At 42.0% G+C, this 121,896-nt stretch overlaps 10 protein-coding genes and 2 pseudogenes across 19 annotated transcripts in view; 7 read left to right on the forward strand and 5 right to left on the reverse strand.

The window, feature by feature from the left end:
• The window catches only part of wrap53 (WD repeat containing, antisense to TP53), a 16,159-nt gene extending 11,759 nt beyond the window's left edge, over positions 1–4,400 (reverse strand). The window contains exons 1-5 of the mRNA XM_030076233.1: positions 4,142–4,400; positions 3,183–3,642; positions 2,766–2,952; positions 2,440–2,535; positions 1,583–1,691 (exon numbers count right to left, since the gene is read on the reverse strand). Coding sequence (XP_029932093.1) covers positions 1,583–1,691; positions 2,440–2,535; positions 2,766–2,952; positions 3,183–3,456 — 666 coding nt within the window. The 5' untranslated portion in view covers positions 3,457–3,642; positions 4,142–4,400. The remainder of the gene's footprint in view (positions 1–1,582; positions 1,692–2,439; positions 2,536–2,765; positions 2,953–3,182; positions 3,643–4,141) is intronic.
• A 343-nt stretch (positions 4,401–4,743) lies between these two features.
• gigyf1a (GRB10 interacting GYF protein 1a) lies at positions 4,744–40,843 on the reverse strand. Of its 3 annotated transcripts, none has more exons than XM_030075624.1 (26): positions 40,577–40,843; positions 37,836–38,431; positions 37,608–37,671; positions 32,673–32,802; positions 32,168–32,263; positions 31,867–31,984; positions 31,048–31,156; positions 29,870–30,066; positions 28,035–28,264; positions 27,627–27,747; positions 26,565–26,747; positions 24,538–24,695; positions 23,688–23,856; positions 22,935–23,158; positions 21,178–21,278; positions 20,310–20,410; positions 20,156–20,229; positions 18,954–19,091; positions 18,208–18,429; positions 17,819–18,039; positions 15,578–15,735; positions 15,087–15,250; positions 13,436–13,480; positions 13,171–13,315; positions 7,723–11,015; positions 4,744–7,317 (listed from the first exon to the last, which is right to left on the reverse strand). In XM_030075624.1, exons 3-25 carry the CDS (start codon positions 37,640–37,642, stop codon positions 10,948–10,950), a joined length of 3,207 nt encoding a protein of 1,068 aa, XP_029931484.1. In that variant the 5' UTR covers positions 37,643–37,671; positions 37,836–38,431; positions 40,577–40,843; the 3' UTR covers positions 4,744–7,317; positions 7,723–10,947. The 3 variants fall into 3 exon arrangements, with proteins under 3 accessions (XP_029931484.1, XP_029931485.1, XP_029931483.1); XM_030075625.1 differs by having other exon boundaries at positions 22,992–23,158; positions 29,870–30,069; XM_030075623.1 differs by having other exon boundaries at positions 29,870–30,069.
• Positions 40,844–43,633: 2,790 nt separating this feature from the next.
• Positions 43,634–45,379, forward strand: LOC115376793 (endonuclease domain-containing 1 protein-like). The gene is made up of 2 exons (XM_030076562.1): positions 43,634–43,954; positions 44,408–45,379. Exons 1-2 carry the CDS (start codon positions 43,685–43,687, stop codon positions 45,026–45,028), a joined length of 891 nt encoding a protein of 296 aa, XP_029932422.1. The 5' UTR covers positions 43,634–43,684; the 3' UTR covers positions 45,029–45,379.
• Positions 45,380–47,750: 2,371 nt separating this feature from the next.
• LOC115376619 (endonuclease domain-containing 1 protein-like) lies at positions 47,751–49,340 on the forward strand. Of its 2 annotated transcripts, none has more exons than XM_030076326.1 (3): positions 47,751–47,814; positions 47,933–48,208; positions 48,478–49,340. In XM_030076326.1, exons 2-3 carry the CDS (start codon positions 47,933–47,935, stop codon positions 49,069–49,071), a joined length of 870 nt encoding a protein of 289 aa, XP_029932186.1. In that variant the 5' UTR covers positions 47,751–47,814; the 3' UTR covers positions 49,072–49,340. The 2 variants fall into 2 exon arrangements, with proteins under 2 accessions (XP_029932186.1, XP_029932185.1); XM_030076325.1 differs by having other exon boundaries at positions 47,757–47,829; positions 47,930–48,208.
• A 950-nt stretch (positions 49,341–50,290) lies between these two features.
• Positions 50,291–52,184, forward strand: LOC115376614 (endonuclease domain-containing 1 protein-like). The gene is made up of 2 exons (XM_030076319.1): positions 50,291–50,800; positions 51,419–52,184. The coding sequence occupies exons 1-2, from the start codon at positions 50,480–50,482 to the stop codon at positions 51,998–52,000; spliced, it is 903 nt and encodes a 300-aa protein (XP_029932179.1). The 5' UTR covers positions 50,291–50,479; the 3' UTR covers positions 52,001–52,184.
• A 368-nt stretch (positions 52,185–52,552) lies between these two features.
• Positions 52,553–53,747, reverse strand: ufsp1 (UFM1-specific peptidase 1). Its single transcript, XM_030075598.1, has one exon. The coding sequence runs from the start codon at positions 53,584–53,586 to the stop codon at positions 52,819–52,821; it is 768 nt and encodes a 255-aa protein (XP_029931458.1). The 5' UTR covers positions 53,587–53,747; the 3' UTR covers positions 52,553–52,818.
• Positions 53,748–54,176: 429 nt separating this feature from the next.
• On the forward strand, positions 54,177–73,644 carry LOC115377114 (zona pellucida sperm-binding protein 3-like). Of its 7 annotated transcripts, none has more exons than XM_030077018.1 (9): positions 54,177–54,563; positions 55,435–55,562; positions 55,770–55,873; positions 56,022–56,199; positions 56,453–56,570; positions 56,773–56,864; positions 57,045–57,163; positions 57,296–57,409; positions 73,514–73,644. In XM_030077018.1, exons 1-8 carry the CDS (start codon positions 54,240–54,242, stop codon positions 57,382–57,384), a joined length of 1,152 nt encoding a protein of 383 aa, XP_029932878.1. In that variant the 5' UTR covers positions 54,177–54,239; the 3' UTR covers positions 57,385–57,409; positions 73,514–73,644. The 7 variants fall into 7 exon arrangements, with proteins under 7 accessions (XP_029932878.1, XP_029932873.1, XP_029932876.1 ...); XM_030077013.1 differs by lacking the exon at positions 73,514–73,644 and adding an exon at positions 65,524–67,338; XM_030077016.1 differs by lacking the exon at positions 73,514–73,644 and adding an exon at positions 65,947–67,338.
• epoa (erythropoietin a) lies at positions 72,040–76,978 on the forward strand. Its single transcript, XM_030075755.1, has 5 exons — positions 72,040–72,076; positions 73,514–73,644; positions 73,900–73,986; positions 74,313–74,477; positions 75,869–76,978. The coding sequence occupies exons 1-5, from the start codon at positions 72,040–72,042 to the stop codon at positions 76,019–76,021; spliced, it is 573 nt and encodes a 190-aa protein (XP_029931615.1). The 3' UTR covers positions 76,022–76,978.
• Positions 76,979–77,993: 1,015 nt separating this feature from the next.
• Positions 77,994–80,344, reverse strand: pop7 (POP7 homolog, ribonuclease P/MRP subunit). Its single transcript, XM_030076971.1, has 2 exons — positions 80,186–80,344; positions 77,994–79,059 (listed from the first exon to the last, which is right to left on the reverse strand). The coding sequence occupies exon 2, from the start codon at positions 79,030–79,032 to the stop codon at positions 78,577–78,579; it is 456 nt and encodes a 151-aa protein (XP_029932831.1). The 5' UTR covers positions 79,033–79,059; positions 80,186–80,344; the 3' UTR covers positions 77,994–78,576.
• Positions 80,345–87,906: 7,562 nt separating this feature from the next.
• On the reverse strand, positions 87,907–90,973 carry LOC115376264 (uncharacterized). The gene is given in 6 exon segments (XM_030075756.1): positions 87,907–88,958; positions 88,961–89,486; positions 89,658–89,779; positions 89,876–90,004; positions 90,620–90,788; positions 90,890–90,973. Coding segments are annotated over 6 exon segments (2,082 nt in total).
• A 247-nt stretch (positions 90,974–91,220) lies between these two features.
• On the forward strand, positions 91,221–92,466 carry LOC115376265 (uncharacterized; annotated as a pseudogene).
• Positions 92,467–112,054: 19,588 nt separating this feature from the next.
• Positions 112,055–121,689, forward strand: LOC115376266 (interferon-induced very large GTPase 1-like; annotated as a pseudogene).
• Positions 121,690–121,896: the final 207 nt, after the last annotated feature.

Consider the following 121,896-nt stretch of genomic DNA (forward strand, 5'->3'; position numbering starts at 1 on the left):
TAAACATGCTGATAAAAATGTTATTTTAAAAAGGACCCAACCAGCGTGTTTGCATGTTTTAGCCAACTGACAACACTACACCCCGACCAGACCATACACTGCTGTATGTGATTTTTCAAAGTATTCATTGCTTTGGTATTTTGAAAATCCACTCCATTTCCTTATTTTTGCTGGACCACCCGAGCAAAGTTGACCAAGAATACTGAATGTTCCTAACTGGATATATCTGTCCTTCAGTGACACCCTCAAAAGTGCATGCGTTAAAATCTTGTTTGCTTGCATGTACAGAAGTTTGGGGATGTATTTAGTTATGAATGACTAAAATTTGTTTACTGAGCACCAGGATATACCATGACCATATAATGGTTTACTATCTTCAACTGCTGTTCTTTTGGCCTCGCTAGTTAGCTAACTGTGGGACGCTGAAGGTAAAGCCAAGCCAAACCAACAGTTGTTGAGAATACTATTACTTCTGTCCAATTTGAAAAACTATAAAACTCCGGTCTCAGGATCAGACTACAACTTCCTGATGGCCTATTCTATCCAGCAGGAACACAACAAGGCTGTTTAGTAGTCAGTTAATAAAAATGATCAGACTGACAAGCATGATACAGTAGCACCTCTGCCCCATGCTCCATCTTGGGGAATTTTGTGCTGGTACACATACAAAGGAATGCGCACACTAGGAACATGAGCGTTCTAACATTCATGCTTGTATTTAGAGGTCATGGATGTTTGAATTCAGTTTGTAAAATAATCTTGTCTTCAGGGATTGTTTTTCTGGCACAGACACAGATTTTGTTATGAGGGTTCATGAGTGCAACAGCGAGGAATGGTACATTCATGTGCTATCAATAAAAAACAAATTTCTGACTTGGTATTTAGCCAGGCTAACTATAATAATTTTAAAGCAAAAAGCAGCCAAATCCACATCATCCTTTTCAGTGTCCTTGTTTGCTTATGGTTTGTCTTCTGGGTTCGATTTTCCGACCAAATAGTGCATGAATGCAATGCCGCTTGGCAGCTGACTCTCGAGTCTCAGATGTCAGAGCCTCCCACTAGTATATGAACACACCAGAGGACTTTTCAGTTATGGCATTAGCAACTTTGACAAAAAGTATACCCAGGTAATATACCCAGGTAGAATATCACAGTGATGGATTACCTATGTCAAGCATATTCGATGTCTGTGCAAGTTTATTTTTGTGCCACACTTAAATAAATGAAAAGGAATGGCTGCCTGGAAGGTAGGAAAAATGTCTTCATACATCTAACACAGTATGTCACAGTACTGGCAGTAATGTCAAGTGTGTCTAAATTGTAGGAAACAGGATAAAACATACAAAAACACCAGTATATTCGTTTAAAACAGCTAAAAAAACATATCCAAGGGAAAATGTCATGACACAGTGCAAGCTGCTGATTTGTGGTACTGTATGTTTCTTAAAAATCTGGCATCTTTAAGCATACTGAAACAACAGCAGTGCCAGACCATACAGACTCTAAATAGATTATTCTGAAGCTATTTAATAACTATCCTGGCCAAACACTAGTCAGCATGCAAAGCTATCATTATGCTAACCATCTCGGGAAGCAAGTCCCAGTTGTAGCTGTAGAGCTCTGGAGGAAGGTTGTACACACGCAGCACATTGTCTGCACTGTTGGTCAGGATACACGAACCATCAGGGGCCCTAGAGGAGGGAGAGAGTGAGCAACCGTGAGAAAACAGAAAAAGAGATAGATTATCTATCAATAACCTTGAGCTGAGGACATCCTGCACCCATGTGTTGGTTTCATGTTATAGCCTGGATAGAGCACTAGAACTGCCAGGGCAAGCGGCTTGAGTCCCACTAGGGCTGCACCTAGAATATGTATGAATAGCCCTGTGAAGCAGTCTGGAATAAAAGCAGCCAACTATGGGTATTATTTTTTAAAACATAGGCCGTGGTTACACTTGTCTTTTGTGATTGGATGTGCCAGATCACAACTCAGCTGTATCCGCATATGTGTGTACAAACTTGACACTTGGATGTGACCTATAGCAGAATATATCCTGCATGGATATATTCTACTGTAGGTATTAATAAATCTTCCGGATTGTGCCCACATGTTGTTCACACCTCGCTGAGAGCTGAACTCAATGTGAGCCAGGCCACTTTGGCATGTGATCTGGCTGATAAGATCCAAATGCAAGCAAGATCCAATCACAGAGTGTAGAGACTTGACAGTTAATGTGTCCTGGAATGACCACATTACAAAAGTCACATTGAAAATCACAGCCATAAAGACACCATTGTCAAATTCAATGTGATTTGCTGGCATGGTTACTATAAACAAGACTGGGCTCACAATGAACATACTAATGATTAAAGGACTTTATGCAACACATAAAGCAGCGTCTGAAAAATTTTGTGTCATGTTAATATTAGGAAGGATTACCATTTGCAGCCTTTGAGGTAGTTCTCTGGGAAGTTGGAATACTCAGTCCAAGAACCAGTCAGCATCTGGGGGTTCTGGGTAAAATCTAGGCCAAGGCTGCAGACACGATGAACAGAGAGACATCTTTGCTATTGAGTATAACACACAAAAAGCAAACATGGATTGGTAGCTCCCAAACAGCGAACATTAACACATCTTAAAAAAAAAAAAAAAAAGAATTTCACAAAAAAATAATCCCCCTAAATGCCAGATTATTTCCCAAAATAACTCACTTTCTAGGCTATCCTTCAGCTCTATTTTAATTAGTGATTCCTCCTTCAACTTACTGCTGTCCTTCACTGGGGCTGTCTGCAGATCCATCACAGTTCTGCTCATCCTCTGGTTTCGTTTCTCCTTCCTCTAAAGGAGCTTCATGACTTCCATCTCCATTCTGATGGCATTCTACTTTACATCCTCCATTCACGGCATCCTCCTCCGCCTCCTGACGTTCCTCCCCACATTGCAGGGCGACTCCTGTTCAGAGGAAATTGGTGTAGGTGATGTAGAGTTAATTTGCACAATGGTATGGATGAAGTAAAAAGTCAAGCCACAGCTACCTTATTAATACTGAAACAATGCCTTAAACATGATCACTGACAGCCATCCAAGATCCACCCAGAAAGGTCACGTCAAAAGAACAGTCATTCTGTTGACATTTCAGAGAATACATGTATCATCACAGCTAATGATAGTGTATACTCCACCTTGTGCAGGTGAGGCTGGGTCTCCCTGCAGCAAACCAGCCAGTGGCGCCGTATTACTATGAATCTCGAGGGGCTCGGTGACCCGACCCAAGTCCTCAGTCAGTCTGGGCCTCTTGGCAGAAGAAGGGGCCTCTTCCTCTGGGGTCTCCCCGCTCTGTGCACACTCAGCCTCGGGTAATGGAGGCATCTGTTGAGGGGGCTCATTATCTGCCTCTGTGTCCTGCCCTGAACCCGTCACACCTCCGCTTTCTCCACCTCCCACAGAGTCAGACATCTCTCTTTGTTTCTCAATCTCGCCTGTCAAGTCCTCTACCTGGCCTCCAAGTGGCGGCTTTGTGCCTCGTGTGTGCTGGGTGGTTGTCAGACGTGGGTGAGATAAGTGCTACTAGGATAATGCTTCTTTCTGCAGTGTGGGTGTTTGAGTCTGCTGGAGGATGGGGACATCACAGCACCAACTAACCTGAATACAGAGAGCAGACGAGCAGGTTCACAGATGCTGGTAAAGCGGCAAAGCACGGTGTATAAATCTCAGATAATTATCAGCTAACATACTCACATGACAACATACAGGTCTATAAGCTAATGCAACCACATGAAAGCGGTTCTTGCAAAAATGTAGAAACAAAGGTCAGTAAAGAAGATAGAGGAGTGATACTATGGGATGTTCAGTCGACTGGGTGACACTTAATGCTAACTATCCATGCAAACACCAACAAACACCTGTGGCTAGCCTCAAAAGGTATTAACGCTACATTAGCCGAGTAAAAGTTGGCGATTTTGTTACTTATTTCATGCTCTTTACATATCTATTATACTATATATGTAATTTCGCCGACTTATAACATAGTTGCTGTCGGCGTTTGTGACAAACTGTTTGAACATTTCGAGCTAAACACCAACCGCCTAACTAACGCTAATGCTAACTAGTTAGCAGATGCTAACAGGCTGATGCTACCTACCTATCTGCGTTGTTGTGGCAGGTCTGGCCTCTGGTTCTGCTCGGCTGTTAACACTTTTTTTTCGACCGACAGTGTAGGTCTTTTCACGTAACCAGGAGAGTATTGATCACAACGAAACGTCTTCTTAAAGTCTTTGTACCACTGGACGTCTTCAGATTTTTATTCACCAGTTCAGCACAAGTTGTAAACACTGAGGGCTGCCATGTGCTTGCAACTACCGCGAGAGTTGCGTTTGCTGACGAGGGCTGTACTAGTTTTGATGCAACTCCCACTCACACTCATCCCCACCAACCCACACACACACAACTCCAGTCACAGGCCCCTCACCTTCCTTTTCCCCCATTCTTCTTCCCCCCCCCCATTCCCTACACACACCCACCCAGTCACAGCCCCCTCATGACCCCCCCCCACTTCATCTACACACACACACACACACACACACACACACACACACACACCTACCTCCAGTCACAGTCCCCACACCTGCCCTTTCGCCCCCTACCCCTTCAAGACCCCCCCTCCCCATTCCCTCCACACACACACACACACACACACACACACACACACACACACACACACACACACACAAACATTAAGTCAACCACTGTTAAATGCTATTTTATTTAATATTTTTTGTTCTTCAAACAAACAAAAGGCAAACTATTTACAATTCTTTCACTTGTTCTTTTTTCCAAAACATTTTCATTACATGTATGTTATTTCAATAACATTCAAAAATGTTTGAAGCGAAGGAGCTGAGCTGACTGGGGTCTAAATTCCCTAAGTTCATCGAATCCGTGTCCATCGTACGCTTGTTATAAATAGTCACTGCTGTAACCATCATTATCGAAGTGATGGCTTATGTCCGAGAAAACTGACTTGCTCATGGAGAACAGACATAATTCACAGGATCTTTGAAAGGTTAGAACCAAACATCCAAACTTTTTGACAAAAAAGCCGCAGTTAAAAGCCTTTGCAGTACACCGCAAAACCTTTACTCTTCTCGGAAACTGACAGGCTGACAACTAAAGACCAAATACCACAAAATACTGGCTAAAAAAGTCAGGCATTATGAAAGCCAATCACAAAATGTTCAAATAGAAAATTGACCTCATTCCGACATACAGCTGAGGTGACCAAATTCCCCAGGTCAGACCACTATTTACAACATGAAATTTTGGAACCATTACTGTCAATTTAACAGCCATCACATACTGGGGCTTACTGTGCCTGCTTCAGTTTACACACTTTGTATATGGCACATAACTGGCGTCCAATAATTCCTCTAATCAAAATTTACAGAGTTTACAGGACAGAAATCTAAGCCGAAGGTATTGAATGATGCTCAGATCCCATGAGAATTAACACGCTCTTGAGCCAACAATAGAAAGACAGACAAAACTACTGGCTGGCAAAAAGAATCCTATCTCCAATCCCCTTCCTCTAAATAAATTAGGTACTGATGGGAAGATACTTTCCAATCTCATGTCATGTGGAACTGAATTTCAGATTAAACACCACTGACTGATCGCTGTCAAATCTGGCCAGGGCCCTCAGACGTAGATGGACATCAACACTACCAAGTGCATAGATGGAGCACAGAGGCAAACTAGAACAACTTCTGATCCACCTCAAGGTTTAGTGACAAACCCACAAGTATTTCAAATCATGCAACACTGCTCCAAGAATCACGCTTTCAGGTCTTTTGAAAGAAGTCACCGTCATAATCTCGTAACATCATAATCTGTAAAAGTATCTTATTTTTCAAAACGTTAAAGTCATTGGGAGTGTAAAAAACAACAAAAAAACCCCATCATGTATAGTGATTTGAGGATAAACTAGCAACTGGTGCAACTTTGCCTGTTCTAGGGTAGTTCTTGCATTGCTATATCCAATACCCCGTAATGTTATCATGTGACACGTGTGTGATATCAAGCCAATTCAGGGCAGCCCACCCAGTCAGCTCAGCTCCGCACAGTACAGACCAGCCCTTTGTTAAGCCTGCACCTTCAGCAATAATCTAAACGGGAAACCTGAACAAATCCACTCTTCATTTAAAGGAAAACAAAAGCAAACACAAAATGAAAACCACCACCAAAATCACCTTAATCAAAGACTGCTTGCTGCTCTATTCTGTAGCTAACTAGTAACTTCCATGGTGATCAGATGTACACAGTATTCAGGTTAATACAGGACATACAACAGTTTTGTTAGCCAAGAGAAAACAGCCTTGTAGAGCACTCCTTCGACCTTGTTCCTCTCTGATTAGAAGACAGGTGATGGTGGTTTCTAACTTAAATTTGTCATTGTTTACAGAACATTTTCAGTTAGCCATCCAGGACTGAACTATACAAGTTAAGGCATGTGAACAGATAACTGAAACAAAACCCACTAGGAGAGAAAAACCAAAAACAAACTTTTACATTATTTACATAAGCAAAACGCTCAGGCTTATATTATTGAGCTTTGCTTTGTTGCATGTGGGTGTGGTGTGTGTCTATTTTGATACTGGTGTCGACCCCTCTTGATGTGCGTAGATGTGGATCCAGAGAACTACCGATGTGAGTGAATGTCAATTGCTTTTTGCTGTAGGGTGCACATGTAGTGTGTCAGAGACTCTTTTCCACTGTAGAATCTAAGTTGTGAAAATCTGGGACGTGTAGCTGTGTGAATGTTTATATGCATGTCTATGTCATCTTGAAGTCTTTTTGTGTACAATTCTTTCAAGTTCATCTACTTCCACAGCTGCAGGGATCTCTGCTAGCTTAGATGTCATCAGGCCAGGTGCACCCAAACCCGACCCCAGCCCTCAGTCTCTGGCTTTTGGGTAGATGGGTAGGTCTCCTGTTCACTGGGAAGAAGACCTCCGCACGACTACCGAAGAGTTCCAGGCCGAGGTGGATGACGCCGTCTGAGCAGTCGGTGCCTCTCTATCGCTGTGGCGGAATTTGTCCTCTTCTTCCAGCCCCAAAACACGAGCAGTTCCAGCACTGATGGCATCCACTGTCGATAAACACCAAACTGCATCTGGTTTATTGGCAATGTCGATGGCCTGCGCCTTCAAAAGGTCAAGACCCAAAAGGTCTTGGGATTTCAGTTCAAAGGGCAGGCACTCGGGTTCACTGGTTCATGGGTTGGCTGTAGATCCTCCTCGTAAATCAAAAGCAGCTGGAGTCCTGTGAGAAAACATGGAGAGAGAGCATAGGAACAGCATTACCACAATGAAACAGTAATGAGCAGCAGTGGTGAGAAGAGTCCAAGTGGTAGATCAAAGACCTCAAATACCTCAAGGTATGCCCACTTCATGGAATGTCCCCCTCCCTTTCCCTAACCTTAACAATGTCTGATCTATGCCAAAAAGTAACCAACTCGGACAAAATGCCCAGATTTAACCATTTCTCCATGTATCCTGAGAATCAGCAAGGGGTTTTGTGAGATGATGTTCCTTGAGGTCTTGTCTGCCACCAGACCTTCTTGATGGCGATGCCCCAACAAGATCAACCAGAAATGAATGAATCAAATGCAAGTCACTAAGATACAGTAAAAGCAAGCAGAGTAGCAGTAAAACAAGCTCATCTTACCGATGCCAAGGGTTCTTCTTATGTCACAGTATTGCTCTCCAGGCAGGCAGCAGGCTTGGCGACAAAGCAGAAGTCCGAGACAGTTGTCCTTCCCAACAACCCTTCGGACCTCCCCTCCTCTGCCTCCATTTACCACGTCTGTTGATCAAACACTCCAGGCCGGGCAGTCTGTAGCTGTTGCAGCAGCCATTCTGATAAATAACTATCAGTCAGTCTTGGAGCCACTTTAGCGTGTCCCGAACCTCAGTCCATGTCCATGTGGTTTTCCTTCCCCTCCCTGATAATTGCAGGGTGACTGGCAAACTATGAGAAATCCACAAATTTAGTCTCAAGCTATATTCAAAAAGATTGGTTTTCTTGAAGAACATTCACTCCTTATAGTCAATGTCTCATGAATTTTCCTTCATCCGTTTGCAAACCTTTTTCTTTTTTTCCTCTGAAAGGTAATACAAAAATATGGTTATGTACAGGAGGTGGAAGAAGACAGGCTTCTCTAGTCTCTTTTTTCAGTTTGGGAATATCTCTTTTTCAGTGACTTCGTCAAAGTCAAAGCGATCCTCCTGTTGTAATTGTGCTCCCATCCCCAAAATGGTACCTCACAGCTTGAATGAACAAAAGTGCATAGGTGAGTTGGTGAGGGCAGGGTGAGTGCTTATGAGGGTTGACGTGAGGACAAGTGCACTGACCAGGTGTACCCATACTGCCCACTCAGTTCCCTCCAGGGTTAGGTGTCGCCCTGCACTCCACTCTCCACAAAATAAAGACAATCTTTGATATTTCTCCTCCGCTCCTTGGTTGATCATAAAGTCTCAGGATCCGCGACCATGCAAAAGGTCCAGTTTGAGGATCTTGTCTTATTGTGATGCCATGCCACTCTTCCTCAAAAACCAACACCACTCAATGTCCATATGGCAGAAGCGCACTTGCAAACCCCACCCATCTGACGAAAAAAAAAAAGAAAAAAGAAAAAGAAAAAAATTCAAGGAAAAACAAAACTGCACCCACAGAAATCCATGTGGTTTGTAAACAACCAAAGCTCCAGTATGGAATATAAAGAGTCCTTTCTTTAAATTCATAGTCATCGTTTGTACGACCAGGATTGTAGAGGCAGTGTGTTCAACTGTATCCATCCCGAGTTCTTTTTTATTCTCCTTTGTGTAAATAAAAAAAAAGACCTCGCTAAACTCTTTGAAGCTTTTTTTTTTGTACGTTTGTTTCCTTTTTTGAAATCTTTTGAGGAAAAACAAATCTGGTATCAGCATGGTTTTCTTGTCATTTTTTTGGAATACATTCAATATTTTCTTAAGAAAGAAATAATACAAACACACTTCACATGGCGGTAATGAAACAAATGAAAAAAAAAATTAAGGAAAAAAATTAACAAATAAACAAAAATAGCAGCCCCAAGTGCTCATAATCTTAGTCCAAATACTTTTTAAACTTTGTATATAATGTATATATTCATATATATTTTTCATTAAAAAAGAAAACTCGTCATTATCAAATTGCAACAACGAATAAGTAACACAATATGCTAACATTTCATGCACCATCCTGTGCACTCGCACATTAAGATGCTGTATTTTTTTGTTGTTTTTTTTTTGTTGTTTTGTTTTTAGCAGAGTCAGAAACTCGACACCTTTCATTCACAAGTTCGAGAGCTGACAAAAGGCAACGTGATCACACCCCAGGAAAACAGACTGGACTAACCTTCCGATGGATCACCCCCAGACTAAACTAGAAATATTTACGATATAAAGTTACATACATTACATACACTGTGCTGAGCACTGACACAGGTCACACTCGCTCTCTAAAGAGTTAATGTCTCAATGGCCACGCACCCTATCCAAGTTCTTAGGCACAAATGTGCATTCATACACATACAAAAAAAGCACATGCATACAAATGAGTACCTGTAGTCTCAACTCATTTCTATGAACAGTAAATGAACATGCTCTCACACACACATATGCTCTCACAGTCTCACACAGTAATGTCCCTCATGATTTGCCCTGTCTGCCAGTCCTCACAGGCCTGCAGACAGCTCCCCGAGGGGAGAAGCCAAGGGAAATACAAACAAACGAGTGGTGGTCATCAAATGATGAGCGCAAAGCTAACATTTACAAATGTATGCATTTCTATTACGTCTATCTGGGGATGAAGAGCTGGTGAGAGAAAGGATGTGTTGTGCAATTGCCCTCTCTCCCTCTCTCTCATTCACTAACTCACTCACTCTCAAAACATACAAAAAAGCAAGTCCTCGTTTGGAAGAGGAACACACACCTTCTACACATGAGAATACAAAATTATCATTTGAACAAAAAGACAAAAAATGGCATCTTATGTTTCATACATCTTGGTAAGCAATGAAAAAAAAAACATTGTGCAGACTGGTATATTACTGATACGAACCAACCATCACACAATCTCTCTCTCAGTCACTCATACACATTCACAAAAATATTCATCTCTATAACTAACCCCATTTGTTTTTGATTTTTTTTGTTGTTTTTCTTATTCATTTTTTAGGCAAGTGCAAATCTTCAAGTTTTTTATAATCCGTTTTTCAATAGCTTTACTTTTTATATAAACGTAAAAAAAAAATGCTAAACAAGAGAGAAATATCAACAGTGTTTGTCTTTTGAGAAAGGATTTGCTTTCTGATAAGGTTTCAACTAAAAAAGGTCCCCCTGACTTTGAAAACCTACCAGCCTCACCGTCCAACCCACCGACTTTGCTTCACCGCCCCCCTTCCAGTTGCGATTCCCACTCGTGCACATACGGAATTGTGTACGTCAAATACACACAGACCATATGTGCACTGATACTACACACAAAAAACAAAAAACCCTATTCAAATCCCATCTCAATAAAGTGCATTAGTTCAGTATAAGGTGCTTAATCTTTTGAGTGCCAGAGGATACCCATCTTGCTTTTAACCTTGCCCCCCACCCGCCTCACCCCCTCTCCCCTGCTCAAGTGATCAACTGGTGCAGCAGGGAGCCCTTTTTTCTCTCCTGAGAGAGGGAAAGGGTGGGAGGCGCAGATCCAGGCGCCTCCACCCCGCACCTCCCTCACGCTCCGCTCTGCTCCCAATTCCCATCCCCTCCCCGCCTCCCCCTCCCTCCCCCCGGTTCCCCCAGCAGTGCACATTCGTCATCAGGTTTGTCTGATTAAAAGACAGAAGGCCTCAGGTAGCTATTGCTGCTGCGCTGCGTCACATCAATAATCCTCCACCATCTCCATCTCATTCAGGCTCAGACACTCGCCCGTGTTGTGGAATGAGTACCCTGCAGGGATGGGAGAGGAGGGGGGGAGGAGGAGAGAGCAAAGTGAGGGTATGGGGAGGGGGTGGAGTCAAGATTAGGGAGCTGACAGTTACCAGTTTTACTATACACCTTGTATGATGTTACTTCCTCTGCTTCAAAGTCTAATTATCATGGTTTCTGTTTCCGATTAGTGCATTTGATTTGTTTATAAATGCTTGTTTTTGCGTTGCTTTTCTTGTAGTTCGATAACACAACAGGCACTCCTGCTGCATTCCAGTTTAAATATTACATTTTGGTTAGGAATATCTATATTTGTAGGAGCAGTAGCAGAGGCTCTTTCTGTAATAATTTCCAATGTTTTAACCTTTAACAGAGTGACACTAACCTTTTGAGAAGTATTTCCTGCATCTATGTGATTTCATTTATTTATGTGGCTACTTAATAGAGACTAATTGACTCATAGAGATACATATTGATCAGGCTACATACATTTGTTCTCCAATTTCTTTGTTTTCTAGTACTAACCAAATCTGACTGAGGACACTAAGTGGTGTCATTAGACAGTTATCACACCCATGGCTGGATGCTAGTGATTGTCCTCAATAAAACACTTTGACGTGTTTCTCTTCATAAAGGTTACCTGACGAAGAGCTGGTGAGTGCTCGAAATATCACAGTTTTATCCAAATTGTGATAATTAAACTGTGGAATTTATCAGGAGTACCGACAGTGTTGTGAGACTTTCTACTGAATTCGAACCATTTTTTTTTTTTTGACTCATTACCTTAACAGGTGTAGGTGTGTGTGTGTGTGTGTATGTGCGCTTGTTGACTGCTGTAATATTAGCTTTAATATTCTGCAAACATGAGTTTAAATTGCCTGAAATTATCAGTTATCATGAAAACATTTTCATGTTTACAAGTTACAAATTACTGTATTACTATACGCATTTTCCATGGACAAATGATTGAGTACAGTCTAATTTCTGTGGTAAATCCTGTGATGGTGGAATCATTGAATCAGGAGAATCCATTATATTGATTTATTTACATATAGTTGTGCCAACTGGGAAACTGGGATATGTTTGTGACATGCATTTCCTGGCAGTGGTTGGGTTTTTATTTTAATACTAACACTTAATAGTGCAGATAATTGAAGTGGTGATTTTCAATACAAACGATGGTGAAATCTCTATTAGTAATTATTAAACAGTTACAGACAGTTTTAACAATAATGTCACCAATGGGGATAAATTCACGATGTTTGCAATTCTGAGTTTTCATATTGTGCCATCTCTAGTGAAGATACAATGCAGAAATAATCTGACCATTTCAGGTGGGGTAAAATATTATCTTAGAGTGTTTCATTTAATTAATTAATTCATCCATTCATTGAAATTTTAGTGCCTTATCATAACCAACACTATGAGTCTGTTTACAATGACTTTTTTCCTTTTTTACAGCAACAAATACAGGTCAAATAGTTACAGTCAACATATACTTCAGACTCATCTGTAACTGTCTCCACTTTCTGAATACTCTAATATTATTTCAGGGAATACAATAAATAACAAATCAAATGTGTCTGTGTTTGTAATGTATCAGGACAAAGTTAACAATCAATGTTTAGTCTGTCTAACCCTAAATGTTACACAAAAATAACACAAAATTTGTGTAAAATTTATACAAAGATAAAGCATGCCGTCTGTTTTGCTTCATTTTACCAAACTGTGTTCCAAATCACATTAGAGCTGCTCTCCGCTGTTCACTCCAAGAAGCAAGAGCGGAGAAATTTGGACAACAATTTTCCTACAGAGAAATATGCAGTATTTCCAGTTCCAGTTCCAGTTTCTTCTGAAGGAACTAGGAAGTTACTTTAACAATTATGGCATTTAAAATGTTACCTCATGTAACTGTTTAATTTTTATTTTATTAATTATTTTTTTAAGTAGTTGTATCATTTTAGAACCAAAAACAATGCTATTTGGGCTTGCAATTGTGTCCAACAAAAACTGTTGCACAGCAACAATGCTAATCTGTGGTGTTTCCACAAATGAAAATATGAAGGAGCAATTTATTGTGCCTAAAACAACCTTTCCACTTATAGATTCCAAGATAAATGAAGCCAATTAAATTAAAAAGTCATTCAATCATGAAGAAATGAGTGAGGACATGTACCTAAGATGCTGGGGTCAGAGTGCAGCATCATGGGCTGTTTCTTCTTCATCTTTCCTCCCTGGTTGTCATAGAGACCAGCCTTGCCCATATGAGTGGCCTGGAACATGGACTGCAGGGTGTTGGGGTTCATACCCCGCATCGAGTCCTGAGAGACGCGAGACACGAGTGAGAAAAAAAAAATGCATCACAGACAAACAAATAAGGAGCATTTTCTACCTATTGTTTCAACATCAGTGTTTAGTTGCATAATCCTGTCATAACCTACCTGCAGAGGGAAGTTCATGTTCAGTCCAGCCACTTCCTTTGACAACTGGGACACAAAAGAAGACAAGAGGATTTTTTTTTTTCAAGTGTGACAGCCAACCAACTCTTGACGGATTCTCTTATAGTCAGTGAGTCAAAGCCCTTTAGTCCATTAGTCTAGTCTCTCCACACCTAAGAGCCTTTACTATTTAAATGTTTTATGTTTAGGGTTATTAAAAAGGTAAATCTTCAAATGCAAAAACTTCAGACTACAGGTACTCAACTTCAAAAAAGTTCATTACCTTTGATTATATGCATCTGTCAAAGTTGGCTATCACCACTGATGTGATAGCCAATTTTACAGATGCTGTCAAATGGATTGTTCTGTTCCTAAAAGGTTTGGTGTGGTTTTGGTACAGGTGGTTACTCCTTGTCTAAAATTTCTTTTCTTTTTCAGCTTTCAAATGCATGTTTTTTAGGTATTTTACATCTTTGGGCGATGATGCAAAACAGCTATCACCCAGCAAACCTAGAAAAAGCACTCTGAGGCTGTTAAAAGCTGATACAGATAAAGGGTGAATAAACTGTAACTGCACTCATTTCTTTAAAAAAATAACTGAACCACAGACAAATATAAACTGATTTTTCATGAATAGCTGCATGAACTTTACCACAACAGCTGTTTTCGAGAAAGGCTGCAGACTATAACCTATGATTAAGTTCAGTGCATGAGAGCCTTGTAAATTGTTTATCAAAACATCACATACTAGAAAGTATGCTGTAGAAAAAGACTGCTTGTTTATGAAAATAAATCGATGGCAGGTTTAATTCAATATACTTAGTGATTTTGACAAGATTTTAATTAAAATTTTCTATGAAGAGGTCACATCTTCTGTCACCACACTTTGAGTCCAACCATCAGAGGACACATTATCTTTTCCCCTCCTTATTCCACTCCATGAATAACTAACTAACTAAATAAATAAATATGTAAGTCTATGCCAGGATTTTACACAAATTTAATGTTCATCTCTGCAACCCACACGTCAAAGAGCCCACTGAGAGTCTCAGTGAGTTTAAGCAGCTCCACTTGTTAGGATACTGAACACAAGGATGCTTTTTACCCAATTAATGTTTTTAACTGGTAATCTATATACCATGTTTTATGAAGTTCAGAAAACCTTTCTGAACTTGCAGGCTCATGAGGAAGACACGGAAATACGAAGCAAACATAATGAAGTCAAGCAGTCTTAAAACAATTTAGAGAATCAATCCTTTCAAAGATCTTCGACAGGGGTTTTTAATTTTTTTCATATGTGATTGAAATGCAAAGTGGTGAGATTAACACATAACTTTAAATAATCACTAATATGTGCTTTTGTGTTCTAGCAATATCAAGTGATTTAACCCTTTGAAACTTGAGCTAATTCACTTGTGGGAGAAAAGACTTAAATCAGCAAAAAACAGTACTGAAAAAAGCAAACAAAAATAAATAAAGAAATAAATAAAAAAAAATACAAATTGCAAACTGGATTTTTTGTTTTAAAACACAAAGGCAATTTTCATAAGCTTTTAGTTTACAGTGACAATAAAACCTGGAGGACCTGGAGCACATCAGCTTTGTTTTGTTTGTTTGTTTGTTCTGACATATGCTAATCGCACACCAGACCTACCTGCTGCTGCTGTCTCTGTTGGTTGGCTTTCTGTTTGGCACGTCGCTCCAGGAACTGTTTGGCGAACTCTTTGGCTTCCACAGTGTCCCCTAGGTAGGACCGGATGAAGTCCAGCACAGCATAGGGAGACTCCACCTCCTTCAGGTACGCCACAATTGTGGCAACTTCATATGAGCATACACACGCACATTAAATCATTAGCAATGGTAAGAGCGAAAGGACAAAAGTCAAATACGATTAATAGGGAGATAAGTAGGCAGGAGGGTTAAGTGACAATTAAAGTGGCTAATGCAATTAATTATAGAAATTGAGGTTTGGGTCATTTCACTTTAAATTCCACTAAGGAAGTGGCTTTCATTAAAAACAAAACAAAGCAAAAACTGGTGAACATAGTCATTAAGAGAGCCATTTCTCTTTACATGCCAAATTAACTGAGGGTGTATTTAGCACACACTTGACACAGTGTAATACATAAAGACTGGGCAGCCTACCATCCACAGAGGAGGAGGAGTTGTTGGCGGAGGTGTTGAGGGCGTGCAGCATCTGTTCACACCAGGTGGTGAAGCCGTCCTGAGGCTTCATGCCCTGCAGCAGCTTCAGCAGCTTCTCCTCCTCCTCTGTCCGCTTACGACGCATCATGTACTGATCACTGCAGAGGACGAGCACATGCATATTCAGTACGCTCATCAAGGAAATAGTCAGTAATAAACATTACGATGGCAACTGGCACGGAAGATGCTAAGTACTGTACTTAAATAAGATACTAAGATGCTGACACTATGAAGACAGAAGGACATGAAACACTGAGGTATCAATGAATTACATTTGCAGATGTACAAAAACCTGTTAAAAGACAAATCTTCCAAAATTTGAGAGAGTTTTCTAGACAAATCATCTTGTTGTTCTTCAAATAACCACTGCAGGTAAGTTTAAAGTTATTTAATTGGTCCAATGCAAGGATAGGTGTTAGGCAGGAATGTGGTTGGTTATTAAATAATTCAATAAACTGTTAGGTCAGGTAGCATTATGGTTCATTATAGTATCATGGTTTATGCATTATGGTAATAAATGTAACCATTACTTTGCTTCCACAGATAATGGACAGGTTAGTATGAGGATTTTCATGGATTTGTCTCCATTACTGAGTATAACAGACACATATAGTTGGAGTTGGGTTAACCTAACAAGAGGCATTTTCCCAACAGGTCAGAGTTGTAGGTCAGTATAAAGTCAGTGTTAAGTCAGTGGTGGGGCTTCAAGTCTTATCAAAATCAGAAATGTTGACTCTGATGCAGAGCATGACTCAATACCAGAGATGGAAAAGTGAGACTGAATAAAATGTAATTAAATACACGCAATGAATGACTTTGAAGGGATGGTAAACCCTGTTAAAGTGGGGATTTTCTTATTTAGTATTACTCTTGAGTATTATCTTCATAAGCCACCAAGATCTGAGAGCACCTAAAAGCAAAAATTTCAGGGTATTGCATCTCTACAGTAATAGATTCCAGCAGGGCAAGGTGGGATTTAGTTCCCCTAGTAGGCTTGGGCAACCGGATGAATATATTGGCAACTGGTGACTGGCTGTGTCCAATCTGTTTTTTTTTTTGTTTTTTTTTGTTGGAGGGGGCAATTTTTTGTGTGATTTTTGTCTTTTTATTTTGCTAAATTAATGGTGTACAGTTTTTCCCCACACATGAAATTTAAACAAGCAGCTCGCCCAAACAGATTTCCTCCTGCCTAAACAGAACTGTTCTTCCAAAAGCCAAAACAACAACAACAAACAAACAACAGGGCATGTGTTCATGTCTGAAACTCCTGCACACCCAGATAACTAATTTATCTGGTGCAAACCAAATGGGAGCAGCCCTTTCCTGTTCCATTTAGTGGCAGCAAAGGGAATAGCGACATCGCATAATGAGAGAACAAATGAGAGCAACGATGAAATTAAATGCCTTCCTACTACAGAGTATTGGACAAAGGAAGTGTCATTCGGTACAATGTTGGTTTCGATCGTTTCAATATGTCATTAATAAGAAGCCGCCCACACACACAGCTCACCTTCCGTCATGAAAACGGAAAAATCCAAGATGTGATTTGTGCTTTTTGGGTGACTTTATAAAACACATTGCTGACCAAGAAAGTCAACAGAGCAGACACATACATGAGAAAGAAACAGTAAGAGGTAGGACGAGGCAAGCCAGTGTGTGTGCACGGAGAGGTGTGTGTGTGTGCAAACGAAAACTGAAGGGAGAAGCAAGGTGAGCAGATTAAAGTAGTTTGTGAGTAAATACAAAGAGTGAGGCTATATTAAAATGGTGAAATAAAGAAATAATAAGAAACATACAAGAAATAGGGCATGTATACTTTCAAATATTTTCAACTGACAAATGGCATTGCTAACTTAAGCTCCATATTAAATTGAAAGGCTTTGGCTAGATTTTACCTCCTCTGATATAATGTTAGATTGGTAAAATAATCCTCAATGTGCTGCGTTAACAAGCTAAGTGTTACTGTTACTACTGTCTGTTGAGCCGGGCAGAGCATAACAGGTGCAGCTGTCAATCAAACAGGGGCAGGAGGATGGTGTTCTGATGAGATCACTCCACTCTTATGTGTAAAAGTAACCAGCAAAACAGAGCACGTCTCTCTGGAGAGATCAGCTCATGGGCCTGTTTCACAAACACAAACATGCTGTGAACAAAAAGTGACAGGACTAGTCCACTGTGTACCTGAGAGAGGGGCTGCTGCGGCTGTTCTTCATGCCCATGTTGTTGTTGCTGTTGCCACGCAGACTGGCCTGGTTCTTCACTGCCTCGTCCCACATGCCCATGCCGCCTGCAGAGCCCCCGCTGCCAGCCTTACCCTCCATACCACCAGGACCGCCCCACATGCCAACACCGTCCACCCACTGCCCTCCCATGGAAGAGCCTCCCATCGACATGCCAGGATGCTGGAAACAAAGAAATCAACCTGATTATTTCCCTCCCCCAAAACACGGAGGACATGTGCATATCACATTCAAAAGGACATTTCATTTTTCCATCTGAATTCCAAATAGCAGCAAGACTTTTTCTGTCGGGGTCTTCAGTCAGAAACAATTATTTCCTCTTGGACTCACGCGGTCTCTCTGCTGCTGGGCTCTCTGCTGCTGCTGCTGCTGCTGCTTCAGGAGCCGCTCTGCTTCCTGCTGCATCTCCAGCAGCACCAGAGCTGACGGTTTTCCTGGCTTGGCCAGCCCGGAAGAGGGAGCCCCGCTCCAGCCTGAACCACCTGCTCCAGGCCCCTGCTGCTGGGGGGCCTGCTGGAGCAACTTCATGATTAGCTCCTGCTGCTGACGACACTGGAAGGAGGAGAGGCATGACCAGGATTAAAATTTTTAAATGGATGAACTGCAGTCCTCAGCTCTGACAGAGTGAACTGCTTACAGAGCTGCTGTTTTTTTTCTCACTGCTACACAGATGATAATTTGCATGTCCAATCTTCTTTGTTCATGTGTGTAGTAATGTAGATATACAGGTATCTGGGAACAAAGAAATTCCATCACCCAGGTCTTGCAATGTACCAAAACGTTACCACTGTTTTGTAAAAGAAAGGAATTACAAGAGCTGATTTTACAAGAAGCTGAGAGGCACTACTAAACATGGCATAGAAAGGATAAAATCCTGAAGACACAGAAGCAGATTTAAACAAAAACGAAAAAACAAAATGGAAATCTCATTTTTCAGAAAGTTCAACCGAGTGTAAACCCTGCAGAGCTAGTCTGTCTTTTGCCTTGGGCAAGAACCTTTAGAGCATTGAGTCAGAGGGAGAGAAAAAAACGACATTACACCCATTTCCCTTAAATACCTCTTCCTCTAATCTCACCTGCTTGCGTCTGAAGATCTCCTCCTCCTCCCTCCTCTTCTGCTCCTCTTGCTGCCTCCTCTTCTCCTCCCTCCGCTTACGCTGCTCCTCCTCCTCACGCTTCGCCCTGAGTTCAGCGTCTCGCCTCTCCTGCTGGAGCTGGGAGGGGAGAGGCCAGGAGTCAAATGGAGTAAGTGCACAGACTGACATTAAATGGATAGATGAATAAAGCCGGGATTAGCGAAATCCTGGCTTTGGCATTCCTCAAAATCAGAACAGATAGACGCAGCACATCTGAGAATAGCTAACAGCTAAAAATCTCTGCTTTTGCCTGTTAACATTAACAAGTATTTCCACTCATTTTAGAGGGTGCTGACTGTGAAGACAGCCAAATATATTGAGGTTAACATCACCAAAATCATAAAATACTCGGGGAAAATATAGCTGCAAGCAGCAATGAGCAGGGTCCAAACACTTGGATGAAAACAGTTGTATTATGAATCCGAGCAGGAGCGGAAAAAGAAGGAAAAAGAGACAAACAAGGAGAATTTGAATGACAAAACTCAGTTCACAATAAATGTTGGCATTTATGTCACCAAGCAAGAGATGACTTTTAAACTGTGCAGGGCATCCATATGAACTTGTTTGTGTATTTGTATGTATGGCTTTAGTGTGCTATACTGAAGTTATCAGGTAGCTGTGACACCACCTGTGGGCTAAATATCACCAACTAGTCCCTCAGAGTACACGCATGGGCTTGTGTCCAAATTTAATTAAGACAGCATCAATTTTTGTAAATTAGGCCCCACCCACTAAATTTGGAGGTCAGTTAGAGCAAATTGATAAAACATATCCAAAATAAGAAAAAGTAACTTTTTCCCAACTCTGAGAAGAGATACTATGTACCAAACTCGGTGACAGCTGCTGAAAATGTGTAGGAATAGCAATGAAAAATCAGATTTGGACAAAATTCAAAATGACAGAAAATGCGATAGCGTAAACTATGCATGTTCAAAAATGGTTAATGTGCATGAATCCTAGGACGAAAGGCTGCACAATACACTGTAACGATATGTTGGCATTTAATTTCTACAGTTTAATAACCATAATAATAACCAATTCAGTAATGCTGAAACATTCATTCAATTGAGAAGGCCCATTTTCCTTGCAAGAAGTTTATTTGTGCAGTCATAATCCAGCCTGCAGGGGGCAACTGAACTCACCTTTTGAAGCTGTTCGAGAGTTGGACCCTGAGTAGAAGAATTCATTGTTAAGTCCCAAAGACTGGCCTCACCGCCTAAACACAAACACACGAGTGGGTTAGCCACATCAGGTGATCAGCTGATGTGAATGTGATTATGTCAGTCTAAACTGTACCTGACGGCTGTGAAGCTGAGGTATGCATGTCCCACATGGACCCTGTATCTGGCACAGACATCGATCGATTGATCGGAGGCATCATACCCTGCTCACTGCACCTGGAACAAATGCACAAGGCAAGGTCGCATGGTTTTAAAAAAAATATACAAAAAAAATACAGAAACTCATGGAAAGCATAGTACATGTTATATTTAAAATAAGGTTTCAATGTAAGCTTATATATCTGCTTACACACACACACACACACACACACACACACACACACACACACACACGTATACAGATAGATAGATAGATCTATTATAACCAGATTTGTATTATTCTACTGCCTTATTATTATTATTATTATTTTTTTTTGCATTTGTAGCGCCCCCTAATGGCCAAACTTGAATCAATGTTTCGGGTACTTATGTGAACACACTGTGCAAGTTTTGTGCTGACTGAACCCAACAGCTGTTGACTTAGTGTATTTATGTGCTGAGCAATGCCCGATACAAGTTAATTTGTCAATATCTTGAATACTAAACAAGATAAACATGATTTATGCAACCTTTAATAAAACTGGTCTACTAATGATACACAACACATTTGGTAGCGATCGGACCTACTATTTAAAAGGAGATGTCAAAAATGTGTTTTTCAAAAAAAGGAAAAAAAAGAAAAGAAAAGAAAAAAGGCAGCAAATCCAATACGATGGATACCATGTACCATCTCATGGGAATTTGAGAAAATATGTGAAGAATTAGATAAAATAATAATAACCCAGCACAAAAACAAAAGGCTTGCAGCCCTTTGGTCTTGAACCAATAAAAAGAAGATACAAATCCTAAGACTGCAGTGGACACACACCCACACACACACCCACCTATTAATGAGCTGCAATAGCTGCTGCTGTTGGAGCTGCTGATAAAGAGCTGCTGCTGCCAGCTCCTGTTGCTTCTTCAGGCGCTCCTGGTCCAGGTTTCCCTACAGGGTAGAAGAGGAGAGAGACCAGAGCCCTTGAGTATGTTGCTGACAAAAACAGCTATTCAAACAGAATGGATACAGATCAATACAGCATTTTTCCCCAAACTGCTATTCTTATTCTTATGGTCTTGTAACTTCAGACTACGCTATACTAGTCAGGTTATTTTTTACTTCTATTTTGGATAGGGATTCCTAAACTACGGGACTAAATCACAGATTTTATATGATATCCACATAACATGAGCAAAAAAATGACTGCAAGCAATTTAGTCTGAGTCCTGGGAAATTACACTGGGTTCAGAGAATGGTAAGGCTCTTCTAGTGGCGCAGAGAAAGGAGAAGCGCAACACTCGAGAGCAGAGGTCTAATGCTCATTTCTACAGCCTGATATGGAAATTGGCCCATTCTGCTCCATTTATGTGAAGCTTACATGCATCCTGTGACCCTCCCTGGAGAGCACCACATAATGCAGGTATATGACTGTGATGTGGTTTGAATGATGATAAAATCTCCCCTGCTTCTTCTGTACTTTCCTACCTGCACAGCACAACTAGAAAAGTCAAGACTCCTAGTGCACGGCAATTTACCCGATACACAGTGAAAGATCCTCTACGGCTCATTACACAGTAAACACAAACAATGCATGAGTAAACACATTATTTAGCTACTTTATGCTTACATCCAACTTCCTAGAGCCCTGTGTGAGTAATACCCCATTTATCCATGGGGAAGATCAATGCCACTGTTTTGGAATGTTACAATCAACAGTGCGATATCACATCGTATCTTACACACCATATGATAGTGATGCCCAGGTTGGTTCTGACATTAATCTGAATTCACAAGTCCCCATACATCACCCACCAGAATTAAGTTTTCTCTGATTTAGAGACCCACTCTTTAAAAAAGCTAAAAATATGTTCACATTTTAGAGATTAATATTTTCCTCATTACTGATGTATTATTTCACACACCTGAAACCCATCTGCTATTAATCAGAATGTCAGAATCAGAATCAGTTTATGCTCTGGTCCGCCCCATCCCCTGCAGATATTACTGCAATCTGCACATCACTACCACATGAGCAGGGTTAAAAATAAGGCTGCTCTAGAGAAATGTATAAATTGATACATGCTCATCTCAACCAAAAGAAAAAAGCTGCAAAAAAGATGGTACATGCCCCCTTTACACAGGTCGAGAAAGATGTTACGTTATTGGGAGATGTTATTCTCTTGTCTTGCCCGTGGGAGGAAATTTCTCACCATGCAAAACCTATGTTTTGGTGATGAGGTGACATAAACAGAGCATTCCTTTATACGTTGTATACAGGAATGTTATATAAGGCACCCATTTTGTTATCCATTTGATTGGATTTGTATGCAGCGCTTGTAGCGGAAAAGCATGAAACTGCAGTATCTGCTCATGGCACATCTCAAAATTTGGACAACACATCTTGAGGCAACAAGACACACCTCTTGCATAGCACTGTTTGCATTGACAATGTGATGGGCCTAAAATTTCAGAATCAATCAAGCTATTTTCTGTCTTCTTTGTTTTATGTTTTTCCCCAAACACAGCTGTCTATTACCATGACCTGTTTGACAACCTTCCCTCTCCACCCTCCCCATCCTGTGCGTTGGCTTAGCTCTGACTCACAGTCCCGGCGGGCCCCCGGGTGGGCTGCGGGCGCTGCGGTGGTGGTGGCTGTCTCACCAGCAGGGGCGGCGGGGAGGGCCCCGGGGCGAAGGGTACGCGGCCCCACATCTTGATGACATCCCCCAGGGGCTGGAAGCCCTCGTCGCAGCCCCGCTTCACCAGCAGGGTCATGGTGAAATAGCCGGCCTGGAACCACTCACACATCTCCACCGTGGTGAACGGACCTGATGACAGACAGGTAGGACAGAGCTGTGAATTTACAGTGCCAAGCCTGTGTTTAGGTGCCCGACCCTGTCAACCTGTGTTTCTACGTGAGCGGGTGCTTTAAATCAAATACTGTCGCAGTACTTTGAAAGGGTGAATGCAGGAAGGAAGGCTGTTATGCTGATATATGTAGAAAACCAAAATATTAACAAAGGCTGTTTGACACTCTTTAAGACCAAATTATCTTGTAATTTATTTTATTATGGGCACATCATTGCCTGATCTCCACTTCCCACTCCATTCATGAAGTCTACATTCAAACAGAAGAATTAACATGTTAAACTTGCTGTGGTTTGCATTGTTTTTGCTCAGAGCTGCTCTATTCAACAGTGCTGGAAATAAATGTATGCTCACCACACAACGGATTTGTAGCAATGCACCAATGGAATAATTCAAACAGAAGCTCTATATGTGGGACTACTGCTGAGAATATTGTGTGTGGACGAGTGGGTGTGAAAGCGACTGCGTATGCCCACAGTGTGCCAGTACCCTGGATCTCTCCCTGGGGGTCCTTGTAGAACCACTTCATGGCGGCCTCATGTGACAGCGGCAGGGCGGCAGCTGTGTTCCTGCTCTCCTGCTGCTGTTGCAGGGCCTGGGTGAAACACTCCTCCTCCAGAGAGGTGTCCTGCAGTGATGCCACCATCTTCTCTGCCTCCTACACAAACACACACACAAAATTACCGTCATAGCCATTTAGTTGTGCAATTACACAAGTAACCAAAAATAAAGAGCACGAAGATCAATCAGTGCCTCTGCAATAATCCTGACTGTACAATTATTACATATAAGTGTTAGGAGGTGAAATACTAAAAGACCGAAGGAGAGGCAGAAGTTTGTTTTTAAATTATATGGGCATTAGAGCCTTGCTCATAGGGTAAAGCTGCAATTAATTTCCCATAAATTTAAAAAATTCAGCACAACAAATGTTTGCTTTACAATAATTTTTATGTTCTGATATGACAGCAATCATCTCCATGGATCTGCATGGATGCATTGGATCTCACACTGACAAAGTGTGTTCTTAATTAAAAAGCATTTAAATATTCTATGTAATATTATATTACTCTAAAACAGAAATAATGCAGAGCTGCAGCCCTCCTCAAATGTCCCCTTGACCCATATACAATGAAACAAAGCTAGAGCTTTTTCAAAATATGTAATGAGATGCAGTTACACAGCATACAGTACACAAAGTGATATAGTGGCAGAGATACCATCTGAACATCATCCTCTATTTCAGCTTCACAATTCCTGAATTACCTCAATAATATCATGTTAATTCCATTAAAAATTTTAGTGGCAAAGCTGCTTATACGGCACCTAGTGCTGTTCCTACCTGCTGCAGGTGCTTCATGCCCTCATCGTCCTCGGTGTCTCCTCCAGATGGAGGGAGGAGAGGAGCAGCAGAGGATGGAGGGGGGGAAGGCAGACTAGAGGAAGTCGCGGCAGAGCTTGGGCTTAGCTGGGCCTTGGAGCCCCCTGCTGGAGCCACGTCTGAGAGAAAAACAGCAAAGAAACACCACGTAAAACAATGGGCCCTATTTATAGAGTCCCTGTTTAGGGGGTGGTGTTTCTGGGTCAGAGCAGTAGAGCCACCTACTGGTTCTAAGTCGAATACAGCAGCAACAACAGGGTCAGTAAACAAGGTATTAAATAACGTGGGGCTGAACATATCTCATATCAATCAGAGTCAAGCCAAAACATAAAAAAAGGTTGGGAGAACTCCCTCTCTCATGCTCCGTGTCACAAGACTGAGAGGGTTTGGCTCAGTGTTAGAGATCACAAGTTTTAAAGTAAGACAGGCAGGACACAAATATCTACCCAAGTGGAAAAAAATACTACACTAGTAATTAACCAGTCTCAAAGCTGCAGAGTAGAATTTGAGAATATAAATTATATGTCTATAGGGGTTCTGGCTGGAAAATGACATCTTTGCAACAAACTTAAAGCACTTGCAGACATTTTCAGCTCACGTACAGTGCTGACACACTTTCAGCGCTTGCATCAAGAGAGTGAGTGTGAATCACTCTGACAGCAACAAAATGTCTTCAATTGAGTGAACTAAAACACAAACACAGCCCATAATGGGGCCAACAGTTACTCAACAGGGAACACCAAACCCTTCAGGCCTTTACAAGTAAGCTTAGGAAATTTACTGTGGCCCACAGTTAAGGTTCAATAAAAAAAAAAAAAAAGCTCCGCTATGGGTTGGGGATTCAGGATAAAATCAGCATGTCATCGATACAGGTACATCAAGGCTTTAAAATGAAGATCAGCATATCAGATAAAACAAACAAACAAACAAAAAATGATAGTGCATCCCTAACAAAAATAAATATGACTTGTTTTACATAACCTAAGTCAAAGTAGTTGATGTATACATTTTGAAAAGCATTGTATTTTATGTCTGCATCTGCAAGTGGACCATCACTGTAAGAATATGCATAAGATGTGAATTCTGACACATTAGAGACTTGATTTTCTCTGCAATTAAGTGGAAAAATATGTACATATATTAGTATCTGCAATCGGCCAAAAGAGTTGGAAAAATATCGGTATATTGGATATCAGTAAAAAATCTAATGATGTGTATCTCTACTCTGGTTTGGGAAGTTCTGCTTTTTGAATTAAGAAATCACTGGTCAGTTTCCCTTTTTAGGATGAGAGGGACCAACATAACATCAAAAATCAAAATGCATACTTCTATGGCAAGTTCTACATACAGATTAAGGAGTAAGAAAGGGTAAGAACTCAAGACTCCCTGAGGAATGCAAGATGCCAAAACACACTGCAGTCAGTGTTTTAATTATGGTCTTATTATGTTGTTCATTGTAGCCTAATTAAATAGTGATAGTGAACGGTGCTTGTATGGAATGTTAATGTAACAAATAGCACAGAGATATTTTTGAACAGACACTTAATCCATATGGGAAAATATCAAAAGCCTAATATTAATAAGTTACGATTTCATAATTGTACAACTGAATTTATTTTTTTCTGACAGTTTCTGCAGTTATAGTTTTAAATTGCGGTTGCACGGTCCTGCAATCGTCATTGCCCTTGAGACTGCTTGAAAAATTGCACAACAGCATCCTTATGGATTGCCATGCTATACAAACAAACTTTTATGAGATATTGCTCACTAAAGATAAGATTAGGCTTAATTTGCAGAGAAACACTGTGACAAACTGACACCTTCCAGGTATGTCAACTGAAGTGACATGAATTTGATTTCTGGAAGGCCACAGGCCCCATCAATTGTCTAGATTTTGGAAGTTGGTAAGACGACTTTAGTGGACTTACAAATTCACTGAGCTGCAAACGGTCCACAGTGTTAAAACAGAGAAATTTAGGGAACTCTACCTTCACTTGGCATGCTGCTGGCCTTGACGGGGTGGCTGTTGCTCAGCTGAGGGGTGTCCACCACTGGGCCACTGGCGCTGGGCTGGGCCTCCGGGGCAGGAGGGGCAGAGTGGGCCGTGGGAGAGGAGGGTGATGCTGGCTTTGCCTCACCATCTCCAACAGCAGAGCCCGCTTCTTTACTCTCTGTGAGGTGAAAGGAAGAACTACAGTCAGGAAAAAGATTCTGTTCTGTCATCTTGGTGTAGCCATCACTCCGAAGCATAATTATGGTTCTGGTTCTTAACATGTTATTATGTGCTGGGCTTTTTTTTTTTTTCTAAAAGCAGCGGTGGGTATGTTCTTGCTTTGATTTCTTGAAATATCAGGTGAACCCAGGTGAAAGCTGTGATTTCCTTGTTGATCCCATATATTTATTCTTTAGTTTTGGATTTATTTTGGGGAAAAATAAACTTTAACAACTCAGGAAGAAGCCGTCTTATTTACACAATGTATTATGTTGAAATCCGTGTCTGATTTTTCTTTTTTTTTTGTTTTGAAGGGGAGTCATTTTAGGAGAAGTTAGCTCAAAAACATTACTTCTGATCATGGACAACTTTATATGACAAGATGAGGATGATTTTCTCTGCACAGACAATTATCCAGAACCTTGTTTGTTTGAGCCGGAGTGTACAGATGAGGAACTACTGCATTTAGACGCTGATCGCATGTTGTCTCTCTAAATGTACCAAATGTCTTTGCTGACTTTCACTGAGTGAGTGACAACTGAGTGAGTGACTGGACAATGGAGATCAAGATCGTGTTTATGGGGGAGTAACTTAATAGCGTGCAGCTGAAGTTTTGTAGATTCACAAGACAAAAGACTTGATTTGTTTTCACACCACAACCTGTCTTCACATTCATACACAGGCTGGCAAGGACATGAAAACAGAAAACATATCTTGGAGTTTTATAGCAGGAAAACAAAAATCTCTGGAAAAAAAAGTCATCAGAAATCAACAGTGAGAGCAAATGTGCATACAAATAAAACAAATCACGGAAAAGGGGAGCTAAGTCTTTCCTCACCTTTGTCTTTGTCTCCTCCAGTGTTGTTCCTCTCAGTGTCAGCAAGGCTCTCTTCTTCTTCCTCCTCCTCAATCCCTTGGAATTCCAGATCCTCCTCCAGGATTGTCTCCTTGCCACCCTTCTAATGAAGGGGCAGAAGATGTTGAAAGCGAGGATGGAAGAGTGTGGGGGAAGACAAATATGACAATTGGACATTCATAAAGGCAGGCAGCAGCAACACTTGACAACCAAGTGTGAGATTTATACAAGGCCTTTTCTCGACTCATAGTAATAAATGATAACTTTCTACTTCGCCAGATAACAAGTTCAACATGCAACATATTTGTCAAATAAACTACTGTATAAGTCAAATTGGTGTTCAGATCACAGATGCAAATTATGGGCATATGAGGCCATGCCAACACAAACCTTAATGGGCATGAAGGCTCCAGAGGAGTCAAAGGTGCCCATTTCCCCGTCCTCCTCATCTGTGCACCACTCAGGCAGGCCGTCCCTGTCATCCTCCAGGCCCTCGCTTCCCGCACGCCGGCGGCCACCACCATGACCATCAGAATCCCGGAAATCAAAATCAAACTTCCTGCGGCGACTCTCGCCTGGACCGCCATGGTCCCGCCAGCCCGCTGAGCGAGGACCACCATCTGAGACAGAGAGGGAACAGGCTGTCATCAGCTTTGAAGCCGCCATGAGTGAGAACCAGAGAATGCAGACATTAATAACTTTGAAGTAACAAAGTCCAGAAACACACTTGCAGAAGAAGAGGACAGTGGCAAAAACAGAAAAAGTTACAGAAAACTCTAGTTAGACTAAGGGGCCAAGGTGATGACTAACCACTAAGTTCGCAAAGATTAATCAACATTGTCAAAAAATTGATGGCAAAATTAGCTGCTGACAAATTTAATTGTTGATTATTAGTTGGTTATATCATCGCGCGTTTTTCATGCTGTGTGTGGACCTGACATTGTTTTCTGGAGCAGAGTTCCTGAGGGGTGAGCCATCTTGCATCGTTACTATCTTTGCTGAGAGTTAGGTGTGCCAAACAGTGACTAAGAAGCAACAGGTTAACACAAAATGTAGCAAAATGGCAGCGGCCATGGCAACACCATCGTGTCCGAAAAGTCTGGAGTATTTCTAACCCTAACCACCCTAAACCCTGCAAAGATAAGGACTGGCTGCACGATTTTTAAAATGGATCTTGCATATCACAGGAACATGTCGGTCACACACCAACATTTGAAAAGTAGGCACGTCAACCTGAACACCTCTATTATTGCGACAAAAAGAAAACTTGAGCATTATCGCCATCATAAAAGTAAACTTTATGGCAGAGCAGTTTTATTGGATTGTATTAGATTATACCGGTGGACCTAATAAAGTTGCCACTGAGTGTATATTGTGTTTACTGTTGGTTAGAACATGCTTAAAAGAACCTCCAAGTAAATTTAAAAGCTTCCTGGCTAAAAACGAACCATTTGGTAATCCTGCAATTCAATATCAGATTAGCTGACAAATCGTTTCAATAATCAATGACTAGTCAACCATCGAAATAGTCATTATTTGCAGCCCTACCAAACACTAAATACGTCAATGACTTTAGCTGTCCAAGTTTGTGTATGGGTTAAGTATTGGGATTTACCGTCTCCCTTTCTCCTTTTCCACTGTCTGAAAAGAACAGAATATTTTATTTCTAAAAAATAAAGTGCAAAAGTGCAACGAGGACTCCCACTAGCCCGTTAAAGACAAAAATCTGGGTTTGCCAGACTTTTTTTTTTTTTTTTTGAGAAACTGCCATCGCCATTTTGTAGATTAAAGCCAATGCCCTCAAGGCAGACAAAACGTAGTCATTTCAGAGCAAGTGCTCCACCTGGCTTCTTCTGAATCATAATGGAGCACTTTCTAATGATAGATAAAAAATTTTTTAGAGCCACATGACACAGTCTGACCACTCATAAAGGTTTACACACTACACAGGCAGCTGGCCATTTACAATAACAAGAACCACAGTGAAAATAGAGAACGCAGCAGTGGAAAAACGTTGGTAGGAGTAGTTACTCTGATGATAAAAAGCAAGCACAGTAGGAGAGCTGTGGGAGTTTCTGGTGAGTGCCAGAGAGTTGTACCTGCAAACAGAACTGTGTGCTGAATGCTAGTCGTTGTGCAAGCAGGTTGCCTAACAAAATGTGTTTAAAGGGAACAAAAGTGTAATAGTGAGAACACGCCCATAGAGGAGTGTGCATTTCTCCTACCATCCCTGCGGGGTCCAGCCAGTCTCCAGCTGCTGCCCGGCTCCCCCTCCTCCTCATCCTGCTCCTCCCGGAGGGTGCGCCAGTTATCGCTGTCGGCCCTTGTGTACTCCTTCCTCCCTGGGCCCCCGGGACCTCCGGACTCCTCGAAGCCGGGACGCCCCACCTCCCGACGCAGCGGCTTCTCAAAGCGACGCTCACCCCTGGGGGACAGAGGGAGATGGAGAGAGAAAAATCATAGCAGAGGGGCAAGAAGCAAGTTGGAAACATTAGCTCATTTTTGCACTAGAGGAATTTCTAACAGCTGTTAAGTGGCAGCAGTGGTGGAGCTGATAATTGTTTTAGAGCTATCAAGCCTTTAACAATTTCCTGTGAAAGTGAGAGTACCAACCTTACTCTGAGTAAAATACAATAATTCTAAGCAGGATGTCTACAGGATAAATTTCATTTTCAGTCCTTTTTAAATACTTTTCAAGGTAAATTTGAAAAAGAAATTAAGACAGATTTTTTGGGGAAAAGGTATCTTTTTCTTATTCAAATGACCATTGCAGGTAAGTGTAAAGGTAAGTATTATATTCTCAGCAGAGGTCAGTTTTAGGAAGGTACATGATACTATCAGAGACACAGAGCTAAGAGTAAAACAACTTAGCTAGCAAGTTGCTGCTGGAGTGGATGATTATTTCTGAACACGGGACAGGTAACTCCCAAAGATGTTTGTGGATTTCTCTGTACAGATGCTTAAGTAAGTTATCTTGTTTGGCTATAAAAGTAACATAAAATCTAATAGAAAGCGAGTTAGAATAAGCTTCAACATTTTGCCCACAGATTAAGTGTAAACCATCAGTATAAAGAAAGCATCAGGTTTAGAGTTTGGTAACAACAGAAATGTTGACTTTCATGCAGTAGAGCTTGACTAACGTTGACAAAAAGAAATTAGACAATGGCTAAGTGAAATTTGAAAAAAAAACTGTTCACGTAGGAATTTACACCTCTTCAATTCAAATGTAAGACTATTAAATGATTTTTAAGGCCAAACTTAAAACTGAATTGAAGACATTTTTAGACTTTCTAAGGACTGTAGACTTAATTTTATAGCCCAAACACAGAGAGAGCACAGAGGTAGTGGCAGAGAGGTGACAGACAGTGATATGTTTTGTTTTTATTTTTTATTTTTTTATTACCGGTCATCCCAGCTCTGGCTGCGGTGGATCTCTCGGACGCTGCGGCCGAACCCCACCTCTGCATCTTCAATACTTCTTTGGTAGAATCCACCTTCACCACGGCCTCGGCCTGGGTCAAAAACACACACTTTACATCATACTACTGTTTTATTTTGTCGTTTATTTTAAGAAAGGGCATACACAAAAAGCTATCTATTATATTCATCATCTGTGTGAGAACATTTTTGATCAACTGTTTTAAAAAAACATAAAGCTTGAACACTTCACTGTTTAAATTAACTATATTTTACACAGCAATTTCATTTGTTTATATCTCCTCCAAACTGCAGATAGGAAAGCCACACAAACACACAAGAAAACCACAATGTGTCGTTTCCTTGGCTGCCCTGAACCGGACGCTGAGTGTTTACATTGGCCATTCATACGCCAACAGCGCCGTATGTGCACAAGGTGATTTCATAAGCCTGGCGGCCTTAGGACAGGTGTGGCCTGACAAAAGGAGGAATATTTGGACAGGCAAAGAGGAAGTGTGCTCCATCAAGAAGGCAAAAGTAAAAGGGGAAAAAGCACTACAAAGGATGGCTTGAATAAACTGTTTTACTTTCCCTGGATAATGTCCATTGTGGTTTAAGCCGAGGGCTTTGGGTAGCGTTTCTGTTGCAGTTGGACTGATGTCAGTTTGTGGATTTGTTGTGACTGTGATTTAGGTTGTGTTCACTCTGTGTTTAATTGTGGTTATGATGAGAGATATAACACAGGTTTGTCCCGGGTGTCTCACTGTTTTTTTTTTTTTGTTTGTTTGTTTTTTTATAGTCTCACCTCGACCTCCTCGTGTGGCCCCTCGTCCTCTGACCACTCCAGCCGGGGTGGCCCCACCAACTCCTTTACCCATGAGCCTCAGCACTGCCACACTGTTCACAGACATGGAGAAGTTCCTCTGCAGAGAGAAAATGGAAAAAGCAAAAGGGAGGAATGTGAGGAATGTCAGCTCACTGCCACATCTGTCACACAGCAGAATGGCTGCCTTTGAACCAAGTGTGTATCTTGGTGCGATAGGATGAGTTGGAATGTGTCAACAGCTGCATGGATGTGTGCTTGCGAGTGTGCGTTTGTTGCAGACCTGCTCCTCCTCAGTGAGAGGCACCAGTGCCAGTGGCTGCATGGGCTCATCTTGCAGAATAGCAGCAAACTCCTTATCCTGCATGTCCTCTGGGACCTAAAAAACAAAACGTGGGCAATTTCAGCACATTACAATTTCAAAGCAAAAAAGAATCTTACGCTAGTTTTACCTGACCAGCAAAAACATGACTGCCTATTTTTGAGAATCTAGGATTTAAGAGTCTTTTAAGTTCAAATAAAAAGCACATGCACTCCTGTTTGAGATATTGTTAGCTTCTGTCAATGATAGTAGAAATCAAGAGGGTTTAAAAACATGGCTGTCTAAAAGTACATCCAAATCCATTTATAGCAATTTGCTATATTTTAAAATGCTGTTTGCAAGTTGCTTGAGTATTTTTAGCACCGCTGACTTCCTCGAGCACTGCTAAAACGTTCCGTCACTCTTCTTAAAAATCTGAGCAGTTCCATTAGCTCGGAGCAGAAATGAGCACATCACCGCTTCTCACCTTGTTGTCTTTGATATAAAGTGCTAACATCTCCTCTCGGCCGTAGCGGTACTCGGCCAGCTTGTACTTTGGCATGGCGGGGGAAGGAGGGGGGGATGTCACACTCCCCCCACTGGACAGTGCACGGAGCCTGGGTAAAGAGGAGCACAGGTATCAGAGAAAAGCCCATCTTTGTTTAGCTTTAAAAATCTCCTGCACAGACCTCAATAAACACACTTCTTGGCCATCTCAGTGCTGTCTGTGAGGGGTTTGGGTTGTATGGAAGAGTATTAACTTTTTTGAAAAACTGAACTTTTTATATTGTATTTCAAAAACAGCATCAAGGCACCAGTATATACATGAGAATTCAAATGAGCCACAACCTAACTATAGCCAGAATTGAAGAGACAGTCTTTCAACAGGGGGCGTCATGCTACAATAACAGACTAGGCCTTTGAAACTGCATCTCTCTAGAAACCCCTTTTTTCTGTCTACAGCCTTTAGATGAAATGTAATGTAGGAAATTACTGGTATGAATAGCCTGGTGTGAATTCCCCTCTTGGCACTCTGCACAAAAAATGAGTGCTATTGTGAAACGTTGACAGAATTCATTTTTATCTGGATTGGGGTAAAAAAAAAAAAAAAATCTAATAGCATCCATCTTGCACAAGGGGGAAAAAAAATCCACTTCACTGAAGGTTCTGTAACAAATCAACCATCCTCCTACGCAGGTCCCGTAGAATTTACTTGGCTAAACACAGATGACATATTAGCTTTCCAATCTCAAGATTTCATTTTAAAATGCTATTACTAGCAGGCTGGCTTCCAAGGCCTGCGATTTAACAATGGCTCCATTCACATGCTTCTGCACAGTGTGTCACATTGACTAAGAGCCCCACATCAAAACCATATGTAACTCAAAGGGGTGTGTGTGTGCGTAATATGTGGGGGGTTATAAGAGGTAGAAGTAATACTAAGGAGGGAAAGAATGCATTGTGAAAGAGGAGAAGTAGCAAAACATGCAGCACAGAACGGAGTAGAAAAACAATCATTTTTAAAAAAGCGCAACAGAGACTAATATGCATAATGAGACCTGGAAAAAATGCCAGTGCGGTGGCTGCATACTCTTACTGTCTGTATATTATCACACAAATCACTCATATTTAGATCAGTGAACACAATCTTAACATTTTCCCCCCATTAGGATAAAAATCTGTATTGCTTCTACTGCTCAGCCAGCTGAGTCATTGCTAAGGTGCGGGGAAAGCAGTTAATACACAATGAAAAAGATATTGATGCATAATTAGATCAATACAATTTACATTTATTAGGTTCATGAATGTCTTGGAGGCTGAAAGCTCGGGTTAAGATATGCTGATTGCATGAACCCAAGAGCGAGGAAGATTTTATTCATTGTGGATTCCACTGGGACGATTAACATACTTGACTGCCTCCACTGCCAACAGACCCTAAAATGGTAAAAATAACTCTGGAATGCCAACAGGCATACAGAGACTGGTGGAACTGGTGGGGCTGCTGGCCGGGTAGCAGGACGGGGCACTGTCAAGCTATGGCAATGGCAAGGGGTGGGAGGAGCGGGATGGAAGGACCACAGAGGAAAAAGCTGCTGCAGATGTGTGAAGGGAGGAATATTCTGCCGAGCTGGCGCTGCACCAAGAATGCACACAGCAGTCACAGGCCATTAGAGATGGAGAGCTACCAAACCAGAGACTACGCCTCCCATTAATCTCTACACAAACATTTACTGAGAAGGAGGAGGAGCGGCACAAGAGAGAGAGAGAGAGGGAGAAAAATGGATAGAAAAGTGTTGTGACTACACTGAGATTTTGAATTCAGGTCAAAGCGGATTTACCACAGCTAGCAATTACACGTAAAACAATCTTTCAGAAGTCATGGAAGTTATGAGCGAAAATGTGGCATTTTTTTCCCCTTTACCAAAAGCACACTGAAATCCTGATGATTACAGTTAATGCCTTATGAATAGCTGAAATAAGCCCTAGCTTTAGTGATTTATGGGTATAACGTTTATAGGCATATGTGATGGTTATTAAAGTTGCATCCTGGATTTATATAAAGCATACAAAAGTGCAGGGATTTAATCATACATATGCACAACTTTCAGAAAATTTACACCACAATGCCATCATCTTGACCTTGACTAATTTCATAATTTCATTTCATTTCACATTTATTAATTGTTTTTGATGCAGGCTATTGTACTGCCTTTTTATTGTGTGTATGCAAAGATGTGTGTCTCTGTATTTTAGTACTGTCTGTCTTCTGTGTTGGTGAGCCAAAGACAACTTTCCACCTTGGTGGACAATAAAGTTTTATTCTATTCTATTCTAAGCCCATTTTTACAATTTTTGACATAATCCCTTGCATAGCTGCAAAGTTTAGGATAAGCTGTATTTTTTCTGTCACCGAGAACCATGTATCTCATTAGGTAATTATTCAATTTAAAAGTCAGAATGTAAAGCATAGGATGCATTTCAGGCTTTTTGCTGCAAAACTCAAAGACATGTTTGCTAGAAATGCTAGAGGGGGCATTATTAGGGGCAAAAGCAAAGCCTTTCACCTCAGTAATACGAGAAGGAAAGTCAGTACTGTGACCATTCATCTAGTGCTACAGCGTAGTCTACAGGTATCTTCCTTCAAGCTACAGCTCTTGCACCCTCTGTACAAACCCTCATCCTGCCTGAGTAGCTTTGCTTTACTACCGGTGCTAAATTTGACTTCACTCACTATAAATACATCATATTTATTACCAGCAAACCCACACTTATGCCAACAGTCGACAAAATGTATGATTTATGAGTGTAGCAGTTGTCAAAACCACAGTCCTGTGGGGCAATATAAACAGGCTCTGTTTTCTGCTGATTGGCTTCTTGAGCTTTTCAAGAACGGCCCCAACATTGTTTCCATATGAAATGTGTTACTGACCATCGTAAGTGATCTTACATGTGTTATCCTGCATTCATTGTTAAGAGTTCTTCCACTGAAAGGTCTTGCCAATTTATTTTCTCAAGGAAAGTGCAAGCCCCAGCGTTAACACATGGAGACAAGCTGAGGGGATGTGCACATTTATGTTACCATTTTCTTGACATATTTCAGTGTGCAATGTCCCTTGAAAGCACAAAGCTAAGTAGCAAGTCTGCACTCTGATTATGCTACAAAAATACTTGCAAATTGAGAAACAGGAAATTACAAGAGAAATGCTGAATAATAATGCTTTGATAGTGGTTCCTAGCATTGCTGGCTGGCTTTTGTTTAAAGATTATTTTGGGGCATTCTGCCTTTATTTGAGGTCATAGTAGAGATCAGACATGTAAGAGGGGGCCGTCAAACCACAAGGGCCCAGGCCAAACTCAATCCTAGATGACACAATTAAAATAGCTGGCTTTCCACTGCCATGGCACTGCGAGCTAGGGCTTTCTTGGAGCCAGACGGTGCTAATGGCCCGCGGCTTCAATCTGCGAGAACAAAAAGCATTCGTGTTTCCACAGTTGTGCCGACAGCCCTGCAGTTTTGCCCTATAATCCGCCCATCAACATGCTGTGTCAGTGTAAATGCTTGTGAGTGGGAAGTAGGGGGCGAGTCAAGTCTGACCCGGCAGCAGCTAACTAATGCAGAATGGAACTGTTTTTTTTTCCCCTTCGGATAACACTTTATGTGCTGTGTGCTTTAACTGCCTTGTACTGAGACCTACATTTTTTTCAGTTTTTCATGGACCTGTCCCATTGTGTGTTCGATCCCCACTACTGCCAGCTGTCTCACTATCTATTGCACAACATCCACATTTTGGCAAACATCGTCAATTTGGTGTTGGACATTATCCTCTGCCCAGATAATGAGCAGAGCCCTAATGTCTTCGTTTGACCAGTACTGCCAGTCGGCTATGTTGACATCTGTACTAATCAGCTACACCTGTCTCCTTGCCGAAAGCCAGGTAAACCCTCAACTCCGCCTCAAACCTCGGTTAGCCCTGTTTGGCCCATGGGTATTTGGTGGGCCATTAGCACCTGGAAACTGGGCCTGATGTAGCCCCACTGAGGTGCAATGAAAAGACCAGAGGTGGCAATGAAAAGGCAACTGTCCTTGGCAGACACTAGCATGCCCGTGATGAGCACGACAGTGGAAAGCCAGCTAATGTGCGTTCCTTAGCCAACTGAGCATGTGGGACGTCCCATTTGTACTCCTGTTTATACCAGAAATTATTCTACAAGCTGTTTTTTTTTAATCATCCTCTACTCTTATGAGTGATTATGAAGCAATATTGTCTCGAGTCATCACTAAAAAACATCCTAGCATATCTGCAATTGTACCTTTGGCACATATAAACCTCTTACTTTAAAATCTTTAAAAAAAACTGTTGGGGTGGGGATGGGGGGGACGTTGATTCACTTAAGTATTGCAATTTTTTTAATATCAATTTCATGATTCTCAACTTATTAAAAAGTGAGGATACTGGTATCAGATGAAACTAGTTGACCTAAGGAATCATGTCATGTGGATTTAATGAGCCAAATTTGATTTATGTGTGATGATGCCAGCCCCCATAGTAGCCATTTCATTGTAGTGGCACCATTTTTTCAAACTTGACATCACTGTATAAAATGACATACTGTGGCCTCTACGGATAATCACAGCCTCATGAACGTTTACAACCACAAACTAGAGACCTAGGGCATTCGGAGGATGTATGGTTTTCCCTAAGTATACTGACAACCCTGTATATTTTAGGAAAGGGAGATAAATTCTTAAATAAATTCTCCCACACCCCATGAATCAATCAACAACTGTAACATGACAAATCAGATCTATTATGTCCTGAGGGAAACAACATACTTCACGTCAGAAAACGGCAGGCATGTGGAAGAGCTTGTGTTAAGGTACGATAAGAACAAAAAGACATGGAGAAACTAGATCAGTTACCATTCTGGGCCGAAGTTAAGAGTCTCAGCAGTCATATTCCTCACGTCCTCAAAGAACTGAGTATCTGAGGAGAAAAAAAAAAATTAAGTGTAAGTTTGTAGTGGTTTGCCGGGAACAAAACATGTAAATCAATTACTGAACCATGTATGATCAGATACATCAATGCGGTCCAATCAAATACAATTACAAATACACCCATTAACCCAAATTCCTCTGTGTCTCTCTTACCCTGTCCAAATGATCGGAGCAGGCTGGACTGGGCTAGGGCTGGCTGGCTTCAGTTAGGCTTAGGTGACTAGAAGGCTGAGTGGTGCTTTAGCTGTGGTCACAGAGCTCCCCAAACACACAGACACAAAGAGAATAGCTGCCAGTTTCAGGTGCTTGAGGAATACCAGGTTATCAGGTCCTACTAGGTAAGAATGGGGTTCGACGATAGTTTGGAGAATGGAAGCTCGTGCTACTCACAGCCGAAAAAGGTTGTTAAAAAAGAAAAGAAAAAAAGAAAAAAACCTTGGAATTGAATGATGGAACGAAATAAAACACTCAATAGTAATGTTTTTCTTTTTTTAAACAACAGCAGTTATATATCACATTGAAGTTAAAAATATGAACTGATTCATCAAAAAGATAACGCAGGAACAAAATAACAGCCAAAACAATGAAACAGGCTGCTGGAACAGCTGCCAAGAGCAGACGCGACTCTCGCTCGTCCTCTCCTTTCTCTCTCCCCCTCCGTGCCTCGTTCTCTCGCTCCAGCTGAAATGTGGATCGACGGAGACCCTCTAGGTAACTCCTCTATTTCCTGTCCTCCTCCTTTTGCACCACTGGAAAGAAGCAGAGTTTGAAAGACTGGATCAGAGGAAGACCGATTAGAAGAAAGACAGAAAGAACAATGTTTAAGTGTGCATTTAATAAATTAACTGCCTGTGAGACACACTTTCACTCACTGCTTGGCAGTCTGCCCATTATGTGATAGGCACGGCAGTGTGATTTGATTTTCTGTTGTGTAGGCTTGGCACATTATTTCCAAGGCAGCTTGCCTTTGACTCACTGATAGGGACTGGCTGGATCTGATCGATTTGTTTTAGCACACCGAGCTGAGACAACCATTGTTGTACTCCTTTAAAGAATAAATGAAAACGGCAAAACAGTCTAGTCCTCAATCATGGCCCAATCTTTCTTTCACTCAGGGATTTTCCATCCAGAAATCCAGGGAGTCCATTTTGATGATGTTGTGAACCAGCTCATAGTTAAAGCATGCAGTCCATAAGAAATAGCACCTGCAAATGTCATGGCAACTACAGTAATATCCAAGGCAACTCAACTTCACAACCACAGTAAATATTTGTGTATGCTTCACTTCCTCACTTTTCTCAAATGCAGCAGCAAGAGCACTTACACACTCAACAATGCCAGCACATCTTTACATTAACTTTTTTGAACAACATTTTCTTTACAGAACATAAATCTAAGCATGTCACATATACTACAAGTTAAACTCCTCTCTAATTCACAAACACATCAACTTGCCTGCATTAACTGAGAGCACGCCAGTAAGAAAACAATCTGCTGTCATTATTCACTGCGTTATCAATCATTAAAACAATTTAGATAAGACTTCAGTCTGATCCTCACTGTTGAACCATGACTTCACTAAATTACCTATTAAGTCCATAACCAAGATTACTCAGACTTCGGAAAGGACGTTTTTGCCCATTTTTTTTTCTCCCTTAATAATGACCACCTTCTTTTTTTAAATACAAGTTCCCACTGATGCACTTTTCCTGAATTCAACTTTTTGTAGGCCACAATAATATTTGATGATGCACGGAGTTGAAAATTTCTTCAGAAGGGCCTGAGACATCACATCTGACAATGCCGTAATGATTATACTATACATTTAGTACCCTGACTTCTGCTTTTTGATCCTAGTTTTCCATTTGAGAGCATCAAACAGTGAAAATACTCAGTAAAGTCATGCAAATTAGAACAGTAAGATACAAAAATTACAAGGAGAAAATCAAGACCTTTCAGTTTTCCAATGCTCCAAGAAATTAATGTGATATGGCACTGCAGGAGCAAACATCCAAATTTGCATCCCATGCATAACCAAAATGTTTATTTCACTGTTCCACCTCGTGCACAGGAGGAGAGCCAAGCAACAGGTTTTCAGTCTTTCACTGTAGAAACTTCACACTAAAGGAACTAAGGTCAGGCCATGAGGGAATACCTGCAGAAATTTGCTTTTAATTAGCTGCGCAGGAATCTGCACATTGGAGAATATCACACACTTAAAAAAAAAAAAAAAAATCACATTATTTAAATCTGCTGCGATGCAGAATGCAACATGAAACTATGGCTGGAATTATGTGGCATCACTTATGAAATTTGCCACACTGAACAATGCTAAATTGTTGAGCCATGAAGGTGGCTAACGTATAGACGGACTAGCTAAAGTTAGCGTTGTCTTTCGCCCGATGTATCGCTTTATTCCGCTTTCAAACGGATGGCTGCGGATAGAGGGGTAGGAAAATATCACCCCCCGTGTCCATGAATCGATCCTAACAGTGAAATATGTAATATTTCAGTTGCATAACCCGAGCTCGCTACCTAGCATAAGGTATGCGCTGGTCGTAGAGGCCTTGGCTTGTAGGTTCAAATGACACCAGATATGATGGCGGAGGGGGGCGGAGTGTGTAGCTCGGTCTCCCCCGGCCTGCTCCGCCAATGTGCGGGCGACCACCTCCGCTCCGCCGCTCGTTGATAAATGTAGACTTCCTCGATGTAAACAAAACAGCGAAAATAACGTGAACAATATCAGGGTTTCATATGCGATTACAACTTGGTGAAAGCACCTTCCCCACGACCATGAAATCCCAAACATTTGGCTGCAAGAACAGAGGTTAGCTCGTTAGCTAACATTAGCCAGCTAGCTAAAAGACAGGCTGCAAAGAGGAACCACGGCTTACCTTTACTGTTTATAGTTATCAGACTGCCTGTCTGCACGGTATGTCTACGGCCAATAAAACGTATGCATTGGTCTCTTTAATCTCTGTAAACGTTCATTCGACAGAATCGTACTTTAAGAAAGTCGTGCTCTGTGTTTTATTTATTATTTTCCCTCTCCTCCTACGGTCGCTGCTGCGTATCAGTGTGTCTGCTGGCTCCTAGTCGCTGCTCTTCTTGTTGTTTGTGTTTCGGAAACATGGCCGTCCGTGTCACACCACGTGATTGCACATTGACAAGCCACTAGCCAATGTTGTCGCAGGGCAAACACACCCCTATTTACCAGCCAGGACGCTTAGGTGTATCGCACTTTGCATCGCTTTTTTGTCATCTTAGGAGCACCTCAGATGGGTATTAGTGTCTCTACTGCACAGCACAGAGGAAATCAACTCTTTCGGGTACGAGCTTGCTTTTTAGACGCAGGCCGAAAACGCCAAGCTCATCAAACAACTCGCCCTCTGGCAAAAACACACTTGTCGAATAAACTTAACAATTAGAGTCTTAATGGTTCATCGGATAAATGTCACATTTTGTGGTTTCATGCGTTTGTATCTAGTATAGACGTAGGTTAGCTAATTACTAGAACATGTTAAGGGGCTATAGTTCAAACTGAGCATGTGCAATACTTTTGCGGCAGTATTTCGGTTGAGTCAGCAGAGGGCGCTGTGGGGTTTCATTCGCGTGTCAGTTCAACCTCTTACTGAGTACCATATCATGTTCTATACATTCAAACACAAGCACATACAGCTCAAACAACATAAAGATATTGAGGAAAATCCCTCTAAGCAACAACAGCACGTATATAGAGGAGCTTTCATTTGTTGTTTTATATTACTCTGAAAATGAGAGTCTATGTGGTGAAATGTATTTTGTGGTGGTTTTCACAGCATGGGTGTACACATAACTTAGAAAATTCTTTGAAATGTGGTCATTTTATATTATTTAGAATAGTTGAGACAAAAATAGGTCTGTCTTGAGTCACATGTTTTTTATAGAGGGGAAATGAAAAGAATGGCATCATAATGTAGTCAGACCTCTTAATAGGTTTAAAAAAATTACCATGTCTAATTTGATATGACTTGATTTTATTTAGTTTGATTTTTGTTTATGGGACAGTTTCCAATAAAATTAAGCTTAATAACTGGCGAATTTGTTCTCCAGTCAGGCATAGATTGTATGCTCTCACACACACCATCACACACTATCACACACTTTCACAGATCACTCTGGAAATAGTTTACAAAAATGAAACCAGTCTTAAAATAACCTAAATATGAAAATGAATAAAGATTGTTTGCTATAAATACGAGTCCAAAAAACCCAAACCTTTTTCTCCACTTTAAATAACTTCAGAATTGCATTGTAATATTACCTTGTTAAATTTATAATAACCTAACAGTCTCCTAATTGCTTATTCAAGGAATTACAAATGATCAAATTTTATCTTACAAATTATAATCAAGTATTATTACTGCCACGATTTACTGCTCTTAGGCAGATTATAATGAATGCATTAATGCACTGTATGAACATTTTACCAATGCACTGATTGTGCATGTAATGTGCATATTTATATATTTATTGACTATCTGAATGCTGCTAGGAGCAAATAAAGATCTATTCAAATTAGTGTAAATTGTAAAGCCCTTGTTGGGAAAGCCTTTAACATTAATTTGATATCAAATAGATATTTAAAATGATTAATTACTGATAGTGGAAGCAGTGCACCTTTTGTTTAATATAGCTGTATTTGTCCCGCTTTTGATATGGCATTCTGTGTGTCTCACCATGACGATGGCCTCTCAAAACTCAAACAGGGCGCTGAACAGACTCCTGTTGCTCTCCAGCTCATCACAGCCACAGGCAGGCCCTGGAGCTTCTGCAGGAGTTGTTCCTCCGCTGCCAGGCACCTGCAACAATGGCACAGGCCTGCTCGTGCTCCATGGTGACCACGTCAAAACCCGTGCCAGCCGTGTTGGTCCCAGGTGCTGTCTCAAAAGCTTTGCACTGTGCTGCTTGGCCCCTGATGCAAGAGAGCTGGGTAGAGTGACACACAGCCAGCAGCTGCCACAGTGCAGCCAGAGCTATCTGAAGTGCTGTGGAAACAAGGTCAGTGATTACTGAGGATGAATTATAAGATGCTCCATTCAATTGAAGTGTATTTATTTACTGATTTTTGCCTTTAATTAATTAAAATCAATTCTAGCTTGGATCACTATCAGTTTTGGAAGTGAACTGGGCTTATTCTCGATATAAGTGTGCTATTGCATGGATCAGAGTAGAAAAATAAAACTTTAGCTCACAGGTAGCAACATGCAGCAGAGTGCCTGGGGCAGATCTGAACCCAGGCCGCTGCGGTACTTTGGCACATGGTATGCACCCAACCAGGTGAGCTACCAAGGGTCCCCTGATTTAGCTATATTTTGTATTATAACAACAAAGCTTTGTTTGTTGTTCATTTCTACCTTTTAGCATCCTCTCTTTTGTTCTGTCTTAACACCTGATGAGAACCAGAATCAAAACAGGAATTTATGTTGGTGATATTGGTGTGAATATCTATATACAAATATATGTTTAAATTCCAAATTTTGGCAGCTTGCCATAAAGTATGATTTCAAATATAATGCATAAATGAAGTAAGTCAGGAGCATTACAGAACGTGTTCAGAACTCCTAAGGCTGAAATGTGACTTTGTGTAAAAAGCCTTTTGTGTTGCAGGGTTGAACAGATATTATAGCGCAAGATAAGCCAACCATCCAGCCAATGAACCCAGTCTTTGCCACTGCTGCTTTGCATACTGAGTCTCTGTCCAAGCACAAGAGTCATTATACTTCTCTAGTAACTTTGGGCAACACCTGTACAGTATGGCATGTTAAACAGATACTGTACTCATAATGATAGATTTTACCACCTTAGTCCTTCCCCTTTTTCCTGCTTGTAATTTTTTATCCACCTTGAAGAAATGGAGGATCACTTGTGTTGAGGAAATTACCTGGTCTCTTATTATTGCTGTCTCCATTATCTACATCTGCTTCAGTGTAAGAAGATGCAGCTGTTTTCGGGGCTGCCTCATGTCTTTGTCCCTGTTGATGGCGCCCGCTGGAGTGGGTGCCAGTGTGTCGAAAAACTTCAAAGACTGCAGCCACTTCTTCTACATGCAGACACCACCTGCAGGAATACGGGAAACTAACCTGAGGAGGATCTGCCAGAGATACAAAGACAAACCTCGCTATGCCACGCTATACGATGGCAGTCGTCGCCTCCCCCTCTACTCAGCCTACATCTTTAAAAAGACTGATGGGAAGAGGAGGATGGACACACCCTGGATGTATGAGCCTCAGGTACAGAGAGCAGCACAGCTGTGTTTGGTTTGAAAGCTACAGCCAGCTGACCATTATGGTTAGACTTGGCATATGAGAAATTCTACCAGCAGCAAGCAACAAGTGAGACACAGGGCCAGAAATGTACTTATCTGTTTCCAAGAAGTTTTTCTCATGTTTTATGTGAAGCTCCAATGCTGAGACAGGCCATTGTTGCCCATCAGGGTTCTCCAAAAGTTGCCCATGTTTTACTGCCTGTGTGCATTATCATCACATGCTGCATCAACAACTGCTACATTTTCCAACGGTTTCAAGATGAACTGTATTGCAATCCTTATGTGAGTTTCAACTTTAGTGGCCTTGTAGTAAAAATCAGCTTGTCACTGTCAACTTTCCAACAGGAAGCTGTTTCTACGGCTCACAGTCACATTCAAAATGAATGATTCTGCTTCTCTTTCTCCTCTGTCCCTACAGCTGGTCTCTGATGATGAAAGTGGCAACATGAGAGCACTTCCCCTGAGTGATGACACTCACCCTCTGATTGAGGAGAGCCAGGCTGTGTTCGAGGACTACACAGACGCTGTGGAATATGAACGCGGCTCCCTGAATCCTGATCAGCACCAAGCAGAGCCTGACGACAAATCCTCCACCTACACCTTGACCAATGTGGTTCCGTTAATTACCGACTTCCTGGAGACTTCCTGGAACCCATATTTGAACACCGTCCGCCGACGCCTCAACAACTTCTGCCATGGAAAATCTTTCATGGTTACTGGGGTGACTGTTTCTGGGGCGTCCATTCAGCGAGACAACAAAGACCGCCTGGCAATCCCTAAACACTTATGGCTGGCATACTGCTGCCCAAGGTTTGACCGTAACTCACCATTTGAGGTGAGGTTCATGTTTCCCAGTTACGGGGGCTACGCACTAAATGAGTGGACTGGTCACAATGTAGTAGAAGTCCCTCTCAAGACCCTGGAGAGCTTCCTGAAGAGCCACACAGACTCAGACAGCAACCTGGCTATTTTCTACAAAGGTTGTGTGTCAGAAAATCCTTTCAAAAAGAGGAGGGACCTGACCAGTATTTCAGTCTAATAGAACATCTTGAGCTGGATGCAGAGTCAACTATTTTGTTGCTAATCAAGGTCCAAAATTTGCCCTTAAAGCAGCAGTTTTAACTTCAAATGAATTGGTCAGGATAGAGAGTGAGCAATGACAGTTACGACCAACAGAGAATAAAGGGATGTACATGCACATTAGCTTATAGGATGTCAGCAATATGAGAAAAAACGCTGTATATTGTATAATATTTGTAATATTGTATGCAATTGGCTGGGTTTGTGATACTTTAACAACAAGACATTTATTCATTCATGTTTCATGTCAAGTCTATTATAATAAAGATTTCACAGCACTCTGTTAGTTGGATTAGGTCTTTATTATCCAGTCCATTTGTAACAAAGACAAATTTACTGTGTCTGAGAAACTGGCCTTTAATTTATCGCAGGGTGCTGAATACATGAAGTTTGTAGTCTTAAGTTATAGCAAACCTATTTTGTAGGGGTTGGAAATAATTTTAATGAAAATTAACACATGAGAAATGAGAAATGGAAATGAGGCATGTTATGTATGTATGACTCAAGTGTGAAGTTTATCTTCAAATAGGCTGATAAATCCTAGTTACTGCTCATCAGTATGCAGCACTAACAGCCTAAAGAAGGGGTGGGTGGATGTGTGTGTGTGTGTGTGCGCGCGCGCGCATGTGTGTGCTGTGCAAACAGCTTTTTGCAGCATCTTTGCACATCTTGTGCATCTTTTTCCACATGTTGATTGCTGTCAAATGTTTAACCATCTGCAGTCCATGCATTTGTGCTTCAGTTACCCCAGACTAGCAATATATCACAGCTAAAACAATTCTCTCTAGTTCTTAGCATTGCCGTCTATACTATACAATGCCGACTATACTCATTATAACAGAGAACTCTAATAGTATGGACACAGCTTTGTAATTGTGTTGAGTGAATTAAATGTATTGCATTATTGAGAAAAAAAAGCTCACTCAAAAATCACTTACAATTTAATAAATAAATTAATTAATTTATTGTTATTTTTTTCACCTTACCTGCATAATTTTTATGTACCCTTTTCTTATGTTTCTCTGTGCAAATAAACTGAACTTGAACAAACTCAAAAACTTGAACTTGATCTGTTTTCAGCCAGATATGACCACAAAATATACAGTAGTTCCATAAACAAGGGACGTGCCAGTGTAACAGTGGCCAACCACACACCTCTGTGCGATAAAGGCACTATATCTGCCTATACTTTCAAATGCTCCACTAGGGACTCCATGGACTGCTTGTCATGGATTTGCGAGCCTTAGTTACAGCTGTCTTTTCTGGCTCTATGGCAACCAAACTACTGACTTCCTGTTTCTCTAGTTTGTTGGAGAGGAGAACTGGCCAAGGAAGCAGTACAAAGAATAAAGCTCACTGGTGCTCAATGGAGAGTTTACGACTATTACTATAAAAGCAGGGTAACCATGGTGCTTTAACTGCCTGTGTAAATGAATGGCACCATTGTTATGTAAGATATACCTGCAGCAGTTCAGTCAAGCATAATGTCAGTAATGCTCATTCTCCTGACAGGTCTACTGCTCTGTCAGTAAAGCTTTTTCTCTGTCTGTGTCTCTTTGCCTTACTCTGTTCTTAACAGCATAATGTCTCCCTGGTAATTCTTCGAGCTGACCAGTGAATAGGTAGCATGCAGCCATTCCCTACTGCTCTTGGGACCCTTTAAAGTGTGGAGGAGAGCCAGGCGGTGTTGGATAACTTCTCAAACTCTGTCATCCTCCAGATGAACCTACACCAGCACCAGTCGAGCTCAGTGGACAAAGCTGCCACCTACACTCTGAACAGTTTAGTGCCTCTGACTAATGAATTTCTGCATCTTCACTATCTGCCATATTTACACAACATCCATTTATGCCTCAATAACTACTGCCAAGGCATCCAAAGCCTACACCCAAACACCCATGTATGTTTTGTTTACTGCTATCTTAACTTTAACCCCTCTCAAGTTTTCAAAATATGCAGCCTATGGCCTTAGTCATTTAGATAATGCGATCATAGAGAACCTTGGGAGTTGAAGCCCTGGTGAAGAGGAAACTCTCACGAGGGAGATCAGGACTTTCAACTGCGTGATGAAAACTGTGTCCCTGAGGTGAGGAATATCACAGTACACTGGAATCACAAAAGTTTGTGTTTCAATGAGCTACGTCAGGAGAGAGATAGATGCCTGTACTGGTATCTCAATCTTATGTAAACTGGTTCTAATGTAAATGTTCACCAATAAAATTACAGTTTTAATAATTTTAGATTTGAACAGGTTCTTGCTATAACTTATCATGTCAAAATACCAGATCTATAAGTTCAAGAATTCTTGAAATAGCCATTCTGTTTATGATAATCATGACAGATGCATGATAATATACATTTAATGCATTCCCTAAAGATGCAGTATCCCATAGTTTGAATTACTAACACAAAAGGGTTGGTTAATGTCTTTCCTTTATAGGCACTGACTATAGTTTTCTGGTTCAAACTGTCAGCTTTCTGTCTGCCTAAGTTAAGCTGACCTTTACTAAACCTTTATCCGTGATATAAAAAAGGGAAAAAATAAAGCAGTAATGTCTTTGCTATTGGCTGTATAGCCAGTAACCAGATGTGGGTGGACCTGCTAAGGTGCAAAGTGTGCATAGTTTTGCATATAGTCCCGATTAGAGAGGGCTGAGGATCAAACCAGTGGAGGCTATTTACTTAGCTGCAAGTAAAGCCTTTGAGCTCCACAGACAGATACAGAAACTCATTGGATGAAACATAGTTAGTGTTATTTTGTTATTTTGTTCTATCTTTAGAAATATTCCACAGACACAGGACTTGACATCTTTAAACTTTTTATTGGTTTGACTTTTCTAAGCCTTGACTTTTCTCATCACAGATGGCCGTCTTACTGGTAACTCTCCTTATATCAGCGGTGAGAGGTGCTGTGGAGATGGAGCTGTCGCCCGAGTGCAGACAGTTTCTGTACATGGCAACGCCACCATCAGGGCTGGAACACAAATCCCTCCAGTTCATCTGTCAACGTTACAACAAGAAACCCCGGTATGTGACGCTGTACAACACTGTGGACCACGTCCCCATCTACTCTGCCTACACCTTCAAACGCTCAGATGGGGAGAAGTGCGTGGATGTGCCCTGGATGTATGAGCCTCAGGTAAGACAAAAACATACAGGAGGTTAGACTGGAGATGTTATGATAGCAAAGCTTAGAGAATGTTCTGTTAACAGGAACAGTAGCAGCATGCAGAGACCATTATTTTTCATCGTTGTACTGTAGTATGTCTGTATACTTGTGTAAATGTTTCAAATGATGTTAGACCTTATCACCAATGACATTTGCTTCTCTTGCTTGACTCCACCCTATCACCCCACCTTCATTCTTTCAATTGCTCTGGCTCTGTCTGTCTGTCTGTCCCAAAACAGCTGTCTACATCTTCTGACACAGGCGAGATGCAACCATTCCCACGTGGCTATATACACATGAATTTTGAGGATGCCCAGGCTGTGCTCGAGGACTACACAAATGCCATCTTCTATGAGCGCGGTGCCCTGAACCCAGATGAACACCAGGCTGACCCTGACGACAAGGCCGCCACCTACACCTTGACCAACGTTGTGCCTCTAGTGCGAGAGTTCAGTGATGAAGTCTGGAATGAACAGGAGCACGTCATCCGCAAACGACTGAATAATTACTGTCGTGGCACAGCCCATGTGGTCACAGGTATCACCACCTCAGGAAAAATGATCCGTCGAAATAACATCAACCGTGTGGCAGTCCCCACCTACATCTGGTCAGCGTACTGCTGTGTTGACTATGACCATAATGCACCTTACGATGAGCGTTACAAGTTCCCATCCTTTGCTCACTATGGCCTCAACGACAAGGAGAATAACCAGGTGCTGGAAATGTCTATCCAGAAGCTGGAGGAGTTCCTCAAGAAGACCACCTTTGTGGACAAGAACTTTCAGATCTTTGTGGATGACTGCATCCCACCATCCTCTAGTATATCTCATTAGGAAAAATATTTCAGTTTTGCCTTGTCCATTGTAAGGTCATCATCATCATGACAATTACACAATAAACGCATGTTTAAACACAAATTGAAGCACAAAAAAACTTAAATGTTAACTTGTGTCACTTCAATCTTTCTTTGTTGGTATGATTGTCATGAAGTGAGAATACACACTAACAGGTTCTATGTAACTATCCTAGTGTCTTATTTATCAATTAATTTAGAACACTGACAGATTTTGTCACTCTGAAACTGTTATAATGACCTTTGGGATGCCTTTCCTCACTAAAAGTAATAAAGCTTATCAAACAAATGAGGTGTGATGAAGTTTTCATATTTCTGAGTCATTCACTTTTATGAAATGTGATATTTCTGTGATATTATGCTGATTTCTTTTTTTTTTTTGTAAAAGAATGAAATGAAAGCTGTGTCGATTCCCTCTAAAAACAGGAAATATCACACAGGGACCTTTTCATTCTGAAGCAAGAGGCAGAAAACCACACTTGTCTTCATGTGGTCCCACCCAGTTTCTCTGTATCTGAATAATTCACACTTCTCCCTTTGTATCTGATTTTATTTCCTTATTCTGGCCTATATGAAGCAATAACATTGGACTTGTATTGCTGTATGCCATAAGAAGCAATGACAGAGTCTAGATCTTTTATTAGGTTTCAGAGAGCAGAAAGAGATAATTGAGGGTATGCTGTAGAGGTTGTTTATTTTTATTTCCATCACCATGGCCCCACATGATAATGATGTTTGCTTTACATCCATGTGAATCCCGAGGAGCAGGGGTCAAAGTTGTGTGGCAGTAGAGGAACATAATTCAGCTTCTGTCCTCTGATACACTGATGGGCTTTCAAACAGATCCAGCCTCTCTGTCTCACTTTCTCTCTCTTTCTCTCTCTCTCTCTCTCTCTCTCTTTCTCTCTCTCTCTCTCTCTCTCTCTCTCTCTGTCTGTGTCAACACAACTAGCAAATTAAAAAAAACAAATAATATTCAAGCCTTTTATGTTGTAACCAACTACACATGTGCTCTTCTATTTTTCATAGAGAGAGATCATGTCTGCTTCATACTGGCCTCAGTAGTTCCTAGTTATCTCACACTGCTGATAACATTCACTGCTTTTGAGTTAGTGCCACTATACACATAGCACTTTGAATATATGGAAAAGGCTTTACAAAGGGAGTCTAGTATGTTGGATCTACAAATGAAGCAAGAGGGCCAATAATGTTAACTCTGATAGAGTTGGGACAGACGTCTTGGTCGCTGTAGCTTGGTAGACCATTCTGGATTTGTTGGGTTGTGTTTCGGCTGGGGAAGAGAGATACCAATACGCACTTGGAGGAATAGAAAGTTCCCAAAGGCACATCAAGGTTGTGAGATAGTGGAAAACAGAGCTGCCACGACGATGCCCATATCAGAAAACTGCGCTATGCACCTGGCAGCTGTTCTGACCTTGCTGACCTGTGTGTTGCTACAGACAGCCCGGGCAGGAGTGGTGCAGGACTTCAACCATGTGGAACGCTGTAAGAACTCTCTGTACATGGGCACCCCACCACGAGGCTACCTCAGCAACTCCTTGAAGAAGATCTGCCAGCGCTATGAGGATAAGCCACGCTATATCACCCTGTATGACTCTCACAAGCGCATTCCCATCTATAGTGCCTATACCTTCAAGAAATCAGATGGGGAGAAGAGAGTGGACTTCCCTTGGATGTTTGAGCCGCAGGTGAGTTTTAGTGTGGAGGTTCACAGGGGTCTAAGTGCTGTTCAAGATTTATACTAAATATTGCTCTCAGATTGAGTTTTGACACAAGTCTGAGTAGGCTACATATATCATCTGCAAGTAAATGTGTGGTCTCTGTGTATGTGTATTATATATATACTATATCACATCTGTACATTTATCAGTATGCACACTTGGCTACATTGGACAAGGATTTCATTGTCTTCAGACAAAGAAAACATATTTAATAAATTCACAAGCTCCTACCACCTTATAAAGCCTGAGGCAAGGATATTACTGCTGCTATGAGCAAAGAGACGAAGGTCAAGATAAGATGCTTTATTACCCTTGAATCAGTATTATAATAAGGTGTTCCTATATCCCGTTCACGTAGACACTTAAGTATGCGGTTATGCAAATTGAAATTGCTCCTTTTTATTGATAGATTCTGACAAATGTTAAAAAAAACCCTCAGAGAGAAAGTGGGAATGAATGTGATTCCTTTGCAAATGAGGGCAAATAGTTAACCTCTTCACATTTTTCTCATCAATGGAAAACATTTCATCCCTGTTATCGTTACTGTTTTTTGCATAATTGTTTACTATTTCATTCTTTCTCTAGCTGGCCTCAGAAAAGGGCAGCAGTAACATGGAGGCCTTTCCCCAGTCCTCGAACATGCATATGAACTTTGAGGACACCCAGGCGGTTCTGGAGGACTACGCTGATGTGGTTCAGTACGAGCGTGGCCACCTAAACCCTGATGAACACCAGGCTGACCCACTGGACAAGGCTTCAACCTACACCCTGACCAATGTGGTGCCTCAGTTCAGAGAGTTCAACATGGGTCCTTGGGCTGAACACCAGGACCTCATCCGCAAACGCCTCAACAACTACTGCCGTGGCAAAGCCTATGTGGTCACAGGGATCACCACCTCTGGGAACATGATCCGTCGGGACAACATGGATCGGGTGGCTGTGCCAGAGTATATGTGGTCGGCCTACTGCTGCACCGAGTTTGACCAAAACGCACCGTACTTTGTGCGCTACAAGTTCCCCGTGTTTGGAGCATATGGGCTCAATGACCGCATCAACAACCACATGGTCGAAGTTCCTCTAAAGAACCTGGAGAAGTTCCTCAAGGGGAGGATGGATGTAGACAAAAACTTCCAGATCTTCTATAATGACTGTGTGCCAGATGTTTGAGATAATGTGGATGCGAGCTATGGCTGTTCTGTCTGTAATAATTCTAGTTTAGAGTGTGTTCAAGATTCTATATCATGTAACTTAAGAAAAACTTAAGAGACCAGTTCAGACAGATGTTAATCTAAGAGCAAAATTAATTGAGATATGCTGTGAAATATCACTGTATGCAATAAAATGAGGAAATGACTGGAGTTTGTCTTATACTGTTAAATTAAATTCAATGTCAGTTCACTAAAAATATTCTGCTATTAAAAAAGAAGCTATTTTTCTTCATTGGTAGCGTCTAAACTAAGTGAAGCCTCTGTACATGAGAAATATCCACAGTAGTGGGCTGCTACAACAGTCATGTCCTGTTTAAGTCTGAGTCCATGTCTTTGATCATCAAGCTTCATTTGCATATTGGCCTCTGGGTAAGTATCTGACGTGAGGTGAAAAAAAAAAAAACACAGGTATATGCTTTTATGTTTCCAGCGAAAAAGTGTGTTTCAAAGCTAAACACATTTTAATACCTGTCAAAAGAAATATGGGATGCAGAAGAAATATAATGGAGCAATAAAGACAAACATTTTGTGTTTTATTTCAAATACCTTTTGATAATGATTCTGCCCACATGATGGCACTGCAGCACCTTTCAAAACACTGACACTGACTGACAATTCAGTTTCAGAGTTTTCTGTGAGTCACTGTTGATCTCCAGCCCTGCAGCAAACAGTCAGCAGCAGTCCAGATGGTGACATATTGTGCCATAATTTCTGCATATTTTAAATATAATTAAACTGTGGATCTGAAACAGGTCCTTGCACATGTCACATAGTTCTCTATCCTCTCTTGGCAGTCTGAGGCAAACATAGGTTGTAAAATGAAGAGTGATCCAGAGATGACACTCTTTTCCAAGCCACCCATCCTCGCCTCTGTAACTCTGCCTTGTCCAGGGGGCATCCATAGTAATGGGGGTCAGCGATTAGCAGGTGGCTCCCCTTGTCCCCGGTGCACACCCCTAAGATCCCCTTTGATGAGTTATCCCTGTCCCCTCCCATCATGACTGGAGACCCATGCCTCTGAAAGTGCTGATGGAGCTCTTCCACTGCCACCTGCTCCAGCTCTGCCCCACCGCCTCGAACATGAACCACCTTACAGGGAACATCATAGAAGTAGTCAAGGATAAGGGAAGCTTCAAAAGTTCCTATCCACTCTCTGGAGCCTGAAAACGAGCCTGGTTTGTCCCCCATCGACACCAAAGCTTGTTGGATCTCAGGCAGGCTGGGTGGGGGCCTGCACTGGCCCCTCGGTGGGGACCAGCTGTGGCACAGCCAGGAAGCCATGGTCTGAACGGTGCGGTAGCCACATCCCCAGCCTCTGTCGTCCTGCCCATCACAGCCATAATGGAAGTAGAGATACTCTCCTGCTATCAGGGAACATTTCACAGGATCTGAAACCGGATTAGGGAGACCAGTGTGGACACTTTTCAATAAAGTTTCTGTCCACTTTGAGCTGCTCTTCTTCATAATATTCTCCCCTCCAGCTGTCTTCTCTCCCCAGTCAATTTCGTCTTCAACAACCCCTGCTGCTGTGCGTTTTTTATTCATTAAGTTATCACTATTTATCTCTTCCGGTGAACCGAACACGCGTTTCACAATTATATTAATGTATAAAGGAGTTAAACCTTTCAGCTTTTGCTAAAAGGTTGACTGTTGTTCAGTGTAACTGCATTCAATGTCCCTACGCGCACTTGCAACGACGCTTGAGTTCCGCTCTGTATTTCTCCCTGTTAGCGCTGCCTTCACGGACTCGTCATCAGCTCCGGTTACAGACACTTTCACCTCTAGGTGGCACAAGTCCTTGCACACTGGAGTGTTTTTGATTTGCAATAATACGAAAATTGCTCCTTTACCAATACAGTTTTGATAGCTGCAGTATTATTTAAAAATTAAGGCGGGACACGGCAGAGTATGCTTGTGAGTGGAGAGGAGAAAATGCGCAGAAATAATTTATTTGATGCTTCATTAATTCAGTGGTCAAAACAGCATATACAGTATCTTGCATTTTTCCCAAACTCCTTGGGGACTGGGTCATAATTACAACATTCCCCATTTCCTAAGTGTATTCATGTTGTGGGATTATTCGTGCACTATTTGAATTTACGCCATTTCTGCTGGGTCATGAAGGCAGCAGACGCGCCATACAGCTGCGTGCGTGCACAGCACACCTGTAAAATGCGTTGCTCTTAATTACAACATAAATGGCGAGTTTGTTAAAATATACGAACTGCCTCCTCTATTTGATGATGTCCCTGTTTGTGCACGGCGTCCCTTTTGCGGAGGAAAGTATAGTACAAACACGGGGGGAAAAATCACTTGAACTCGAATGCGGAGAGGTTCAAATGAGAATAACCGCGAAGCGAGAGTTTTTCGACGACAGACGTGTCCCGTTCAGCCCTGAATTTCTTCAAGTCGGAGAGAACACGGTGCAGCAGAGCTCGTGTAGAGCCGCCTCAGAGGGAGCCACACCTGTATCTGAGATGGTCATCTCTGTTGGATTACAAGAATGTGGGACTGAGTCCAGGGTAGGACCACAGGCATACATACAGGGGGTCAGAGTGCAGGCGTGGTGAGGATAAAATGAAATGCACAGCCCTGACGCGAGCCTTGAGACAATGTTACGCCAAACTCTATTTAAATATCTGGCAGTTAAACTTGCCCTTCCATATGGGCTAATACAGTAAGGTGGGGCATAATTTGACTGTCACTTTTAATGTATAAGAGCCACTTTTTAATTCGGCTTGCATATAATCTATTTTTTAAACTTAATTCATATTGCTGCTGCCTACATAAGCTGTGTTTTTAAGCACACATTAGTTCAGGTAAGAACAATTTACTGTGCACAATATTGCAGCACAACCTACATGGAGACGTGTGGAGCATCAGCTTGGTTATCTGTGGTGCTAAGAGAATGCCACCACAGCTGGATATGTTTGTGTTGTGTACCTCATGAGTGGTACAACTCTCCTTCATATGTCTTGGCTGGAACCAAAATCCCCCAGCTTCCTAGTTAATAGCAATCTCTGGCTTGTGTTGTCTCTTTGGTAGTTACTGCTGAACACTACGGAAATTCAAAATCATCAGGGATCAAGTTAAGGATATAGCAAAAGTTAAACACAGCCTCTTATTGCTGTCAAACACTTGTATACGAATCAGATTATCTGTATATGATGTTTTCATCATATACAGTCAGTGCTTGTCCATATTTTAATAAAGAGCAAAATCAGAAATACTTAATTGATCCATGAGGGGAAATTGGGTAAAGCAGCACCCTGCTGTGTCTTTGGACTGCATTTTGCAATCCAACTGAAGAATGAATGATTATGGGTGTAGAGAACTTTTGACAACTTATTTGTTTTCTCATTTATTCATTCATTCATACTTATTAATATCCAGGTTCATGGGGAGTGGCTTGTCTATTCCAACCAGTTGGTGCTGTTTCCTGCAGTTATTCCAATCTCTGGAGGTGGTTTGATAGTCAGAGGGGCAACAACTGTTGTACCACTTGTGTGCCGTTATAAGAGGTAAGGCAGATGCCACATTTGTGTTTGGAATTATATATGTGTACCTACAAAATAATTTGAACACATTTGTCATAATTCTATTTTATAGGAAATATGCTGTAGTCAGAGCTAGTTTTCAACTCAACCTGTTACCAATAACGTCTGTATTGCAGCTCTGTGTATCATCTTATGGAACAAAATTTATCCAGTGTCTCTTCTCTCTCATAGAAAGTGGAGAGTAAGTGGAGAGCCATTGACCCCGACCTGGCTGCCCATGACCTCCACTATCACTGCCTTTGGCCTGCTGCACTTCTCTCTTCGTACCATGACAGGTGAAATGGACATCTGACAATCACTGAACTGTCCAGTAATCCCAGAAACTTGCTTGAGAAAAGTAAAATGCGGCTGTAAAGCTTTTAAATGGAATTCAGGTGGGACTGAAAAAGCAATAGAGAAATTAACGTCTATCCTCTTATGTAGATGACTGGAGCTCTCCACGTAGTTCGTCAGTGTACCAGCAGGGGGAGGCAGTGTTGCTGGAGGCTAGTGTGGAGGCTCCTCTGCACCCGCCTCTCAGGATCTACGTAGACTTCTGTGTTGCTACACTGAAGCCTGACCCTCTGTCCTTGCCCAGCTACAAATTTGTCACTAACCATGGGTCAGTCACTTCTTCTTGCTGACAAACTCTTTGAATTAAAATAGTACTAAATTATTGACTTCACTCACAATTCAGTGACTCACCTCACATAAGAGGTTGCTTATGGCACAGTGATCTCATCCAAGGATTCAAATGAAAAAAATAAATCTTTGCATTAACTAATCTACAGCAGGTGTTGTGACACACATTACAACTATATTTCATGCGGTTCACTAGAATCATGCCAGTGTGTGTTGTTGGTCTTGCCTTACAGATGTCTTGTGGACAGTGTAGTACCAAAGTCATCCTCTGAGTTCCTTCCTAGGGAGCAAGATAACAGGCTACAGTTCAGTGTCCAGGCCTTCCTCTTCAGCCATAGGTCTGGGGACCAGGTAATGCTAACCAGCTGAAGGACTTATCATTGTTATTTGAGCGATGTTCTTAAAAGCGCAGAACAAATTATGTTACGGTTGGTTCATTTTTTTTTCTGGTAAAAATACAATATTTGTGAAATTTGTTGTTTTTATGATATAGTTATTGACATTGTTCCCCATAGCCTAAATGTACTTTGATAATTGTACTTTCTTGTTCCAGATGTTTATCAACTGCCACCTCAGGGCTACTCTAAGACACAATCCACCTAACCACCTCAACAAGGCCTGCTTCTTCCACAGAGCCACATTCAGGTCAGACTGCCAAAGTGCTAGTGACCTTTAGGTTACCCTTTTTTACATCACGTATTTACTTTGTCTTGATTTGACCATACATTGTGGTCCCTAGTTACATTGTGTAATACCCATGAATCTAATGCATGCTTTATTGGCTGTATGGTGTGTTACACAAGAAAACATTTCTGTGTCATTCAGCTGGCGTGCCACAGAGGGAGACAGTGTTCTGTGCAGCTGCTGTGACACAGAAAACTGCATTAGGCAGACTGGAGGGAAGACTGATGATCACACTGGACACACCACTCAGCCAGGAACAGGTTGCTTACCACTTTACAAACAAACACACTTGTACCAGATGTTCTATTGCAAGTAATAGTATGACCCACTTGTGTATACAGTGGTGTATGCATGACTTGATTTTTAATCAGATGTACATTTATTTTTAACAGGAAAGGAGTATGAGGCAGACACAGAAGTTGGCCCACTTCACATCCTGCCAGTCTCCCACTGGACAGGCCACTTGTCAGTCAATCACTAAAGAGCCTTTTTCAACTTTATCTCAGGTGGGTATGGAGCCATTCAGATAAAAGCCAAAATTACACAAAGACATAATTTAGAAAGTAAGTTAAACATTGTGGTGACAGTTTAAATATGGGAGTTTCGAATTGTTATCTGTCTTTAAGAGAAAAAAATCACCACAGAGCCAATCTACTGTTTATACATATTTAAGTTAGACCAGGTGGTTTCATCATGATATGAGCATGGGTACTTTTTTATTTAATGAAGAAGAATCAACAGACACGTTAAGTTAAAACAAGATAACTTGTCAGACACAAGTTATCAATGTACAAGTTAAAATATTCAGTCAAAAAAAAATTAGACAGTCCATATGAAAAAAAAACTATGTCATGAAATGCCATGTTAATGTCATGAAATCAGGAGAGGTTTCTAAAGAGGTATCATGTGCTATGTAACAGCATTTTGCTTCTCCTTTTAAAGTAACCAGTGCTGGCACCTTGACCTTATTGATTTGTGCTTCTGAATCATTGTCCTTTTGATTTGTTTAAATCAACAAACTACACAGTTAATATTATTAAATGGTTTAGAGAAAAAGGTTATTTTCTGTGTGAAAATCATTGCAAGATCGCATGATAAAATTGAATTTTATTCATTTAATGAACTACGCAAGGACAAAAACAAATGTTTTCAAATGCAGATACCGAGTAGGCAAACATTTTTACACAATTTCATAAACAAAAAAGAGCAGGAAAAAGCAAAGCTTTATTTGAATAAAAATCAATGGCATAAATAAAGATGGGTTGCCCAATCGCTAACAATCCCTTCTTTACCTATTTGCCTATACCACATCCCAATGATTTTCTGGAAACTGTGGTGCAAAGTGTAATGCCCATGGCTAATCTCTTGCAGAGCAGGTGGTATGTAAACTTAATCGTAAAAACAGTAGTTGTATATCGCTGCATGCAGGTCTTATTGCATAACGTTAATGCCCCTTGTTAGCTTGCGGTTTGAACAGCTGTGTGAGTCCAGTTAGGTTTACAAACAGCTAACAGTATGATGTGTATCATGCCGCACTGCAGGACCTCTTCAGTAAAAAAAAGCTTTTTTTGTTTGAGGATGATGTAGTATTAGGGTTTCGTGAAATATTAAATCCAGCAGGCTAAATGTCAGTGGACCTCCCCTAAAGGTGTGTGGCTGTATTTGTTTTTTTTCACACAGTCATGAAGGACAAGGACCCCAGTGGGAATAGGTCACATTGGAATGTTATGTTAAGGTGTCAAGGAGGTTTTCATAATGCATGTGTCTATGGACATGTTGTATCCATAGAGTAACATCTTGTATACATCCATTTTGTGCAGTTATTGCTTTCAAATTGCTCAACACTCAAAAATTCCACAATCTAATCAAATTTGGATGGAGTTTTATAAAATTTGTCCTTTGTTCCAAATTTAATTTCTGACATACACTACTCACAAAAAGTTAGGGATATTTGGCTTATGGGTGAAATTTACGGAAAATGTAAAAAGTTCACGCTACAGTGATATTATATCATGAAAGTAGGGCATTTAAGTAGAAGCATACACTGGTGATTTCCTCATGTCAAACAATTTATTGAAACAAAAGCCAACAACAGTGGTGGGTATACCACAACAAAAAATGTCAATGTCTCAATAACTTGTCATGTGCCCTTGAGCATCAATTACAGCTTGACGATGACGTCTCATGCTGTTCATAAGTCGACTTATTGTCTGCTGAGGCATGGCATCCCACTCTTCTTGAAGGGCGGCCCTCAGGACATTGAGGTTCTGAGGTACAGAGCTCCGAGCCTCTACACGGCGACTCAGCTGATCCCATAGGTTTTCTATGGGATTCAGGTCTGAGAAAGTGCAGGCCACTCCATTTGAGGTACCCCAGTCTCCAGAAGCCATTCCCTAATGATACGACCTCGATGAGCTGGAGCATTGTCGTCCATGAAGATGAAATTAGGCCTGTGTTGTTCATGCAGGGGCACAATGACTGGATTAATGATGTTATTCAGGTAGTATGGGCTTGTCACAAAGTGTAGGGCAGTTCTGTACTGACCAGACACACCTAACCACACAGTAACACCACCACCACCAAAGGCTCGTCTGGTGACAACAGCGGCTGATCCATAGCGCTCTCCTTGACGTCTCCAACATCATTGGCGGCCATCATTTCTGCTCAACATGAATCGGCTTTCATCAGAGAACAGCACTGAGGCCCACTGGTCCCTCGTCCAGCGTAAATACTCCCTGGCCCATGCAAGACAATGACACCTGTGCCTAGTGGTGTGGTCAGGTACCCTTGCAGGTCGTCTAGCACGCAGACCATGCTGATGTAAACGGTTTCGAATGGTCTGACGTGACACTTGGGTGCCTCTCACCTCCCTTAAACGTGCCTGGAGTTGAGTGGCATTCATCATCCGGTTCCACAGGGCACTGTTCACAATGAAGCGGTCATCAGTGTGGGATGTGGCCAAAGGACGTCCACTTCTATGCCTTTCTGTGACTCTTCCAGTCTCTGTGTATCTCTGTTGCAACCTGCTGATGACACTCTGTGACACTCTAAGCTCAGTGGCCACTTCCGTCTGAGAACATCCTGTTTGAAGCCTCGCAATGGCGAGGTACTGTTGATCAATTGTTAGGTGTCATCTTGGTCTCATGATGTCAAAATGTGAACAGCATGATGAGGAGGACTGTTTAAATACCAATTCTAATTAAACCAGGAAATTTATTGGTTGATTCATGGATCAAACACCTGATGTGAATTTTGCCATTAAGCTCCTTGTTAGAGAACAGCAACTTGTGCAAAAAGTACTGAAACATTGAACAGTTGGACATGTGCATTCAAAAGTTTACAGAAGGTCACATTAAGTTCACCTGTAAAGATTATAATGCATTTTAGGTTCATCCTGAAATTTCACCCGGAAGCCGAATTTCCCTAACTTTTTGTGAGTAGTGTATATACTGAGAATTTGTGTGAATCCCTTTGAGTTATGTCGTGTGCAAGCCAAGCTTCACAAGTTTTAAAAAAAAAAAAAATAGGAAAAATGGCTGTAGGCACATGCTTATCTAACGCTGATTAACAGATAAACTAAATTTCATGGAAATTAATAGACTTCCTTGGGGTTATGGCCAGATAAAAGATAGTTATTGTATTGTTTATTGATAGATTGAAAACTGAATCCATCTATCCATTACTCGCTTTGGGACCAGGTCATATTGGTGCAGACTGTGGAGAGCAACTCCTGACAATCCTACAGGGAAAATTCTTTCAGAAATGCCTGTGCATGATCAGAGCAAGTTCAGCTGGATATGATACCAAATTTCAAGACTACAGAGATATATATGGCATATTCTGACATATTCCACATGTTTTTCTCATTGCAAAGTTTCTATCTGTGCCATATTGCACCTTGCAAAACATTTAGTCTGCACTTAATGAACTTGAGCCCATTTCTTTTCTTTCAGATGGGTTGGATTTTTTATTTATTTATTTAATTATTCCCATTCAAAATTGTGTGGCCTCTTGAGTGGAAGAGGAATAAGTGCCCATTACCACACACATAACTTTATTTCCTGCCATAATTAAACAGCAAACATAATGCTTTTTAAACTGTGTCTGATATATTGTGTTTAAGACCCGCATTTTCTTAAGACCAGCCCTGCTATATATATACAGTGCCATCAGAAACTATTCACACCCGTTCACTTGTTCTACATTTTGTTACGTTACACACTTATTCTAAAACCCATTTGAGTATAGCTGTCTTTTAAAAAAATCTACACAAAATAGCCCATAATGACAAAGTGAAAACATGTTTTCAGACATTTTTGAAAATTTATTAAAAATGTAAACATTTAAACATAATGGGTACATAAGTATTCACACCCATGGCTTAATATTTTGTTGAAGCGCCTTTGGCAGCAATCACAGTCTTCTTGGGTGTGTCTCTACAAGCTTGGCACACCTGTTTTTGGGCATTTTCTCCCATTCTTCTCTGCAGATCCTCTCAAGCTCAGTCAGGTTGGATGGGCAGTGTCTGTAGACAGCCATTTTTAGGTCTTTCCAGAGATGTTCAATTGGATTCAATCCGGGCTCTGGCTGGGCCACTCAAGGACATTCACAGACTGCTTCTGAAGCCACTCCTTTGTTATCTTGGCTGTGTGCTTTGAGTCATTGTTGGAAGATGAATCGTAGCTCTAGTCTGAGTTCGAGAGCACTCTGGAGCAGGTTTTCTTGAAGAATCTCTCTATATTTGGCTGCTGTCATCTTTCTCTCTATGCGGACTAGTCGCTCAGTTCCTGCTGCAGAAAAACATCCCCACAGCATGATGCTGCCACCACCAGTGGTTTAGTCTATGTGATACGCAGGTATACGCCGTATACCCACTAGAAAAGGTCCCAAATTTCTATATTACCACTTAAAAATGCGCAAAGATACGTATCAGTATGTTTTTTTTAACATAACGTTCACTTTCCCGTTCATAAAGTTGCCTTCTCTGTGTTACAAAGCGGGATCTTTTTGACCATAGGGGCTTCCGCCGGGCGTGACGTTTCGGGGGACACTACAGCTGGAGCTAACGTTTCAGAAAGGGAGCCTGTGTGTGTGTGTGTGTGTGTGTGTGTGTGTGTGTGTGTGTGTGTGTGTGTGTGTGTGTGTGTGCGCGCGCGCACCCACCCACTGGGATAAACTAGACTACACCACTGGCCACCACCATGGTTTGACCAGACCAGACCAGACACCATTTTGTTTCTCCTGGTCTGAGAATCCTTAAGGTGCTTTTTGGCAAACTCCAAGCAGGTGGATTGGTGGAGTGCATTAGCAATGGTTGACCTACTGGATGGTTGTCCTATCTCCACAAGGGAAAACTGGAGCTCCGCCTTAGTGACCATTGGGTTCTTGGTCACCTCTCTGACCAAGGCCCTTCTTCCCTGATTACTCAGTTTGGTTGGGTGGCCAGATCTAAGGAGGGCCCTGGTGGTTCCAAACTTCTTCCATTTCTGAATAATGGAGACCACTGTGCTTTTCAGGACCTTCAATGGAGGTCCTGAATAAATTTTCAAAAATGTCTGAAAACATGTTTTCACTTTGTAATTATGGGCTATTTCATGTAGATTTTTCAAAAAAGAAAACTATACACAAATCAGTTTTAGAATAAGTCTGTAATGTAAGAAAATGTGGAAAACGTAAAGGGGTGTGAATACTTTCTGATGGCACTGTATATATAGAAGAGCAGTCTTTTTAAATGCCTTCCTATAAACAGCAATTGGCACTGGTTCTGATTTTCAGAATTTTTCAGTGATAGTATTGTAATGTTCATTTACATGATGGCTGATATGAAAGCCACTCAAAACTGTTTGAAAGACAGCACACCAAAAACAAGTGGGCAGGGCAGCATTTCCAATATGGTTCCAATAATAATTTCCCTTTTCATTGGATTTGTATTTAATTTAGTTTAAATGAAAGACAAAAACACTGTTGAATTTTGCCCTTACTTACCTGCCTTACATTTTTGATTCAGTTTTACTAGATTTAAATGCATTTGAAAGCATTTAAACACACAAAATATGATCCAGCATCACTGATCTGACATCTGACAATATGTAATTTGAATCATTAAAGTTTTCATGTATTTGTTTCTGATAGTTTTCACACACACACACACACACACACACACACACACACGCATGTGTGTGTGTGTGTGTGTGTGTGTGTATGAATACATATGTATATATGTGTTTATGTATGTATAAATGTGTGTGTGTGTGTGTGTGTGTATATGTGTATGTATATATGTGTGTATGTATATATACACATGTATACATGCACATGCACACACACACACACACACACACACACACACTCTTTTGGTTTAATTAACATGGATTCTAATACTGAAATTTTTGACAGAAATTTAGTAGTAATTATTTATTACTTACTAATAGTCAAGCTCCTCAACCTATTACCAAGACATACAAGCCACACAGCAGACAAACGTCATTTCAGCCACTTTTATTCATGATCTCATTCTTTTGGTCATGTTTGATCACACCTCACCTGGAAAGGACAAGCCACCTCAACATGCGTCAGTATGCCACCTCAAAATTACACTTTTTGACCTTGACACCCCCACCCACTATCTACAAGAAGGCCAAGTACTCTGAACTTAACTTAAGTGTGTAGTTGTAAACAACAGAGTTTTCCTGTCTACAGCATGAAGCTGCATTAAAATGACCCCCCGTACTACCAGGAGAAATTCCCAACTATGGAGCAGTCAGTCAAGGATGTAAGCAGCCATGTGTCTCCTATTATACACGTGGAGTTGCTTGCCGTTTCGTTTCACCATGACAGTGATGACAGCAAGAAGGTTCCATGGGAGTACATAACACGCGCAGAAGATCATGCCCCACCCCCACACTAAGTAGGCACCCTGACTAGTTGTCACTAGTGCAGTGACATGGTCACACTCCCTCTCCAACTTCCATGCCAATATGGCCTGTTGCACTTGTAGGGATGCCTGTCCAAAGCCAGAGGCACCACTGGAATCAAGCCTTTGTCTGTGCAGTAGTTGGTGGATGGTTTTACTCTGCAATCTGCAAATATTTTTGTACTGTTCCCTCTTGAAGCGTGAAATCGTTTGGTTCTGGCCCCAGAAATGGCCCAAGTTGTCCCTATTATGATCAAGGTTCTTATAGATCTTGATGAGCCATTGATAATGGTGTCCTTGAATTGCAATTCACTGAAATGAGTTTGCACTCGTGAGAAGTTACAAAATACTTTAGATGAATAAGGGAAGGGGTTGCAATGGTAAAAGTTTTTTTTTTTTTTGATGGATAATAGTGTGAACCAAAAAGATTTGGGGAAATTTGAAAGTCAGTGGAGCTTTTGAGGCTGTAATAAAGCTGTTATTGCTCTGTTTACTATAAATTTAAAGCCATGATTATCTTCTATTTTTAGGCAATTGGTCCATTGTGCACAGATTTTTAATTCAAGGTTAAGGAGTTAGTTTGTTTGTAAAACCTGTATGGTAAGCATGTATAGGGCCTCCATCCAGGGCAGCCATATCAGGGAAATAGTTGTCAGGGCAGCCAGAGGAATAGACAGTAGTGTGTGAGATGGAGGTGAGGGGTGGTGAGAGTCTCTTTGGATAAGAGAACGTGTGAGGCCCTGGCAGCCATGCCCGAAAAATACCACACACAGCAGCTTGGCAACAGAGGAAATACCACATTCAAGAAAATGCAGGACGAAAGGGCAAGAGATGGCGCAGGTACAGCGAAGCTGATCAAAATTAAATCAGGAGGTTTTTTGGATGACTGGATGAAGTTGAAGATGATAAGAGGATGGTGGTGTTTAGGTGAGACTAGGTTTGGGGCAAATAGGGCAAGTAATTGTTCCTTTTCAAGAGGAATGTGTTGTAAATTAGTAATGGGTGCAAAGGATTTCAAATGTGTGTAAGAAGATTAGTGAGTTAAAGAAGGATCTCTGAGGGACACTGCAGATTAAAGGGGGTACCCACTTATTTTAATTGACACTTAAGCAAGATTAGCAAAGTCTCATTTTCATCCCCAGGAGGTAGTTCAAGATGAGAGTGTTACACACTCACACCTGCTTTTTCTCCATACAATCACAATGCTGTACTGTTGGCCACTAAATAGCTTTAGTTGAATAGCTGGGGTTAAGTGCCTTGCTCAAGGCCAGTGTAAGAGCTGTTAGGTAAGAGATGATAATTGTTGGAAAGGCCTAGTGTTTGTTTTTAGAGCTTCCACTGAGATTTTGTGCTGTCTGGGGATTCATTTTGACAATATTCCAATCACAACAGTCATTATTCATTCTGTACCGCCACCCCCCATGATGAATGATGCCTATCTTCATTATTTTCACCAGCACACACTGCAATGACGGGGTTCCTGTCCTAGAATTTCCACTCAACATAGAGGATCACAGGTGACAGGGCAGTCGCAGCGCTGGTGGTCCTCATGGGACAACAATACCCCATGGTCTCAACAAAGTGAAAAGATTATCCTCTTACTGTGGACGCCTGTACGCTGTGAGACAATAACTTCCGACCTCGCCAGCGGCTACTGCTCTGGCTCCTGCGTCCCTCACAGTCGGTCCCCCCATTCTTTTATTACAGCTTCCTGTCTTGTGTCGCGCCAGAGGAGCAGACCTGGCTGGCTCCGGTCCCAAAAACTGAATGAGAAAGCATAACGTGCGCACACACACACACACACACACACACACACACACACACACACACACACACACACACACACACACACACACAGACACACACACACACACACACAGACACACACACAAAAACGTGCTTTCCCTCCTGCAACAGTCATGCACTTTCACGGCCTTCTATTTACTATGATGTGAACTCTCCCTCCCCTTGCTGTTTGCATCACTGACTCCGGCCTGTCTTTGTTTACTAATCATAGGGGTGGGTGTGAGGAAGGCACAGCGAGAGTCTTTGGGTTCATCCCCAACTTTATGTTACCCCTCCCATTTTAAATCATTCTAAATCCAATGACTGTGTCCCATTCCAACCCAGGAGTCACTGTGACGGGACGCTCCTGCCCCCACATCCCCCACAGTCCCTCACCTCCCACCCCAAGCCCCTGCCCTGATCGCGATGCATGGCTTGCAGCACGTACCTTGTCTCCTTCTCCTCTCTCTCTTTCATGTTGGCTCAGACAGAGCAAACAGCCCTGGAGCTTTGAGCAAACAGTGCAACAATCTGTCAACATTGTCGTCAGCTTAGCACTGCACTGACCATAAGAGTTTGAGCTGACTTGATATATATATACATATACATGTAGAGACTGACACTCAAGTTTGAATAGAATGTGTAAGGCTTACATTTATAACACCTGATAAATATGGCAGTGAACTAGTATGAATTTGAAGATATTGCCTTCCAGCTGTTATGTCTTGATTACCATACATTTTTCCAATAAAATTGGTGAAAATAAAAACACTACAATTTGGCGACAGATTTTTGCCATTTTGGCATCAAATTTTGAGAAAAAGAACTGTTGACCCACAACCCCAGAAATCATTATAGACCTTTACTTAGGTATAAACAGTGTTATAATGAGGTATGCATGCTGGCACCTGGTGTGTACCTTTAGATAAACCATTACTTCCTTTCGCCCCACCGCCCACCCCTCTTCATGACACAGTGTATACTTCCAGGAAATTTCAAGTATGGTCCTCTTTCAAATGGCAGTGTGAGGACACAGGGCATAAAGGGGCCTATTTGAGGAGCCAAAGTGCAGAAAATGGAGTTGTGGTTGGATGCCTGGTAACACATCCCATCTATCACTCATGGATTGTCTTTATTAGATATAAGTTGTGTAGCATGCTGTTATGTTGGATCCAAGTTTTTTTTGCTATAATTTCATTAATGATAACTGAACACATCCACAAAGATTCTATAATATGACAGTGCATATCATACACTAAATAATTAATGCCATTCCCAGAGTATAGACTTAAAATTGTCTCTGGTGGGATAACCAGCCTGTCCTAGGCCTATTTGTTTCATTGTATCACAAGGAAGCCATATCAAGAGGAAACTATTCAAAGAATGCCGTCTGCTACTACAGTGGATGAACTCCAGCCCTCTCGCTGAACTTGAGCAGTTTCCTTGAAAGATTTTCAGCATCTTCCTGTGGCATGCCTTCTGTTTAGATAACTGCTCAGATAAGACATTGTCACTTTACATGCACAGGTTGGGGTCAATCTCATTTGGATTGATATCAAGTTTGTTTAAAAGTCATTTTACAGGAAATAGTATTTGTAGTTTATTAGTAATTATTTCCCGTTGTGGAACTGTATTGTACCAATTCTTTCAACACAAGCACAAGAAACTGATGCTTATTTTTACTGTGCATCAGTAATTATTGTCCAAAAATCTGAATAATTCTCAATAAAAATGTCATTTTCAGCATGTGTCCAGTTTAACATACTTTTTGTTCTCAGGTTTCAACACAACATAAGTTTATAAAACATGGAGGTACAATATACATCAACTGATCTACCTTGTGGTGAAAAAAAAAGAAAAAGTGAGATCCCATCCTCGACAGGTGTGTTGAAAATGACCTTGTCAAGAATACATGCAGGGATGGTGATGTTCAGACACAGGATCATAAGATGCAAACAGCTGATTGAGATGGCTCTCAACATCAACAAGTTACTGCTCATTGATCTGCAGAAATTAGGCTTTATTACCTTATATTTTTCAGGTGCTGTTGGAAATTGTCATGTACCCACAATATTGACAATAAAATAGATTTATAGAGAACTTTGATTTTTACAGCACATTTTTATTGCACTAACCTACCAGTGGTCATAAAACGCGCTCTTGCACGTGAAGTTGACTGTGATAGATTGTGATTATGACATTAAGGACTAGTTCCCTGAAGGATTACTATAATTGATATTACCGCTTTGATTTTTGTACTAAACAGCCTGAGAGGAGAAACAGTTGAGAGGATCATCCATAGAGACACAATGGATGGGAAGTCACCGCGCGGCTTTTTTGAGACATTATTTACATTTGAGCTCTATTGTTTTGAAAACATGGATGATATTTGGGTAACAATGAAAGAAAAACATTTTTGCCTTAAGGGAGGAAGTAGTTCAGATAGTCATCATAGAAACAATGCAACTTTATTTTCAAAGTCATCAATAAAAAAAACAGGATCAGTTTGTAGAAACACCTACCGGATAAGTGCAGATCCACAAAAGAGCTTCGTTTCCAATTAATGGGCAATAGACGGACCTATGGGCCAAACAGCGAGGATCCTGTGAGGCACTATATGGATAGCCTACCGCTATGGAGTTTTCCAGTGAGTTATGGGGATGCCTTCATGTTCTATTTCTCTGTACAGTGGCTTTAGCAGTTAGTCTATTTTGATTCTTTACGCAAAGCGGGACTGCCTGGGTTGATGTTTAATCGTTCACAGCGGTGCGTAAAAAGGCGCGTCCTCGTCCTTGCGGTGTATCACGTTATCGCTTAATCCTAAGGGGGGGTAAATAAAAGGTTTTGCCGACCCACAGCAGTGATGCAAAGCCTGGTCGATGCCTGCTCTCAGTACAGGTTTTTGGAGATCTACTGCAGGAATCCGCTCCTGGTTGCTGGACACAGTGGAACAGCGCACTGGGTGCATGTTGGATTTGACTGGTGCCTTTTTCTTGCGCCGTGAAGGCTGATCTTATCTGTAATTATTTTCACGATGTTTTTAAAAAATGCGGCACCTGTTTGCGAATGTTGCAGAAAACAGTTAGAGGTAAGAGAGCTTGTAGCTAATGGCATTTCATCTGGTGTATTAATTTGGAAATTACCTGTGCGGTGCATCAATCTGTGCAGTACTGCCTGATGTTGGTATCTTAGATATCCTGTAGATGCAGCGTTTATTCATATCGTTATATATATTTTTGAATGTTTTAAGCTTTTTGGGAGTCTTGGCTTTTCAAAGTAGTTCTGCATGTCCAATTTGAGTTATCTTAAAAGTTGTCCTCAGTTTTGTCAGTATCTCACATGCCAATATCTTGAAATCCCTACTCATGGCGTTTTTTTTCTTTATTTGATTGATTGATATTTAATGTCATTTTAAAGATCAGTTTGTTTTTCTGACTGGTTCACTAGGAAAATAAGTGTTTCCCGTCATTCTTCTCTAGCATGACACAGCAGACAGGAAAGTTAGAGACACTGAATGTGAAAGCTGAATCTGTATTTTTGGCAAACATGAATGAGCGAAATGTCACACAGTTTTATGACACAGCAGAAAAGAGCAACAGGTTTTTATAGGCTGACACAGCTATTTGGGATTCAAGGGAAGCTCAGTAGGAAATGATGTCAGACCTATGTCATTCACGGAGGTAGAAATGCTTAGTGTAAAGTTTCCCTGTATTTTAACAGAGTTGTTACTTGAATTGTGACTGCTTTGTCAGCTTTCTGCACCAGTTCACTATCTGTGCTTCATAGACTAGTTGGTTCATGTTTCTGAGGTCATGTTTATTTTGTGATTCACGTGAATTGAGAAATTTGTTGTTTAGAATTGTGACTAACTAAGGCATCATCTCATATTAGCAGTGGACGACCTTTGCAAATTATATGTCTCATATCTGTATGGAGCTTGGTGTTATCCCAAGTACTGCCACTTCTGGAGTCCAGCTTCTAATTTAAAATAGCAACAAGGCCTTGGCACCTGATGCTGGCGGACAGGCTATTGCCTTTCACTTTGGCCACAGTCCTGTAACACAGGTCCCACTACTGTTAACACATGTGTGTGTGGGCGTGCTTGTGCAGTATTAGATTCATTCATTCTCACGTAGCCCTTGGTGGGGGTGAAAAGGTCACAGATAATGCTCAAGCTGAGTCACACACTTTATAAACAAAGTGATCAGCGTTTTGGATAAAGACAAATACCAGAGTGTATGGAAAGAAAGCCATTAATAAGGTTAGTTCCCCTCTGCACATAACACCTAGCCTCTGAAATTGGAATGGGGTTAAAGATTACTGAAGTGCACTCAATACTTAAGTTTACTTTTGACCACAGTGTTGATCTTTCATATTTATGCTGAGAATGAGAATGTACAAAGACCCCCAAGGCTTGTATGTACCTTAGGATAGGGGTTATAATAAGGGCCATATGTATGAAGTTTTTAAAATTTATGAATCGCTCCCAAGTGGGCAAATCAGCCTAGAGTCTAACAATAAATGTACCGATATCAAACACTAGTGGACATTGTTTGGCAGCATTAAGAAAACTGCTTCCTGCATTCAGACCAAACATTGTAATCAGTCCAATTCCATATTTTTTTCCAACATGCTGACTTGGATTCGTCACATGTAAATGCTAAATTTCAGAATCCAGTAATATCATCACCAAAGTACACTTCCCTCTTTGACAGTGATGGTGCACACAATCCTGTAAGGGTTTTTGTGCATGGAGGAAACATGCATATGAAGTGTGTGGCTGTGCAGTTTGTTTGTATGTGTGGACATTATTAGTATGTCAGATGGCAAGTCCATAGGGATTACCAGCACTTGCACAGAAGAACGAGGACACAACGGTACGAGCACTAATGCTTATGGACCAGTTAGCAGGCTGTGAGGGTAGTGGGACAGCACGTATAGTGTACAGAGAAATTCTGCGAAACACGTGGGTGGCACAAGGCCAGAGTATGCTTTTAAACACAGACTCATCCTACAGTACGTGTCAGTGACAATCCCCTCCATGACGCCGGTGTCAGTAAAAGGGGGCATAGGGTTAAGCTGATTATTCTAGCAACCTCTTAAAGGACCACAACTCAAATTTGCTTAGAATGACCTGCAGGGAGAGATGCTTCTGCAGTTGTTTAACAGAGGTTTAGTGTGATGTGAGAAAAGATGTACAGATCAGCATGGATCTAGTTAAAGCTTGAGATAGAGAGTCATTGGGTAATGTTTGCAGTGGTGGCTACCTCCTGATTTGGGGGTAACAGAATTATCTTTGTAAAAATATATAGTAGTTTTTATTAACCTTAAGTGTTAGCAACAACTGCTGCGTTAATTTAACCTTTTGGCGGCTTAGCTCACTTAGTACTAGTAGTCTGAGAGTCAAGGAACACAATATAGACTGTGCCTGACTCTGCCTTGGAAGATCATCTGCTATCTCCATTGCCCTTCTGCGTCACAAAGCCAGACTGCAGTGAAAGAGTGCATTCAGCATGTGGCACAGAGAAACGAGGCTGGATGCCCACATGACCCACAACACTGGAACCGCTCTCATTGCCAAGTACATCGAAGGATAGTTCAGAGGTTGCTGTGTCTTTCAACAGAGCATGTTTGAAAATTCTTGCGTGTTCAGTGAGGCAAAGGTTATAAATAGTTATATACTTAAATAAAGTCCACATTTCTCTGTAGTTTTAAATTTAGCATGACTGTGCACATGCACATTGTCATCCCAGTTGTATCGAAAAGAGCAAAAGAAAAACATGCTTCCCATTCATACTCCTATTTCACAATTACTTTTATTGGAAAGAAGAAGTTTACTAATCACTTCCTAAAATCACTGGGAATTGACTGGTGTACAAGTTCATGCCTAGCTCAAGTTCAGTAGTTTATTGTCATTGTGTAACACGTAATGAAATTGCTTGTAGTGACTTCTATGGTGCATTCCCACACAAAGGGGATTCAGTCATTTTTGCTTTGTCACTTATATCAACAGTTTCACTTTTTTCCCTCACATGATTACATACCTCTTGAGGGATACACAGGGTGGAAGGCCCCCCTTCATTAGGGAGGCCCTCCACTTAGTTAGCTAATCAGACATCACAGTCTTCCTCTACATTCTTTGTTAGCTAGTTGCTAAATTTGTTCTCTTGCCTGCAGACATGTACTCGAAGAAGACACTGAATTCCTAACAGCCTCAGTAATGCTGGTCTGTAGTTGATTTTGATCTTTGATCTTCTTGTGGACAAGGAAAAAGAAAAACTAATTGGAATTGGCAAATTATTATATTATTATTTACAAATATGTATTGTCTTTGGTAAACTCTGGATCTTAAGAATTCCTAGAATTATAATGTAGTTAAATAAATGTTGTAGATTTGTTTATAATAGATGTAAAAAGTCAACAATATTCTGTGTTATGATGAACACCGTACATCAGGAGCCAATGCTGGATGGAGGTAAAAGTTACCAGATATTAAGTTCACATACTGCCCAAAGAAGCAAGGTTATAGCACGCAACCTTGAGTCCTAGTAAGTCTCACTAGCTGTTTAAAGAATATCAGTCAATGATGCTACAGTAGTAAACAATGCTATACTTTATTGAGATGGAATTGTTTGGTTGTCTCAAGAGCTGGGCTGCTAATCTTGATTCCCTTGCAGCATTGTAGATAAACGGAAAGAACTACTAACATCACAGATTAAGGATAGTAGAAGCATCACTTAATAAACGTGGCTTTCAAGGATATGAATGAGAATAAGAAAAATAGATTAACGAAGAGTGAATGAGATGCATGAAGTACTCGTTTTATTCTCGGCCAATTTGTTTATTCTGTGAAAGTTGGCTGTCCTCCTTCCAGTTGTACTGAAAGAACTCTCATGCTTTCTTGAGCTGATGGGCATTGATGGAGTCAGCACTGTCTTCCCCCTGTGGTAGCGGTAATGGTGAAGTACTAAGTGCTTTAGCACCAAGTGTGGATACACAGGTCATGACCAGGTTATGGCCATGTATTTAAAATATGACTGCCACCTTGCTTGACATCATACAATCATCTGGACTGCAACACATCTTCATAACAACAACAAAGACAGGTAGCATGGAGTCAGATTTAGTTCTTAACAGTTAGCTTGCAAACGTCCCTTCTTGGGGTCAGCAGTAGCGTAGAGGTTACAAGTGTGCTTGTAACCAGAGAGTAATTGGTTTGATGCCCAGACCAGCTGAATCTGGGAGAGTTAAGTGAATAAGAGCTTTCTCACAGTAGTCGTCTGGACCAAGACAAATATTCCCTGTTGGTTCAGATGGACTTGCTTAATCACAAAACAGGAAAAGGTAAAAAGTCATCAAATGGTCCTGTGCATGGCTGCTACAAACTAAAACGATGTAAGATCATTCAAAACAATAAATGTGTCATCAGATACACCAGCAGGTTGTTCATGAAAGTGCTTTTAAGAAGACGTCTCAAAAGCAGGGTACTATGAAAAAGACATTGCATGCTGAACCAAACCTTTCCCTACATAGATAAAGATTAACAGTGTGGAAGCTACTTGTACATTTGTACATTTAAATATTTAAGTACTTTCAGCCATATGGTAATTTTTGTCAAATACTAGCTTCATAATTTGACAGGAGTAGTAAAATTGTGTGTGTATGTGTGTGTGTGTGTGCTTGTGTGTACCTTTATTTTGCATTTGCCAAGAATTTTATTTCCTTTTGTTCATCACTAAGTTTTGAAACCGATCTGTGGATTCCCAACATTTGTGCTTTTCTTTCTCAGTGTTAAACAGTAGCTCAATAGACAATTAGTACCAACCATTGCAGAATTCAACTTGGCTGCCTTTCCTTTTGCTTTCTCAGTTATTTTGCAGCTTTTAAGTTGGTGTTGCATGTGTGATTGCAGGACTGTTTGCCTTGCTGTTGATAGTGTTGGAGTGGACCCGTCCAGGCCTACCATCCCCATTGAGGCCCATCTGTGACCTGAGGGTCCTGAATCATTTCATCAAGGAAGCACGAGACGCAGAAAGCGCCATGGTGAGAGGCACATAAATGTATGCTCTCACACATAGGCAAAGACAGACAAAGCCTGTTGCAGAGGGTTTATGGTTCTTTGGATCTCAGTGGGTAAAACATGAAACTAATACTGCCAGGGGCAGGAGTTTGTTCCCTGCTGTGGTCACACGTGCTAAAACTACATGTAGTCATAGCACTGCAAGGTCATTTGGGTGAATCCATCAAACGGTTTATATTCAGCTATGTCATGTTTTCTGCTTTCTCTTGTTCACTCAGCGGTCATGTAGAGAAGGATGTAGCTTGTCAGAGTCTGTCACGGTTCCCCAAACCAGAGTTGACTTTGACATCTGGGAGAAGAAAAATGTAAGTAATCATATAAAACTGTTGAGAGACAGATTAACATAGTGTCCTCTATATATCAAGCTGCATATTAAAGTATGTGTCCATTGAAAATGAAAAGAAAAAAAGTGCACATAAAAATTGGCTACATTACTTTTAATATATCCCATTTCAACCACAAAGGTCTTCTTGGAGTCATAATGATTTGATATGCCTCAGATGTGAATTCTGTAGGTTTTGTCAGGCATTTTGGACACAGCAACAATTCCAGTTGTTTCAAATAATATAATGCTGATTATGCTCCTAATATCCACATACTAAGTCTTGTTCTGTGCATCTTTCTTGACCAGGCACTGGATCAAGCCCAAGAGGTGCAGTCTGGCCTTTGGCTACTGCATCAGGCCCTCAGCTCGTTACGGGCTTCAGTCACCAACACAGCACTGCACAGCCATTTAGACAACAGCATCAGAAACCTGCTCAGCATCAATGCTGTACTGCGCAGCCTCAACATTCAGGTAAAATACTGTAGATACAGAGGTCACATTCATTCAAAGCAAGGTGGCCACTCTTGAGAGGAGATTGTAGCATGAGAGCAAAATGACACTGAACGAAAGAATAGGTCTTATATTTGATTATATATTGATTATACTGTAGTTCAGCTTGTTAATTGTCCTTACATCATGATGGTGACTTTTCTGATGAGAGAGATGATGAGGGATGATCAAGCGACCTTGTCAAATAGTAAGACACAAAGCAACAGTAACAGAAATCTGCTCCACAAGTCAAGCTAGGGATACACTGGGCAACTCTCTCCAACTCATAGTTGGAGAGTATGTCACACTTGACAACCAGGGTTCTAGGAGATGGAAATCGACACAACTGTGCTCACAATAGTTCAGAATCAGACATTCTTCTGCCTTTAAAGTCTTAGTGAGTCCTAGCAGCACCAAAATTGAGCTAAAACTGTGTTCCTGGGGTGTCATTACCAGATGGTTTTCTCCTGTTCCTCAAGACTATCAAGAAACTCTTTAAGATAGGGAAAACCCTCTACTGTATCCTGACCTTTAGTTGCTAGACAGCAGACAGTGTGATAAGAAAGCAATCAAATTAACTAGGTCCAAGCCAAGGTCATGTGGAAAGATAAACTAAAGCTGAGTGAGCTGCCTGTGTCCAGCCTCAGCGGTCACTGGAAGAAACACTGCAATTTGCAGCCATCTCAACTATTAACAGGGTTCCTTCCGTCAAGGAAGATCTTGGAAACTGTATTTTTCAAGTGTTGCATATATTTGTGCAGGTCTAAAGATGCTCTGTAGCCTTTTGTTCAAAGTATGAGGGACAAGTCAGTTTTTAAGTTTTTTAAGTTAGTTTCAGTCCAAGTGGTGGACTTCAATAAAGTATAACTACCAGTGAACAAAAGTTTCCTCTTGTTTGGGCTGACCACCTAAAGAAAAATCACAACTGTAATGTGAATCGCTCTTTTATGATTTTTTAAAAATATGTTTAAACATAAGACCTCCACTACAGCAAGTAATTGCATTTACATATATATTGATATTCCCTTTTTATTTTGAATGTTAAAACGTTTCATTCATGAGCTGACACATGCATGCACAATATCCTACTAACAATCACTGAAATAAGATGGAATAACATATCCCAAAATCACAGGAATAACATCCTGAAAATGAAAAAGCTGACTATGCTTGCTGGGATATACCAGCGTAAAGTGGTATTAATCTACTATGTAAACACCATATTCAAGCTAAGACCTTGGCTGGGCTCATATTTGAATTACTAATGTGCATGTAAATGCCCTAACTTTGTCATGTCAATGGATTGGGTTATGGGTCATGTGATTAGAAAATGCTCCTTGAAGGTTAAAGTGCCTCTTTGCATTCTCTCTCAGGAGTACACCCCACCAGCCAGTGTGGTGGCAGGTGACGAGACATGGCAAGTGTCATCAGCAACAGACCTGCTTCAAGTCTATGTCAACTTCCTGCGAGGCAAAGTGCGTCTCCTCCTTTTGGATGCACAAGCCTGTCACCAGGATGTCAGCTGATCAGCTGGTCTTTCTACCTGAAACTGATTTGTTTCCTAAAGCAAGAAGAGGAGTTCCACCGGCTCATTAGCTTGTGGAAGCAGTGTGGAAAGTGGGAAAGGTACAGCTATCCCCATAGAAGCGGAGGAGGCTGAAAGGAAAGGACAGTCCCAGCTGGACTTAGGAAGGACAAGAGAAGACTGCACCTTGGAATATAGACGTGAAACATGGACATGGTGAATCACACATCAACCAAAACAGGCCTTTGGAATGAACTGCTCCAATAGCCTTTCAGTGGGCACTCTCCAGCACTTTGTGTGTACACATGCGTGTGTAAAAGTTTAATTTTTAAGAAGTGTGTGTTCTGTGTTTGTAATTGTGTATGTGTGTGTCACGCTGCGTCTGTTTCAAGTGTGGTTAATCCCTAGACTCATCTCTTCAGACTGAATTGTAGACTTAAACCTGCCAGAGTGGACCACCCACAAAATATAGGTTGTACCTGGAAACTGGAGGGAAGTTAAGTTGTGAAAGGGCATGCTTTTCCAGTATCACTTTAAAAAAGGGGGCCTAACCCTACAAACCATCTAATATGTCAACAACTGTGCCTCATATCGATATAATGGGTTAGTTTTGATCATTCTTTTTCTGTGACTTTTAATATTTTTTATTGGTTGTATAATTACTATTTATACAGAGTTTTATTTGTACTTTAAACTCCAGTCTCGGTTGTATGTATTTTTATAGTTTTGGATCTTTAGGATTTTAGTTGTAGTTTAGAGCCATGTTCACTGGTTTCACACTGAACACTTTTGTAAAGGTATTCTTGACATCATATCTTGTGACAAACTACTGTCCTCCTTTTTTTTTTTTTTTTTTTATAAAGCTTGTGTATGTATACATAATTAGGTGTTACTGATTTACAGGAAATGTTCCAGCTGATACCACTTCTTGTGTGCATGTAAACGTAGTCATAGCAAAAGGACTAAGAAGCTCCAGAGGCTGAATTTCAGTGGGGGGAGCAAGGGGTGGGGGTGGGGGTATTATGTGAGAACTGTGAAGCTGTTTGGTGATTTTCTGTCTCCGTCGCTGCCTTACCAGCACTCAACCAGAGCCTCAGCACTGATAGCAAGACTGCCAGGAAAAATATTGATTGGTCCTCACGATGAACATCCTGTAAGGCTGTAATTGTGAATAATTCTCCACAATCTGAAACTGACACACGCACTCTCTTTCTCTCCAGTTCATCATTACACAGCAGGCAAGCAATCAGGCCGTCCTGGGAACTTGTGAGGCTTTTGCTGACATGGATGCTCACCAATTGCAGTCTAGTTACCGTCCTTCCTTGTTGTTTCCCGTCTTTTTATATCTGTTTGTGGAAGTGCAAGATGTTTTTAAGGATGTTTGTACGTGTTTTCTTTCCTGTTGTTTTGTCCTCCCTGTCACCGTACCATTTGGTATTTAAATACAAAATATTATTCTTGGATAAAGAAAGGATGGATGGAAACAAGACCAGAGGAAGTTTGTTCATTTGTTGTTTCACTGTCTTTGCTCTTTGGTCGCTGGTGTTAAAAGACGAGCTACTGCAGTTTTGCTGGTTTGCTGGTGAGGCTTTATGGATGCAGGTGCCACATACAACCTGCTATCACAGATCTGACTAATATGCAAATATCATTAAATAATCAAGTAATTAGGTCTCGAATACATTTTAAAGGACAGTACAGAGCTTGCTGCAGCAGGAATTAAAAGATAAACTGAAACCACCAAAACTCCTTATTCAGGAGTCAGGGATCAGAGATTTGCCACTTGCCCTTTAGTTCAATCCATGGTTGCTACAAACAACAATGCTTTCAAACAGAAGTTTTGTCAAAGCATGCCATGGAGGCCAGACTGCTGAGGGCTAACATCCTGGCAGGCACCAGCATGGGTCACTGCTGACATCAAGTGGACATTCAACATAACAGCACCTACTTGTCAAAAAAAAAAAAAAAAAAAAAAAAAATCTAGAACTTTTCTGTTTTTCCATTTATTTGCATGGCATGGTATTTTTTTTTCATTGCCCTTTTATAAACATACACACTTAAATAATGAAACTGTAAACACTGGACAAGGCTCTTATGCCTTAATAAAAAGATATTTACAGATTTGTATTTTGGCACAGCCATGTCTACAAATATCAAGATACCACTTTGGAGTTTGACCTGAAAGTCACACACCAGAGGCGGTATCCATCCATTGCTATTGGCTTCAAGACATGCAAACTTAGGATACAACAATAAAGCAGAAATATACCCTCTTGACGATGACAATTCACATTTGACATGACTGAAATACAACATTCATTCAACTAAGGCCGTTCATACAGCAAACTGTGGTGTTCCTGCACAGTTTAAAGCCTACATGTCCTCATCTCCTACACTCCAGGCTTCACAGATATCCACCCCCCAAAACTTCATGGCCTCATGATGGCTATGACAATTTCTTTCTACTGGTTTATGAGGGAACAGATGATGTGAGGAGTGAAGGTATCTGGGAAAAACCCTGCCCAGTGGGTCACACAGAGCAAATGTCCAGCCTGGTCACTGAGGGTCAGGGTAGAACACCTTGATGTGAATGGCTGAGTTGTTGCGTGTGCGTGTCATGGGCTCCCCGGCTTCATCGGGATCTTCGGGCTCCAGGTCGTCCACCAGCTCTACAGTGGAGGTGTTGGCTGCAAGCTGCAGTGCCCCCTGGCTGCTGGCCTGGAGCTGCAGAGCGATGTTAATGGCCCTGTTGATGGCCAGGCCCAGGCCATGGACGCAGATCTCCCGGTGACCCCCGCCTTCCAGCAGCTTCTGGCAGCGCGCCAGCTGGGCCCGGAAGTCCGTCTTCATGTTGACGTAGACATCATTGCGCCGCTTGGGGAGCTTGCGAGGGAGGCGTTTGCGCAGGGTGTACTCCACTGGGTCCATCTCTACAGCCGGGGAGCTGGTGTCTGTGGATGCCGGGACAGTCTGAGGGATGGAGGCTGTGCCTGGGCTGCGTGGCTCTGTCATATCTTTGTCTGGGGCCCAACGACCAAGCTGAGAAAATAAGGAAAACATACATTTTACTAAGGAAATGCGGTCAAGCAGTGATAACACACAGACACACAGAGTTGTTTTAGTTTTTATTTTTATTCAGTTTTAAATTTTCAATTCGGTTTAGTTTCAGTTAGATTCCAGAGTGAGTTTCAGTTTAGTTTTTATTGTTTGAAAATTTTTAGTTTCTTTAGTTTCATCATTAGTTTTATTTTTTTCTCACTATTAATATTATTATTATGAAGACAAAATTTATCAGGAGCTTGATTTAGAAATTCAGAATAGGTATTACAATCCAAACTGCTAAGGGGCTGGAAATCGACACAACTGCCATATTGCTAAGCTGTCAGCAAGGGGTCAAACTATTACTCAAAAGGCTAAATTTGGTTTAATAAATAAATAAATAAATAAAAACTGGAGTGGCTTTTTTTCCCAGCAGGGTCCCTTGACCTCTGACTTCCAGATCTCTGAATGAAAATGGGTTCTCTGGGCAGCCACGGCTCTCCTCTTTGCAGACATGTCCACCTCATACTAATCCCATGCAGTTTGGGCCACAAACCATGCAGTCCAAATGTGTTCTTGTGGCCTGTAAAATGGTGTGTTTGTGCAGACTGGGGCCTAAACAGTCTTAGAGTTGCATCAATTGGGTCTGACTGGAAAGCTGAGACTCTTGTGGATTCAATGAGCCACATTTGATTCATGTGTGATGATGTTAGCCCCCATATGAGCCATTTCATTGCAGGGAGAGCATTTTCTGAGACTTGACGTCAGCGTATAAAACCTATTGTGACCTTTAGGATAATCCCAGACTCGTAAAACCCTAAAACCACAAAACAGAGGATAATTAAAGCAGCTACCGCTAATCAAATACATCCAAACAGCTTTTAGGGAGTTGTTCCTCATCCGATGTGAGGGTCTAAGGACAGAGGATGTTGTATTTTTCTGTAAAGCCCTTTGAGATAAATTTGTATTTGTGATTCTGGGCTATACAAATAAATAAAATAGAATTGAATTGAATTGAATTGGCTGGGAGCAGATACGTTACGGTAAGACAGCCTGGTGGAGCTAGGTCAGCTAATCGGGCTAGCTTAGCAACTTACTATTCATCAGTACAAGTGGGACATGTTACCTTTAGCAAAGAAGTTGCAGTGACGGCTCTTGTGGTTTGTCGCCCCTAATATCTGGTACGCATGTCGCTATAAGAGGCAGCCACTCTGAGAATATGAGGGAAAAAAAGCAGAGAAGGCTGTTCGTCTGGTTCACCCCGGATGTAGTAACACCGTACACTGTTTTTGACCTTCTAGAGTTTCCGTATACCGAAACACTGCTCAGGTGTGACCTCTAGTGGACTAGCGGGCGTACTGCCTCACTTTTGAGACATTAAAAGAATACTATGATTTTCCATTAGAGAAATCACTAGAAAGTGATTTAGGAGCACCAAGTTGTCACTCTGTTTTTAGTTAGATTCTTGACTTTTTATGTAAATGCATTTTGACTGCCAAAGACCATGCGCCTTAATGTGTGACAGTGCAAGGACAGTAGGCTATGTGGGAGAGTTGGAATGTCCCATCATCTCAGTTTTTTGTTCTTCTGGGCCGTTTCTGAATGTTTTCAATGAAGAATGAATTTTTCAAATCACTGTCCTAGAACAACACCTAGAACAACAACCCAAATCACATCATGGCTAGCAGTAATCGGTTGGCAGCTCTATGCATACAACCGTGAGGTGGAATTTCTAGTTTTCATTGCCCTTTTAATGTATCTGTCTGCATATGCATTCACCTCTGTGAAAAAGGAGTGGTAAATTGACCAGTTGGTGGTCATATATTATCTTAAGTTTATAGCCTATCAATCTATGCATCAATAAAGAAGATCAATTTAAGGCTATTAGAACTGAATTTATTTAATTCGTAACACATATGCTTGTTTAGTTCACTGACCTGCTTTCAGGTTTGTCAGGTTGAAGTTACTTTTTTTTTTTTTTTTTTTTTGTTTTAGGAAAACATCTTTTGTTAAAATTATCCAATTATCCAAATAAAATGCCACTTAGGGACTTGCACAGCTACAAGTGACGCCTTGACTGATATGTTAAGTGACATAATATATTAGCAGCTAGCATATTGTCCTTGGACAGATCATTTGTCCAATGAATTGTTTGTGGATAATTAGAAAATTCCACTAAACTCTCAAGATTCATGTCGTTGCCACAAACCTGTCATGCGCTGGATGGCAAAAAAGGCCCAGTTTTCACAGCAGCCATGTGGACATGAAATAGCAGGTAAACCCAAGTGTTACTAATGATATTAATTCAAATTCAAGTCCATTCAGGTCTAACAGAGCCAGGGTCCTGCTGTTGTTCATGGGAAACACTCTGGCCCGCTTAAACCAAACTGGACCTTAACTAATGACATTAGTAAAACCTGTGTTTACCTGCTATTTCAGTGTCAGCATGGCTGTTGTGGGAATGGACTAATAAAACACTGGAAACGTCATTTACATTTGTATTTAAAATTAATAAGGTTATTAAGTGGACAGCTGGCCTGACTCACGAGAAGAAGGTAACATTAATAAACAGCATTCTTTTAAAAACATAACCATAAACAGCAAAAAGTAAAAGACAGTAGTAAAACAATGTAAAATAAAAGCTACTTTTGTCTCACTAAGATCCACCAATGTTTTCTTTTTTAATATTTCAATAGGCACATAAATTCAAACACACATGCCCTGCTGGGTCTGCTGGTGGCACTAGAGGGAAAGTCATGAGCTCACCAAGATTGCCAGGTTTCATCCTCAACCCAACATCAATGGTGCGGTCACCAAAACACCAGATATCACCCTCTCAGCAAGATGAATATTGCCACAAAAATTCATGGAGATCCACAAAATAGATATGCCCCTGTGGACCAAACTGCTGACCACCTGACAGGCTAACCCGGTGACATACCAGCCCCTTCTCTGAGTGGAAAAGATAGTTCTGACTCTCCCAGGGAGGTGCTGCAGAAGGATAACAATTTCCCATCTGTATCTAGGAGAATCAAATCTAGTAAGTGTACTTACTCAAGAACTTGTACTTAGTCAGATGCATCCTCTGCCTATCAAGATGCAAAGGTCTCCCGAAAGAGCTGCAGAGTCACACGCCTTCTCAATCTAGCCTGTCATTTTTTCCCAGGAAAGAGAAAGGTCTCTGTGCTCTTTTAACAGACACCCCCAACATGAATCCTATGACATTATCACTTGTGTCACATCTCAGCAGTGGTGCTGGTGGAGAACTTGATGTTGTGTAGGTGGTGGACTTGTGAGTGACAGTGGAGAAACTGCAGCGGCGCTAGAGGAAAACATCCCCCATCAGGTGAATCTGAGTCTTTCTAAATGGAACAGGAGACTGCAGAGCGATTGTGCCTTGCAGATAGAGATAGTGGTGGGATTTCTCAGAGTGGCATATCTATTATCAGTTCACTGTAGCAGTCTGCACATGAGTAATCACTGTGCTCCGTTACAACAATACACACAGTTACAGGAAACACACTGCACAGAATTGGAAACATTATGAACTCAAGCAAGGAGCACAAGTGGCAAAACAAAAGGTCCATACACTTTACAGTTACAGTTGTTTGTCTTCAATTTCAGTCGGCATCACCTCATAACAATGTTAATCTTAATCGTGGACAAAGACTATTTCATCATCATTTCAGCAGCAGGTGGACGCCACTCTCCTCCATTAAGGGCCGCAAACAAGCGCAACACACACACACACACACACACACACACACACAGGGCATACCTGTACCCTGTATTCAAATGCCTGTATACAGGTGTTACGGTCCCCTCCTTTTTCATTATCTTTCATTCATTCATTGCATTTTTAATACATTCGCTGCCTTGTTATTTTCTGTTCATTATGGTGAGTTTTCTTGGTGTCAGTTGTATTTTGTGAATGACATGACGTCACGACATCCCCGGGATTCCCTCCTCGAGTCCCCGCCCTCCGGTGCTGTTGCCTGCGCTCTCCACCGGCTGGTTGCTCCACCTCCCAATCGCCGCTGGTCCAATCTGCGCCGGACGAATCATCCCATCCCGGCGCATAAAAGCGCTCCTGTGACAGCCACCGGGGCGGCTGTGATTTCACCTGAGCAGTTCGCCTCGGTATTTCGACTCTGTGCTTTGTACTTGCTTTTTGGGGCTTTGTTCGTGGTATAGCACGTGTTTGATGTTAACTTACTGTTATGTTACCTAGACTGATTGTAAACTGTAGGTTTACTCGTTGGATTGTTTGATCGTCGATAATTAAGTGGATGCCTTTGTTTTGTTAGTTGTTGTAAATTTATTTTGGTATCAATTTTGATTTGATTTCCTAGCCACTAAACTTTTATTTATTTTGACTGTGTGTGGCGGCCCTCATGTACTTTTGTTTTAATCAGGTGAGTTTAGTGTAGCCTAGGTGGGCTCTTTTTGTTTGAAACAGGTAGTGTAGACTTTCTTTTATTACAGAGCAGGCTAGAGTGGTATTTTGTGTGTATGGTGCTCTGTTTTGTATATCCATTCCGCTGTTTTTCATTTATTGTGTTCCTTATTTACCTCCAAGTTACTACAAATAAAAGGCTGTACAGGCCTGTACAACCATCTTTGTTGCTTCCCTTTATATCCCTGGACATTTCCATCTTTAGGGTTGTAACAGGGTATAGGTACAGGTATTTTTTCACCAGCCGGGCTGCACTGGACCAGTCTAGCCTGATCCCAGTGTTAGCCTCGGCTGATGCAGCTGAGCCCAGGTACCGTCGTCTCCGTATCATGGAGCAGACGCAGATGTGTGAACACACACCCGCTGAGCTTGGAGAGCGGACACGCACTGCTGTGCAGCCAGCCCTTTACAGGCTAGCCTAACCTGGTCTCAGACCAGCCTAAGAGCAACTCCAGCAGGTGTGCTGGACACACACCTGCTGCCGAGCTGGCCTTTTATAGACTCCGCTGCTCCGGCCAGTGACGTCATCAGTCAAACAGATGATGACGTCGTAAGAGCAGCATAGACAACATCTAGAACAGTGGTAACTATTATAAAATCTCCTGTACAAATACTTGTCTGTGACGACAGCAAGACGTCACAATGGCTACAACTCTACATTTTGCATTGCTGTGGTCCTCGAATTTGTCGATTCTAGGGTCATAGCCTGGACCAAATTTGGTCTCAGCTTCGGTTGATGCTGAAATGATGATGAAATCGTCTCTTTTCTGCTATTCTGCTATAGATTCATATTGTTATGAGGTGATACAGATTAAAAATGGAGACAAACACCTCTGAAGTAAAACACAAAGGCAATTACTAACATTTGAACCACATACAACCCATTCTCACATGGAGGTCATAAACCCGGACGTGATATCATGCACTCTGCACAAGCACGAGGAAAAACAAGAGGCCGAGGGCTGTACACCCGTCCACGGCAACTATTGCTATTACAAAATATTATCATTTTCAGTTATAATATTTTGTATTAGGGAAGAATTTTGCCCAGCTGTTTTAGATAAGAGCTCAACAGCCTGCACAAATGATGCTCATGGTATTGGGTTCTTTTTAGTAACGAATGAATTCAAACATGTTACTGACATCCGCTCTCTGTCCATGGTGCTGAAATATGAGGCAAACTAGATCCGATGAAAGCCGTTCTCACTGAATGTGAGAGATAGATTTACATGTTTGTTAAAAGAGCCCAAAAGAATAGTAGCTCCTCCTGTTCTGGCTGGTCAAAGACTGGATCATGAAGTAAATGCCTACAAACTTGAATTCATAGCAGGGGCATTTATTTGCTTCAGTCACTAAATACAAGCGGTCTATATTTGGAACTGCGGTCTGTAAGAGACCTGTCTTTAATTCCTTTGGTGCAAAACTCTTACCCATACTAAATACTATCAAATTGTTCATTTGAACCAGGAAGTATAAATATTACCTGTGTAAAAATGAGGCTGCCTGTGTAGAACAATTGAAAAGGTTGTTACTGTTTCAGAACCATGGACAGTGCTTTTTTTTTTTTTTTTTTTTTTTTTTTTGCTTTGTTCTTATTTTTACAATCTACTTGATACAAGTAGTGGCCTTCTGTGTGTAGTCGGGGACAAGGGCTGTTGAATGAGCTGTGTGCGTCTTTTCGCGCGATATTAATGCTCGGATTATGAGACACCGTAGTTGCTTGTTGCTGCCAATGCGCTCAACGTAGGCTTTAGTAGCTCAGTATGTATGTTCACATCCGACCCTCTACAAACACCAGCGTCCCCTCAGGAATACATAATGTCATGTATCTGGCACCTCACTTATGGGGTGCAGAAGCCCTTCTGTTTCCGTCCACTGATGACCTAGCCACTTGCAAAGACAACTGCCAGTTCCTAATTTCAGTGGAGGACACGTTTGATTTGTGTACAGCCGTAATGGAAGAATCATATATTGAACGCCACCGTTGGCTTCCTGTGTCATCTGAAAATGTATTTACTTTTACTTTTTGTGGGTGTGTGTTTGGGAGAGTTGTGGAGAAGCATGAAAAACGTACACATAGACCTACAATACATAGAACTCTGAAACAGTATTCAGTCAACACAAAATGTAAAATATGCAGCAGAAAATCAAGCGTTACAGTTCATTTCTTCTAAGGACCATCCCACGTGTCTAAGCACCTTCAGCCCCATTACCGCTCCCAAACAAACTACCCACTGTTGCATAATCCATGCAGCTTCAAGTCTCAATACAAGGAATTAGTCCTACCAAATCCAAAAATAATGTATGCTTAAGTAATGCCTTTTGTATTGTCACACTGTCACATGGAAATGGCGCTGTAATGGCGACAGGTGGAGAGTGTCTCGCTGTGCATTTGTACACTTTAGATGTCAAAACATCAGAATCACAGGTAAAACAGGTGTTTGAATTGTCCACCGTTTAGAGCCCTGTCTCAGTTCTCTTCTATGACATCATACCATGGAACAAGCCCTATCTCAGTTGTCCTTTATGATGTCAACAGAGCTCAAACAATGTCATCATTGAGTGATGACGTCACAGCAGGGTTCCCTGGGTTTACACAATAAGAAAGTGATAAAGAGACAAATTGAAAAAGGGATAAAAAGAAAAAGGGACATATTGTGACAGACAAAGGGACAAAGACATAAAAAGACAAAAAAGTGACAAAGAGAAAAACAGAGAGACAAAGGGGCAGTTACAATGAAACAAAGGGAAAAAGGGACAAAGAGATGAAGGGATTAAGTGACAATGAGACAAAGGGACAACAAGACAAAGATTCAAATGTTTCTGTGTCTTTCTGTGTTTCTGTGGAGGGGTGGAGACTCAAGGTGGGGGCACGTCTTGATGAGCAATTTTCTTTGCTTCATCATCCCCCAGTGGTTCCTATGATGAAGGAAGAGAGTAGAATTACTGAGGGTTTGGGGGGGTGGGGTTTGAGAGAACTGAGACAAACAGGAGAGGTGGAGGTTAGGCATACTTATATATGTGCGCGCAGGTATGTGGTTGGGAGAGGCACAGGTGATTTGGATTAACGAGGCACAGGTGTTGTGAATTAGTGAGAAGGAGCGGGGCGTGGTCCTGTTCCTGTTCCTGAACTTAGTTATAATAATAACTTAATTTCACTAACTAAGACCACGCCATTTGTGTATAATTTAAATAGTTTATTTGATCAACAAGACGATTCAGGAAGGGATAAGATGAGGGTCGATGACGATGGATGTTAGTGTCAAGGGGAGTGAAGGAAGCCGGATGAGGGTGGATGACATGTGCGGAGAGATGAAGGAGTCGAGGCTGGAGCGTCTAGGAACCCGGGGGTGGAGACTCAGGGTAGGGGCACGTCTCGATGAGCAATTTTCTTTGCTTCATCATCCCCAAAAGTACTTCACTGGACTAAGCGTGAATGGGCTCTCTGGATATCTTGGAGGTGGCTATGGATGCAACTTTGGTATGCTTGAGAAGACCAGTGGCCGAGGATTTTTATGGTATGGTCCGGAATTCCTTGACTGGATGCGGCTGAAGTGGCTCCCACGCAAAAGGAGTGACCGGAGTATAGATAGGGTGAAATGCCTGACTTTAAAAGAACTCGACAAAGGTGATGGTGAAACCAGAAGCGTGCGGCGACTCGGCCGGATTCAGTGATGAAGAGTGGGTCTTGGGGTGAGGCATGGCAGGCTAATCTATGGTTAATGTATGCTTGGAGGGGTTCGAAAGGACCCAGGTATGAGTTTAATTGGAATAGAAAAACGGGGTGAGAGAGACCAAGCTGGTCGGTTTTGCTTCGTTTGAGGTTGAATCTGAGAATGTTTGATGAGTGGATGGAAATGTCGGAGAGGCTGGCATGCCGAGAAGGGTCGTAATTGGATGTGGAAGGTGGTGAATTCAGAGCAGCGAAGAAAACCGAAAAAGGCAAGGAGGAACATGGCTTCAAGGGTTGAGTCAGTGGATGGGGATAAATAACCTGTGCGAAGGGTTTGGATGCATCGGGTGCGGTGGTCTGCAGTCAGGGGCAGATGTTTTGGTGCTAATGGATGTTCTGTCTTTTTTAAGCCTTTTATTAACATTTTGATGTGGGTATGAGAAATGGAAGGGGCTGGAGCTCCGGAAATTAATTTGACAAAAAAGTTTATGCCGCTCAGGTATGTTTGGATGGTGGATGCTCTGATCTTGAGAACGGAATGGGAGTAAGTGATGAAGCTGGTTACGGTTACGATGTCGATGGATGGAAATGGTAGCCTGTGCGCATTATGAAAAGTTTTGAAACAGCTCCATCCTATAATACGATGTGAGAGTGCTGGGGGCTAGGCTGTTTAGGATTGTTTGTTGTGATGTATTGACCAGGTGGCGAAGCTGATGGTTTAGGGGAAGATTGTGGTTGAAAATGGAGGGACTGGTGTTGGATAAAGGTCCGAATTGGGTGCCAAGGCTCTGAATTTCTGAAAAGAAAAACGAGAAACAGAGTCAGCAATGGTGTTTTTATAACTTGGAATGTGGGCGGCACGGATGATAAATTGATTTTGGGTGGAAGTTAGGGTCAGTCTGTGTATGAATTTCATGACGTCCAAAGATTGGGAGCGGCCTTTGTTTATGATGTCAACGGTGGGTTGGTTTTCTGAGTGAATGAGGATGACCTTAGAGGACCACTCATGCCCCCAAAGAAGTGCTGCGATGACGATGGGGTACAGCTCGTAGAGGGCTGAAGAGTGAGAGAGTGAGGACATTTCCGGCGGCCACTCGGAGGCAAACCATCTACCGCCATAGTAACCGCCGAAACCAATGGAGGGAGCAGCGTCTGTGTATAACTGAATGTCTTCGGGTTGGGTCAGGTGGTCATCATAGAAAAAGGACATGCCGTTCCAAGAAGAGAGGAAGTCCCGCCACATGTGGAGCTCCATCTTACAGGCGGCGTCCAGGGTGACAAAATCGTGGAGTGAAGGAATGGTGGCAGATATGGATAAAAGGTGGGAAAGGAAGAAGCGTCCTTGGGGAATGATGCGAATGGCAAAGTGAAGGTGGCCCAGGAGGGAGAGAAGCTGGCGCTTTGTACAGCAGGAGGCTAGGAGGTAGTTAGAGATGTACAAGGAGATATGGTGGCGTTTCTCTGTTGGCAGGGCGGCTTGGAAGGTGAGTGAATCGAGTGAGATACTGAGAAAGTCGAGGGATGTACTGGGTCCTGCCGTTTTCTCTGGGGAAAGGGGGACACCGAGCTGGAGGAAGGCTGACTTGAGGGTGGAGAGGCCGTGTGATGGGGGTGAGGCTGGTGGGGTAACTGTGAGGAAGTCGTCTAGAAGGTGGATGACGTATGGGAGTTTGTAGTTATTTAGCAGGATCCAGCAGAGTGCCTCAGAAAGGGAATCAAATATTTTGGGGCTGCTCTTGCACCCGAAAGTGAGGTGGACAGCGAAGTAGTGCGGCCTTTCCAGTGGACTCCGAAGAATCCCCAATAATCTGGGCAGATGGGTAACACTTTTAATACGCTGGTGATGTCGGCCTTGGCCAGCCAGGCGCCACGGCTGGCACAACGGATGTGATTGTTGGCGTGTGTGATAGTTGAGTAGTGCATGGAAAAGTCCGGGCTGGGGATGAGGCTGTTGATGCTAGGGGTAGCGGTACTGTGGAGAGAAGACATATCAATCTTTTTTCCAGAGTATTTTCTTGTAGCAATGCCAAGAGGGCTAATGCGGTGGATGGGAAAAGGAGGGCTGGAAAATGGACCGATCACGAAGCCATCTGTGACTTCTTTGGCTAAGAGCTTGTCAACTGTGGCGGGTTCTGCGAGGGTGGACTGGAGGTTACGGCAAGTGGCGGATGATTCGGGGAGGGTTTCCATGCCAGGGTGGAAGCCGAAAGTGAGACCATGGATGAGGAAGTGGACAAACTGACGGGGTGGTCCTTCAGGGCAGACTCTAGCATGTAGATGTATGGGAGTTTTGAGATACTGGTATAGTCAGGAGGCATGTGAAGTGAGGTTGTGGGGGCAGGCATGCCTGGCGTGGGCGCCACCGCAAAAGGAGCATGTGTGGAGAAAGCGGCAACCGGACGAGTTGCAACCCAGGTCGTTAAAATTGTTACAAATCATCCTGCCACCTTGATAGAGGACGGGCCTTACCTTCTTGTCGACTCCGCAGGGAATCGAACTAATGCCTAGTAGTGGCATGGCGGCAGGAAGAGGGTTGGGAAGTTTGGGAGTGATAGGGGGTGGAGGTGCGGTGGGGCCGAGTCTTGAAAAAACTGAAGAAGGACATAGGGGTGGGGCGGGAGGGCGGGGAAATGGAGCAGCTACTACGCATTCAGAGGCTGGATGTGAAGGTGCCCCGCACAAATCACAAGACAGGCAAGAGCGGGCGGCGAAGATGCGACAGTAAAGTTCGGTGTCGAGGACGGAGGCCAGAGTGAAGGTGCTTGCGGGTGCGGTGTTAGAGACAGGCGGAGCGAGAGGACCGGCGACAAGGGGAGCTGAGGACACAGAAAAAACATTTGGGTGTTGGGGAAGGGAGGGGGAGGGGGAAGGGAGGGGAACAGGGATAGAACAGTAGGAAATTGACTGGGTCCATTAGATGGAGCCGAGATGGCCGAGTTAACGGCAGGACCGGAGGTGGTTGTGGAGCAAGAGAGAGAGGAAAGAGCTGCTGAAGCAGGTGGAGCTGGAAGTGAGGAGGTAGCTGCAGCTGAAGGAAGGGAAGAGGAAAGGATTTGGGGATGACGGGATGCATGTGCAAGGGTCGAATGTGCAGCCTGCGGACACAGGGATGAAAGAAAGGACGAAAACATATGAGAAAGATTGGACACAAAGGGAGCAGGCACAGGGGGAGATATGACCTGGCCCTGTGAGAGGGCTGGAGCAGTTGGCTGTGTTGTGACGTCATCAGCGTCTCGTGTACAGGTGACGCTGGGCGGGGAACCCGGAAGTGAGCGGCCATCTGGAGTAGTGGTGGAGGTGGAAGCAGAGAGGAGTTGGAAAAGCTTTGCCTTGTTGTTGGTTCGGCGAAACGGGATGTGTCTGTCCTTGAGGGCGCACTGGAGACGAGTGACTATCTAATCCAAGATGTTAGGACGGGAGGGAGACGATACCGGGATATGTGCGGGGGCCGCGTGACGGCGGGTCGAGGGCCGGGAGACGGGTCGGTCTGGCGAGCTCCGTCTCGACGAGCGGCTGTCTCCGGAACGGCGGCGATGGCAACTGCGGCCTCTGGGCTGGGGCGGTGGTGGAGGTGGAGGTGGAGACGGTGACCGGTCGGAGCTACTCGATGATGAGTAGTGGACAATGTTGTGCCGCGGGATGCAGACTATGGACCGCGGTCAAGATGGTTGGGAAGTTGACTGCATCCGGACGGGATTGACCAAAGGTGGAGGAGATTCGGTGACCAAGGAATGGTCATCAAACAGGTCACTGTCTGAAGCATCGAGGATCAACTCGTAATCCATGGTTGGTGAGCAATCTTAATTTATTCGTTTACAATTTGAGTCGTCTGAGAGAACTGAGGCTACGTTTACAAGTAGTCGGGTATTTTGAGAAACGAATATTTCCCTCCCTCCGTTTTCCAAAATAACATCGTGCACACGACATCGTTTTCAAAAAAGTTTCCGTTTACATCAACCCGCATAAATACGCTGTTGAGCACCATCATAACTACACCAAGCCTATGGGCGGCGGTGTAAGAAGGAGAAAATCATGCAAGCCAATCAGAAGCCAAAGCAGACAGCAGTCTGCCCAGGTCGGACCCAAGTGATGCTGGCGGTGCCGCTGACGGCTCTTTGTGTAGGAGGGAGGAGACTGACGTCTGAGCCCTCATTCATCTCTGCTCCTCGATATAAAAAAGCCGCTGTAATTGAAAATGCAAACATATGGACAGAAATGAGACTGCTACTGTGAATGCACCCATGATCATCACCATTATAGACATAATTTACGTATACAGTATTTGATTCCCTCTCTGTGGCACTCTGCTGGATCCTGCTGAATAACTACAAACTCCCATACGTCATCCACCTTCTAGACGACTTCCTCACAGTTACCCCACCAGCCTCACCCCCGTCACACGGCCTCTCCACCCTCAAGTCAGCCTTCCTCCAGCTCGGTGTCCCCCTTTCCCCAGAGAAAACGGCAGGACCCAGTACATCCCTTGAGTTTCTCGGTATCTCACTCAATTCACTCGCCTTCCAAGCCGCCCTGCCAACCGAGAAACTCCACCGTATCTCCTTGTACATATCTAACTACCTCCTAGCCTCCCGCTGTACAAAGCGCCAGCTTCTCTCCCTCCTGGGCCACCTTAACTTTGCCATCCACATCATTCCCCAAGGGCACTCCTTCCTTTCTCATCTTTTGGCCATATCTGCCACCATTCCTTCACTCCACGATTTTGTCACCCTGGACGCTGCCTGTAAGATGGAGCTCCACATGTGGCGGGACTTCCTCTCTTCTTGGAACAGCGTGTCCTTTTTCTATGATGACCACCTGACCCAACCCAAAGACATTCATTCATACACGGACGCCGCTCCCTCCATTGGTTTTGGCGGTTACTATGGCGGTAAATGATTCGCCTCCAAGTGGCCGCTGGAAATGTCCTCACTTTCTCACTCTTCAGCCCTCTACGAGCTGTACCCCATTGTCATTGCAGCACTTCTTTGGGGGCATGAGTGGTCTTCTAAGGTCATCCTCATTCACTCAGACAACCACCGTTGACATCATAAACAAAGGCCACTCCCAATCTTTGGACGTCATGAAATTCGTACGCAGACTGACCCTAACTTCTGCCCAACATCAATTTATCATCCGCGCCGCCCACATTCCCGGTTATAAAAACACTATTGCTGACTCTCTTTATCGTTTTTCTTTTCAGAAATTCAGAGCTTTGGCACCCAATTCGGACCTTCATCCAACACCAGTCCCTCCATTTTCAACCACAGTCTTCCCCTAAACCATCAGCTTCGCCACCTGGTCAATACATCACAACAAACAATCCAAAACAGCCTAGCCCCCAGCACTCTCTCATCTTATTACTCAGGATGGAGCTGTTTCAAATCTTTTCATAATGTGCACAGGCTACCATTTCCATCCATCGACATCGTAACCATAACCAGCTTCATCACTTACTCCCATTCCATTCTCAAGATCAGAGCATCCACCATCAAAACATACCTTAGTGGTATAAACTTTTTTGTCAAATTAATTTCTGGAGCTCCAGCCCCTTCCATTACTCATACTCACGTCAACATGCTAATAAAAGGCTTAAAAATGACAGAGTGTCCATTAGCACCAAAACATCTGCCCCTGACTGCAGACCTCCTCACCCGATGCATCCAAACCCTTCACGCAGGTTATCTATCCCCAACCATTGACTCAACCCTCGAAGCCATGTTCCTCCTTGCCTTTTTTGGTTTTCTTCGCTGCTCTGAATTCACCACCTCCACATCCAATTACGACCCTTCACGGCATGCCAGCCTCTCCGACATTTCCATCCACTCATCGAACATCCTCAGGTTCAACCTCAAACGAAGCAAAACCGACCAGCTCAGTCTCTCTCACCCTGTTTTACTATTCCGATTAAACTTGTACCTGAGCCCTTTTGAACCCCTCCAAACATACATTAACCATAGATTAGCTGGGGCATATTTTGCATATATTACCATGCCTCACCCCAAGACCCACTCTTTATCACTGAATCCTGCCGAGTCGCCACACGCTTCTGGTTTCACCACCACCATGGGGCATTTCGCCCCATCTTTACTCCGGTCACTCCTTTCGCGTGGGAGCCGCTTCAACTGCATCCAGTCAGGCAATCCTGGACCATACCATTAAAATCCTTGGCCACTGGTCTTCTCAAGCATACCAGAGTTACATCCATAGCCACCTCCAAGATATCCACAGAGCCCATTAACGCTTGGTCCAATGAAGTACTTTTGGGGATGATGAAGCAGAAAATTGCTCATCGAGACGTGCCCCCACCCTGAGTCTCCACCCCCGGGTTCCCAGACGCTCCAGCCTCGACTTCTTCATCTCTCCACACACGTCATCCACCCTCATCAAGATTCTATCACTCCCCCCGACGCTACCATCCATCGTCATTGACCCTCATCTTATCCCTTCCTGAATCTGCTTGTTGATCAAATAAACTATTTAAACTATACACAATGGCGTGGTCCTAGTTAGTGAAACGTCATTTAAGTTTCCGGACATGCGCGTTTAGCCAACAGACGGTCTCCATTGTAACATCACTTATGTTTCCGGACCCGTGCGTTTCGCCGACAGACGTTGTTCTTTGTGACGTCACATCCCTGGTCTGCTGTGGCAGGAAACGAGCACGCAGTTGATAAAGATGAAAGAGGAAGAGAAAATGATGATGTTCTAAGACATCTCTCTCTCTTTTGCACGTGTAGCCGACAGATGGTCTCCTTTGTGACGTCACTTACCTTTCCGGACCCGTGCGTTCAACTGACAAACGGTCTCCTTTGTGACGTCACCTATTTATCGGGACCCGCGCATTTGGCCGACTGACGGTTTCCATTGTGACATCACTTACGTTTCTGGACCCGCGCATTTAGCCGACAGACGTTCTTCTTTGTGACGTCACATTCCTGGTCTGTTGCAGCGGGAAACGAGCACGCAGGTGATAAAGATGACAGAGGAGGAGGGAAATGACGATATTCTAAGACATCTCTCTCTCTCTTTTGCACATTTAGCCGACAGACAGTCACCTTTGTGACATCACTTACCTTTCCGGACCTACGTGTGCAGCCGACAGAAGGTCTCCATTGTGACATCACATTCCTGAACTGCTGCAGCGGGAAAAGAACACGCAGGTAATAAAGATGAAAGAGGAGGAGGAAAATGATGATGTTCTAAGACATCTCTTTCTCTTTCTCTCTCTTTTGCGCATTTAGCCGACAGTCAGTCTCCTTTGTGATGTCACTTACCTTTCCGGACCCACGCGTTTAGCCGACAGACAGTATCCTTTGTGACGTCACTTACCTTTCCAGACATGCGTGTTTAGCCAACAGGCGGTCTCCTTTGTTACATCACTTATTTTTCCGGACCAGTGCATTCAACTGACAGAGGTCTCCTTTGTGACATCACTTATTTTTCCGGACCCGCGCATTTAGCCGACAAACATTCTTCTTTGTGACATCACTTATTTTTACGGACCCGCGCATGCAGCCGACAGACGGTCCCCATTGTGACATCACATTCCTGGTCTGCTGCGGCAGGAAACGAGAATGCAGATGATAAAGATGACAGAGGAGGAGGAAAATGATGATGTTCTAAATCATATCTCTCTCTCTCTCTCTCTCTCGCGCATTTAGCCGACAGACGGTCTCCATTGTGACGTCTCTTAACTTTCCGGACCCACGCGTTTAGCCGACAGACAGTATCCTTTGTGACGTCACTTACCTTTCCGGACATGCGTGTTCAGCTGACAGACGGTCTCCTTTGTGACATCACATTCCTGGTCTGCTGCAGCTGGAAAAGAGCACGCAGGTGATAAAGATGAAAGAGGAGGAGGAAAATGACGATGTTCTAAGACATCTCTCTCTCTCTCTTTTGCGCATTTAGCAGACAGACAGTCTCCTTTGTGACGTCATTTATTTTTCCGGACCGGCGCATTTAGCCGACAGAAAGTCTCCATTGTGATGTCACTTATTTTTCCGGACCCGCGCATTTAGCTCACAGACGTTATTCTTCGTGACATCACATTCCTGGTCTGTTGCAGCGGGAAATGAGCACGCAGATGATAAAGATGACAGAGGAGGAGGAAAATGCCGATGTTCTAAGACATATCTCTCTCTCTCTCTCTCTCTCTCTTTCTCTCTCTCTCTCTCTCTCGCGCATTTAGCCGACAAACAGTCTGAGACAACCAGAGAGTCAGGACCCAAACACACGACACAGATCTCAAGCTAAAAAAAAAAACGTCTTTAATATCAAAAAGAGGAGGCAAACAGTACCAAAAGGGTGCAGGCAATAGCAGGTCCAAAAAACAGGCAGAGGTCAAAACACCAAAGAATTATTCACTGGAGAGGATCGCTGGAAAGCTTGACTCGAAAGACAAAGACAATCTGGCACAGAGGGAAGGTAAGGCAGGGACTAAATACACACAAGGGGAGAGGGAAACGAGACACAGGTGAGACACATCAGGGCGGGGCTGGTAATCAGAGGCAGGAGACACTGGGGCAGGAAATGAAGTTTCTGAAATGACAAGACAGGTGAGTATCAAAATAAAACAGGAAGACAGGTAAGTAAAAATGAACAAGATAAACAGAAAAACACAACCTAGGACATGTGAGACATCGAACATTCTCCTTTGTGACATCACTTACCTTTCCGGACCTACACGTACAGCTGACAGAAGGTCTCCATTGTGACGTCACTTATTTTTACAGACCTGCGCGTGCAGCCGACAGACGGTCTCATTTGTGACATCACTTTCCTGGTCTGCTGCAGCGGGAAAAGAGCACGCAGGTGATAAAGATGAAAGAGGAGAAGGAAAATGACAGTGTTGTAAGACATCTCTCTCTCTCTCTCTCTCTTGCGCATTTAGCTGACAGACAGTCTCCTTTGTGACGTCACTTACCTTTCCGGACATGCTCGTTTAGCCGACAGAGGGTCTCCATTGTGACATCACTTATTTTTCTGGACCTGCACATTTAGCCGACTGACAGTCTCCATTGTGACGTCACTTACCTTTCCGGACCCGCGCATGCAGCCGACAGACGGTCTCCTTTGTGACATCACACTCCTGGTCTGCTGCGGCGGGAAACGAGCATGCAGATGATAAAGATGACAGAGGAGGAGGAAAATGATGATGTTCTAAATCATCTCTCTCTCTCTCTTGCGCATTTAGCCAACAGACGGTCTCCATTGTGATGTCACTTAACTTTCCGGACCCGCGCCTTTAGCTGACTGACGGTGTCCTTTCTGACGTCACTTACCTTTCCGGAACCGTGCATTCAACTGACAGACGGTCTCCTTTGTGACATCACTTAACCTTCCGGACCCGCGCTTTTAGCAGAGTGACAGTCTCCTTTGTGACGTCACTCATTTTTACGGACCCGCGCGTTTAGCTGACAGACGGTCTCCTTTGTGACATCACTTACCTTTCCGGACCCGCGCGTGCAGCCAACAGAAGGTCTCTTTTGTGACATCACATTCCTGGTCTGCTGCAGCAGGAAAAGAGCATGCAGGTGATAAATATGAAAGAGGAGGAGGAAAATGACGATGTTCTAAGACATCTCTCTCTCTCTCTCTTTTGCGCATTTAGCCGACAGACAGTCTCCTTTGTGACGTCACTTATCTTTCCGGACATGCTCGTTTAGCCGACAGACGGTCTCCATTGTGACGTCACTTGTTTTTCCGGACCCGCGCATTTAGCCTACTGACGGTCTCCATTGTGACATAACTTACCTTTCCGGACCCGCGCGTTAAACTGACAGACGGTCTCCTTTGTGATGTCACTTACCTTTCTGGACCCGTGCATTTAGCCAACAGACGGTCTCCTTTGTGACATCACTTATTTTTCCGGACCCGCGAGTTTAACCGACTGACGGTCTCCATTGTGACATCACTTAACTTTCTGGACACGCGTGTTTGGCCGATAGATGTTCTTCTTTGTGACGGCACATCCCTGGTCTGCTGTGGCAGGAAATGAGCACGTAGGTGATAAAGATGACAGAGGAGGAGGAAAATGATGATGTTCTAAGACATCTCTCTCTCTGTGTTGCGCGTGTAGCCGACAGACGGTCTCCTTTGTGACGTCACTTACCTTTCTGGACCCGCACATTCAACTGACAAACGGTCTCCTTTGTGACATCACTTATTTATCCGGACCCGCGCATTTAGCCGACTAACGGTTTCCATTGTGACATCACTTACTTTTCCGGACCCGCGCATTTAGCCGACAGATGGTCTCCTTTGTGAAGTTACTTACCTTTCCGAACCCGCGCTTTTAGCCGACTGACAGTCTCCTTTGTGACGTCACTCATTTTTCCGGACATGCGCGTTGAGCCGACTGACAGTCTCCTTTGTGACATCACTTACCTTTCCTACGTGTCGGCTGCACGGAAAAATAAGTGATGTCACAATGGACACTGTCTGTCGGCTAAATGTGCAAGAGAGACAGAGAGAGAGAGAGAGAGATGTCTTAGAACATCGTCATTTTCCTCCTCCTCTTTCATCTTTATCACCTGCGTGCTCTTTTACCGCTGCAGCAGACCAGGAATGTGATGTCACAAAGGAGACCGTCTGTTGGCTAAATGTGCGAGTCCGGAAGAATAAGTAACATCACAAACGAGACCGTCTGTCAGTTGAACGTGCAGTTCTGAAAAAATAAGTGATGTCACAAAGGAGAGCTGCACGCGCAGATCCAGAAAGGTAAGTTATGTCACAGTGGAGACCGTCAGTCGGCTAAATGCGCGGGCCTGGAAAAATAAGTGACGTCACAATGGAGACCCTCTATCGGCTAAATGCGCATGTCCAGAAAGGTAAGTGACGTCACAAAGGAGACTGTCTGTCAGCTAAACGCGCAAATGAGAGAGAGAGAGAGAGAGAGAGAGAGAGAGAGAGAGAGAGAGAGAGAGAGAGAGAGAGAGAGAGATGTCTTAGAACATCGTCATTTTCCTCCTCCTATGTCATCTTTATCACCTGCGTGCTCTTTTCCCGCTGCAGCAGACCAGGAATGTGATGTCACAAAAGAGACCATCTGATGGCGAAATGCGGAGGTCCAGAAAGGTAAGTGATGTCACAATGGAGACCGTCAGTCGGCTAAACGCGCGGGTCCGGAAGAATAAGTGACATCACAAAGGAGACTATCTGTCGCCTACACGCGTGGGTCCGTGAGTGGCTGTGACGTCACCTGCTGCTCCAGGTTTTATTTCAAACCGCAGCAAAGGTTCTGCTGCGTTTAAGTTTGAGACATGCCTGGGGAAATGTACACTATATTACCAAAAGTATTCGCTCACCTGCCTTTACTCATACTATGAACTGAAGTGCCATCCCATTCCTAACCCATAGAGTTCAATACAATGTCGGTCCACCTTTTGCAGCTATTACAGCTTCAACTCTTCTGGGAAGACTGTCCACAAGGTTGAGGAGAGTGTTTATAGGAATTTTTGACCATTCTTCCAAAAGCGCATTGGTGAGGTCACACACTGATGTTGGTCGAGAAGGCCTGGCTCTCAGTCTCCGCTCTAATTCATCCCAAAGGTGTTCTATCGGGTTCAGGTCAGGACTCTGTGCAGGCCAGTCAAGTTCATCCACACCAGACTCTGTCATCCATGTCTTTATGGACCTTGCTTTGTGCACTGGTGCACAGTCGTGTTGGAACAGGAAGGGGCCCGCTCCAAACTGTTCCCACAAGGTTGGGAGCATGGAATTGTCCAAAATGTTTTGGTATCCTGAAGCATTCAAAGTTCCTTTCACTGGAACTAAGGGGCCAAGCCCAGCTCCTGAAAAACAACCCCACACCATAATTCCTCCTCCACCAAATTTCACAGTCGGCACAATGCAGTCTGAAATGTACCGTTCTCCTGGCAACCTCCAAACCCAGACTCGTCCATCAGATTGCCAGATGGAAAAGCGTGATTCATCACTCCAGAGAACGTGTCTCCACTGCTCTAGAGGCCAGTGGCGGCGTGCTTTACACCATTGCATCCGACGCTTTGCATTGCACTTGGTGATGTGTGGCTTGGCTGCAGCTGCTCGGCCATGGAAACCCATTCCATGAAGCTCTCTGCGTACTGTACTTGGGCTAATCTTAAGGTCACATGAAGTTTGTAGCTCTGTAGCAATTGACTGTGCAGAAAGTCGGCGACCTCTTTGCACTATGCGCTTCAGCATCCGCTGACCCCTCTCCGTCACTTTACGTGGCCTACCACTTCGTGGCTGAGTTGCTGTTGTTCCCAAACGCTTCCATTTTGTTATAATAGAGCTGACAGTTGACTGTGGAATATTTAGGAGCGAGGAAATTTCACGACTGGATTTGTTGCACAGGTGGCATCCTATGACAGTTCCACGCTGGAATTCACTGAGCTCCTGAGAGCGGCCCATTCTTTCACAAATGTCTTGTTTCACAGTCTGCATGCCTGAGTGCTTGATTTTATACACCTGTGGCCAGGCCAAGTGATTAGGACACCTGATTCTGATCATTTGAATGGGTGAGCGAATACTTTTGGTAATATAGTGTAGCTTCTGTGGACGCTGATGCGCTATTCTATCAGTAAAATAGTGTCACTACTAAAAAGACTATTTCATTTAGAAAACTGCAACGTTACGACCATGCTACTGATAAGTTAAACTAGTAATGTAGCTACTTGTAAGCCGCTACTCCCACACACTGCTTTTATGTCAGGAAGTCAAGTGGTGTAGTACAGTTTATAAAGTGCGAAAAAGTCCATGTCAGGTCATTGGTGTGGTGATGGGTCAACCCTAACCAGGACTTAAGTGTGTGACCAGAGTTTGATTCCCATGTAAATCAAGATGCCTTGTTGTTTTTTCCCACCAGCACAGTCACACTCTGCCTCTGATTGGCTAGTGTTTGTTGCCCCCATTGGTTAGGTTGGTTAAGGTTAGGTTAGGATTAGAGTTAGCCAATCAGTGACAGAGTAGGGGCAGGTGAGGGAAAGGGAAGTAAGGGTGGGGAAAAAAAAGGCGTTCATCACCATTTACTAACCTGTACCACTTCATTAGCTAACGTTAGTTAACCCAAACTTGATCTTTTCCTAACCTTAACCAAGTCGTTTTGGGTGGCTAAAACTAACGTAAACTTTTACAAAAGCTTTTGTTAGCGTTTGCTAAGGTAATGCTTGTTCATGCTCAACTAATTTACTAATTTAGATAACGTATTAGAGAGTAGGAACCAACTTTAGGTAGCGGTTACTAAGGAAAGTGTTTATTTTAAGAAAATGCTGTTGTGCGGTAGAGGGCAAGAACAAACAACCTATGTGGTCATAATGGTTAGAGGACTCATATACACAATTTATATGCTGTGCTTAACTGTATTTTAGGACTGACCTCATGTGATTCACCATTGTCCATGTCCATTCAATGCTACCAGACCTCACAGCATTTCAGTTGGATTGACGGGCACAATGCAATGTACTTATCTGAGATGGAACTTATGGGTAGAATAGCTATTCCTTTTTTGTCCCTTTTATTAGACACTCACAGTGCAGAGAGGCAGGAAAGCCAGAGATAGATAGATAGATAGATAGATACTTTATTCATCCCGAAGGAAATTCACAGTTTTCAGGAGTATCCACAGAGTACAAGATTAAGTAAATCAAAAATAAAGAATAAGTAAATCAAAAATTAAGAATAAAAGATGACCCTCGAGATCTAAAGATCTAAGTACCAATGTGCAAAAAAAAAACAGTGTGCAAAAAGCCAATAAAACCAGTGTGCATCGATGTATACAATGTGCATAGATGAGGGCAATGTGCAAATTTACAGTATAAACAGATGATAAATAAATAAATAGCACCCAGATGATAAATAGATGATAAAAAGCCAGGGCAGAGAGAGGGGATGACAAGCAGCAAAGACTCTGGGCCGGATTCAATCCCAGGTCGCTGTGGCCTTAGTATTACATGGTATGTGCTCTACACGGTGAGGCACCAGGGGGCCCCTCAAGTACCTATTTTAAGGGCAAGTCTGAAAGCCCACGGGCAAAGTTTTCCTAACCTCTTGGCAGTTTGGTATACTCACTCTGTAGAGCGAAGTGAAATTTCTGACAATTATTGCTGATGTGAAAGTCCACCGTCAGACGCTGTTACACTGTTATGTTTCATCCGTCTAATGTTCACTGCATTCCAGGGGATTTTTTGTGATAAATGCTATAATTTGTCTACCCTCAACCTGCCTCATATATACTGCATAATTCATGTTCTAGAATGACAAACCCTGGACAAACCCTGGAGAATTTGCCTACTTGTTGCATCAGACTGCATTTTATACAAGAGTGGAGAGAGCAATATTGCGGGAGTAACAGCACGATACCAAGTTTTTCCTGTCAAGAAAAAGTGAGAGTTGGACCCTTTACTCAAAAGGCAACCCAGGCTGCATTCTGAATATTGAGGCTATAGAGGGTGGACAAATTGCTATCTGCCTCTATGATGGATTTTTCTTTGCAGGATCGTTGAAAGTCAGTAAAAAAAAAAAAAAAAAAAAAAGTGAGTCTTAAGAACCCTTACTCTTTGATTTGATGTTTTGGACAGCTGACATTTTCCCCCAGCTCTTTCAAAGACTATTGTTGCACTGTTAAAGGGTGGATTTTTCTTTTTAAAGTAATATTTAATTCATCGGCTGTAGCCAGTCTACTGGAGACTTCAACCCACAGCAGCAAATCAGATAGGAAAATGTATGTTTCAAAATCTCAAACTCTACATGCAGCACAATCCAAGTTTCAACTCTCCACTCCTATGTTCAGTAAGACTCAAACCAGTGTACTTTTATATTGCTAAATACACCACTTGTAGAACCAGTGACTGAAGCCTTTTAACTGAAATGGCTGCAGGCTATGGAAAAAGACTGTTGTTAAGCATGCTTTTCTTTCCTTTCTTTTCGTTTCTTTCCTTTTTCTTTTCTTCTTTTCTTTTCTTTTCTTTTCTATTAAAGCCACAATTACTGACACACACGCATATCAAGCAGAATTTTGGCCTTTAAATCTCATTTATCTCGGGGCCAAAGATCTTTTGTTGCACAGCTGAGAGCTGGTATTCTTTGTCTGGCCGCCGAGGTTGGTCGATTCAAAAATATTCAGGAGGAGAACAGATTATGTGAGCTGTGTGATCTGGATGGAGAGGAAAGCGAGTCCCATTTTCTTTTGTCTTGTACATGTTACGACAACCTAAGAGAGCTGTTGCTGCATGAAATCGCTCGACAAAACGCTGACATATTCTGGTGTTCAGATGAGCTGGAAAAAACGGAATGGTTGTTTAATCCTGATGTGTTTTAGTCTGCTAACTTTATTTCAAAAGCTTGGAGAAGAAGGCAAGCTTGGTGATCATGTCTATGATCACCATAGCCAAATGTAAACATTGTGCGCACTTTTGGCGCATAATGTGACGTCGGCTGCCTGAAACTTTGTATTTCTCTGTTTTTCTCAGTTTACATGCAAACGCGAAACAGGAGTTTTCCTAAATCTCCACTTTTGCCAGAGTTTTTAGAAAGAATCGTTTTCAGAGGCGAATTCGCCATTTGCGTGTAAACGCAGGGCACAAACGAAGGGAAAAATACCCGTGTACGTGTAAACGTAGCCTGAGACAAACAGGAGAGGTGGAGGTTAGGCATGCTTACATATGTGCGCACAGGTATGTGGGTGGGAGAGGCACAGGTGATTTGGATTAACGAGGCACAGGTGTTGTGAATTAGTGAGAAGGAGCGGGGCGTGGTCCTGTTCCTGAACTTAGTTATAATAATAACTTCATTCTATGGAGAGAATGTTTAAACCGAGCACTTTCTTTATACTTGCAGCTGTTGACTCAATTCAGATTTGTAACAGGTTCCATCTTTTGGTTGGGTGATGTCACAGTCCTCTAACCAAACCAAGCTCTCAGTATTCAGTGATGACCTCATCACTCACATTAGCCAGACCCTATGTAGGCAGGGCCTCTCCTCACCTGAGCACTAGAGTACTCCAAGGACACACTCACACATTGCAGGCTCAACCTTGACAGATAAAGACAGCCTGAGTCGTGAGTGTAAACACCTCAAAAGATCCTGGAAAGAAGGTGGTGACTTCACAACCAGACAACCTTCTGTCCTCAAAAAGTCGATTTATTTTAAAGTTGGATTGAAGAGCAGTGGAGGGAAATAAGTTCTGGTGTCTTTGATCCAGAAGTGAAAAAGAGGCTGACTGCAGTGACCACAGATCTGAAAGCAGCTATCATGACCACAAGGAGCACCTCCCCACAACCATGCACATCACAAGTGCCAGCTGAGGACCTCATCACAAAAGAGAAGGTCCAAGAAGAGGATGAGTTTGGAAAGCTCTTTCAGCCAGGCTGTGTGCAGTGAGGTTTGTGTGGACAGAGCTAATGGGATGTCTGCAGAGTTCACAGAGCTCATTGGGGAACAGATTGTGACGCAGGTGAACGTCCTATTGGTGCAGAACTATCTGGACATCATAAGTTAACCATACAAATGCAGGAGGGAGTTAGCAACAATATGCACTACCTACAGGCAAAACTTGAGCTGAAGGTTCTCAGGGCACAGAAATGTTCGACTCTGTCTCTTTTTCTCTGTCTCTTTGTCATGTTGACCCTTCATCACTTTGTCCCATTTTTCACTTTATCTCTTTGTAACTTAGTCTTTTTGTCTCTTTGTCTCTTTCTCCCTTTCTCTCTTTGGCACTTCTTCGTCTTTTTGTCTTTTTGGCCCTTAGGGCTCTAGTTTCCCTGCGCAGCGCAGGGTGGCGCAGTGAGGCGAACCCTGCACAGAGCTAGTTTCGACCAGTGCAACCCGAGGGACGCACAGTTTGGTAGTTTCGCAGACCGAGGTGCGCCGAGATGGGAGTGGTGGCGCAGCAGGTGGAGGTGTCGACAGATTCAGCTTGGCGCAGTGACAGTTTCGTGCCAAAAGGCTTCGCCGAGATTCGCGCAAAGCTCGCCACCTGAAACCATGTGTACTTTCAGCGCAAGGCGGAGTGCAGCCGGCGTAGTGGAAGTTTGGCTGACTGGCGCGCAGTGCGCACACGTCACCAAAACCTCATAATCAGCACAAACGGTGCCAATCTCCTTTGATCTGACATCAGTTGTGATGGGACAGTCGATATGGAGATAAATTTATGTACTGATTGAGATAGTAGCATTGAATAGTGTTTTTTGTGGGTATTTATTGCATTGTTAGTGTGCCTGACATTCCGGAAACCTGCCTGTGAGGTTTTGGTGATGTGTGCGCACTGTGCGCCGGTCAGCCAAACTTCCACTACACCAGCTGCGCTCCGCCTGCGGCAGTAGACCTCCATGTCAATTGTGTAAACGTTCATTACGCCTTCGCGCAGCACATTTTAAAGGCGAGGACAGGGGCTCGTTTGATTGGTTTAAAGTGAATCGGCTGTGTCAAACCCACGCCATGCCTTCTCTCCTCCCTTGCGCGGGCAGGAGAAATGGCGGAGTACTTGCGCCACGGCGCACGGCGTGCCAAAATTGCGAAATCCACTTGGCCACACCCAGTTGGCGAAGCGCAGCTGCGCTGCGCCCCCACCCTGGCCTGGTCTGCGAAACTAGAGACCATAGTTTCTTGTCACTCTATTTGTTTTTTGTCGGTTCGTCTTTTTTGACTTTGTTATTTTGTCTCTTTTCTCGTTCTCTCTTTGTTCCTTTGTCTTATTGTCCCTTTGCTCCGTTGCCTCTTTGTCTCTGTCTCTTTGTTTCTTTGTCAATGGGAAGGAACAATTGAATAAAATGACTAAGGGAAAAAGGGAAAAAACTGGATGTAATGGGATGTAAGGCTATGTAATGCCATGCATCAGGTTGTATCAGGATTTAACAGGATGTACTGGGATGTCACGGGATGTGATAGGATCTTGGGCACTTTTTCCATTTGCTCCTTGCATTTGACAAAGTAATAAAGTAACAAAGAGACAAAGAGACATAAGGACAATGTGACAAAAAAGCAAAGTGGCAAAGTGAAAGAGAGACAAAAAGAAAAAGGGACAAAGGAAAAAAGGGAACAGGAGACAAAGGGACAAAAAGACAGAGACATAGAGAAAAATAAAGCGAGAAAGACACAAATTGATGAGGGGACAAAAAGAAAAAGGGAAAAAGTGTGACAAACCGAATAAGGGACAAAAAACAAAATGACAGCGACAAAGTGACAATAGTCAGGTTTACATCCAAATATATCAAAATTTTTGAGCGAATTTTGTCAAAACGCGCAAAAGAAAATGCGAATTTATTCCATTAGTTTTGTTTTGCGATTATTGGGAGAAGAATGCGCCGTGAGATGACGCCATAAGACAACAAACACTCAGCTGACACTCAACAGCTGATCATGGACAGATTCCTGCTGAACTTGGCTCTTGGGACAAGTCTGGTTACTATTTTGGCAGCGCTAACTTCGTACCGAACCATCCTAAATAAGGAATAAGAGACTAATAATAGCAGTGGTAGTAATAATAATAATAATAATAATGATGATGATGATGATGATGATGATGATAATAATAATAACTAAAAATAAGACTGTAGCGTAGAGGTCTGACGTGGTATCCGGTCCAGTCATCGTTTATTCGCAAAACCTGTTTCCACAGCAAAAAGTCGTGTTTTCTTTTATCGATATGCTGAGAAATCCACCCCCTCAAGCGTAAAAACTTTTTTGCGAATTTTCGGCCATTTTTCGAATTTCAGGCGTTTCCATCCACGTTTTTTTTTTCTGCAATTTTTGAAAATGCAAATAAAAATAGGTGGATGGAAACCTGGTTACTGTGACAAAGAGACAAAGGGACAAAGTTACAAAGAAACAACGTGAAGAAAACGATGAAGGGACAAAGTGGCATGAGACAAAGCAACAAGAAGACAAATATTCAAATGTTTCTGTGTCCTGGGAGCCTTCAGTTCTGCAGGCTTTGCTTGTTGGAACACATACACCCATTCATTGCCATGATAAGCTTGAAAAAAGCAACAAACCTAAAGTGTGACAACAGGTATTTAGAAAATTGAATTAAGGTGATAAAAAAACAAAAATATGTGACCTGTTTAAAGGAATTGAGTCTACAGATGAATGTATAAAGAAAGTGCTTGGCTTAAACATATTCTCCACAGCACTATGATACTATAAAACATTTCAAAGAGGTGAATGCAAGCACACATAACCAAGAGAAGCTGAACATTTCAAAGTTTAAAAGGCACCGATGGCTCAGCAGTTGTATCTTCTACATCACTGAGTAGAACATCTGTGGCAAGCAGCCATGAGCCTTGTGACATCATCGTCTATGACATCAGATCTTGTTTGTTACAATTACAATTCACATTTTACAGACACTTTTATCCAAAGCCATGTCCATGTGAGATTTTTATACACCAACAAGCTAAAATCAATTGTTCTTATTATTAGAGATTGTTACATTAAATGGCATTTAGTTATACAGTAATTTTGTACCTGCTGTATTGTGTCTACTGCAGGAGCGTACAGCGGGGGGCCTCATAAGAAAATTTGCTTAGGGCCCCAGTTTGGCCAGAGGCAGCTCTGGGTCTACATCAGGTACTGTCAAAGGGCTGTGGTGGTCTGCCATGAGTTAATATGTGATGAAAAACTGTTATATTTACCAACCTACATCACACAGAACTTTGCTTTTAAGATGGGAAAAAGTTTGAAGTTTGAGTGAAAGCGTGAGTGGGATGAAAGGTTACCTCTTCTGTTGTTCGCTGTGAGAGTTTTGTGGGGATGGGGATGGAGTAGGAATGTGAAGCCCTTTTTTTTAAACATCCGTTTTCTCCTGTTTTTTTTTCTGTTAGGCAGCAGGTTATAGCCTTGTCTTTTTTTTGTTTTCTTTTTTAGCCAGGGAAGTTTGAGAGTTACTGGTGTTGTTTGTTGCTTTGGGCTAAATAAAATTTTAAAAATTAGCTGCCACTTGAGAAAACTTAATTATGATACTGTTCATTCTTGGAAGTAGGAAGAGTGAGAGCTCAGCACATGTTGTGTCAAGTGTTAGTGTGGAGCTGTAAACAACTCAGTTTATGTTAAAGGGTTAGTGTGATGCTAACATCGCAGTATGTGCTACTAGGAGTGACTAGACATGGTAAATAAGTCGGTTTCGTTCCCAGTCTCCTGGGGATCAGGATCTTTTGAGGTGTTTACACCCAGGCTGCATTTATCTGTCAAGGTTCAGCCTGCAATGTGTGACCGTGTCCTTGGAGTACTCTAGTGGGTGTGTCTAGTATGTATCCAAGGCTGCTTAGGTGAGGAGAGGCCCTGCCTATATAGGGTCTGGCTGATGTGAGTCATGAGGTCATCACTGAATACTGAGAGCTGATTGGTTAAGAAGGCTGTGACATCACCCGCTTTGAACTGTGACATCACCTGCTCCAGCAGGCCTCCATTCACAAACTTAAACAATGACATCAAACGGTATTTAAAAAGTTGAATTAGGTGATAATAATGTGATAGAATATGAAAGGGTGTGACATGTTTAAAGATTGAAGTGACTTAACAGCGGAAAGTATAAAGTATAAAGAAAGCACTCAGTTTAAACATTGTCTCCACTCTCTCCTCGCATTATAAAAGGGCAAGGCAAAATGTTAACATCCATTTTACAATGAGTGTAGTAACTGTTAATTAGATCAATAAACATGATTTACTCAACAAACTATGAATGTTTTCCTTTTTTTTAATATTCAGCTATTTTTTTCATTTTGTTTCTTTTTCACTGTTATTGTCTGCTAACTCTCTGATAATGTCTGCTTTTTTAAACTAGTCTAATTATCCAGTATACTGGATAATTAGACTAGCATCATCCAACCCATCCTGCTGTACTCCAGGCTCATCTGTGTGTGTGATGCATGCATACTAGGAGGGTGGAGGTTGCCTGTATGTACAGTATAACTGTGTGTTGCAAGTTGGTTATCTGTATGTTTCTGTGCTTGTACAGGTTGTGAAAACAAATTTCCTGTGGGACAATAAAGAAAAAAAAAACCCAAAACACCACATTAGGACACCAAGACCTTGAGGAACACCAAAAAATTCATTCTTTGATTTGGTGTCAAAAACTTTTGACATCTGGAGATTTCTGTAAGAATTTCATTTTTCGGCGATTCGATGGCAAGCATCCTGTTGTGGAAAATGTCCCAGAAACTCGTCCTTATTTTCAGTATACCTCTGAAAACCAGATATCCTCTAAATGTCCGCACTCTCAATTTGTGAGGCTGTAATGTGGCTGTAAAGTAAACACTAACTTGCTCATTAAGAAAAGCCAGCAGCGTCTGTTCTGTCTGAGGAAGTTAGCCAAGTTCCAGGTTGACAGATCTGTAATGACAATGCTTTACAAATCTTTTATTGAGTCTGTTTTCACCTTTTCATTTATTTGTTGGTTTGCATCCCTCACTCTGAAACAGAAAAACTCATTAACCAGGATAACAAAGGTCAGCAGTAAAATCATCGGTACCCAGCAAAAAACCCTCTCAGAACTGTACAATAACCAGCTTTCAAAGAAGGCAAACTCCATCATGTCCGACAGCACTCACCCCCTGCATTCAGAATTCAAGTTCCTGCCCTCTGGTTCCCGCCTCAGACAACCATTAGCCAAAACTAACAGATACAAATTCTCCCTCATGCCCTCCGCCATCTCACTGCTCAACTCTGTACAGTACAGGTAGCATCATCTTTAGTTCCCATTTTATTCAAGCATGCACTTTTTTAAAAAAAAATTATTTACTTATTTACTACTGATTTTATGTGACTGTCTGCCTTGTGTGTTTCTTTGTGGTTGTTGTTGTACTGTATGTTTCACTCTGTTGTTGTCATTGTGGTTGTTGTTGTTGTTGTACTGTTCTTTTTTACTGCTACTGCGGCAGAATCAATTGCCCCTTGGGGACAAATAAAGGTTTTGAACTTTGAATAATCACAGAGGTCACCAAAGGTTATTTTATACAGTGAGGTCAAGTTTCAAAAAATGGTCTGACTACAATGAAGTGGCTGCTATGGGGGCAAACATCATCACACATGAATCAAATGTGGCTCATTGAATCCACAAGAGTCTCATCTTTCCAGTTAAACTCAATTTATGCAACTCCAAGACTGTTTAGGCCCCAGTCTGCACTAATACACCATTTTACAACAGGCCACAAGAACACATTTGGACTGCAGGGTTTGTCTCCCAAACTGCATGGGTTTAGCATGAGGTGGGCATGTCTGAAAAAAAGGGGAGAGTCGTGGCTGCCCAGAGAACCCATTTTCATTCAGATATCTGGAGGTTGGAGGTCAAGGGACCCTTTTGAAAATAGTCATGCTAGTTTTTCCCTTGCCAAAATTTTGCCTTCCTTTGGGGCAATATTTAGCCCCCTTGAGAACCTAGCATGACATGCTTATTACCAGTTGTTTCCTTAGGTTGTCTAGTTTCATATCATAGCATTCCTGACCCTCCCCCCAACCATCTTCACTGTAGCTTTCACACTCTGAAATAATTGCCCTGATTGAGTTTGATATCCAAAACAAATTAGACAGCATACTTATTAACGCTTGCTTTCCCCCCCTTTTTTCTAGAATTAACCCCTTACTGCTTGAATTCATTTACAATTATCTACACAAATAAATTGTTTGTGTTTTCTCCTTCAAGCAGATGCTAAATTATTGGTGGTAGAGTGCTTCCAATACAATTCTTAGTATGTGTGAAATATGCATCAACAACATCAGTGGGATCCATACATTAAGACATGCATTAAGACTGGAAGTGGTTTGAGGCGAATTACCGACAGTAGTCTACAAGGGGTTAAACTGTAAACATAAAACATTATTGTGTGACTTTGAAGTCCTCCACAAAGTTTGTAGGTAAATGTTTGTAGATTAGGTGCATGAGCAAGAAATTCAAATCAAATTTGCCTCAGGAGAGATTCAAACAAACACACTGGATGTCAAGTTTCATTTCAGAGAAAATCTCTCCAGGAAAACAAAACTTCTCTTGAAAATGAAACAGAAAGTAGGTGTTGCCCATAAAAACACAGACAGACAACAGCAGTGGCTCATCTTCACATCTTCACAGACAGTTTACCACGTACTGTTTCTGTGGCAAATGTATTAATAAGTGAGAGGATATTAAAGGAGACTTTTGGCATTGGAAAATTATTTAAAAGGTAAGCTCCTATGTTATGTTGTAACTACCATGATGATATGAGCAAACAAACATGTTGTTTTTTGTTTATTTGTTTTTTGTTTGTTTGTTTTTTACTTTGACCCAGAAAGATAATGTAACCTTTATTGCTGTACACATTGTATTTTTGCATTTTTTGTTGAAGTTTACCCTATCAATTTATGTTTCTACAAAGCTGTACAGTAGGAATAATTTCATAAAACTGTTTTGGACTGTGGCAAAAATAAGTTAATAATTTTATAAGCTTATTTCAGTATCATACACAGCACTTGCTTTATTTATATGTTTATCTCTTCTATTATATTTGAAGGTTAATTTGACCCATCCAGTATTTATGTCTCTAAATACATGAATAACATCATTTTTGGCTTCATATTTCATGACTGAATGATTGAATGGGGACAAGTGGGTAAAGATAAAATTACCATGATGATATGTTTTCAATGTGCTGCACACATTAGAACACTAACACACTATAACATGCCATTTATTATAATCAAAAATCCTCTCTCTGCTTTAAGGCCTTCACCTAACATAACCAAACTGAAGTACTGCCAGAACTATTGATAGCTAATGTGACATTTGGGAGGGAAAAACATGTTTTGTGTATAATTTTGGATTTTAATTTGGCTTCTTTTCTGGAGCCATATGTGATAACTACATTGATGTTAATTTTACATCATTAGATTTTTAAACAGGGTAAACTGTGGGAACATTAGGTGTGGTGTCCCTTCTGGGCTGGGCTGAACTGTAACTGATAAACTCTTGCCTTGACTTGATGGAGTGACATGACAGAACACGAACACACACAAAACAGACACAGTATCTCCAGTTTGACTGAAACCAGAACTGGTAATTACTATGGCATGTGGAAACTACAGTTGGGTGAAAACAAAATAAATACTAATCAAAGGCTTAAAAAGTTTTCAGATGAACCAAGCCAATCCCAAAGCAAAGAACCCCTAGGGCACTGTTTGCTTTTCTTTACATGTGAATCCAAGAGCAGACACTTTTGTATTTTTCTGACTGATGGCTTATTGCTGATGGCTTGCTTTCATCATGATAATCTAATTTTGCCTCACAAATGCCGCAAAAGTTGTTGAAGTTTTACACTACATACTTTAAAATCTCTGTCTGCTTTCTCTTCAGATCCAGTTATTTAGACAGAATATTGTGTGTATTTTTTTTTTTTTTTTTGATCCAGCAACCTAACTGCTAACATTACATCACATTGTATGGTTGTTACCTTGTTGATAAAGTACATTTTCTACTGCCTCAGCAGAAAATGTGCTTTGCAATATTGTACATGCCAGCTCTGTTTCCCATAGGCAGGAATCTGTGAGTGTCAGTCTTGAATTATCAAGCTTTTTGGTATTTTCTTTTCTTTTTTTTTTTTTTTTTTTATTCTCTGTGGCACGTGACATGGAATTCCAAGAGTGTGCAGGTTTTCATTGAATCACTGATTAACATAACCTGAACCAGAGAGGAAGAACTCATCACTAAACCACCTGCTATACAGTTTGGCTGCAATGAAAACTTAACTTCATCGCATGAGATTGTTTTGTCCTATGATATTGCTATGGTTGTCCATTCCTGCTCTGTGTACCTGCATGATATTCAATGTTTTGCCTTAATATCTGGATAATATTGATAGTGTGACTGGCCTCTTGCTCCTTGTCCTCAGAGAGATGTTTGAATAACCTGGACCAAGGGTGCCATGGCTGAAGGTTTACCCATAATCCAAAGCTCGGATGAGGAGGTAAATACATTTTTACATTCCTAGACCTAGGAGGAATCCTTACAAAATCATGATAAGCCAAGTGATACACTTTCATATTAGGTAACATGGGAAAGGAACTATGAATTGATTAATTTCACCTGAAATTTTTTTTTTTTTTTTGTTTGTTTGTTTTTCAAGGACTTCTATGATACAAGTGATTCATTTGTTGAGCTGCCCTGTGGGGAGGGAGAGGACACTCCCACACCACAGCTTGTTTGTCACTGTCACCACACTGACAGAGGAGTAGAAGGTCAGTTAAAGGCACATTATTGTAGAACAGAATAGCATGAATAAGAACACTGTTAGGAAAAATGGACACATGATGGGAAGTAATGACAAATTGTTTGTTCATATTTTTTCTCCTTGACAGAAATTCCTCCACCAAGACAAATAGAAGCTCTCCGTGTTGGCAGTGACACCATTTCTCTTGGCTGGCCTGCCACCGATGTCTCTGTTCCATGCACATTTCATTTGACTATCACCTGCAGCACAGAAACAAATACTGTGTTGATCGCAAACTTCATCACTACAGACATTAAGGGTCTGCTTCCTGGGACTGAGTACACCTTCAGCCTGACAACAGTTGCAGAAAATGGAAATCAAAGCAAAGCAACCTCTGTATCTGTCTTTACTGGTAAATATCTCAAATATTATCCTGAGTGATAAACTCATCCTCTAGAAAATTTGAATGGTTTTGGAGAGTCAAAGGATCACCAAGACTGAAAAGTTTCATCTGATCCATCAAATAGATTTTGAGATATGCCCTATGAGACTGCAGACAGACCCACTAACATTTAGGCTCCTACTTCCCAGCAGGGTAAAACATGGGCAAAAAACAGAAAAACGTTGTGGTTTGACTACATCTCTGATACTTGGCAAATGCCACAGCAAAATGCAGACAGGTTTGGACTTGAATATTCAGTTTGGAGTGAATGCTTTTGTTTTTTTTCCACCTCAGAGCCCGTCCCTCCTGAGAAGATAATGGTTGATGAGGTCAGCACTGACTCAGTTTCTCTGAGTTGGGACACCCCTGCTGGTGAAGTGGGGGGTTACACTGTGGCCTGTTACCATGAAGAAGAAACCATCCAGGAGCTGACAAGACACACCAACAGCCTGACCATCAGCAGCCTGAAACCAGGGGAGAAATACTCCTTCCATGTTTCAACACAACTGAAGAATGGAAGAGTCAGCGAACCTGTGGTGACATCTGCCTTATTCCTCCAATAAAATGAGATATAAAAAAAAATGCATCTCCAAAAGAAAGTACTGACTTTAAGTTTTTATAGATTTAAATTTAAACTCTTTCAGGTCTTAGTCAGGTCTGCTTTTAAATAACTTAATCGCCAGTATGTACCGTAATAATAAATAAATAGCATAATACTTCCATCCTTAATGTAGTAAAAGCAATGCAATGAAGGTATTATATTTTTGGTTATTACATTATTAGCTGGATTTAAAAAAAAAAAAAATCACAAAAAAAATGTATTAACTGAAGCCAATAAGGTAATAAAACACTTTGTAATGTCACTTTATTTAAGTTTTATTTATGGGTTATAAAGTGTAACAATTCCATGACATGCACTCTTACTGTTGCCTTTTTTGGCCATTCCTCCTTTTAAACAGCAGCTCAAAGACCTGACCACACACACACATACACATTAGGTGGTTTGAGGGGGGATGAAGGGGGATACCATCCTCCTTGTTGCCAAAATGACCAAATTGCATCCCCCCTTGTCAACCTTTCACCCCCCTCTCTATCCCCTAGTAGCAGAAAGAGTGCAGGGGCAAAGGGGTTGTTAAGTTGAATATGTTAGTCTAGTCTGCCTGACTGATTGATCCTTCATCTGACTGAGGTTTGTGCACTGATCACGACTCTGAAATATCAGTAGCCTAAATGTGCTGTGTATTGCTAAATGCAATGCACTGGCGGCACTGCACTCAGCTGTTATAGTTATATAATTTGAGGTGAAGTTGATGTCATCAAAGCTACAGTGTGTTTTGAAAAAATTAGCATTGTTAAAATGCTTAATATTCACATCCAGTAAAAGGATAGGCACATACAAAATATGTGTTTAGCCAGTGTAGTGACCCCTTTGCCTATCAAAATGAGGTCGCTACCATTGCTGATGGATTGTTTTGACGCATTTAGTGTTGCAAAATTCCCGGAATTTTCCAAGTTGGAAAATTTCCATGGGAATTTTCGGAAATTAACGGGAATTAATGGGAATTTTCTGGGAATTTTCGGAAATTTATATTCACTGCATTCACCCCGTCATATACATATATACATAATAAACATTTTGGTTTGTTATAAGCAGATATGCATGCAAACATGTTACATTATAATTAATTTCCAGGGAATTTTCCCTAGCTGAGTCAAACTGTCGTGAATATTGGCATAACCAGTGTGCGAAATAAGGGGGAACAAAGGGGAGCACAGCTCCCTTGGTGGTGACATGAGCTCCCCTGGCTGGAAACATTGTGAAATTTTGGGGGAGCGGTGCCTGCTCGGTGCTGGCCAGCACCGCACAGTGTGCGTGGCCACCCGGTCAGGTCTGCCAGATCTGGTTGATTATTATCATCAGTTGATTATTGATTGCGCAATGCCGCGATTCGCAGTTAATCGCACTGCATGCATTAAACAATTTTGCGGAAGCAGGAGGACGGCATGATTTACGTCGTATCTACATTCACGCACTGCGTGCGTGACCGTGCATATGCTCATGCATGAGCGCCCGTACCGTACTGGAGCACACCCCCTCCAAAAGTGCCAGAGTAATTTTAAGTTGATTTAATTAAACAGTCAAACGTTACTTTGATGGTCCATGGATTAATTTTTGTCATGTGGATTGAAGTTTGCGTAGCCCATATAAAAGATCGGGAAATCTGTTGTTCAGATGAAATTAACCTGATCCATCGGGGCGTTTTATGTAAATATTCTACATTAAGATATTAATGGTATCACAACGAATTTTCTCTTTATAATAATCCTATGTCTGTTCTGTTGTAGGATATTAATACAACGACCAGCAGTTATACAGCGTTAGTAAGAGGTGTAGGCTATTATTTCAGGCATAGGACTGTGTGCAGTGCTATTGTTAAGGTGTGCATATGAAGTGGTTCAAACTACCCAGTAAAATGCATAGAAATGCAGGAAATTGAATTGTGATGCTGATGTGATGATCGTCTGTCTAAGTGGAAGTGCTGTAGCCTAGTGGAGTATAGGCTACCGATTGATGATGATCAAATGTGCTCGAAATTATTTGCATATGTACAGTTGAATTTGCACTGAATCATGTAACATATTTGTTTCCACTAAAATGCAAAGTTGATTGTTTATAGTATAAGTTTTACATTTAAGTTTTATTTCACACACTTGGGTATGGGGATGATGATTTTACAGTATGCTGGCATTGTGGCCTTTGGGTTAGAGGTGATTCCTGAGTTCAAGACATCAGGGTTTCCATTTCCAAAATGGTGATATTGATGTTGACATTCATTTTATTGATTATTGTTTATTTTTGCCCCATTCACCTTAAGTTAACAACAACAAAAATGAAATTTCTTAATTTCTTAAAAGCTTAAATTTCTATGGAAACTTTTTAAAACCCTCATTCAAATTGATGACAAGAAAAAAAAAAAAAATCCCCAAATTCCCGAGCCGAATTTTCCCGTGAATTTTCGGAAAAATTGGAAAAAAAAAAGTGACAGCAAAAATCTTCTGAAAATTTCCAATATTCCAGAGAGAAAATTCCCACGGGAATTTTCGGAAACTTTCTGGGAAATTTAACGGAAACTTTCCACCCCTTTGCAACACTAGACGCATTACCAAATGACGGAAATGACCAGTCACGGTCACGGTCAAAAACTGTTTGCCCCCGCCAACCAGCAACCCTTGAGTCCAATCAACCCACTGAATATATAGCCCTTTGACCTCTGGCAGATTGACAACATTGCTCCCCCAAGTGGTGGGAGGTTTAAAGGCACAGCACAACAGATAATAGAAATGGCTTTTACAGCCAGCAAGAAGTTCTATTAAATCTAAATTATAATATCAATTCTAATTATAATATCACAAATTAAGCAAGGTCTATATGATAATCCTGCAGTCCTGATATATAGTAGTACAGTGCAGTAGTAAAGAAACAGGTTTGGGCTGATGCGGCTCTTTCTCTGTATATATAGTGTACATTAGTGTGCGGGTACCCAACCTGGGCCCAATTGGTCCCAACAGGTTCGGACAAATATTTAAGAATTATGTACAGGTTCAGTTTCAGGTTCGGTCACATCAACGTTATTTTAGTGAAAAGTGATGGACCTACTGTCTGGGCAATTTCCTGTATAGTGCTGGAGTTTACATGATGACACTGAAGGCATCATGTAGGCTATTTCAGGCGGTAAATGTAACATAGTGACAAGCAAAATCTCGGGCTTGGTTCAGGTTTGGACACAAGAATGCCTGTCAGGTTCGGGTAAGGCTCAGTTACTATGCTCTCAGGCTCAGGTCGGGTTCGGACAAAAACATGTGCCCTGATCCGCTCTTTAGTGCACACGGATGTGTGTGCTTGTTGGTGATGTGGTGCCTGGGGGTACTCCCATCGGACATTTCCTCCTTTTAAAAAAATAACAAATCACCTAGTTGTGTTGTGCACATACACTTATGAACATACATACATATTTTACTTACGTGTTGATAGGCTCAGTAGTGTGCAGTGTGGAGAGAGAGAGAGGGACAGGGAGAGAAAGGGTGGTCATAAACAACCAATGAAAATACATTTAAAATATTTAGCGTTGTCTTCATTTCCACAGAGACACAGTTGGAGGGCTTACTGGAAGATCTGAGGTTGGAGAGCCACTACACACAAAAGCTGTCACTGAGCACAATCCTACAGATTGATGAGAAGACGTTTGCTGATGAATCTGCTACGTGTTCTTCAGATCTTCCATGGTGTTTTCTGAAGAAATTAATGATGGTTAATGTGACAGCTAGGAATGTTAAATTTACATCAGCATGTGAGCCAAACTGTGATGTGAATACACATTTAGATCTTGATGATCTGCTCAACAGCTCAAGCTCCAGTACCATGTTAAATCCTTTAGACATCATCACTGCTCTCTTTCTGTGCTCTGATGGGTTTGTACAGCAGGAAATGGCACTGAAAATGTCCATGTGTCAGTTTTCGGTGCCTCTGCTGCTCCCTAATAGTGACAAAAACCAGTGCACACTCATGCTGTGGGCCATGAGAGACATTGTTAAAAAGTACAGACCTCAGTCACTTTCACAAACCAAGGGTTTCATTGAAGAGAGAATTGTTCTCTCTGAGCTCCCGATGGTGTCTTTTGTGAGACTGGGTGAGTGCTCCTTGTCTAAGTCAGAGATTCTCAATAAGCTTCTGAGCAATTCCCAACAGTATCACGACACCTTTGTTCACTGCAACATGGAGTGTGGAGATAGTCCAAGAAGAATATCAAATGGACTGGCTGAAATTAGTTGGTACCTACCCTGTGGAAACAAAAACATTGATATCTTTGGTGAGCCAGTTGCTGTAGCAAACCTCAGAGGGGATGTGGCTTCATTTGAGACACAGTACTCTTTTTTGTGTCAGACATCTGCAGCAGTTTTTGTGTTCTTTGACAGTCTGGACGCTCAATACAGGCTACTGAGCAACCACCACAACAAGGCTCAGATATTCTTGGTGGGCAATGCCCAGAGAAAGAGTTTCTGTCTTGAAGCAGTAAAAAATGTAGCAACTGAGTTAAATTTGACCAACAGCAACATCATTTTGAAGACAAAACAGATCAATGATGCAGATTTTGTCAAAAGCTTGCAAAAAGCAGTCAGGGATGTACTTGAGAACTCAAAAACCAAGATACGAGTGGAACAGATGGCTGGTATCGCCAATGTACTGGGGATCTTGGTTGATGAGGATTCCCCAGAGTGTCAGAGTGCTAAACAAAATGCAGACGCCATCACTGCAGAAATACAAGACATCCTAAAGTATAAAGAGGCCCAGCTCCCCTTGCAAGGACAAATATGGAAAGAGCTGACTCGCATAGAGAAGGAAGAATGTAGACTTCAAAATGCAGGGGCTGAAAACATTGAGAAGTACAAAAGTGATCTCTTGCTAGAGAAAAGAAAACTTCGAGCACAGCAGAACTGTTACAACATGTCAAAAGCAATGGCATGTTTCATACAGGCAATATCAAGCCCAGGGATAGAGAGGTGTTATTTCCTGAAATGGATGCGAATTAACCTTGATAACCTGTCCAGAAAAAAACTTTCTGGGCTGAGGGAGCAGTACAAAGAGAAATGCCAGAATCCTGAAAACAAAAAAGAAATCCAAGACCTTGACAGAAGACTTTCCAACAGCTCATTGGGGACTGAACATTTCTTGCGTGAAATGGGTCAAAACTATGAGGCTGCCGTCTCTCTTCCTGAAACTGAACCATCACATCAACAACTAAAGCATTTGCCCAAACTGTGTGCAGAATTGCTCCTTGATGGATTTCCCCTGGAACTTGTAGATGGAGATGCATCCAACATCCCTCTGAGATGGGTGAGTGACGTTCTCTCTGAGCTGAAGACCTTGGTGCGTCCAAAGAGCAAGATACTGGTAGTCACAGTTCTTGGAGTTCAGAGCACAGGGAAATCCACTCTGCTGAACACCATGTTTGGAGTGCAGTTTGCAGTCAGCAGTGGCAGATGCACCAGAGGTGCCTTCATGTTGCTCATCAGAATCCAAGAAGACTTCAAACAACAACTGAACTGTGACTTTCTGGTGATCATTGACACTGAGGGCTTGAAGTCACCAGAGCTTGCACAACTGGATGATAGTCATGAGCATGACAATGAGCTTGCGACACTTGTTGTGGGGTTGAGTGATATCACAATTATCAATATTGCAATGGAGAATTCAGCAGAGATGAGGGACATCCTGCAAATTATCGTTCATGCCTTCCTCAGGATGAAGGAGGTGGGCAAAAAGCCCAAATGTCAGTTTGTTCACCAGAATGTTTCAGATGTGTCAGCAAATGAGAAAAACATGAGGGACAGGAAACTACTATTAGAGCAGCTGAATGAGATGACCCAGGCAGCAGCTAGAATGGAGAGAAAAGAGGAGAACAAGAGCTTCACTGATGTGATGGAGTACAAGCCAGACACTGGGAACTGGTACATCCCTGGACTTTGGAATGGAAACCCACCAATGGCTCCAGTTAATGCAGGCTACAGTGAGGCTGTTTATGAGCTCAAGAAAAACATAATCCAAATTTTAAGAGACTGTGAGTCATCTGATAATGATATCTTGAAGTTTATAGAGTGGACAAAAAGTCTGTGGAATGCAGTGAAACATGAGAACTTCATCTTCAGCTTCAGAAACAGACTGGTGGCTGATGCCTACATGAGGCTGTGCACAGAATTCAACAAATGGGAATGGGAATTTAAGAAACATATGCACAATTGGGTTACAGAAGCTGAAACAAGAATTTCAAACTTCGGAACAGTTGCTGTGAAATCTCAAAAATCTGACATTGTCGAATTTCTCAGCGATCTGAAAAGTGAAGCTTGCTCAGAACTGACTAAATGGGAGACAACTCTCCTTCAGAATGTGACACAGTACTTCAAGCAAAAAGAGGGTCATGTCCATCTAGTAGAGGCATACAGAGAGGACTTCTCAAACAGTGCAAGAAGCCTGCGACAAGAAATGGAGAGATCTGTCATTAATCAACTTGAAGCAGCAGCTGAAATCAGAAAGGGAATGACCAAGCTTGAGAGAATCAAGGAGACCCATACAAACAAACTGGAACAGGAAGTGCATGCACTGATTGAGGAATGCCGAAAGAGAAAAGCCCAGAAAACAGATGAAGCGCTTGAAAGAGAATTTGATAAGATGTGGAATAAAACAGTGAGAGATTTGTCCTTTACTAGATTAAAGACTATGGACATCTTTGCTAAGGTTCATCAGCAGCTGAGGACAAATGTAACGCCAAAGGGGAGTCATGCCAGTGAATTAGTGACTCAAAAAGGACTGTGTGATTGTGGAACACAGCCCTTCAAATATACTGCTGAGGGACGCTATAACAAATTCAAACATGGAGTTTGTAAGTTTTTTAACATCGAAGATCACGTAATGGCTGTACAAAGAATGGCTGACAGCATCATAGCTGCCTGCACACAGTCAGTGACAGAGAAAGTGGAAAAGAAAACCAATTACCATGACAATTACATCCAGGAGATCCTACATCTGATTGATGAGAGGCTGAGTAACAATCAAGAAAAAAAGACAGATATTGAGTTTGAAGTGTCGTTGAAACAACACATCTGTGGAATAGCAGCCAGAGAGTTTCAGAAAATGCATGAAGATTTCATCCAAGTGAATGATCCTTTCAGATGTCTCAGTCAAGACAAGGAAAAGTATTGTGTTGATTTTAAAGATCTGTTCCACGAATGAGACCAGTGCCAGAAGAAAGCAGAAGAATTCACCAACCTCTGCTTGATGCCTGCAGTGGAAACCTATGTCAACAATTATCTGGGCCAAGATATTGTTGATGAAATGCTGACAAGCAAACGTGCACTGCAGTTTAGTACACGGACATTTTTCCAGTATTCAGTTTTAATGGATTTGCTTTCAAAAGACAAGTTTGAGAACTATCTGAGCTACATTTGCTCATATGAAGATTATGTAAAGAACTGGATATTTGACCAAATTGTGGAATGCTTTTCAAAGGGGTCTATGAAGACTGAACTGGAGGATCAACATCTTAAAGAAGGTATCAGTCATATAAATAATGCTATCACAAAGGCCCAAATGGAAAAGAATAGTGATCTGAAAAAATTTGTTGAAGCTATCTGCAAGGAACTTGATGATAAACTTGTCATTTCACAGGCCGCTCTGGGAGCTTTCATGACCCTAAACACTGCAAACCAGGACCAGTTTGCTAACTGGCTCACAGTACGTGTGGAAGAAATGGAACAAGGTCTCAGGGAGAAATTTAAAGAAACAAACATCCAAATGAAACTAAAACAGCTTCGCATCAAGCCCCAGAATGAACTTTTCACCAGGGTGTTTGGATGTGGTAAACAGTGCCCATTCTGCAAAGTAGCCTGTGAGGCAGGAGGTAAAGACCACAGTGAACACTGGGCTACAGTACATCGTTCTCAGGGTCTTGGTAAATTCAGGTTTGACGACTCAGAGAAACTTGTCACTGAAATATGTTCTTCTCTTGTGATCAGTGTGAAACATTTCCGCTGCCATGCTACAAATTGGGAGTTCCACCCTTACAAGAATTACAAAGACTTTTTCCCTGACTGGAAAATACCTCCAGATGGAAGCCTTGAAACACCAGACTACTGGAAATATGTGATGACAAAGTTCAACAAACAGTTTGCTAAAGAATATCATGCAAAGCCTGCTGATATTCCTGAAGCTTGGAAAGCCATTACAAGACAGCAAGCAGAAAAAAGCCTCAAAGAGGCCTTGATACCTTTGGTATCAAGGCAGAACCTCAACATGACCGGAAAATCCGTCTTCCCTTATTTTGAATGTGCTGAGGTGTGCAGTCTGTACCTATAGATGTTTGCTCTCATGACACTTTCAATGGCAGACAGTAATGTCACAAATAGTAACCTGAGACAAGAGGGTGGAAGAAATTGCTTTAAAAAAATAGATATTCTTTGCCCCTTAGGCTCACAACAAGGATATGCTGGAAAGATAATGCACTTGTTATGAAAAGTTTTATGCATCTGATGGTTCTATTGTGCTACTCTGTAAAATACTATT

Source organism: Myripristis murdjan, chromosome 18, assembly GCF_902150065.1.
Source record: "Myripristis murdjan chromosome 18, fMyrMur1.1, whole genome shotgun sequence".
In the NCBI taxonomy this organism is placed as follows: domain Eukaryota; kingdom Metazoa; phylum Chordata; class Actinopteri; order Holocentriformes; family Holocentridae; genus Myripristis; species Myripristis murdjan.

Excerpts from the sequence above, each read along its gene's own strand:
- gigyf1a (XM_030075623.1), bottom strand. The coding sequence starts at position 37,642 with ATGACTGCTGAGACTCTTAACTTCGGCCCAGAATG. Across the intron at positions 24,696-26,564 it reads CAGCAGCATGCCAAGTGAAG|ACGTGGCTCCAGCAGGGGGC; the intron begins GTAGAGTTCCCT and ends TTTTTCTCTCAG. Across the intron at positions 15,251-15,577 it reads CTCCTCCTCCTCTGTGGATG|TTGCCACAATTGTGGCGTAC; the intron begins GTAGGCTGCCCA and ends GCTCATATGAAG.
- LOC115376793 (XM_030076562.1), top strand. The coding sequence starts at position 43,685 with ATGTCTTTGTCCCTGTTGATGGCGCCCGCTGGAGTGGGTGCCAGTGTG. Across the intron at positions 43,955-44,407 it reads CCTGGATGTATGAGCCTCAG|CTGGTCTCTGATGATGAAAG; the intron begins GTACAGAGAGCA and ends CTGTCCCTACAG.
- LOC115376619 (XM_030076326.1), top strand. The coding sequence starts at position 47,933 with ATGGCCGTCTTACTGGTAACTCTCCTTATATCAGCGGTGAGAGGTGCT. Across the intron at positions 48,209-48,477 it reads CCTGGATGTATGAGCCTCAG|CTGTCTACATCTTCTGACAC; the intron begins GTAAGACAAAAA and ends GTCCCAAAACAG.
- LOC115376614 (XM_030076319.1), top strand. The coding sequence starts at position 50,480 with ATGCCCATATCAGAAAACTGCGCTATGCACCTGGCAGCTGTTCTGACC. Across the intron at positions 50,801-51,418 it reads CTTGGATGTTTGAGCCGCAG|CTGGCCTCAGAAAAGGGCAG; the intron begins GTGAGTTTTAGT and ends TTCTTTCTCTAG.
- ufsp1 (XM_030075598.1), bottom strand. The coding sequence starts at position 53,586 with ATGAATAAAAAACGCACAGCAGCAGGGGTTGTTGAAGACGAAATTGAC.
- LOC115377114 (XM_030077018.1), top strand. The coding sequence starts at position 54,240 with ATGGCGAGTTTGTTAAAATATACGAACTGCCTCCTCTATTTGATGATG. Across the intron at positions 55,563-55,769 it reads CTTGTGTGCCGTTATAAGAG|AAAGTGGAGAGTAAGTGGAG; the intron begins GTAAGGCAGATG and ends TCTCTCTCATAG. Across the intron at positions 55,874-56,021 it reads CTCTCTTCGTACCATGACAG|ATGACTGGAGCTCTCCACGT; the intron begins GTGAAATGGACA and ends CCTCTTATGTAG.
- epoa (XM_030075755.1), top strand. The coding sequence starts at position 72,040 with ATGAACACCGTACATCAGGAGCCAATGCTGGATGGAG. Across the intron at positions 72,077-73,513 it reads GGAGCCAATGCTGGATGGAG|GACTGTTTGCCTTGCTGTTG; the intron begins GTAAAAGTTACC and ends GTGTGATTGCAG. Across the intron at positions 74,478-75,868 it reads TGCGCAGCCTCAACATTCAG|GAGTACACCCCACCAGCCAG; the intron begins GTAAAATACTGT and ends ATTCTCTCTCAG.
- pop7 (XM_030076971.1), bottom strand. The coding sequence starts at position 79,032 with ATGACAGAGCCACGCAGCCCAGGCACAGCCTCCATCCCTCAGACTGTC.